Below are 114,754 nucleotides of genomic sequence, written 5' to 3'. Positions count from 1 at the left end.
ACCACTCAATGTGCAATATCACTGATCACACTGCACCTCTCAATGCACCTGCTAGTTAGATGGCATGTATGTGTATGTACGGATGCATATATGTATATATACATATATATGTATGTGTGTATGTGCGTGTATGTTTGCAGGTGTATGTATAACTTGTACATATCTTTCTTGTGTAAATGTAAATTTGTCTGTTATTGTGTAAATACTTACGCTATTGTGTACTTCACACACATGGAGAAATGCCAAACTGCCTTTCATTGTTCTTTTAACAGTGACAATAAAAAGCTATTCTGTTCTATTCTATTGTTGTTTGGAGGGACCAAACAGTTTGTGACCGGTGTGCTGTTGTGATTTATGTTGGATAATGTTGGATATTAAGATGAACTGTGGAACAGCAAATGCAAACAATGGTGAGCAATGCATGCTTAAGCTGACAGGATAAGCAACACTGGAGTTATTGGATTTTATCAGTACCTCAGGTTTTCATTCATAACAGTGGCATCGCGTCAAACTGGCCCACTAAACACCTCAGTGGTACAAGTGTAGGCTTAGCCTCTACATTAAACAATGGTCAGACCAATGCTGGAGGCCCCCTGCAGATGTTTTGTTAGGGCGCCAACAAGCTTGTAAATTGGTTGAAGTCCAAGTGTTTTTGTTGCTTTCATCATAATAGTTGAGTGTCATGAATATTAAGCCAAGCTGCCATTGACTAAATCCAGCTGACAGTAATTTTACACGTTTTCATTTTTCCTCTTCGCTGAACAGGACTGTTGACCAGTAATAGCTTGACCTTTATTATGCAGTACTTTGGTGCTCGGTTTTAGTGTGTGTTGTGCGCATGTGCCAAATCCCCCTTCTATGGTCCCTGTTGCCCTGGTAAGCCTCATTCAAGGTCTTTACTCACCTCAGAGGAAGTGCTTTAGTTTGTGGTATTTGTATGGCATTTCTGATAAAGCGTATTTTGGCATTAACTTGAAACTATGTATTTTTCCCCTTTTTTCCTCAGCCTGTAAAATCCCTAATGGTCAGACTGTCTAAGTGGTAAATTCCCCCATTAGTACCCCGTCATATTAAAATGGTTTTTCTGTCACATTAATTGTCACATTTCTTTCACCTAGCATGCAGAATAGTTTGCTTTAAAAATGCTTTTTTCACAGACAGAGCTCTTTAATGCATTTTTGAATTGTATTTGATTAAGAAGAAACTCTGGCACTCAGTTGACTCAGTCTTCCAGCACATGTAACCCAAATAACAAAACCCCAACATGCTTAATATTAGTATGCGTTACTAATATTAAGTGTGTGTGTTTGCGGTGTGTACACAAATGCAGACATGTGAGAGAAGAACTGAGGTTTAAACAAAAATCGAGCCTGAGACCTCTGAGACCTGACCTGACACAACAGACGGACCAAGTCTGAACAGAGGAAGACAGGGGACTAAAATACACATAAGAATAATGATAATGACATGATATCATGAGAAGGATAATGAGGGAAGTTGAAACACCTGTGGAAACACAGCTGACACAAATGAACATGACACCACAGGGGAAGCAAAACTAAACACACTAACCATGGGAACACAAGACTTTCAAAATATAACAGGAAACATAATAGAACGTAGACATGACACACAAGCTTGACAACATGGACACAAGGACTGTATCCCAATTCAGGGTCTGCAGCCTTAAAGGCCGCATTTTAAGGCCGATTACGTCACCGCGACGCGACGAAGGCTGTCCCAATTCGAAGGCTGCTCGAAATGCGGCCCTCAAATGCGTCCTTAATTTCCCTGAATTTTAAAGACGTGGCGGTGTAGACTTCGTGGCCCAACATATCCCAGAATGCATAGCGCGGCGGTGGGTGTGGATAATTTTGCCGAAAAAAACGGCGGATGAGGGGCGCCCGAAGAGTAAACTTTAAGTAAGTACTGAATATGACGTCACTTATTTATGTGCAAATGTTTGATAACGAAGAACATTAAAACATTACTGTTGGCCACATGTCGGCAAAGTTATGTGACACTAGTGACGTAGAAACAAACAAACAAATGAACAAAAGATTTTCTCCTTCATTTCTGTCACACAAAGCTGTATGAAACGTTTCCAGCTGTTAGTATCATGGTTGCTAGGCAACCTGGGCAGCGCAACGGAGGCTAGACCGTCCCATTTCACAAGCCTCGCACTTCCGGCCTTAGCGGTCTTTGAGTACGCGGCCCTTGAGGATCGTTGAGGCTGCGTACTTTAAGGCTGCAGACCCTGAATTGGGATACAGCCACACACATGAAACACATGACAGACTGAACAGGAAACATGACAAATAAACCAGGGAGCATGGATGGTAATATTGACTAAACTAAAACTCAACTAGTCCCTAACTAATAATAACACCAGAACTTTACATTCTTTCTATATAACATAAGAAATCAAAAATACAACCTAACTGTAAATGCTGAGTCACGGACCCAGCCCCCTGACAGTATGATCTAAAAGTTGGTAACATATCCTAAAATGCACATTAGAAGACATACAGAGTATACAGTGGTTAGGCTGGATAGATGAGATAACATCCTTGGATTTTAACCTTTGTTTTCCTGGTAGGGTGCACTGTCCTGTGACTGGGGAATGCCCCATAAAGGTGTGCTGTTTGGCTGCATTGCTGAGGTAGGCAGTGCCTGTTAAACTAACATCCACATGAATGTTAGGGGTTTCCCTGCAGAACTATGTCCTTCAAAATATGATCAGAAGTATTCACTTCATCTGCCGGTGCTTTTATTATTGTGGTTGATTGTTGGCTAAGAGCTATTTGCTAAATACACAGTGTTCACAGAGAAACACGACAAAGAGATGAAAGCATTGACTTCAATCTGACAAAGGTGCAAATAAAAAGGACGGGTATTGGCAGAAGAAAATCAAATGCTTAACCCATAAGAGAATAAAAAACATCACTAGTCGCAGACTTTGCCGTACTACATCGAACCGTATCAACAATATTAGTTTATCAAAGAAAGCCACAGAGGCACTGACATTTTTTCAGTCTACCTCAGCTGCAAACTCAACAGGGGAAGTTTAGCTTCTGTCAAGTTTTCCACTGATGCATCTATTAAACATTTCTCCAGCAGGTGAACTGTGGTTTGAACTTTTCCCCACAGCTGGAGCGTCTGCTGTGGTGCAGCCGATGCTCTCACAAACACCATGCATGTGTTTAACTGTATTTACATGTGAAATTATTTTATTTCCCAGCTGACAATGCTATAAAAATGAACTTGGCAGGAGACGCGAGCTCTGAGAAATAACTGAGTGACAAGTGCAATAACTGAAGAGCCTTTGTTAATCTTTAATGTTCATTGTTTATTCTTGTTTGGCATCTTTGTATAGTCTGTTGTTGTTTGTCCTAGTTTCCCTCTGTGCCCCGCTGTGTCAGGTTAGTATGTTTTAATTTGTCATCTCCATTTAGTTACTTCCTGTTTTACATTGGTAGTTTTTTCTCACCTGTGCCTTATATTCCCTTGTCTTGTTATCCCTGATCTGTTTCCCCTAGCCTTATTGTCATTTATATTTACTGCCTTCATGTCCCCTTGTCCTTTGAGTCATCGTTTTGCTGTGTGTTGCGAGTGTGTCTACTCCTGGTGGAATTATTCCTTGTGGCTCCACTCTTGACCACTCTTTACATAGCTGACAGAAGGCTTTATTTTTTCTACCTTATTAGGGACATCATGATCATTTGTTGCCTTAATGGACTACATAATCTTGAAGAATTATTTGGGTATAACTGGGATGTCTTGGTTATCTGAGTCATGGTGTGAACATATATGCTCCAGAATGTTTTCAGTTTTAATGCTGCCTTCAGAGATGAGCAGTATGCTCTGGTTTGTCTGCTCTGACATTTCTTTTCATGACAAACTTCAGAGGCCTAAATTACATTGTTTTTCCTATTTTTCTATCCATACTGGAATGAGATGGCGGGTGCCATCATATTGTCCATGGCTTCTCAGAAGCTGGTATGTCTTCCTCTGAGCTTCCACCACCTTCCTCCACATCATCTGCTGACAGCTCTGTCTGTCTCCACTTCCACAATTTTCAATTTTGGGAAAATCCTGTCTGCCTCACCCTTCCCTCTGCTTCCTGAAGTGTGGACATATGTTGAAAATGTGAAGCCGTAAGTCCTGCTGTCGAAAAAACCAGTCAGTCACAAACACCAACTATAGAAGCTTTGCATGATTCATAGTTCCAAATAACTCTTTTACCTTAGGGTGGGCTTTGAAAAGTGTATCCTCTCCTTTTCGTTAAAACCACCCTTCCTTTAAGCCAGAACTGTGTGCCTGAGATGACCACACTGTGGCATAATAGGAATTTTTTCTTGGTCCTCTTCGACATCTGTAGTGGATGTGTTTGCAAAATGTAAAGCCTGAGTGTTGCTCTGTGTTTGCCACATGGTGGCAGCAGACGTCAGGAAAAAAAAAAGCATGGAGGTCGAGATGTTTTTCAAATCAGTAAAGACCATTATAGACACAAACTCAGAGAAACACAAAGTGACACTGCAGATCATGAACCAAATCATTTTTATTGTGCTTATTTGGGTTTAATTTGATTTTAGGTAATAAGAATATGAGAAAATAGTCAATTTACTGGCAAGAGAGGCCTCCCAATTTACCAATTTCCACTTCAAGCCAAATAATTTATCTAAAATATATTGTGTTATTTCACTGCATATATGGAAGAATGAGAGGAGAGTAGGATTAGGTAGGAGGAGAAAATTTGTCAATGACAATTGACATGTCAGCGTCTTTCTTAGATGCAGATAGGTTAAATTCTGAATAGTTTTCAGCTGTATGATGTCACAGATATGCATACAATTCACCCTGATTGAGCTTTTTCATTTCCATACTTGTAGCACAAAATCTGTGCCTTAGCACTGGGGCACTCACTGTTCTGCTGCTATTATATCTCTTGTGATGCTATCTGGCCACCTTTTTATTCGCTTGGATTGGCTGGTGAGAGCAAAGATGCCAAGCTCAAGTGGCATGAAATCGCTGCACTGATGGATGCAGTGATTTGTCTCTGTCCTTTTAAAGGGCACCACCCTGTTGTCTGATAGAAATGACAATAAAATGTCAAATAACTACAAGACGGAGCCAAAGAATCAGAGAATAAAGAGGACTGATGCTACCAAATCAGCTCATGCTGCTGCTAGGAGCTCTGAAATGCACTCATTTGAAAAGCTGGGGAAAAGAAAAGAACTTTGCAATAAAAGACATCAGAATACTTCAAATGGGAACCACATCTGTACTGTTTTTTTGTGCTGGTTGTCCCAGGTATATCTCAGCTGTTTTAGGGTGAGAGGCAGGGTACACCCTGGACAGTTCGCCAGTCTGTCACAGGGCTAACGCATAGACACAGACAACCATTCACACCCACGGGTTTCCAATCAACCTATTCCTACTAACTCCATGTCTTTCAAACACTGGAGGAAGCCAGAGTACCCAGAGAGAACATGCAAACTCTACACAGAAAGGCCTCGGCCTGGCGGTGGAAGTGAACTCAGGACCTTCTTGCTGTGAGGCCACAGTGCTAACGACTGTGCTGCCAATTTTAACGATTTTTTAAAGCAGTAAAAAATAACTAAATAAAAATCCTTGAATAGCTTTTTTAAAATAGCTTTTTTTCTTCTTCTTCTTCTTCTTCTTCTTCTTCTTCTTCTTCTTCTTCTTCTTCTTCTTCTTCTTCTTTTTTTTTTTTTTTTAGCTTGAAGTGACTAAAAATACACCAAAATGGATACATTTAAAAATGTATAATCTTGTACAGGTGATTTCTACTTTTACAACATCAGGCTTTTTTTTTTTTTACATTAACCTGGATAGATGGCTTATTTATCCATTCAGGTGTTTTTTGAGCCACTAGTGTGGGTCAAATCAATAGAAACTATTGATTTAATAGGAATCTGAAACTAAAACTGTCCAAAAGTGGTGACAGAGTTCAAGGGAATTCTTAATTTTGTGATCTCAACACATTTACCCAGGCTCCTGCAGAGACAGGGGTCTTCTGCTCTTAGAAGGGCCAAATCTCCAAACACTGGAAGAGTGAAACCAAGAGATCATATATGGTGCGCATAAGGAACAGAGGTCATACAGAAGTCATAGGGTGCCCTGAGAGATGGTACCTTTATGCAAAAATGAGTGCACAGTAATGCATGGTTATTACAATTGTCTCATAGTAAGAAGACTCCTGGTTCAAATCTCAGCTGAGGCCTTTCTGTTTGGATTTTGCACATTCTCCTCGGCCTACGTTTGTTTCCTCTGGGTACTCTGGCTTCCTAACTGTCTAGAGATGTCCATTTTAGGTTAATTGGTGATTGTAAATAGGCCACGGATGTGAGGTAGATAAAGCGGTTGCAGCACTGTGTGAATGTATAGTTAAAGTGTGATTTGTAACTAAAAGCACTTGGTATGCTACAAAGAGAAGGGCAGACAGTACAGATAGCCTAACAGAGAGAAAGTGCTAAAGTAGAGTAGATATGGAAATGCAGCTAGGGCCAAAGCAAGCAGATTCTGCCACTGCCAACACACTGTTGGTTTTCCTGTCTCTGTCTCTCACTCTGATATTCACAGTCGGTCTCAGTGGTTGGCCTGCCATGGATGCTCAGATCCCCATGTGGTGTTAGCCGGGGATTTCATCCTGCGTCTAGACTGAAAAGAAAATGTGGTTTTAAAAGACTGAAAAAAGAATCGGCATTCCTACCATGAGGGGGCCGATAAATGGGCTCCATGCAACCTTGCGGATGCTTATGTGTATGATTTTTTAATTTATTTATTTTTATAATGCCGAAAGAATAATTTGGTAGCTGTTTCCAAGGTGACCTGCAGCTGTACATGGATCTGTTGTTTTGCACCTTATTATGCAGGATCAAGAAAAACAAAGGGGGTACAGGTGTAATAAGGCATTGTGTTTGCGTGGGTGGAGTGTGCGTGCCTGCATGTGTATGTACTTGTTTGTGTGTGCGACACACTGTTGACTGGATTTAATGGCCTGGGCTGTGAAATATCCCATCTAGTTTCATGACAGAGCTCATAAAGCTCTGTTTTCAAAGATGGAAAGGACTTGTACATGGCTCAATGTGGAGCTGCCATTCAGCATTAATGGGCCTGTTAACTCTGCATGATGCCCATGACTGTGTGTGTGTGTCTGTGTGCATTTGTGCTTGGTGACAGTCGCATCTTTTAGGTGTTGAGGTACTTCAGAATCTGGAGGGTGACTGAGTGAGCGCACCTAGAAGAGGAAGAGATAAATGTATTTGACAGAGAGACGGAGATGTATGATAAATATTCTGTGAGCACACATCACATTTCATTCAGTTTACCTCGCTTAACTCTACTCGGCTTCTCCCCCATGTGTGTCCAAGTGCGAGGAGGGGAGAGAGTGAGGAGGAAAGGAAAGATTTTGAGTGCTTTGATGAGCAGTTTTCTTGAAAATCTAAAAAAAAAAAAACTGAAAACAAAAAGAGTCCCAGCAGGATTTAAAAACAGCGCGGCCATCAGTGAGTCTCAGCACAACAAAATTCCTTCTTACATTCAGATTGTTGACAGTTCCTGTTCCCTTAAGTGAAACTTAAACACAACAGAAACACAACAGAAATAATCGTGGTATTATCTCTAATGCATGCTTAAAATCAAAAAATGGCACATCGGAGCCTGTTGTTACAATTTAAACGTCATAAATCTTCATAAAAGAATTGACTCCTCTGAAATGATTAAAGTTTAATGTGATGTATGATGATTTGGATGATGAGTGGGCTCTTATAAAAAGAGGCTGATAAAATATTGGACCCTTTATTTGCCTCATGGTGGTAAATCACTTAACTTTGCAGTCCATTGCTCTGTTTTAGTATGTGATGGTTATCTTTTGTCATGCTTTATATCAGCAAGAAGTTCTGGATCAGAAATAAAAAACTAATCCCAACTAAGGTCTGGAAGTTTCTGGAATCTGTCTATGAGGATGGCGTAATAGTGTATTTTTTTAATGCGTCTTCCTTCACACCCATATGGAATTGAGTAACATCCCAGTCTTAATCAATAGGGTTTAATATGATGTTGGCCCCGCCTTTGCAGCTTTAACAGCTTCAACTCTTCTGCAAAGTCTTTCCTCAAGGTTTAGGAGTGTTTATGGGAATTTCTGACAATTCTTCCAGAAGCGCATTTATGAGGTCAGGCAATGATGCTGGACGAGAAGCCCTGGCTCGCTTCTGCTCTAATTCATCCCAAATGTGCTCTATCGGGTTAAGGTCAGGACTCTGTGCAGGCTAATCAAGTTCTTCCACACCAAATCCATCCACTCATCCATGTCTTTATGGATCTTACTTGTACACTGCTGTGCAGTCATACTAGAACAGGAAAGGGCCATCTCCAAACTGGTCCCACAAAGTTGGGAACATGAAACTTTTTCAAATGTCCTGTTCCTTGAACTGAAACTAAGGAATCAACCCCAGCTCCCGATATACAACCCCGCACCATAATCCCCCCAACACCAAACTTTACACTTGGCAGAGTGCAGTCAGACAAGTATTGTTCTAGCAACCGCCAAAACCAGAGTTGTAAGATGGAGAAGTGGACTTTTATTTAAAAGAACACATGTTCACTGCTCCTGAGTATAGGGCAGCACGCTTTACACCACTGCATCCGGCCCTTTTCATTGAACTTTGATATAGTGATGTAGGGCTGCTCAGCTTGAATGCAGCTGCTCAGCCATGGAAAGCAATACCATTCACCTCCCTACACACTGTTCTTTAGCTAATCTAAAGGCAACATGAAGTTTGGAGGTCTGCAGCGATTGACTCTGCAGAAAGCTGGTGATCTCTGCCCACTATGTGCCTCAGCATTCACTAACTCCCCTCTGTAATTTTATGTCATCTACCACTTTGTGGATGCGTTGCTGTTGTTCCCAATCACTTCCAGTTTGTTGTAATACCACTAACAGCTGACTGTGGAATATCTATTTCAGGACTGGACTTTCTGCACAGGTGGCATCCTATCACGGTACCACGCTGGAACATAAATAAACATAAAGGAAGAGTAGAAGCTCTGCTAAACATCATCAACAACACATTACACTGTCTGAGAAGTATGGCATCCAGATACACCTAAATCCCCCCTTAGTGTTGTTCTCCATATCAGTTTTTTTTACATCACCATGTTGCCTAGCAGTGGGCAAAAAATTGCCATTTTTAGCAGATAAACATGTTTTATTTGACTTTTCTCAATATGATTGAGGACAACATACCAAAAGCATGGACAGATCAAGCAGCACCGTAGCATATACACATATTAGTTGACTTCAGAAGGAGGAAGTCTGAGCTGCAGCCTGTCGGCATCAATGGTGAGTGTGTGGAAAGGGTTTCCAGTTTCAAGTTTCTGGGTATGCACATAGACACAGACCTCCAATGGAGCTCTAACATCTCTGCGGTTTTAAAGAAGGCCCAACAGCGTCTCCACTTTCTGAGAATCCTCAGAAAAATGGACCTGAAGAAGGAGCTGCTGACCGTCTTCTACTGCTGCTCCATTGAAAGTGTGCTGACATATTGTATCGGTGTGTGGTTCTCCAGCTGCACCACAGTACACAGAAAGGCACTCCAGAGGGTCATCAATATGGCCCAAAAAATCATTGGACATCCTCTTCCCTCCCTGAAGGACCTGTACAGCACTCGCTGTCTCAAGAGGGCACGCAGCATCCTACAGGACGGCACACACCCAGGACACCGGGTGTTTAAGCTGCTGTCGTCTGGCAGGAGGTTCAGGCTGCTGAGGTCCCGAACAAATAGACTCAAGGACAGCTTTTACAACAGGGCAATAGGCCTAATCAATGCAAACAGCTGACCTGACTGGCTTCCTACCTGGACTTTTTTTGGGGGGGGGAAGGTAACAACGGTAAAAACAGTAACACTAATAATATTTATATTTATAACAAGGTGCAATGACAATTAATGTGCAATAATAACAGTGTGCAACACAAATACACTTATTCTTCTTTTTTATTACTAAGTTATTATACTGTGTTGTGTTGTGTTGTGTTGTGTTGTGTTGTGTTGTGTTGTGTTGTGTTGTGTTGTGTTGTGTTGTGATGTGATGTGATGTGATGTGTCATATCGGGTCGTGTTGTGTTATATGTAGTGCCGACGTAGGACAGCTTTCCAATTTCATTGTACTATTGTACTATGTATGACTGTGCAATGACAATAAAGACTTATCTCTTATAAAGACTTATCTCTTTCTATTCCTCTAACCTATTATGAGAGAGGAAAACACTAATTATTTGTTATTAATTCTGAACTGTGTATAATCTTTACTAAGCTAATCTTGTTTATGAGAAAGACTATATTGAAACTCGAATGATATAAGTAAATGATTTTCCATTTCATTGCTGCCCTGTAGGTTAATAGGTGTCACTGTTGTGGCTGCGGAGCACATTATTGAAAAGTTTTTTCAAACTGCGTGAAGTGATTAGGGATGGGGAGAGGCTGAATGGTTTTATTTTGCAGTTAGAATGAATGAGGAGAGAAAATGTGCCTCAAGGCAGGTGAGTAAACAGAAAGTCCCTGATGGATAAACTCATCAGCAACACTGTGTTGCCTAGCAAAGCGTCATTGTATATAAGAAACTGCAGGCTGTCTTTGGTTGCATGTCTCGATGATGCTTTCCTTTGATATTTTTTGCTGTAAGCATGACAGTGGTGGCATTGCTTATTGAAATCATTGCTGCTTCACTTTTTATTTGTTTATTAGTGTTGCTCAAATGACTGAAATGCCTGCAGTGCAGGTTCTCCAAAAGGATAAGAAACAGGAGGGGCTTGAAGAAATGAAGCTTATTGCCCAGACATTTTTTAAGAAGCCATCTCCACTCAGTTTAATTTTGAACAGGGATCTCTATTGCAGGATCTTCTAAACCATCACAAGTAAAGACTTATGAGGTTGACCAACATTATTACAATGATGCGAGAACAGCACCACCGCGATATCAGATCGGGCTCATCTTGGGGGGTAGACATTGTACCACAGCTATGTGTTAGCTCTCTCTTTTCCTTCCATCAATGTTTCAGGACGTCCTCCAAGACAGTGGGAGGCACTCAGTGTTTGCTGACCCTGACCTTCCTGCAAAATATCTCTATATTTTTGCCTCATAAAGAGTCCTGTAGCATCCGCTGCTCTTCAGTGTTCTGGTATTATTCTGGACATAATGATGGATGAGAACCTGTCTGTCTCTGTCAACATCACCTTCCTCCACATACATCAAAAACTCAAAAACTTTAACACTTTGGGTTTAAACAGCTTTGAAATATATGGTTGCTGTGGTGCAAGACCACCAACAGTCCATGAGACAGATGTGCAGAAACTTGAAGAGCGTCTTTAGTAGCTTTTAACAGTAATGCTACCTGACTTCTCCTGAACCAAAGTCAAATATACTCTCTTCTTAATAAGTCAAATCTTGAGTGATTTTGTTCTAAAGTTCAAATCCTTCATATAGGTTTTATTAATGTTTGCAGTTTTTTTTTTAAATATTCTTGTCACCATGGCAACAGTTCCCACATGGGTCTGGCTATTGCAAACAGTGCGGAAATGGCCCTAATTTTAATATGATGCATATTCATCTCATCTCTGTGACACGCAGACAGAGGCTGATTCAGAGTGAGTGGAGGGGGATGATGGAGTGCCGGGGAGCGCAGCAGACACAGACGTAGGCTTGTATAAGTAAAGCACCTAAGCGCACACAGCAGGGGAAATAGAGGTGCTACTGACAGCTGTGATTTGTAGAATGAGGACTGTCAGGGCCAGTACTGAAATACTAAACTGCTCAGCATGTCATATACCATCTGAGGGGATTGGGTTCATCACCGTGATTTGAGACCAGATGTGATCCCAAAAGTCACAGGAAAGAAAGACAATCAGAATTGGCTTAAGGCTTGATAGTTAATCAGTATTATTTATATTTAGAAATTTGAAGGTTTTCGTATTAAAAATGAAATCAAAATTATCAAAATAGAACTGATGTTACTGATCTCACTGTGCCTGTGTGGCCTTTTTCCAATGCCAAAAACATGTGTGATAAAGCTCGGGGTTGTAGATGTTTACTGCGTCTCCGTGTTGGTCCTATATGTGTGATCCACTCACTGGTTGAGCCCCACCACATCCTGGCTGGATAAGCTAATTGATTGATGGGTCATTTAGAAATACTCCACTCCACTACATGATTCAAATATTGCATGCATTCAATTAAAATAAAGTGCAGTGCCCGTGCTGATGTAAATTAAGTAAAACACTGTGGGCTACGTGTTTTTAACAGGGCTAGTTGAGACTTCAACAGAGGAATAAGTGGGTTTAAGGACACAGCCAGTGCATGTATGCTCAGGGAGGTGGCTTGCTACTGGAGATCTTCTAAAATGTCTTTTCTTATCGTGCCAGCTCTTATGAAGAGTAAGAATGAGTAACAGCCATGGACATCAGCAGATCTAACTTCTGCCAATAAGAACAATATCTAATTATGTCTTAAGTTTTCCACTTTGCATCAGTACAGAACAGCAGCCACGACTGTTTGTTAGGTAAGATGTTTTGCCCCACACAAGCACGTCTGACTCAATGTGATGTGTTTGGGTGATTTGAATACTTGTTAGAGCAGCTGATGGTTTGTACAGATGCAGATAAGGAGTGGGAATAACAAGGAGCAGAAAGAGATCAAGAGCAGAGAAAGCGAGAAAGTGGAGACAGAAAATTGAAGTGACAAGAGGAAGATGAAGTAAAGAGATGAAGTGAGGGAGGCTAATGAGTTTCTTGCTCTTAGCAGAGAAACACAATTATGTAATCTCATTTTATTTTATTTTTTTCAGAAGTGGGTGTAAACATCACTGTGCCATCTACTAACCGAGCAGTCCATTAATAACCTATCGGGCATTTATTAAGGGTCAGTTTGCACAATCACTCAAAATTGACTCTTAAGGCAAAATCCAGATGAAGCAGAAACAAAAACTGCTCTTTTGCTGTCAAACACAGTTAAGGACGTATTTCTGTAGGGGCAGGGATGAGGAAATTGGTTTTGAGAGTGCAATCAAAGAAAGCATGAAACAAACAGAAAACAAAATGAGAACAAAACACTGGTGCAAAGTGACTACGGGACCAACAGAGCAGCTTGAGGTTGACGCAGATCAGAACAGATACAACTGTGCAGAAAAAAGCCTTAAAGGCAAGAAGCCAGTGATAAAGGTTCCTAAAACAGTGTTCACAAATCAAATTACTGTGCAGACCAAGCAGCGACAGATAATGAAGCAGCAGAAAGACACAATACACAAAAAAACGCAGTGGAGTTTAAAAACAAGGCATTCAAATACAGTTGTGAATCGTGTTTCATAAAGCATTAAACACTTTTAAAACACATTTTTTTGGCAAAAACCCATTTTTGCCTCACTCTACACTGTGCCAATGTAGAGCAAGGCAGGGTTTTTTAGAAGTTCAATAAAAAGTGCATTTAAATAATTAATTTAATTAGAGATGAAAATGGGAATGACATTTCGGCATCTCATAAACCTTTTTAAGGAAGACAAAAAGGGTAATTGGATAATTTATGCATATGTACCACTGTCTGCTTGTATAATCTAGTAAATTAAAGTCATTCAGATATACCCACACAGTGACAGAGAGAACGTTCTCTCCTCTTTCCCTCCCATTAATCTGTAGACGCTGGCCAAAAGCCTGCACATCTTCAGACCTTTGTTTATAGAGATTGAACTCAGCTGGGGCGGGGGGGGGGGGTTGCCAGGCTTTGTAGTATCATACTTATCTACCACCAAGAAGTGCAGCTTAATGATGAGCTGTGTTGTCATACATGTTTAATGTCGCTCAGGCCAATCTAAGATAATCTTTTACACTTTTATAGAAGTAAATGACCTGGGATGTGTTTGGCCCTAAGGCTGCAGTGCCACCTGATTAATGTATAATATGGGCTTTTGTGTTAAGAATGACCATAGCTCTAGCCATTTCTGATGTAAATTTCAAAGGAATAAAGAGTCAGCTACAGCTAAATCAAATTGGTTTATTTAACAGTGATAAAAAACAAACAAAACAATGTGTACATAGATGTGCAAAAGTAAATTAAGCCTGATTGACTCTCCAATAAGCGAAAAAAAAGTGTCTTCTTTCAGTACAATTTAATGCACATTACAACGGAACTGTTAAAAAAATAATGAAGCAGTACATTAGCAAAATGTAATGGAAGCTGGCCTATAGGTGATGTCTGTGCTGCACATCAACGTTGGTCAGCAGCATTGACAAAAGTCAAGCACAACCCTGCATTATTATTTTTTTTCAGTGCAATTACAGCTTTGCTTTGCTCAGCTGTAATTGTTTTCACTTACCAGTGTGCTGACATAAGGGCGGAGGTTTATTAATGTGAACCGACCGTCTCTGAACGATTAGTGGAACTGAACTTCCTGTCATCAGTATTTTTATACTGTTTCACATCATATAGAAACCAGTGATTATAGTCTGGTGACAAGTTGGGTTTTTGTTCATTTTATTTCTCGGTTTGTTTGTTTATTTGACCAGCAAATGGAAAAGAAGGCACGGAACAGGCTATCATCCCTGCAGGATGTGATCAGATGACATCTAATAGCTCCCCTGACATGGTTATTACAGCCTGACAGGTGCTGTTACATGTTAGCACATAATATTGGTCAGACACTTATTCAATTCAATTCAGTCACAAATCACAACAACAGCTGTGTTGAGGCATCTTATATTGTAAGGAGAAAACCTGAGCAATCAAACAACTTCCTGCAAGCAAGCAGCTGGTGACAGTGGGAAGGACAAACTCCTTTCTAACAAAACGTCTATCATAAACAGGCTCAGGGAGGGAAGGAAGACAGGACAACAGACACTGTGGAAAAGAGCCATAGAAATATAATAAATAATAATTAAATGCATAGTGGTGTATAAACACATAGTGAGTGAGAAGAGAATAGTGAAGAAGAAATACTCAGTGAATCATGGGAAGCCCCCCAACAGCCTACTTCTGTGCTCTGTGTAAAAGACTGTGGTGAGATTTTGCAGAACTAAATACTACATACACTTTATTGGATCATTATCATTATTATTATTATTATTAGCAGTACTGGTAGCAGTAGTGGTTGTAAGTTTCCTGCAGGCTGTACTATATGTGGCTTCTTTTCTTTTGAGGAGGAAGAGGTTTTTGAACACCTGTTGGAAGAAATATTGAAAAATGAGCCCCCTTTTTAGCCCTGGAGAACCCATGGGGTCAGAGTCGACCCCATGGGTTCTCCAGGGATCGACAGCCTCACAGTCACTAAATGTGTGAGTAGGTTTACCCCTGGCTTAATTTGCAGCATGCAAGTGTTGCAAGTAAAGCACATTTTTTAGCCAAAATTGTTTTTAACAATGGGGCTGCAGAGGAAAAGAGCTCCAATTTTCTACAATTTGTGACACACTTTTCCCTCTTTGCCCAAATGAAAGACTTCTGTAAATAGCAGCAAGAGAGCACATCATGCAGGGGGAAAAGTTCTCTGATGATAGTTGAAACCATTTCCCTCCCTTCCACCCACATCACACTGAGAGAACAAATGAATGTCAAAGAGGTGCCCACAGACTTCCCTTCTGGCATAATATTACCCAATTTTGAGGGAATGAAATCCTTCAAATTGTCAAAACTTCTTTTGTCTCCGAGTTGTCTCACTTGAATGGCACAAGTTCAGCTGATCCCTGTAGCTTTGGATGTCTTTGGATGTAGAGGTGATGGCAGGAGATATATACATTTAAGCAAACTAACTTAAAACTATTATTTAAATATATAAAATAACATTTTATTTATTTAATATAGGCAGCGGTGAAGATAATATCGGGGAATACTCTCAGACATTGTGTATAAGTGATGAATTCTGAGGGGGCGGCACAGCTTTGCGACGTTACTGGCACTGATCAGCAGGGGTCAGTGGAGCGCTGGAGCTCAAAAGTCAGAGATGTGTGAAACAGGCTTTCAATCAGCACTCTGGTAGAAGGGAAAACACAAACACAGAGGCCAGCCTGTCCATCATGCTCGACAGGGTAATGATGTCACACCGCTGGGAACGCTGCTGCGCACCTAACAGCCACCAGCCTTGAAGGAGTGCCCCTGATTCAAACACACACATGTACACATCGAGGTCCTTGATCAATTCACACTCTATCGCTCTTCTTTCTGACTCTCGGACAAACACACATATACACACACTTTTCACTATCACAGTTTGGTCACTTGAGAGGCAGCTACTAATGGATGCTTTGAGTGAACCACCACTGAAGAAGTCAAGAGGTGTTGCTGTGCTAAACTACCCAGTCCATTAGAGACTCTTTGGTTGTCAGTGGTGAAGTTTGGTGAAATATTTTTGACAAATTTGTTTGTTAGAAAGAATTGTAGAACGACACACATGATGAAAATCAAAAATAAGTCATTGTTAATATGATTTTTACCACTCTAAAAACCGCTGATCGCTGTGTTTGTTCTGTGTGTTGAGCTATCCATGCTTAATATGTCCGTCTGTACAGTCCAGGTCATGCTGTTGCCCTTGTTTGCCAGGGGCACCAGATGGCACGTCCACATGAGTTGGCCTGCCTAGAGGGCCTCCATCCCCCCATCGCACAGCACCGATGCCCACCCCAAGAAGCACCCTGCTCCACAATGCCACCGCACTTAAAACTCACTGTAAAAGCACATTGCTGAATGTAAACATAGTCACATGGGTGTTTTAGACCAAGTCCTGTAAATGCACAATGTAATGTTTGGAATACGTTGTGTTAAAAAAAAGAAGAAATGTGAAAAGTCACAGACAAAAATACCTCCACAATATGCTTCACTTCAAAATGTGCATTTATTATTATCACTACATATATTTCAGACAAGTGAGATCAACTATTGATTTTTTAAGTCATTGTATTTTTAAGAGAGGAGCTGAACATTTAAATAGTCTTGGATTTTTTGACTTTGACCAATCTGAAATGTAAATGAATGATAATAATAATGGATTGGATTTATATAGCGCTTTTCAAGGCACCCAAAGCGTTTTACAATTCCTCTATTCATTCACTCTCACATTCACACACTGGTGAGCTACAGTTGTCCCTGCACAGCTGCCCTGGGGCAGACTGACAGAGGCGAGGCTGCCATATCGCGCCATCGGCCCCTCTGGCCAACACCAGTAGGCAGTAGGGTAAAGTGTCTTGCTCAAGGACACAACGACCAGGACAGAGAGCCCGGGGATCAAACCGGCGACCTTCCGGTTGAGATGCGCTTCCCAACCCCCAGCGCCACAGTTGCCCACATGATATGTGTATGTTATGTGTAAATGTATTTTTACTGTATTTTTTTACTCTTGCTTTTTGATTTTTGAAATAATTAGACAACATTGTTTCTGGTTTTAGGAATTATTTACTCCCAAAGCGTGTTATCAAATTTCCTCTTTTAAAAAAAATCGTGTTTATTTATTTTTTGTCCTCAATTATATTTTGCTAGTTCTAGAAAATGCAATTTTGTTCTTGCACAAGGACTTTTATTATGTGTAGATCTGGCCCACTTATTTTATTGAATACACAAAACACATTAGTATCTTAGAAGTTCTGTATTTAAACCCTGGAAATGTTCGCCCCTCCTCATGACTGAGATGAAGCTGACCTATTAAACAGTGATTTAAACAAACTTGTCTGTGAAGACTGGTTGGCGACTGCCTGGCTGCCACCAGTTGCTATGGAAAAATCAGGATTCCCGAACCAGTTGGAGGTTGTTTGCAGAATGCTGATGGAAGGTTTGCAGTGCTGAGGTAAAACCCAACTTTTGATTGCTTTGGTTGCCAGCTTATTGCAGCAGTCACTGTAGTTTGTATGGAAGATGCTGACTTGTCTGCAAACACTCAGCAGGTACTCAGTAAGCAGTAAGAGCTAAAGCTGCCTTTTGCAACATGTTGGTTTCAGCAATAAGGCTTCATTTTTAAATCAACTCAATTCAGGTTTATTTATAGAGCGCCAAATCACAAAAACAGTCACCTTAAGGTGATTTACACTGTGAGGTAAACCATACTGTATTTGGAAGAAAACCCCAACAAGCAAGCACTTTGTGATCGTGGAAAGGGAAAAAACTCCCTTTTAACAAGAAGTGAAAACATTTTCATCTGGTTATTTTTCTTTGATGAATGTATCAGTACATTTCACCATAGTTCTTGTCCTCATGCATTAGTTTTTTTAGTTATCATCATAGTTTTCACAAAAACAATTAGTCAACAACATTAGCATTACACAGGAGAGAGGCCTGACAGCTGAAGCGTCTGCCTCCATTTCTGCTGAGCGTGCCTGAGTGTGATGTTCTGTATTAGAATAATATGGTGGTACGACATCTTGAAGATATGATAGAGCCTGATTATTTAAGACTTTACTTCTAAAGCTGGCTTGGCCCTGACTTATCGAAGAATTAAGAAAGTGGAACCGGCTGTTCAAACCCCAACAAGGCTGCCCGCTGGGATTGGAACGATGGGAGAGGCGTGAGTTTCTCAAAATGGGCTCATTGAGTCAGCACGGATAAGATCTTGGAGAGGCTACGGCTGCTGAGAATACTCAGAATAAGATCTCTGACTGCAGACTGGATACATCTCGGAAGGGCTAGCCCGGAATAACATCTCTGGGCGCAAAATTGGATGACATCTCGGGGAGGCTCACTGCCGTGAGTTCTCAGAAATCGGCTCCTTGAGCACAAGAAATGACAACATCACAGAACGCAAGTATGGAGAAGCTCGCGGCTCTCCAACGGGAGATTGAGAGACCAGTGTTGGACTGTAGAACTGCTTTGAAATTCATATGAGGTGTTCGCACTAAAGTAAAAAAAATAACATCACTTCATGCGGATACCCTCTCGGCGCCAGCTGCAAGGCCGGAGCTGAACAAAACACCCTGATAACGACTGTGTTTAGTCTGTTCCTTCCCATTACATGCAAGGCCACCTGGGTTGGCTGGAAGACTGTTTACTTAGCCTGGCAGGGCGAAGGACACTGTCTCAGCTGAACTATAGACACGCACACAAATACATATACTGATACTGATAAACACTCACTGACACATCACCCTCCCTACCCCGGATCCAACGCCACCTCCAACGCTTACCTCCCCTCTGATGTGGACATCTGGTCAGTTGGAGGCGCAGTCGAAAGATTGCAGCGGTCCCAGATCAGATGTACACACTGGAACTCTTTCCCATGTTGCTTGTCTGTGTTTATTGTGCTATGGTGTGTTGATATCTGTGCATCCCTGTATTATCCTTCTGTGTTACACATTTTGATGTTTTTTTTCCTCGCTACCTAGCCTGACCTGTCTCCCCAATGTGATGTTTGTGTATTGTATGTCAAGGTCTGTCATCTCGGTTGTGGGCAAAAGACCTGCAACTGACAAATAAAGGCTATCTCTCTCTCTCTCTCTCTCTCTCTCTCTCTCTCTCTAAAGTTTTGGTTTCTTTTTCAAGTTTCACTACCACTCGGTGGTTAATTAGCAAGTGTTTTCAGACAAGTCTTTCATGCAAACTACAAAAAGGTTTTTAGTGCAGTAACCATTTTCACCTAGAGATATCAAGCAACTTCCTGCGACCACTTACCAACTGGTTGGGGAACACACATTTTTCCCTAGCAACCAGATGTTGCCAGGAGGATGCTGATGGATCTTTAGGCCTTTAGGCCTTAACAATCTTAACAGCTCCAGAGTAAGGCAAAATGATTTATGCTGACTTTATTAGTGAGTATCTGAGTTGCTGAAACAGAGTAGAGGTTTTGATGGCTTTAACCTTTTTGGACTTTCTTTGTCAGCCTCACACAGACTTGACATGCCCATTAATATTTGGATGTCTTTCAGACATGAACTCCACAACATTTTGGGAGTTCATGGGAGTACATTTTTCACAACATTCAAACTGGGATATTGTACAACACAGAAGTGTTCTACTGGGAATACTTTTGGCGATACAGGTGCCTGGTTAGAGTGTGAAGAGAAAATTAACTGCCCCGTTCTCACAGGGGTCCACTAGGACAACACTATGGGGAGCTGGCAGCTCCATCAAGGACCATTTAATGTCCAGTGCTCCAGGGATCTAGATGTCTGGAAGAATTCAGAGCTCCAATCTGTGTTTATAAAAGCCTTTGTCATCAAAGTCTAACCCCATGGGACTGTCCTCTTTGCATAGTGGCAACATCCAAAATGGAGCTTTCTAACATGTGTTTAATGTTGGTTATTTGTGTCATCACCATACCTACACTTTCTCACTCCTAAAAAGTGAATCACGTTAATATCTCCCTATGCCATCATTCAGCTGGAAGACTTGTTGGTCCCATAATGATCGCTCAGCTGCGTCAAATCATCAGCTCCGTTTACACCCGCCGAAGCAGCTCTGAACACGCCAGCAAATGTCAGCATCACTTGTCTCGACCCCGTCCTGTCTATTTTAACGCTCATCCTTAACCTCCCTTTAGATAGCTAGATTGCAGGAGATGACAAGAAATTACAGAGCAGATGAGTGCAGACTGTTAAATGTCAAGAGAGACAGAATCGCAGGGGTGGGAGAGGGAGAGCTTAAAAAAGAGGAGGAGTGTGGGGAGGGGAGAGAATATGAAAAAAGAATAGACAGGCAGGACGGAGGTAGAAGAGGGTGGGAGGAAAAGTTTCTGTTTGCGTGTGTGTGCATGTGTGATTTAGACTGGTTGACATTTGAGCTGAGACCAGACAGATTGGCGCTTGGAGCTTAGTCCCTCTCCTTCGAGCTCTCGCTGTCAGCTCATTTACAGCACTGAGAGTCCAGGGAAGGAGAAGGCAAAGAAGCTGAACGAAGTAAAAGGTTAGAGTAGATAAATAGAGTTAATTTCTGTGGATAGGGGAAAGCAGACAGTTATTTAAACAACAACAACAACCACTGGAGAGAAGCTGCAGAAAGAAAAGAAAAAGAAGAAAGAATAAAAAGAAAAAGGGTCAATAAAAAAGGGGGAGTGGGAATTACACAGTATTTTTCACTCAAGGGAAAAAAATCTGGGTTTTGGATGAGGCTTCACCGTCCAGCTAAATGCTGGCTTTGGGTATGTAAACAGCGAGCAAAGCCACATGGACAAAACCAATGTATTTGGTCCAAAATGGCAATAAGAAGTAAATGCCCGACCAGAATCCTCTAATGTGCAATCAAGAAAGTGCCTGCAGCATGCACATGCTTAGTCCAGCTGTTTGCTGCTCATTTATGCTAAAAATGAACTGAAGGGCTGGAGAGAGCGTTTACTCAGTGCCGTCTGAATTCTGAGAGCAGCAAAACTATCTGAAGACAAACTAGTTTATCTATAAAGAACGATTTTTTTCTGTTTTAAAAACAGTTAAAGACAGACATTGTTAATATTTTTTAAGTACAGAAGTTGCTGTCTGACCTGTAATGACTTTATAAATTGTTAAACCCCGACGATATCGTACTCTTCCTTATAAATTCATATGATTTGCTACAAAAGTAAAGCTGCTGCCACGCATGGTGTGTACTGAATGCTGCCAGAGCTTCGGCATATAGGCCGCCAGTCCCAGTTCAGGATTTACAGCAGAGCAGAAAGACAGGACGATAGATATGCACAGGGAACATGGAGTTGTGTGGCCGCCAAGATGTCTCAGCAAATCAGGCCAAAACCCTGTGCACTTGTTATAATTGGCCATTAAAGTATCATCACAAGCACAAAAGAGCATCAGTCTCCTCACTTGCCAGTGGAAAGACAGACACTCTCCTATACAGGATGAGGTTTTTTTAGGGAAGCTCAGAGGCCTGCAGCTCCCCTGGAGCTCCTGCGTGATGAGGCAGCTCTCTCTGCCATTGCAGCCCAGTCAGAGGCCACTAATCTGGGCTACACAGCCGAGTAGCAGACCTTGGAGCACGTCCATTTTCTCCAAATTGGACAAAGAAGCATTGTGCATACTGATGTACCTATTAACATATGTGTGTTTTCCCTTTATGATACCTGTATATGTGACATGATGAATAAAATATGTGTCAGCATACAGGTGTTTACTGTAAAGTGTGTGTTGCCAGATGTTCAGAGACAAATGCAAGACTTATCTGTCTCCCTCTCTCACAGACACAGACACAGACACACACACACACACACCTAAGGACAGAAGTGTCGAGCTTTGGCTGGCAGTGGGGAAAAAATGCAGTACTGCTGAGTACAGAGCAACCTCAACACTTGGCCTGCCAGCATTACTGCAAAGCACCATTTAACCGTGTGTGTGTGTGTGTGTGTGTGTGTGTGTGTGTGTATGTGTGTGTGTGTGTGTGTGTGTGTGTGTGTGTGTGTGTGCGTGTGTGTGTGTGTGTTGATGCACACATTCCGTGTGCACTGCTTCAGGTAGGCCAAGTCTGTAGGTGTCGATGAGTCTGCAGTTGGCTGGGCTTTAAGCTTCTGTACACGTGGTGTATGTGTGTGGGCAAAATTTAAAACAAGTGTCCATTCAAGCATCATAGTGTTCTGAGGGTGTCTTGTTGATCTATCGGTGTGAACATAGAAGCTGATAACAAGAATTATAAGATGTCACAAGGACAGCAGCATGCTAATCCATCTCACTCATATAAAACAACAACAAAAACAACAAAAACAATGTATGATTTAAGTAGTGTTCTTGATGGTGGAGAAATGATTATCTGCCGTAAAATATTATCAGGGCAGCGAACAGCAGTAGCTGTGCTTCATATTAGCAAATCATTCTCTTATCCAAGCTGCTGCCCACTGTGGACTGCAGTTTCCCCATCTCGCACAAATCACTGACACAGATCTTTGGGAACACATATTCAAATGCAAATATCTCGTATCTGAAGGCTAAAAACTCATACAGCTGATTTTAAACATCAATTTTCCAACCACAAAGCAACCGGACAGCACTGCAAAAATCTGTCGAGGTCGAACATGATGGAAGAGTTGTGATCAAACCCGTGGCTTAATTCAAGGGAGGGGGGACAAACTTTTTAAGGTCAAGTATAGAGGAATACAGCTAGAGGTAACATTTATAATGCTAATGCACATACTCATGTAACTTTCATTTTGCTGATGTTCTCAGTTTTTGTCCAAATTTGAACAGAAACGTGTCTTCTAGGTGTTTTAACATGACTACAGCCAGAGGAACAACAACCTACCACATCTACGTTGTAGATCTAAATTTGGAAAATCAGCATTTTCCATGAAGCCTTGACATCAATTAAAATTCCAATGATTACATTGATTATGTAAGAGACCTTTACAGTAAAGGTCAAAGGTTGGTTAAAGGTAAATCAGAGCTGCAGTCATTCTAATTATTAATCATTATAAATTCTCTGTCTGTCAGTCTCATGCTGTATTTTACGCTGTGTATTTCTTGTAGTTTTGTATTCATAGTTTATGATGGTTTTATGTGATTGAAAGTTGTAAATGTTATTTGTGCATTGTGACTGTAAAAGCGCAACAAAGGACAAGGTTCGGGAATTAACAATAGCTATAAGCTTGCTGTGCAGCACACTAGTTAAAGGCTCAATAATGAAACTGCTGAACTGTACTGAAATGCAACCCTTCTTTGTTCATGTGGAGATCGGCTTTTGAGGCAAAAACTGTACATATACCGCTCACAATCATTAAACTGCACAGAAAAACTAAGTATCTTGTCATTTTGTCTTGTCTCTTTCACTCTCATGAGAAGCCGTTTTAAGCCATAGGTGTGTTGTTGCTTGTACAGCTCGGAGTCGTCCCCTCCCGTGCTGCAAGAAAGAACAACCAGGCTGGGAAGGAACTACAGAGAGACAGATGGACAAAGACCAGACGCAGACACAAACGTACCATCAGGGCCTGGAGAGCACCAAGGGGAGGAATGAGGCTCACATTTAATTATCTACCCAATGATCTCAGTGTAGTGTCATTAGAACAGAAGGGACAGAGCAACAGAAACTGACAGTCTTGAGAAGAGCAACAAGTTTCAGGTGTCTTTGTGGTGGAGATGTAATGAATTCAGCTGAACAAAGGTGCGCTAAAGCCAAAGTTTAATCTATATTGTTAGCTGGAGCCGATGCTTGTGTTTGGATGAATTTGTCCCCATGGAAGGAATATATTAATGTTGATTTTAATAGTAGGGATTGCACATACAGTTCTTTAAAGCTGAATGTTGAGTTAATTACTTTGTTGAGTTACTGTCGCCTTCCTATCAGCTCGAAGCAGTCCAGCCATTCTCCTCTGACCTGTGGCATTAACAAGGCATTTTCACTAGAGAACTGCTGCTCACTCGATATTTCCTCTTTTTCAGACCCTTCTCTGTAAACTCTTGAGATGGTTGAAGGAAAGCAGTTCCTGAATTACTCAGACCAGTCCGCCTGGTATCTTTTTCCTCCCATTGATCACTTTGAACTTCAGCAGGTTGTCTTGACCAGGTTTGCAATGGGTTGTGGTCAGGTGTTTGGCTGATTAGACATATATGTTTGCAAGCACTTAAAAACGTTAATAGTAGAAAGTGCTGATGAATGTTTGATCCTGTTTTTAGTTTTATCGACAACTTAAAGCACAAGCGAAACCACTGTTTTCAAAAGTTTGCAAGAAGCATTGCATCCATTGCCACAACAACGCACCTCCAACACACCAGGTAATTCAGACTGCTGTAGAACTCAGTGTTGGCAGTATCAACCGGGGTAACAAATTCAAGGTGAAAAAAAAAAATTAAAAAAAAAAAATTTAAATTACTAGAAATTCAACACAGATTTCTAGGCAGGAATCTGTAGTAGATGCAAAAAAGCTACTACTGTGTTTTCAGGAGACCCAACTATTCTTCATTCTTCAAAGAAAAAAGTTATGTCAGCTTGTTCCCACTGACGTTTGAGCTCAAATCACAGAGCACACAGTGCAAGTGGACACAACCAAGAGCAAGCAACAAAAACAAAAAGAAGCTGCACTGAAGATGTGTTACAACATAATCTCGTGTTTCTGGAACGGTGCATAGCTACGCTGTGTTTTGAGGGAAGATTTTGAGTGAAAACTGACCTTAAAAACAAGTAATGTTTTTAACTGTCCTTGTGACGGTCATTGATTTTTCAGTCAGAACTGCTTTGATGAAAGTCTATTTTTTGACTGATCTTCATTTATACTGTGTCTAAAAAAACTTTCTCTGTGGTCTTGAATGCATAAGTAGCTCTGGAACAATATGTTCATTTTACAAAAGGTCAAAGTACAAGCAAGTAACTTTTTGATACAGGATTTGACGGCTTACACGAGCCCACCTGAATAAATGTCCTAAAACCCCCTTATGTGCAGTCTTTGAACCGTGACTGTATGCCACCTTATTCTTTCTTTTTCTTTCTTTTTTGCTTTCTTTCTTCTGTTGCTGTATGAATAGATCTCTTTCTTGAGGACACATGAGCAGCAAGGTCACTGCAACTGAGGCGGAACCACGAGTGGGTTGGGACAGGAACAGGCTCATTCAATTCAAAAAGATCCTCCTGCTGAGGCTGCTCAATGGTCCATCACGCTGTCTACATCCTGCATCTGCCAACATCATTTTCACCCTTCAAAAGCCCCAACCTCACATTTATATATAAATATAGATGTACAATTAACTGTCTTCTTCACACATATTAGTACATTATTTCTTTATTTGACATTATTAAGCACCAGTGTTGGTCAAGTTACTTGAAAAAAGTAATCAGTAACTAATTACTGATTACTTCCCCAAAAAAGTAATCCTGTTACTTTACTGATTACTTATTTTCAAAAGTAATTAATTACTTAGTTACTTAGTTACTTTTTAACAACATGATTTACAACCTGAATAAAGCGATTGATCTTTCAGCCCAATTCTACTTTTTCTGCATAATCCATCATACAAAATGTAATCAAATGGAAAAGTCTCTTTTTAAAACTTGTTTTATTAGTTTTAATCTTTTAACTTTATGCATCAAGCAAAATTTTAATTATATGCACCATTCTCTGACTGGAAGAAATTTGTTTAATATTTAAACCTATTTTCTGCACATTCCAGCACATAAAATAAAATATTTTTTTGTGTTTACACTCAGTCTTTCCAATAGATGCAAGTAAAACACAGCAGAAAATAAATAAAGTCAAAGACTAGCGGTCCTTTGGCTCTATTTTCACCTGTAAAGCAGGAGTAGGGTAGGCGGAGGTTTACCCTGCTGCAGGTGTGCCACAGCGGTCAGTGGAAGAATCCGCGAGTTTCTCTGTGAGTTTCCCATTACATGGTAGCGCACTCGGTGCTTGCTTGGAAGTTTAGGGGTTTTTTCGGTGTAAAAATAAGTTTTCTTCCCACGCACAACGGACACTAATGTTTTTGTCACTTTTATGGAATCAAACTCAAAGTAAGGTCAGTACTTCCACACTTTAAACGCTGCACGCTCATACTCTCTCCCGCACTCGATATATTATCCATTGTTGATCTGCACACAGCTGTTGTCACGAACGTCACACTTGCTTACGTCACTGTCATGAGACATTCTCGCAAAAAAATCACGGTTTTAGTAACGCAGTAACGCAGTAACGCAGTAACGCAGCGTTCCTACGGGAAAGTAACGGTAATCTAATTACCGTTTTTGCAATAGTAATCCCTTACTTTACTCGTCACTTGAAAAAAGTAATCGGATTACGCGTTACTGCCCATCTCTGTTAAGCACAAATTCAGGTCTTATTCAAAATGACCATATTCTGTAGTTATAGTAGCAGCAGTAGTCGTACATGTTTCATTCTTTCACACCATAAATGACGATGTTGGTTTTATAACTCACTTGTTTATTTACAAATCTGCTTCCTCCGAGGTTGCAGAAAACTTTTCAGATTTTAACTTGATATGAATTTTCTCCCATCTTCCACCATGATGTCAGAAACATTTACTGTGGGTGTTATTGCTCTCGCTGAACATCTCTGGAGTAGATCTTCTCTCGCTGGCCTTGGGCACTGGTAACAGTTGTAGCTTTGTGATTTGTTACATAGGAACAGACTTGACAATGTCTTACTAATGGTGGTCCTGCTAACTCGTAAGGCCACACTGACCACAGTGTAATAAGACCAAAGTTAATGTACAACAGCTTCCTTGATGAAAATCTTTTAGTTAATGGCTTAAATGTGGTAGAAGACAGTCATGTAGAAAAGAGACAGAAACTAAATCTGTAACCACTGAGCTTTAGTAGCTACAGTAGTGAGTAGAAGAACTATTGAACAGATACTTTGCCTCAATATACGTGAGTCAAGCTGATGCACTCTTAAAACACTCGTCTGTTTGAGATTTCACGATGAAAGGGTGGGGTCACAAGGTGAACGGGTGACCTAGTAGAAAGCAAAGACACAGCTAGTCTCCGATAAGGACATTTCCTTTTATGGATTTTCATTATGTGAGAAAAGCACTTATCATACAGGAACTGTATATGTGTGCAAAACAAAGTGGAGTTAGACCATGAACTCAATTGATAGTGTTATTCTAGAATATGTATTGTCATAGGGTCTTTACCTCACAATATAAAGCATTGTGATTTGTTGCTATCTAAATAAAATTGAATTGAACTGAATATTTATTATGATGCCATTTTCTGCTTTGATCAAACAGGAGGCTTCACATCAAGCTTGCTCTGGAAGCTGCTGTTGGAGCTGTCGATGCAAACTGGTGAAATGTTATTTCATTTTTAACTAAATTCAGCGCCAAATGGCTACTTTGACACTGTGTCAATGAGTCCAACACTGAATCAAAATCTACATTTCCACACTCCCGTTTCAGTTCAAATCATTTTTTCATTTTATACGGCACCAGTTCAGAACATCAGTTCAGTCCTTTATTGTGAGATAGGGCCTAAAATATTCAGGGTAGAACTCCAACGATCAGACGATTTAACAGGAAGACCTCCGGCAGAACCGAGCTTAGGGTGGGGCAGCCATCTGATGCTACCAGTTGGAGGGTGAGGGAAAACAGAAGGGATGAAGAAGGGCGTGTAAGATCACAAGCAACACACAGGACCACAAACGCAAACACGCACCATAACTAAGGAAGGTTGTCGGCATAGTGCTCTTCTTCTTATAAAAATAACACCGACCAATCATAGTTTGGCAAGATGAGAGCACATCAAACATACAGATGACCATTCAGCCTGAAAACTATAACCGTGTTTTGTGACATCCGTTTTTTTTTTCTGGTTGTTGTCAGTAAAATTTAATTAGTCTTGCCAACAGCTGCTTTTAGATTATTCTTCTGTTCCTCCTGTTGTAAGTCTGCTGTAGACAAGCATGTGCAGAATGCCTAAAAGAAAAATCTATTTGAGCGAATCTTCGTGCTGCTTACCATATATCAGTGTCACCTCATTCTGGTCACCTCACATTTATGCTTGCAGACCTGACTGTAAAAAGAGACAAGTGGACATTAAGCTGAGAGCGTGAACGTGACTGAGATGCACAACGACTGCTTTGCCTCCAGAGGTAGAATTATGGTCCATTGTCTTGGAGCCCACTTGACCTTCCTTGTTGTGTTTGCAGTAGCGAGGGACAAGGTGAAATCCAATATGAGCTTGATAAACCACGCTGCCACCTGTGCTGTGCTTCACTGTGGGTTTCTGCGAGCAGCTGCGTGTGAGATAAAGAAAGACGTGTGCTGGTAAAGAGAGCTCAATCCCTGCTGCGGGGAAAAATAAAATCTCCTAGATTTTGGTATCCATACACACATCAATTTTCTTAACTGCCTAATCTGATATGCATGTCTTGAGCATTGGGAAGACCCTGGAGCATCTACAGGCTCACTGCAGACATTTAAAGCCCACACAGAGCCGTAACCAAGAGGTTCAGACCCCAAACGTTTTGCTGTAAGCAGAACTTTCTGAGATTAAAATATATTATATAAGAATCAGGTTCTGTATCTTTTTAAATATATCTCATCTTTTCCATAACCAACTGGAAAACAGTCAACCAGCCATTGGGAAACAGCCAAAGGAAAGATGTAAAGTGCCAGAGACATTTTCATCTAGAATTATTTGCTTAGTTACTGCTTCTATAGACTGTATATGAAAGTGCATTAATTGTGCATTATTCACAGTTGCCAGCAGGGGGCAACTTCTTTGGTTGTAAGAAAATCATCAAATTGTATCACAGGTCATAAAGAGACGATCCTTCTGCTCACATGATCTATGCTTTCCTGATGGGTAACACACGACCGGCAAATAAGGCACAAGTATCCTGTATTTACATGCATTTTCCAGGCAAAAAGTCAGGTTTTTGCATGAAACAGTAAAACAGTTACACCCTAGCACCCTCGACTAAGGCACAAGTAGCCTGTAATTACCTGTAATTTTGTTTACCAAGTCAGGTTTTTGCAGGAAACAATAAAATAATTACATTAAATTAAATTACATAATTTCAAATACTGGGTTATTTCATGATAAATATCTGGAAAAACAAACAAAATTTCACCATCTTACATCTTTTGTACCCTATACTTTCCTGCAAATTGCACATAAGTAGAGGGTACTTGCCCCTTAGTCACTCCATAACATGACCCATGCCCCAGAAAGTACAGGGTACTTACAGTGTACTTGTTTCATTGTTTCCTGCAAAAACCTGACTTGTTGCCTGCAAATTGCATGTAAGTACAGGGTACTTGTGCCTTCTTCGCGGTTATAAAGTGTTACTGTAAAAATATTTTGTTTTGGTAAGTGGTTGAAAATAGGAACCTTGTTATCATTTAATTGTTTAACTATTACTTAATTACTTTTTTTTAGGACAAAAGGCTGGGAGCCTTCGAAAAAATATAATACCCAACATTTGGTTGTCCCAGCATCTCTGCATCGATGTGTAGCATGCATTTTTCCTGTTCTTTGATGCCTTTAGTTAGCCCAGAACTTTGACAGATCAAGAAAAGGGTAACAAAAAGTGATGCACTTATATACAAAGCAAAATTGCAGGTGCTACTTCAGGCTTTTCTCCCCATTTCTAGTCTTTGGGCTAAACTAAGCTAGCAGCTTCATATTTGCTGTGCACAATCACCAAAATGTATTTCTTGTGGACTTCAGGTGCACATTTATCTCAATACTGCAAAACAAAAAGAGTAATGTTAAAATCTGATTAAATCACCAAGACCTACACATTTATTAGCAAGTCTTCTGTACAGTGCTGTCGCTCTATGAGCCTCTGCAACAAAAGACAGATCTCTGGCACGATCCCCAGACGTGCCATCGGCTTTACTGGCAGCAGAGTGTAATGTGTTTTGACTCCCTGCGTTTGTTCATAACTCAGTGTCATTCGTTACTGAACAGCTTAAAATGCAAGTAGGCAGGAGACAAGATGAGGCATCTCTTGAAATACTGAGAAGTTGGCAGTTTTAGTCTGAAAACAGAGAAAGTTAATTTCGAAAGACAAAAACCTCAGCACCTTGTGAATTAAATGTCCGGGTTATTTATCAGCAAATCGGGCACATCCTCAGCCAAGCCTTTGTCCTATAGGGGACATTAAACAGGTTTTCTGTTCCAGAGTGCAAAGTGGTACATTGTCAAGCGTTAGACAGGATCATAATATCTACAACAGCCCTGTATTAGTATATGATACATTTCTGCCAAATAAAGGAGTGTTGCTGCAGTCACTTTGCGAGGTAGCTTTACCATTCAGCGGTTGGTTGGCAACTGAATTTTCAACTAGAAAGAAAATCATTTTCTTTAGCTTATTAGCTTAATTACAATTTTTACCGCCACTGCCACAAGAGAAGAACAGAGCAAAAACACCTCAGATCACACAGACAAGCACAAAGGACATTAACAAATTTCATTAAGGAAATAACTGCCTGCAGTGTGACAATATTGGTTCGTGCACCATTCCCACTACCTCGAAACAACCTGTAGTGATGCTAGCTCGTATTTAACTCACATGATCACGAGGCAGAGTCAACAAGGAAAAGTCTCACAAACAGTCAGAAACCATAAGGAAACATCAGAAAAAGATAACAGCAGGAGCATCGTTTCTGCTGTTATCCTTTTATGCAGCGTCACTGAAACATTTCTGGGCCTCAAGTCTGAACCACTGATGTCAATAGTGGAGGAGCTACTGTAAGACAATCACTGATGATTCATGATGCAGCCTACAGATTGTTTGTGCCATCAGTATTTGCTTGTTATGATTACCCAAACTTTTGATTTGAAAGAAGTCCAGTTCTTATTCTGTCCAAATGTAGCCTCGATCACCACACCAGTACCACCAGCAGCAGAATCAGTGGAAAATTCAGTTCATTTCAATTCACTTCACTTCACTTCAGTTCATTCATTTTATTCAATTCATTGTATCAGGTGCAACATCACAACAACAGTCACATCAAGATTCTATACTGCAAAGCAAATGTCCTCAAATGATAAAAAGAAAAGAGCGAGGCAACAGTGGGATGGAAAAACTCACTTTTAGCAGGAAGAAAGCTCCAGCAGAGCCAGGCTCAGGGGGGAACATCTATCTGCTGACCGGTTGGGGGTGAGAGGAGGAAGACAGGACAAAAGACACACTATGGAAGAGAGTCAGAGATTATTAATAACTAATGATGGGAGGGTTCTGGGTCACCTGATCTGGCCCTAACTATAAACTTAACCAAAAAGTAAATTTTCAAGCCTAATCTTAAAAGCAGAGCAGGTTTCTGTGCCTCCCATAAATACTTTAGGATTCACAAGTAAGACCATTGTCTGAGAATGAAGAGCTCTGTTGGGGTGATATGATACTATGAGGTCATTAAGATGGGGCCTGATTATTCACAACCTTGTATGTGAGGATCAGGATTTTAAATTTGGATATGGGTTTAGCAACAAAGAGAAGACAGTGCGGGAGAAATATGCTCTCTCTTTCTAATCCCAGTCGGTACTCTCACTGCAACTTTTAAAAACAACCTGCAAGAAATGAATTACAAACAAAGTGTAAGAGTTCGATCTTGCCATTGCTTTTGCTCATACTTAGCATTAAAATAAAGGAGATGTGCATTTATTATGTAAAAGGCATCTTTTGACATCGAAAGCATCTCAGGACAATCATAAATCTTCACATCACACACTGCTCACAAATCAATTTTCAATGCGACATTTTTGATAGCATAAAGAAATCCCTGAGCTTTTTACTCTCAATTGTCTACATCTGTCTGCTGATGGTCAGTATCTATCTGACTTGGACAGCAATGGAGCAGTTTGAAAGGATTTCTACAGAAATCATCTCAGATGTGAAAAATCAAGTGACCTGCTCATGAGAAATGACACAAAGAGTGACAGATGGTTTGATCTTTTCTCTCCTAACTGTGACCTTTACCACCAGCTTCCAGTTTTGGAGTGTGTTTTATTGCTTCGACAGGCAAGATGGTCTTCTTACACATATTTTACACATATTTTAGAGAATCAAAGGGGAGTGAATCAGTAAAGCCAGAGTGCTGGTGCCAAAAAAGTAATTACTGGAATTAGACCTGTTATAAATTAGCTGTTGACCTATAATCTGTCAAAAATGGGTCAAATAAACCTCTCATGTAGGATATCAGGTTATTTTGAGCCAGAAAGAGCATCCCCGTGTTGTTATTGGTTTTTGGCAAAGTGACAGTTATATTTAGTTTATTTAGCCATTCAAAAAGTATCACTTACGTTAAAAATGTGTTTTTCAAGAGAGACTGAGGCAAGATGACAGCAGAGATTGAAAAAAAAAAATACATCACAGTTCAATAAAGACATTTTAAGTACCAAAAAAAACTGATTGGTTATAATGCAGCAACACGGAGTCACAAAGATATGTGCAGAATATGCCATTTCTTTATTTTATACATAACCCATTCATAAATTAGTAAATTCTTTTTACTAGTATAAGCAAAAATAATAGACGTTCAAAAATATATATAAAAACATCGGGAATCACTTTTTGGTACAACATCGTTTTAACCCGTCGCTGTCTTTGGTGCTGATCTTTCAATCTGCGACTCTGCGCTCACTTCCACCCTTCTTTGTCACTCACCTTCTCGCTGTTGCGCGCAAAAACACGCAGCTTTATTCCCACATCTCTCTCTCTCTCGCTCTCTCTCTCTCGCTGTGTCTCGCTGTCTCTGCCACGCACGCGCACACACGCCCCCCTTTAAAATATTCATTTGCGACACCTCAAAGGCCCCCAGTTTTTTTTTCCTTCTTTGTGGTTTCCACCTGTATCTTTCAGCGAAAACACTGGCGCGGACAAACACAAGCAAAACCACATTACAACTATATATATATATATATATATATATATATTTTCCAACTTTAAGTATTAAAGCAAGAGACTCTGAGATGGAACATCTGTTCGTTAACATGTGGAGAAAAAACAAGGCTCTGCTTTCCTCCCGATCACACATGAATCACAGGAAAGCGGTGCCCGGCTTTAGAAGCTGTCAGTCTCTGTGAAGGGTTTTCATTTCTTTTGCTTGAGATAAATTAAACCACGAGCCCGTCGATGTTGTATGTGTGTACGCTCAGACATGGCCTGAGCAAACTATGAAACCCCCACGGCTTTAAAAATCTGCCCGGGGGACCCACCGAACAGTCGCAACAGGCAGGTTCGAGTCTCTGCTGCGCTCTCTTGTGCGACAAGGTTAAACTGGCTCCCAGTTTTCTGTTTTGGTTTTTTGTAGTTTTTTTCTGCGCCTCAGTTGAGGAATTCCCCGAGTTTGGAGAGACGAGTCCCGCAGGGAGACGGCAGATTAAACCCAAGAGTCGTCGGGGGGGGGGGGGGGGGGGGGTTCGCTGCTTTGCCTGGAATTCATCAGAGGACATCATTGTGAAGAGGCTCGTGGCGGGGTCGTGCGGGAATTGGAAGTGGAAATGGTGTGAGCACACACGGGGGGTTTATCAGGAGCTGCTCCGTCATGTCTTGTAGTCCGTCTTTACTCCTGTTAAAGGTTTCGGATATTTCCCGGTGCAGCGGCACTGATCACAGCCTTTAACCTCTCCAGTTTTCAGGGCGCAGCGGGTTAGTCTGCACTGATGGAAGCGTTACTGCTCTCCTGCTCAACTTGGACACGATCTGGGGGCCCTTCATCAGTGTTGATCTCTCCGTTTCGGTGATCACAGGAGCGGGGAAAAATAAGACTGGGCAAGAGGGAAGAGATGAAAGACGAGTGGGTTTCCTGAGGCGCACCGTCGAATCCGGTTTTGATGCGCGCAGGTGTCCATTTCATCAGTAAATTTCCTCTCCCTCTTGCAGTGATTAAACTATCGCATACATTTCTTCTTGTTTTTCGGTGACAACCAGAAAACACAAACCGGAGAAGAATACATTCAGCTGGAGTGCTTTGAACACAGGAATGCTCCTGGACGGATATTTGATTTGGGTTTGAGGGCAATCGCTCGGAGTTACAGGGAGCAAAGAGGAGGGGGAAAGAATTTGGAAAGTAGAGCTTTGATTTACGGATTACTGGGCTTTTTCTTCTCCTGAACAACTGTAGACACGCTCTTTGATGTCTGAAAAGGTAAGAAAAAGCCACATGTGTTCTCCCTCTTAACTGTTGCTTTTATTCTGTGTTATCAGAAGAATTATCACGACAAAAAAAATGACCGGAATGCGATCAGATGTGGCAGATAAAAGAAAACTGATCTCAACGTGAAGCCGAAAGGATTGCGTCTTTGCACAGATACCTTAATCTATCACTGATTTCATGCAATGTGACGCTTTTAGCTTCAGATTTGTTTGTTGAGAAATGAAAAAAGGGGGAGAAAGAACTTTAAAGTAAACATGATAATCATCGAAAAATCCTAACAGCTTGTGTCCTAACACACAGAAACAGCACAGATTATTACGATTACGTTCACTGTGATAGCAGTTAATGATTTAACGAGGTTATTAACTATGCGGTGCGCACGGTGTTTAAAATATATGGTCCATGTCATGTGGCTGCTTATCGGAATAAATTAAAGACGCACCACCATGACGATGGTCGGTCTAAAGCGCAGTGGATAATAGATAATGAATTTCTATTTTCTGCACATGGCTCCGGGTCAACAGGTCCGGGTGAGCCCCACCGCCCCCTGTCTCTCTCTCTCTGTCTCTCTCTCTGTCGCTCTGAGCACGTGAACGTCTGTAAAGTCAAATTAAAAGAAAGAAAACCAAAGAGAGTGCTTCATCTGCATCAGCGTTAAAGTGTCAAAAGTGTTTGCAAGCACAATGCTCCTTTTCCTTAATTGACTTTTATGGAGAAGGATTGTCAACCAGGCAACAGGGGGCACTCTTTCAACTGCTTTCAAGCATCCTGTTGCCTTTTTAACTAGATGAGGTTTGCTGCTGCATGTCAGACATGATATCATGAAGAAGATTCACTGCAGTCTTCTTTTTTTTCTTAAAAAAATAGAAGAAAAAGAAAAAAGAAAGAAAAAGTAAATATGCTGGAGGAGGGTGAGAATTTAAACCAAAGGATGGTATTTCATTTCATCACCAAGAATGAGAAGAAGGGAAATGGATGCAACTGACGTGACTTCCTGTCTCCCATGGGGGGACTTTTCATTTATACTTTTTATTTTTTCATTTTTTAAAATTATTTATTTATTTATTTGCCTAAACTCGCATCTTCCTTCCCTTTGACATGGTTGGCCGTGGTTTTACGGCCTGTAAGGCAGAGGATTAGGCTTGTGACAACAAAGCTTTTTAGTGCAATCCTCCAGAGAAATGTGTGACTAGTGGGAGAAGCATTAATGCTTTCATCTTACCACTTCTGTGATGGCCTCCGAGCACAAGCGTTCAGATTTCCAACTGTCTCAGCTGAGCTGCTTGGCAGTAACTGCACTGTATCCTGTGTATCGACCAGTTGTGAATTTGTTGAATCATGTTTGAGCTAAAGGACCGCTGACGCAGATTAAAACACCTACTGGTTTGGACAAGAACTCAAAAATATGATATTTCATTTATTCATATATGGGCACTTTCTTGGTGCAGTATATCAGTCTGTTCATTGGGCATTTTGAGGATAGGCTGTATCAGTCATCAGCTCTAATTAAATGATAGTCACGATTCAGTGGGCATTACCTATTTATCTTAACCTTCTTGGCTAGTGGACAGAATAAAAGCAGTGTCCTCACATTTGCTTTGTTGGCACAGACACTGTTAGGCTCCTTTATTTCTAAAAGATGTTGAATGTTTTGTTTGGAGTTTGGAATGTGGACCCAAATGCAGATAATGAAGCATACAGAAGTGCAGTCCTAATGGTGAAGTAACACAAAACTCTGAGAAATAAACAAAAAAACACAAGAAGCCTGGGAATGAACAATGGACAAAAGGAAAATAGAAGTTACACACAGGTGAAGAGAATCAGAGTAAAGGAAGGAAGTAAAACGAATGCAAGACCTGAAAAAATGATAAAGTTCAGATGCCATCCGTCCATCCATACCACTCGTCCAATTCACAGAAATCCCAGCGGCCATAGAACAAAAGGCAACCCCAGACAGGCAGCCAGTCTAGCGCAGGGTTATCAAATAGACACAGACCACTATTCACATCTACTGCCAATTTACAATCACCAATTAAATGCACATGCTTGTCTTTGGGCTGTGGAAGGAAGTTGGAGTACCCAAAGACAAAACATTCAGGACCAGAGACAACATGCAAACTTCACACAGAAAAGTTGCAGCAAGATGACAGGGCCCAACCAAAAATGACAAAAGCTACACGCAGGACAAGGTTTATTTGATGCAAACGTGAGGGTAGAAGCAGATATTACAAGGTACAAGGTAGAGCTAACGCAGGCTGGAAAACACTGGGGTCATTATGACTTGAGGCGACTTTTGTTGTGATTTGGCGCTATATAAATAAAATTAAATTGAATTATAATATTAAAAACAAAGCAGAAAACAAAAGCTAAATATCACCAGAAACAAACAACAAGAAAGAATAAAAACAAGAACAAAACAAACAGAAATCCCAAACTCAGCAGAACAAGGACGACCTGCACCAGGATGGTTGTATGCCGATGATCAGATACTTTTTCCACGCATATCTTACCCTTACTTATTGTACTACTACACTGGTTTTGCGTTTAGGTAAATCCCACACCCCTCATGTCAGCAAATAGTGTTACTTCTTTGGCTTTTTTAACATCATAAAACATACAAGTTGGTCCGAGTACTGTTTCATGTTTGTCCAATGTTCCTCTGCCAATATAATTCACCTCTCCTTGAGTACACAAAGCAGCGGCTGGTTTTCAACCTGAGCAAAACACAGATCATATATTCCCCTTTCTTCTTCTGCGAATGAGAAAAACCAGGCCAGTGATTGCAGAGAGCGGTGTGGCCCAATCAGTGTCTACATGTTTTTGTGGAAATTGTTCAGCCGTCTACAGCATACTCAATTTAAAATACTGTTTGTTCTGAGGGGATGATGACTAACAGCAGCGGGTACCAATGCCAACGTGCGGCAAGTGAAGTTTCAGCCTCTAATGTGAGGTCAAAATGTAATAGAGAGGAAATGGAATGAGGCCAAAAGTTGACACTGAAACCAAACCCGTGTTACAGTTTAAAGGCTGAATGCCTTAAAGGACTCTGCACTGGGGACACTGGGGTTAACAAGAATGTGTTAATCCAAATGCATTTTTCTTTTTCTATTTCATAGTGTGTGTGCTTTTGTGCATACAAACCTGCCAAAGTGCGTTGTAGAAGGACCAATTTTAAATTTCACTCGCAGTGAACTGTGATTTTCAGGCTTTTCTTTTCCATTTTTGCACGTGTGAACAATGGAAACTAGATCGCATCTGAATTTCAATAACTTTGACTCTTGTGTGTCATGTCTGTGCTTGTTTTCCAAGTATTTGTTACGGTGTAATAAAAATGAATTACCATACCATTTCAGACACATGTTCTCGAAATCACAAGCGTCTGTATTTAAGAATAAAGAGGCCTGGTTTATAAACAGGAACAAACCCTCATTTCAGTGCTCCACATGGGACATGTGTGGTTTTAATGTCTGAATGGCATGGCTGCTGAGGGATACACAAAGCCGTCAGAACAGTTTAACACATTTTTGGGGGCAATACTACTCACTGATATTTCCAATAACTTAGACTAAGTATTGTGCCACTGACTAAAAATGGCTTTTTTGTTGCCATGAGACAAGTGAGTCACTGGTTGTTATATATTGTTGACGTTTTGCATATTGCTTAGCTACATATTACAAAAAGGTGCTTTTTTAAGCTTTTAGTTTGTTTTTTTCTCAAACACTGTTTAACTATAAGGGAAACTGATTAAACATTTTAGAGGGGTAAAACAAATATGATGGCCATTCAGACTCAGCAACTGGGCTGCAGCAGGAACAACACGAGCTCTCACATACTGTTAGTCATGGAGGACTAACAGTATGTTTAATGCACAGAGAGACTCGCGGGTTACAATCTCACTTTTTAAATATAGAGTGGAAACACATGAGGGAACCATATCAAACAGATTCAGACGTTCACATCCTCAATACGATCAGTGAATCCAGTGAATCAGTTTGGTCACACACTCACTGGCAATGATGGTGATGTTGAGAATGTCAGAACCATTAGCTAGGCCTAGTTAATAGCTCCAGTTGTGTATTTGACCCACAGTGCAGAGCTTGGTATTGCCTCTGAGTAAAGGAGACGGGGGCTGCTTTGGACTCGTGTTGAAGGGCTGTGTTATAGCAGTGGTTAGCTCTGTGTCTCGGTTTACTTTGTTTTGGGGCTTTTTGGCATTTGTAGAACAACCGTGTTCATGAACGTCGTCTTCTTGAGCTGGTCCATTTTTATGTAAAAAGAAGCACAAGAAGATTCAATTTAATTTAATTCAATTTGTATATGTTTTCCATATCACAACAGCAGTTGGCTTCAGGTGATTTATACTGTAAAGACCCTTCAGTAATTGAAGGAAATCCCCAGGAATCAAACGACCTATTTTGAGCCTTTGGTGAGAGTGGGAAAGAAAAACTTCCTTTTAAAAGGAAGAAACCTGCAGCAGCCGTGACCGGTTGGGGGTGAGTGGAGGGAGATAGGATGGAAGACACATTGTGGAAGAAGAAGAACAGATTTACTGTTAATGTCATTAGTCACAAAGCAACTGGCTGTAAAAGGCAGGGGGAAGAAAATAACACGGGCAAAATACTCTCTTTATTAATGTTTTATAATACAAATGTGTAGGCTCAGGATAACTCTATAGCCTCGTGATGAGGGTACATACCACGAGGGCACAAATGCCATCAAGAGCGTCCCCAGTTCAATTTTGGTCTGGCTAGCACTTTATTGCATGTCACTCCCCTCATCTCTCGGTCATATCACCTGTCTGTCCTTGTAGCTTCTGTCTTAAAAAAGGGCAATGCAAAAGTAACCGTTTGAGAAAATATTAAAAACCCAACATACCTACAATAACCTAGACTGAATGCAAATGCACTTTTAATTAAAAAAAAAACATTAATTTACGGTGCTCAGAATTAACTGTTCTTCCTTAATGATTGGTTTTAAATCATACAGACTTAAATGTTTAAATATAATACAAAATGCTGTATTCAAAGTGAAAAGGCAGCACAATATTTCATCTTCTTTAACATCCATGCAGGATGTATATACATAGAATTCAGATATCAATGTCCAGCAGTTGTTCTTACCAAAGTAATACACTACATTGGATAATCATGCCATTATCCTGCTGTGGTGTACGGGATGGAAATGCATTAAATAAATTCTTGAGAGAAGAGAGAAGCCCCCCTCTCTTCATAACACTGTCAGTCCTCTGTGAAATGCTGTCATACCTTTCCTGAACTGTGTCCGAACATATCAGATTCCTTTTTTTTTTTTTACAGGAGAATGCTCCTAGCACATTGGGGGACTGAAGGAGATGGATATCTCCTTGGCTCTCCAGGCTCAAGAAGTCCACATTACCATTTAATGATGTTTACATCTGGTCACTTGGAAGGTCAAGTGAGGTGCTGATCCTCATTGTGGTGGTCACAACAGCTGTTTTGAATTCGAGCTGCAGTGTGTGTGCAGGGCGTTATCTTAGACTGTGAAAGTCTGTCTTCAATTATACATTAGCTTGCAGAACTCTTCTGGGCTAAAGAGTTGCACCATTAAGGTACAACACATACTGTAGTAAAACACACAGTAACAGTTAACTGTCAGGTGCACACACCCTTTTCTGTGAAACGTCAGTCTCTCCTTGCCAGCAAGCCCCACCCCTTTGCCAAATACTGTTTACTTCTTTGCCGCGCTAAATAATTTAGCAGTTTTTGTGACAGACACATTTTCAAACTGAGCACCAACTGTTTGGCTTGTTTGGATCCTGTTTGCCTCGAGGTGTATCAAACACTGATTGTCAGACCTTATTAAAGGCTGTCACATGCTACCTGTTGCTTTAACTGTCAAGCTCCTGAGCTGGAAGCACACAAACACACCTGGCTTCCCCAAAAAATGTGTCTACATTATAGTTCATATCTCTAAAAAAAATATGTTTAAATTACTTTGCAGCACTTGTTTTTGATAGTTCATGTTTTTGGTCTGTAGAAAATAAAACCCACTTTCTTTTTCTGCCTTCTTGGCTCGCAGCAAAATTTAGAATTCGTTTCAAAATGTTATTACATGCAAGTACTTACATAGCCCCTGCTTGTGCATCAGTATTTCTTAAGACTGTCTTCTAGCGTCCATCTTCTTCCATAATATATATATAAACAAGGCATGCTAACTATTATGATTACTAATAATTATTTATATATCTTTTTTTAAAAAGACAGCAATAATGAGAAAATGTATTTCTAAACTCTGGAGGATTAAAAGCAAGTACAAGTAAGACTGTGCTCAGCAGTTCTCACACCACTGATGTTTCCTGCTTTCTTCTTTGACTGCACTCCTCCTTTGTTCTTGTCATAAACTGCTAAAAGATTACTTTTGTATTGGCAGGAGCTCCACCTGCATACACTGGTATTAATAAATTGTCCAGACAGTATAGATATATTGTGTGGAAGTCACTGTAAAGGGTCCTAACAATATGTTTTACCATTTGCAGAAAATGAACAACTTATTATTTGAAAAAGTCTAAAATGAATGTGCAGAATGTAAACTGTAAATATTTTTGGCAATTTTAATCACTGAACACAGTGTCCTTTGATTTTATACCACTGATCATGCAAAAAAAAGCTATTTGAAGCTATCACTTTGATCCGTTGCAATGACTCATTTAATATGTTGGATTTTAAAGTAAAACAATTAAATATTAATTGCTGTCACCCAAAGGTTTACACTGAAGCCAAACAGAAGCCTAGAGAATCATTTAATATTCAACACAGTCTTTTTCAGCTTTGAGCTTGGACCCTCCAAACATGGGGAATAGGAGTGATGTTGCATTTGATACCTGAGCATATAGCTAATGCTCTCAGGATCATCAGTATTTTAGATAAAGGGCAAAGTGAGTTGTAAACATTGTATTTGATGCTAAAGTTGCACATGTGTTATTAAAATTGACTAAAGAATAACTGAATCAAAACATTATACATGAAGCTAATGAGCATCCAGGTACCTTGTCAGTTGCTCCACACCAAGCATATGAATCACTTATTAAGTACTGTTTTGGATGGGGCAGAAAACCTAACGCTAAGTAGCTCTAGTTCTTAAACCCAACCAATCCAAGAACGACAATGAAACTATGAGTGAAGTGAGTGTAAGCCAATAAAGTAATCCCAAATAGCTGTTGGTGGGTAAATGAACTGATTCTTATATAGCGCTTTTCTACTCTAGCAGACAAAAGCTTGAAGCATGCCACATTCATCCATTCAAACAAGCATTTCTTTTATGCTTCAAGTATCTTGCCCAAGGCCCCTTGGCATGCAGACTGGGGTAGCCAGAGATCAAACCATCAACTTTCAGATTAGTAGGTGACCTGCGCTACCTCCTTAGCTATCCCTAGGGTGGGGGTAGGGGTTTGATTGGTGGATTAATAATATTATAACACTTTTACGTAGTTACCAAGAGCTCAATTTATTGTATCACCTCAGGGTGCTACAATAATACAGAGAAAACCCAACAGTCAGACGACCAAGCAAGCACTTGGCGACAGTGGGAAGGAAAAACTACCTGTTAACGGGAGGAAATCTCTGGCAGAACAAGGCTCAGGGAGGGGCAGCTATCTGCCGCAACCAACTGTGGAACAGTCCAGTCCAAAGCAACATTTGCTAACTACTGCTAATTTTGGGGGAATGCTGTTAAACGCAAAATGTATTTAATTAAGTGCTTTGTAAACCTTACGGCTCAGCCAGGTTGTTCATGGCTACAGTGGCTGCAGTTAGGGGGGTAGTGTGCTACAACATCATGTTTGGAAGACAGATTGCGAGACTATTTCCTCCTTGTCCACGATGCAGCACTCCAAGCTCAGTGATAGGAAGTTACTGTCCACACAAACAACCCTCAATCACTGCAAGGCTTGCTGGATCAATACGTCCTCATAAGTCAGAGCCCCTGACCCTGACTGCAGCTCATTATTGCCCTCTGGAGATGAGGCTAACACACACACACACACACACACACACACACACACATTCTTACACAATGACACACACTCACTCATGCACAGGTGTTGTCTCTGCTACCAAGCCAACCATCCCCAAAAGGCTTTAAATATCCTTACGTAGAAGGCTGGGACTGCCTGCATACTCACACACACACATGCACACACCCACAGGCTGCAGCCCAGTGGTGCAGGGAGAATTGAGTGCCAGGGGGGCTAACAAGTGGAGGAGATGCACTCAGGGAATAGAGCTGATGAACCGAGCAAATGACAAGCAGACAAGGGACGTTTGTACTGTTAATAGCATTTCTTAGTATACTCTATTTTATTGCTTTTCATCACCATTAGGGAACATATGACGACTAAAAGATCAATTCGCCAGTCTTGGCACATAAGTCAAGTCTTAGAGACTTAAAATAGTGATTCCCGACACATTCAGTTACTTTACTGTTCTGCAAATAAAACCGCTCCTACATCACCCTGAGGATTTTTATCAGAGAACGTGTGGTTAAAAAATGATATTTTAATGTTCTGTAAGTTTACAAAGTGGTTTGGATATTTAGAGCAGCTAATGGTTTCAGCACTTGTTATAAATGTAGAAGACGTGATTAAAAGATCAGCTTTCTTTGCATCAGTTTCAGCTCTGCTGTACATTTGTTAACACTGTCGCAGTTTGAGTAAGTGCGTGTGCTCTGGTTCATGAAGTGTTAATGGTGTTGTACCTCTTATCCAAACTTTATAGTGTTTGTCTTAAAGGTTTGCGCCTCCCCTTCCATAACATCTATTTTTCAGCCTCTTGTCTCCCTCATTCATGGAGGCCGTTCTCCTGGTAGACACAAATTGTTATGAGGAGCTGACACCAAGGAAGCACTCCCTCGATTGCCAAACTGCTCAGGAGGTGATTGATCATTTTCAGTCAAAATACGAAGCAAACAAAGCAGGGGGTTATTAGGTAGGTGCCCTCAGCATTATTTTCTCACTAGTTTCATCGTTTCAATCAGCTTAAACCAGGTTAAGACAGAGGCTGTTAAGAGCTCGTGTTTGTGTGTTTCTTTTCTGTGCTGACTTTCTCTACTTTATTATAATAAATGACTTTGGGGGATTTTATGTAACTTACTCACTCTGGTCTTTAAACTTTCAAAGCTTCTTTGCCTTAGTCCACAGCTGAGTCAGCGTCCCATACTTCCTCAGTGATAAATCTAACCAAACACCAGACAATTGTACTTGGATGATGGATAAAATTAGAGCGCAAAACAAGATGGCATACATAGTTTGTGTTTGATTTGAGTGCGTATTTTCTTTGTGTTGCTATACAGATACAAATATTGTCGATGTCTTACAGTGAACTTAATGATGTAAGTAAGGTAAGAATATTATAATCTAAATATCAGAGGGCTGCTACATCATTATTCATTATATAATCTGCCTCTGCTCCTCTGTGCGTTTGTAGAATTTTCTTCTACCAAATAAGACGTTTAAATAGTAGGAATTGCAATCGCAACCACAAAGTGTCTGACATGCATCATAAACTTCATTTGTTTGTTGTATCCATGTTCTAAACTACTATGGAGTTAAATCATTTACGACTATGGGAGTCCACGCAATAGAAAAATACAGGTAGAGATTCAGTTTATTGCAGTTTAATTAGGATAAAATATTTGGTAATTTAAAAAATCTGCAAGTATAAACAAGACTGGTCAAGAAGAAGAAAGACAAAGAAAGACAGTCGCTTACAAAATGGTACTGAGACAAACTATAGTATGTTGTGCTGCTTTTGGCTATGTGGCTATTGTTGTTGGGAGTGAACTGGACGGAAAGGAAGAACTATATCAGAGGGACAGGTTTAGCTTTTTGGAGGCAAAGTTAGAGGAAAGTTTGAGATAGTTTGTGCAGATAGTGGATATTACGGTGGCCCTGAGAGATCAAGCGGATCGCAACTTCAGAAAACACCGCCTAATAGAAAAAATGCTCTAAAAAAGTAAAACAAAACCAACCAACAACAGCAACAACAATAAGACAAAATGAAAGTGGGGAAATGATAAGCTCACAGACCAGCTTTGAAAAAGAAGCAGAGCATTTATTAGTATTGTAAAGGAAGAAAAGGATTAGGTAATATGTCTTATAATCACATGATTCATATTAGCTGCATGCTATTAGCTGTTAGCATGTTACTTGTCACATTACTGCTTTCCCCATTTTGCAATTGTGTTTTCTTTTTGTTTCTGATTTGTGTTTTTGCAGCCATTATCTGTTTGCTGGTGTTTTCTTAAGTTGCAGTGCATTTGATCTCTCGGGGCCACCGTAGGATATACTGGCAGAAGGATGTGATTGAGCTGCTAGGCAAGAGGAAGAAAAAAACAGAGAGGAGGTTCATAGATGTAGTGAGAGAGGACAGAGGGTGATGCAAGGGGGTGAGATGGAGGCAGAAGGTCCACTGTGGCAACGTCTAAAGGGACCAGCAGGAAGGAAAGCCGAGCAAGTAACATTCATTTTGGATATGCTGGAATATACGTTTTATGTTAAGGTGATTGTCCTCTTTAAAAAAAAACAAAAAAACTCCATAGCACTTTGGTTTTGGTGTCAAATGGTAGTGCGTTACGTTCAAGCTAAAAAGAACATCTGGTAGCAATTTGTGCTTTGTATTCTCAATGCAGGGAGGTGATGTGCAAAGGCCTGTACAGGCTAGCTGTGAAATGACCATAAATGCTCTGTTTTTTTCACACAGCACCTGTATTTACTTTTGTTGCTCCCACCCCACACACATCTGGTCAATGAGTGGACTGAACAGATGGTCTCACATTGTTTGTCGTGACACATTTTGATTCACTTGGATTTTTCTCTGTGTGAAAACAAACCAAACCACGGGGAAAGGTTTACAAACTCATCAACTGATTCGGACCAACACCTTAAAACAGCAGCCCCCAACCTTTTTTGCGCAGCCGGTTTAATATCAGACAGTATTTTTACAGACCGGCCTTTAAGGTATGAAATGATACGACCAAGACAAAAACTGTGGTTTTTTGTAAATCTAATAATAAACGTAAATTCACTGTATAATTGTTTAACTTTATTAGCAGCATCCTCCTGAAATGCACCAACAACATTGAGAGTAACATTCTCCTTTCTGCCTCTTAATGCTCTCTGGTCACTATGGTAACACGTAAATATTTCTTTTAAAAAAATGACACACAACTACAACACGGGAAAAGACCCAGGGAAACCAAGTTAACGAAAACGACCATAAATTTCACACCTGATCCAAATGACTCACGGATCGGTACCAGTCCGTGGCCCGGGGGTTGGGGACCTGTGCCCCGAAGAAGCCTGTGTCTGTGGTAGTAGTTTCTTTTTTGGTCACTTCCAATGACTGAAGCTTTAAAAAAAAAAGGTGAATTTGCTATATTCAAATGTTCTTTGAGGTCTGAGTCAAGGGACAACTTGCGAGATGGTAATTGGGCCTTCAGACTTTGGATGGTAATAGAGCAGGAACTGAGTACCTCTGCAGGTTGGATCTCACATGGACACAGACTGATATGCAGCTGTGTGTGTGTGTGAGTGAGAAAAGAAAGAGATAAGAAGACTGATGCAAATGTGATTAAAGAAAGAAAAAGTCCGACATTTATAGTTCCATGGCAGAGTAGTAATTACGCGCAGACACGCACACAGAATCGACTAGTTAGTCTGACCGGCACCTTAATCAGCCAAACTGAACAGAAGCGTGTGCCTGTGTGTGCCTCACAAGGGTTTCTGCAGACCAACTCATCACTACCAGAGATTATAGAATGCATGAGTAATTTTCCACCGACATCCATGTTTTCCGTGTCACATCTACCTTCTCCCTCTCCTACATTATACATTTTACCATCTGCCATTTTGACAACCTGCTTGGAAAGAAGATACTTTTATACAGTGTTGCTTCTCTGGGGTTTTTTCTGTTCCTTTGTCTTCTCCACTGAATGCTGTTTTTTTGTGGAAGTGGAGCAGAGGGGAGAAGCATCTGTTCCTGCTTCATCACTATGCATAAAGGTTAGGTATTTGTGCCATCTGTAAACAAAACCTGCTCTGAGACAACCTACAGTACACCCACAGGCGCTAGTCAGATATAAGTATGGAAGATTATAGTTCAAATTCTGCATGTTCCACAGTGTAGTCGGGTCTTCATAAGTGAGTAAACTGTGGCTTTAAGCTAGCTACGTGGGATTTGTGTTTGACTTCAAAGGAATACAATAAATAACATAATGCAAATATAATATTGAAGGCAGCGTTATTCTTTAAGATATACATTCTGCAGGGAACACGTCCCTCCTTCCAGAGGTGGGTATACCTGCATATACACACCAACGCTCCTCCAATTTGTCCGAATGGCAGTTAAAAGATAGCAAATCTTTTCTACCGCTCTCTTTTTTTCTTTGTTTTGAAATGGAAACATAATAGCACTTCAAACTGTCAATCATTTAATCATTTTTGTATGCGCCATTACTCCAGAGAACCATTATGAACTTTGCTGCTCATTATTTCAATGTAACACGTGGAAAAAAATATATAATAAAACTTGCGACAGATTATATTTGAACTTGGGCACTTCCGTCTGATGCAACACAATGAGAACAAAATGCAACGCCGACGAGGTGCAACACAAATGCAACAAAACTGCAGTGTGGAGTACAGACATGAGGTGGCATTAGGGTGGAATGTGGACCTGTTCTAATTATACCAACCACTGAGTGCATGTAGAAATATCACGCATATGCTAATCAGCTACAGCAGAGTTGTATACCATTGATCATCCTGGCAAACCTTGGGCGTTGGCATTCACATGGCTTTTATTCGTACCATCTAAACTAAGCACACCCTCTATAGCAGCGACATCTGCTAGCAGAGCGGCTATTAGACAAAAAGCAGCTCAGGAAAAGTTTAGGTAACAAGGCAAAGGGTCCAGGACGTCCTCCAAAAATCCTCTATGGAAATCTAATCAAGCGGTCTCTGGCTGGGAAAAGCCTTAACCACCCTTCAGCCGTGGCCATGCCCAGGCATGAGCAGAAAATTATTGGCAGCTTCCTGTATAGACTAATAAATGAGTCTTATCCTCAGGTATAGTTCAGGTGTAATGCACATACTTTCCTATTACACACACACATGCAGTTATGCCTTTCAACAAGAGTTTTTGTGTGAAGCCGAAGCTGTGCTTGGTGTTAAATGCCTTTGAGAACAGCTCAGGCTGACACAACTTATTTTTGTCACTGATGTAAGTTTGTTTGTGAGGTTTTCCTGAAGGCGTTCCTGAGGACTTTTTCCTAAAGTATATCATTGCCCTGTTTTTCCATTCATCCTACACCAACGTTCATTTCTTCATGAATAAGTTTGAAAGCATAATGTGGATCTCCAAAAATTGCAAAGTGCATATTACACACAAATTCAAAATCTAAATAGTACAACTGTGAATGTCAAATACTTGCTGGCGTGATTTGAGGCTTAAACTTGTTTTCCTGTAATATGATTTGCAAATACATCCTTCACCTGTGAATATGACATATATATAAGATTGTTTATTTTATTTATTCATTTATTATATGTGGTATGCACATCATCCCTGCCATGTGTTTATTTGTGTGTTATTTCATATTTCACTGTATTTCACTGAGTTGTGTGTGGATGGCTGTAGAAGAACAAACAAACAGGAAACTGTTCACTGGAAACTATTTCTCCCTCTGTTTATTCTCACTAAATTGCATAATGCTCCTTTTACCCACTGAAATCTGTCATCATTTACTTTTAACTTTTTCGAGAGCTCCTCTACACATCTAACCATCTACCTGTTCAGCCACAATCCTTCTTCTTTACCCATCTCCTCTGATCTATCTTCACACGGCTCCATTTTTTCCCACAGCCACCTTCTCCCGTCCTCATGTTTTCTCCTTGTCCACTCATTCTTCCTCTTCTCAAGCTTTTCCGTCGCACCTGTAATAAATACTCGCTCACCCCCGCTCTCATTTCCCACCTGCCTGCTATATGGCCGTCATTGTTTGCTGCTCCCAGCACACTGAATCATTCTGAAGGACCACGGTGCGCGTATGTGTGTGAGAGTGACGCTGATTAGCATATCTGCTGATAGTAAGACTCTCTGCTGGTATCTCCCATTGTTTATGTTTACAGAGACAGTGTGTGTGCGTGTGAGTGTGTGTGTGTGTGTGTGTGAAATGTGTTCATCTCCCTGTTACTCCACACCTGATTGTCAGGAGTGGTTACTCGGTGCTGGCAGCAACCAGCTGATAATTAAAGCAGACCTGAGGAGAGAAAGACAGAAGAGAGGAATGAGCAACTAGATGAAGCAACGAGCCGTGAGGCCAAAGAGACGCCGAGCCTTCGGAGACTTTATATGTTTAAGTTTAAATGCAAGCAGTTTAGATTTCATGTTGTGTGTATTTTTTGTATTTTTTTGGAACATGAGCAACAAATGCATTTTTCTTTCTGTTATTTCTCTCTCTTTCTCATTCTGGCTGCCTGTGCAACTAAACCGAATCCACCCACCTCCACTGGCACACATTGTCGTGTTATTTTTGCTTCTGAACCATCTGTAAAGCTGCTGTATCACTTCACCTGCACACCATCCACAACCTCGGTATCTTGTTTTCTAATTTGGGAAAATTCCATCTAACAGGAGGGAAACGTCTCTTCTTGTTGCAGTTCAGGATCTTTTTTTTTTTCTACATACAGATATGGCCTCTGTCCTCTGTAACATAGTATTTACAAAGAAAGCTTCCGAGAACCACAGGCACCGAGACCTTTGAGGATTTCTTTGTTGTTTTTTTCCATGTAAAACAGTAAAATAATGAATATAAAATACTTAATATCAAAACTGATTTCTTTGTGGTTATTTTTAAATTGTATTAACTTTCAGTCATCTTCAGATTTTGTCTGATGACAAGCTATATTACTAAAGTCATATTTCTTTTTTTAAGAGACAAACTAACAAGCTAATTTTTTAATCTTTGAAGATGGAACAAAACAAAAATGACTATTTTTGTTTGAAAATGTTTGACAGTAGAAACTGACTCTTATTTTGGTTGATCAGAAATCTGACTTGTGACTGACTCAGAGCCAAACATCTACTGCGTAGGCTGATGCTTAGTTGTCATTCTAGCCTAGTGGAGTCTTTTGTTTTCTTTTTCTTTGTACTTCTGTGAGTAGAACACCTTAAACATAAGATTGTTTTTATAGTCACATTTCACACTACATCCCACAGACTCGTGGTATCCTGGTGTCCATCAAATTTTTACACATTTCAGAAGGGAATCACTGCCTTGCCAGCTAAGATTTCAATGTGGTGATTAAGCTTAGGAACAGCAACATGCTGACTAACACCACTGTGCTTTGGGTCATCTTTTTTTCCAGGATATGTGAGGACACGTGTCTCTGCTGATCACTTTGTGGTGCTGAGCATCACTGTCTGACCCATACTTATTCATTTTATTGAGAATAAGTGAAATTTAAATGCTGCCAAATGCATTTCTTGTGCTACTACTGCATTAATGCTTGCCAGGGGTATTATTAGTGTTATCTGTCTTCACTTAAATAATCCACATCAACCGTACCACTATTCTCTTTGATAAATATCTCAGTCAGACCAAAAAAAAGCTTTATAGAGTTCACCGTTTTGACGCCTCCCAGTATCCCTGAGTCAACACCACCAACTTTATTGTAGATTACACAGTTAGTCTATCTCTTTCTCTCTTCTCTGTATTGGCCATTTAGCCTGTTTCTCTGTGCATCTGCAATAATGGATGCCAGTCAACGTCTACCTTACATCCTGTCATTGGTTAAATGGATCAGTGTAGTGCAAGAACATGGAGCTGTTTCACAGCTACAAACAGAATCACATGGAACAGAGAAAGGAGTTCTATTTAAAGAATTAAAACTACAGCTGCTTTTTTGGAACTTGGGCTCTTTGCTTAAACTGTGCCCCTTTATAGAAGAAAATATATATTGGTATGTATTCACCTTGCATGTTTTTACATATGAAATTTGAAAAGGCAACCCTGCTTTTTTGCTGTGTCTCCAGTCGCTCTGGGCTCTGGGTAACAAATGAGCTACAGTTGCTTTTTGAATAATTTTGACTAAAGCCCCACACAGTGTTTCTATTGGAGGTGAAAACACAAAATTAGCTATAGTACAGTACTATTTATATCTTGTGTTCAAGGAATTTGTAATTAAACTGGTCTTGAGCTTTCTGAAGGTTGGACATTGATTTACTTAGGGATGGCTGTAGCTCAGGAGGTAGAGCAGGTCATCTACTGATTGGTGGTTCAATTCCTGGCTTCCCCTAGTCTACATGCCAAACACTAACCCCATTTGCTCTCCGATGCATCCATCGGAGTGTGAATGTTACTTAGAAAGCACTTAGAACAATGTGCTTGTGCAAATGGGTGAATGCACAAGTTGTGTAAAGTGCTTTGAGTGCTCAGAAGAGATGAAAAGCGCTATATAAGAACCAGTCCATTTACTTTTTTTAATTTCAGTCAAGTCCTTGTAGTTGGCCATTTTCAGATTAATCTTCTTTTGTTTGTGTGTGTGTTAAACTACTTAACACTGAGTTATTATCAAGAAAAATGCCATTTTAAAGAGAGCAATGTTGTCTGTCAAACCCCTTTTGACAGACATAAAACTGCATTTTTGCATCAACAATCTCATTCTGAAAGTTCTGCTAGGAGAAAATGTGGCATTTCTCTGCATGATGTGCAGTGTGTCTTTAGAAATTTAGAGGAAACTGAAGGACAAAAGAACATGAAGTCTTAAAAAACATCTATAGCAGAATAGTAGCTGAAAGTCATGTTGTTAAGAAATAGGAAAAAAATCCACCGAAGAACAGACACAGAACTTAAGAAATACTTTTTTTTTTCTTTACATGTGATATTTCATGTTTGCAAATGTGCTTGTAGGAAAATATAAAGAAATGAGGAGGTGACTTTTTTTTTCCACAGTACTGTATCAAACAAGTTATTGGAGCCGGTGTTGTTGCAGTTTACTAGTATTGGAAGTTCAATTTTAAGAGTCCAATTTACAGAAATAACACCATCTAAATAGTTTAGATTCTAGATCCAAACTAGATTTTATTTTCCCAAGAAGTGTTTTGTTAGATCAGCTTAAGTTGTTGCCATACAACCAAACATCATCCTGTACTTTCCATTCATAGAATAATTATTATAGATAAACAACCTAATGCAAAGGTTTACATCTGATCACTTTTTATGACATGACATAACACTATAGGTCAGTGTTTCCCAACCACTGTGCCGCACAGTGGTGTGCCGTGAGAAGTGATCAGGTGTGTCGTGGAAGATTATCTTGTTCCATCTGATTAAGTGACCTGCGTGAGTAACGGGCAGAGCAATTACATTCTCTTCCAGTAGAGGGCAGTACAACTACCTGTCTAATAAACGGGTTGCCAACTGCCAGTAAAACAGAAGAAGACGAAGAAGAAATTACATAATAGTCATGTTGCGAGTGAGATGACGCAGCGCATTATAGCAATCGATAAATATTTGAAATGAAAAAGTAGTCAGTCTGACCTGAGTCTTGGAGAAAATTCCGACCCAAATGAAGGCCCTAGCATGAGTAGTGGTCAGACACCAAAAACGGTGTACTGGCTGATTCTAATATACCTGCTGTGCGGGGGGAAATGATCAGTATGCTTTTTGTGACATTTTTGTTTGGTGGTGTGATTTTTCTAATGTGAAATATGTGCCGTGGCTCCAAAAGGTTAGTAAACGCTGCTATAGGTGACAGTAAAAGGCTGTTTTATTTTAGGATAGATCCAGGATTTTTTTTTTTTTTTTTTGACATCTTTGGCGATAGGAGGCATATTTCTAGGATAATGAATAAATTATGTGACATATTGATCCTATTCTTTCCTGTCTTTTGGTTTCTTGTTATTGTTAGCTCTTTATTGATTACAGATGCATCACACATAGAAGTAGCCTATTCCCACATTACCCAAATGGTTGTCTCAAAAATAGACCAGAAGTGGAAAACCATAAGAGCTCAGGGAACACTGTGTTTGTTGTTACTGGTACTCATTGACGGCATTTGCCCTTGCCAAAGCCTCCAACGCAAAGACATCCACTAATGTCATTTACAGCAACTCTCCATAGTGTTTTGGGACAAAAGCACAATTTTTGTAGTTTTCCCTCTTTACACTATCATAGTGGATTCAAAATCAAACAATCAGTGTGTGACTGAACTACAGACTTTAAATATTGGGGGGTTTTACAAAAACCATTTAAAAATAAGAGCCACCTTCAGAGGTTCAGAATTGATGGGACAGCAGACTGACAAGCAGTTTTATGGCCAGATGAGGCCTCCTCGCTAGTTATTTTATGACACATGAAACAAGAATAACATCAGACATTGTGGCGTTGGGTGTGCATCTTGTAATCGGAAGGTTGCTGGTTCGAGCCCCGGCTCCGACAGTCTCGGTCGTTGTGTCCTTGGGCAAGACACTTCACCTACCGCCTACTGGTGGTGGTCAGAGGGCCCGGTGGTGCCAGTGTCCGGCAGCCTCCCCTCTGTCAGTGCGCCCCAGGGCGGCTGTGGCTACACTGTAGCTTGCCATCACCAGTGTGTCAATGGGTGGATGATTCACACACTGGTGTGAATCATCCACCCATTGACACTATGACTGTGTATAGTGTAAAGCGCTTTGGGGTTTTTAGGACCAAGTGAAGCGCTATACAAATGCAGGCCATTTACCATTGATTAAAAAGCATTGGATTTGTATTGTGTCACTGTAGTTTTAATGTAATTTTGAGAAGGCAGGTGTTTCATTGTCAATGTCAACAATAAAGAGATGAATGTAAATACATGAAGAAATAGCAAGATTTTCAGCAAGGTGTGAACCACTGATTACACTCAGGACCAAGAAGGTCAGATTGGACTTTGCAGGAAAATATTTGAACGAGCCAGCACATTTGTGTAAAAGAAAAAAATATCTTTGGACAGATGAAACCAATGTTACCTTGTTCTCAAGCTAAAGAAATATCACCTGAACCCCAACAGAGCAGGCTTTTCTTGTATTGTTCTGATGTCCATGACTGCTCGCTCAGTTCTTTCATTCAATCATTAAACGAGTCTTTATCTTAATGAATTTATGTTACTTTTTCCATTAATTTTGATCCTCTGAAAGCAGGACTGTGCATGAAAATGACTGTATTTCCTAAACCACTCTTCCCAAATGTTTGTAAAACCCTTGAAATAAAGCTGAAACTATGCACTTCAATCATACAGTGGTTGTTTAATTGACTGGATTGTCAATTAAACAACCACTGTCTCCCATCCAATCCACTATCGTAATGTAAAGAGAGAAAACTACAAAAATGCTCTTTGCCCCAAACATAATGGAGGCCTCTGTTCGCCAATAATTGGTGGTGTAAAAGAGGATGTCATGTGCTAAGCTTGCAGACTGTGTAGTTTTTCCTCTTTTTGGTGGCATCCACTACTTTAAAACTGAAATCTATATCTCCAATGATTTGTTGAACAATCACAGATAATAGAAATAGTTTTTTACCCGTTAAACCAATTTGAATCTGGGATATTTCTTCTTTTTTTCAGGTAACAGATGTTAGGAGGGCCATTTTAAAGTATTGTCTGACATCTTTCTGTAAAGCATTCAATTATTTAAGTAAAGACATTTTTAGCAGCTCTAGAAGATGGCTGCTTAAAAATGTCACTTTTCCTTCTCTGCATAATTACAAAAGTCCTTCATAACAGCTTTATGCCTGTGACAAATTTGCTTTACTTGCTTTGACTGATCTCATGCGATTAACCTATTCCAACTGAAAGCTAGTCAAACAAAAGCGCACACAAGCAAAGTAATATTTTACTGGGATAAAGTTGGGCATAAAATATGATCACAACAGTGAACTGTGGGTCAGACTACAAAGTCACTGAGTCCTTCACTTTCTGCTTGTAGATTTGGCACAAACATTTATGTGCACACTCTCTTTTTTCACTCGAGTTAAAAATGTTAAATGTATGGATTTCATTTTGAAGTCCTATAAATCTTCAGAAAAGAAAGAAGGAAATCTAGGAGTGGCCTCTCAACAGTTTGTGCTTTCAAAGGAGGAGATGTGATTCATGTGTTGCCTGAGCTCCTCACTGGCCTCTGTCTTGCCAAGTTGGAGTAAAATAGCAGCTCTGCATAGTAAAGCAAATATAAAACTTCCTGGGAGGAAAGTCTCTTCAAAAAATTGCCAACAGTCACTGTAGTCCCAAGGTGCACTCGCCTGGCAGCCAGTCGGAGACCAAAGACATAAGAGAGTTGGCTCAGTGCTGAGATTGAGTGAGCGAGACTATGATCAGGATGAATGCTGAGCAAAACGAAGAGGAGGAAGGCTGGGATAAGTGATGATGTCACCCTCCAGATGGAGGAGGTCGACCCTTTTTTAACCTTTTTGACTTGGATTTCTCACCCGTGCACACAGCAAGGGAATGTTAGGAATCTGCTGTATGGTTGGAATCTCACAGTCTTGTGTGTACACACACACACACACACAAACCACTTGAACAAGTGCAGATTGGAATTCAGCTCCTTGCTTCATGCCTCTGTTCTCTAACTTAACCTCACTAGGGACTGGAGACAATCAAGAAGCCCAGTCGCTTCCACAACAATCTCTGCTTTTTTACCCCTCGCAACTGTGCCAGTTTTGTCCAACACTTTTTTTTGTTGCCATTCACCCTCAGACCCTCAGCAGCACTTATAATAGCTGGAAAGCAGCCTAATAAGGAATTGTTGGAAGGAGAAATTACAAGGAAATTGGCCATAGGGAGTAAAGCAGCCAGGCCAGGGGGACACACACACAGTGGTGTAAGAGTTTGGCTTGCCATGGCTCTCTGGATCCAGCAATCCTAATGGTTTTGGCCTGAAGGAGGATGAGGGCTGATGCTTTCTCCTTTTTTCCTTTCTCCTTCTTTAGCTTATTGAAGCCTGGACAGTGTGGAGAAGAACAATTAGGGATGCTGCCCTGCTGCTCTGACACTGCTGTAATTGCTGTTGTTTGCCGCTGTACTTTTATCGCAGTCATTTTGTTTTTCTCGCATTGTTGTTGTGGTTGCTATTCTTGTTCACTGGATCAGTGTTGCCTCAGTCTGTAGAGGGAGCCAGAGGCATTATTGGTAGAGCGCAGTAAACCTGTCACTGTTGAAAATAGCACTTCTTCATTATACCATGAAGAAGTGCTATTGCACTGCACTTTTGAACACATTCAGAGAAGCAACCATTTGATCCTCTTTCAAACACAGTGGCTGTACACTGAATATATTTTTTACAAATAAAATATATCCTCGGGCAGCAGCAGATGTGTTTGGTGCACACAAGCTTTTTTTTATCTTAAGGAGAAACCTCATGCCAGCTGTGATGTGTGAAGCTCTGTGTTTGAAATGTTATGGTCTGGGGTTGTTTCACCACCTTTGTGACTCGGCACCTTGCAGTCATTGATTCAACTCTGAAGTCTGCATCACATCAAAGGGTGCTTGTCTGCCTGAAAGTACAGGTTGAAGTCCAGAAATGGACCTTTCAAAAACACAATGATCCTAAGCACACTCAAAAATACACCAAGGAGCGGCTAAAAAAAAGAAAAAAGAAGAAGGACTGTGGATATCCTAGTCAAGAGAGAAAGCCTACTTACTGTAAACGCTTTGGGGATCGTTTGAAGCAAATATATGAAAGGAAATTATGCAATTTCCAATTAATTATTTCTACTAGGAGAAAAAGTATATTCTTCTTAATCCAAGCCAACGTGTCATGTAAAGGGTGTTGGATGACCCAATATAATACCACCTTCAGCACTCATGTGAAAGACCTGATAAATGATTTTATGCTGTAAAATGTGCATGTTTTCTTATATATTCCTCAAAAATAAACTAAATAGTGAGTGGCTCACAGGAAAGGCACTTAACACTTAATGTTAATGATAAAACTGTGACCATCAGCACTATAATTTACTATCAAAGTCGACTTCAAACACAACCTTGTGTCTGCAAGCGCTCACTGTTTAGCATAATGTCCAGCAGCACTGCTGCTCACTGATGATTTGATGATAAAGAAACCATATTTCATAACAGCTGCTTCAATGGCTACTATCAAAGTACTGGTCAAAGGGCCCGGTGGTGCCAGTGTCCGGCAGCCTCGCCTCTGTCAGTGCGCCCCAGGGTGGCTGTGGCTAAATGTGGCTTGCCATCACCAGTGTGTGAATGTGTGGATGACTGGATATGTAAAGCGCTTTGGGGTCCTTAGGGACTAGTAAAGCGCTATATAAATACAGGCCATTTACCATTTACCATTTACTATGATAAGATCACTCACGACAACCAATGACATGGTTGCTATCATGAACCTACTCCTTTGTTATCTTGGTTGTGTCCTGTTAAAAAAGGTCCAGGGCGCTCTGGAGCAGGTTATCATCAAGGATGACTCTGTTCATTGCTGCATTCCTCGACTCTGACTAGTCTCCCAGTTCCAGCTGCTGAACCCTCGCTCACAACAGCATGATGCTGCCACCATGCTACTTCACTGTAGGACTGGCATTGCCCAGGTGATGAACAGGGGCTGCTTTCCTCCAGACATTTTGGCATTCATAACAAACAGTTCAATCTTTGTTTCACTGGACCAAAAACTTTGTTTTTTATAGCCAGAGAATCCTTCAGGCACCTTTTGGCAAACTCTAGGCAGGCTGTCATGAGCCTTTGCTAAGGAGTTGCTTCAATCTACCATATAGGTCTGGTTGTTGGAACTCTGCAGAAAGGATTTTCCTTCTGGAAGGTTCTCCTTTCTCCACATAGTAATGCTGGAGCTCTGTCAGAGTGACCATTGGGTTCTTGGTCACCTCTCAGGCTGAAAGGTGACCAGCTCCAGGAAAAGTCCTGGTTGTTCCAAATGTCTTCCACTTACAGACAATGGAGGTCACTGATGCTACAGAAATTTTTGTGAACCTTTCCCCACATTGATACAATCCTGTCTCTGAGGTCCACAGACAATTCCTTGGACTTCATGGCTTGGTTTGTGCTCTGATGTACACTGTCAACTATGGAACCTGATATACATAATAGTGTCCCTGAATTTATCACAGGTGGACTCCAAACAAATTGTAGAAACATTTAACAGATGAAACTGTCAGTGTGGAAACAGGATGTACCTGAACTTTTAGTGCAGAGTCTGTGATTACTTTCCATGTTGTATTTTTCTTTTTGCTTTGAATAAATTTAAATTAAATAAAGTTTTTCAAGCAAACTTCTTTCACTTTATCAGTATGGGGTATTGTGTGTAGAATTGTAAGGTGAAAATGAATTGAAAATTTTGGAATAGAGCTGTAACGTGACAAAATGTGAAAATAAATACTAAATAAAAACTTTGATGTAACAAAAAGAAGCTGTTTTTGCTGAGAATGAGCTGTCATCGAGGAATTCTCCAGCCTTGGTTGTGGTAATTAAAGCTTGAGCAACTCTCGAATGTGGATGACAAAAAAACATCTTCAAGTCAGGGGACAAATATAATCACACAGGAATGCATAATTCAAGTTCACTTCCAAATGGGAACTGGTCCTCAGTCCACAAATTTTCGAAACAGGAATCAAAGTAGTCATAACAAAATATGCCATTTCTTATTATAAGAAATGGCATACATATGTTCTGGACACTCGGGTAAAGAGAGGAGCTGAGCTGTCAACTGATCACCACCTGGTGGTGAGTTGGATCAGGTGGCGGGGGAGGACGCTGGACAGACCTGGTGCACCTAAACGCGTAGTGAGGGTGTGCTGGGAACGACTAGCAGAGGCCCCAGTCCGCGAGATCTTCAACTCACACCTCCGGCAGAGCTTCAACAGCATTCCGAGGGAGGCGGGGGACATCGAGTCCGAATGGACCATGTTCAGCGCCTCCATTGCCGAAGCTGCTGCATTGAGCTGCGGCCGCAAGGTGGTTGGTGCCTGCCGTGGTGGTAATCCCCGAACCAAATGGTGGACACCAGAGGTGAAGGGAGCCACCAGGCTGAAGAAGGAGTCCTATCGGGCTTGGTTAGCCTGTGGGACTCCGGAGGCAGCCGACAGGTATCGACAGGCCAAGCGGAATGCGGCTCGGGCAGTGGCTGAAGCAAAAACTCGGGTGTGGGAGGAGTTCGGAGAGGCCATGGAAAAAGACTTTCGGACTGCCTCGAAGAGGTTCTGGTAAACCGTCAGGCGTCTCAGGAGGGGAAAGCGGTGCTCTACCTGCACTGTGTATAGTGCTGGCGGAGCGCTGCTGACGTCGACTGAGAAAATTGTCAGGCGGTGGAAGGAATACTTCGAGGACCTCCTTAATCCCACTGACGCGTCTTCCGAGGAGGAAGCAGAGTCTGGGGATGAGGGGAATGACCCGCCAATTTCTGGGGGCGAGGTCACTGAGGTAGTTAAACAACTCCTTGGTGGCAGAGCCCCTGGTGTTGATGAGGTCCGCCCCGAGTTCCTGAAGGCTCTGGACGTTGTAGGGCTGTCCTGGCTGACACGCCTCTGCAATGTTGCGTGGAGATCAGGGGCAGTACCCGTGGATTGGCAGACCGGGGTGGTGGTCCCCATCTTTAAGAAGGGGGACCGGAGGGTGTGTTCCAACTACAGGGGGATCACACTCCTCAGCCTCCCCGGGAAAGTCTATGCCAGGGTGCTGGAAAGGAGAGTTCGTCCGCTAGTCGAACCTCTGATGCAGGAGGAACAATGCGGTTTTCGTCCTGGTCGCGGAACACTGGACCAGCTCTTCATCCTCTCGAGGATACTTGAGGGTGCATGGGAGTTTGCCCAACCAGTCTACATGTGTTTTGTGGACTTGGAGAAGGCATTCGACCGTGTCCCTCGGGGTGTCCTGTGGGAGGTGTTGCGGGAGTATGGGGTGTCTGGCCCATTGCTACGGGCCATTCGATCCCTATACAACCGTTGCAAGAGCTTGGTTCGCATTGCCGGCAATAAGTCGAACTCGTTCCCGGTGGGTGATGGGCTCCGCCAGGGCTGCCCTTTGTCACCGGTTCTGTTCATAATTTTTATGGACAGGATTTCTAGGCGCAGCCAAGTGGCGGAGGGCTTTCGCTTTGGTGGCCTCTCATCTCTCTCACCTTGGTGGGATCTCATCTCTGATCTTTGCGGATGATGTGGTTCTGTTGGCTTCATCGGGTGAGGGCCTCCAGCTCGCACTGGAGCGGTTCGCAGCCGAGTGTGAAGCAGCGGGAATGAGGATCAGCACCTCCAAATCTGAGGCCATGGTTCTCAGCCGGAAAAGGGTGGAGTGCCCATTCCGGGTCGGGGATGAGGTCCTGCCCCAAGTGGAGGAGTTCAAGTATCTCGGGGTCTTGTTCGCGAGTGATGGGAGAAGGGAGCCGGAGATCGACAGACGGATTGGGGCTGCGGCTGCAGTAATGCAGACGCTGCACCGGTCCGTCGTGGTGAAGAGGGAGCTGAGTGTAAAAGCGAAGCTCTCAATTTACCGGTCGATCTACGTCCCTACCCTCACCTATGGCCACGAGCTGTGGGTAGTGACCGAAAGGACGAGATCGCGGATACAAGCGGCGGAAATGAGCTTCCTCCGAAGGGTGGCTGGCCTCTCCCTTAGAGATAGGGTGAGAAGTTCGGCTATCCGGGAGGGGCTCAGAGTAGAGCCGCTGCTCCTCCACATCGAAAGGAGCCAGCTGAGGTGGTTTGGGCATCTGACAAGGATGCCCCCTGGGCGCCTCCTGGGTGAGGTGTTCCAGGCATGTCCCACCGGGAGGAGGCCCCGGGGCAGACCCAGGACACGCTGGAGAGATTATATCTCTCGGCTGGCCTGGGAACGCCTTGGTGTTCCCCCGGATGAGCTGGAGGAGGTGGCTGGGGAGAGTGAGGTCTGGGCCTCTTTGCTTAGGCTGCTGCCCCCGCGACCCGGCCCCGGATAAAGCGGATGAAGATGGATGGATGGATGGCATACATCTACATGATCAGTGTGATTTCTTAACCCTAACCATAACCATCTAACCTTTATATATTTCTGTTTAAGATAAACAGTGTACAATAAAATGCACAGAGATTAGACCAGAAAAAAAAGATTCATAAAATTAATCTCCAACTATTTAAAACTCATCTTTGTAAACTGATAAGCAGATTCAATAAATTCAATAAACCCAGCCTTCACTGTTGAAGTATGTTTTATTCTCAAACAGAGTCTGACTTTCATCCTTTCATATTTAGGCTTTACAGTAGCGAAAGTCCATTTTTCTCTCAATCTTGCACTGTGACCACTTACACTCACGCTGGTAAATTACACTCACTAGTCCATTAGACACCTTGACAATAATGGGTTGGACCCTTGAAAACTGTCTTCTCAAATCAGCTGGGTTGTTTAAAACCAAAGTGTACCAAGAAAACAGCCCCCACAACTTTATATTGCCACCAGCAGCCAGAAACAGTGATAGAAAGCAGGACTGAGCCATCTTTTCATGGTGTTTATGCCAAATTCTGCCATTCGAATGTGTCACTCGGTCTAGTCTTCTGCTCCTGTGGCCCAACTGCTTCAACATTTAATGTGCTGTTGAGCCTAACAAGTATTTTTCAGAGTTACTGTTGCCCTCAGCTCAAAGCTATCTGGTCATTCCTCTTTGACCTCTTTGGCATCAACAAGATATATTTTCACCTGGAGAACTGCCACTAGATATTTTCTCTTTTTCGGTCCATTCTCTGTCAACTAGAAAAGGTTGTGTGAAAATATCCCAGCAGATCAGCACTTTCTGAAATACTCAGGCCCAACAACATCCCACAATCGAAGTCACTTACATCACCTTTCATCCCCATTGTGATTCTCGCTTTGAACTTCAGCAGGTTGTGTTGACCATGTCTATGTAGCTAAATGCACTTTCTGCACCTTTGATTGGCTGATTAGATATTTATGATAATCTCCTGAAAAGGTGTGGCTAATAAAGTGTTTGGTGAATGCATCAAATGTGTAGATATTGGCTGTGTTAACAAAGCTTCTGTTGAGTGTGTATTGTCACATCCCCATCCAAAAAGTGGCCAAAATAATGAAACCATTATAGTTTATAAATTATGCTAAATACAAAATATGAAAAAAGAGAAAAGGAAGAGAGAGCTGTCCAGTCTCAGCCTGCTCATGAGTGTTGCATCTCTGACATGATTTTAGCTCCAGCCAGCTAGAAGGAAAGATAGATTCAGCCACGAAAACATCACAATCCCAAAGAGTTATTTCCAGAATATTTTTATTGCACTAACGCAAGTTAAAGTGGTTTATTATAAGTTTATATCAGTAATGGGCAGCTCAAATATATCAGTGTAGCAGTAAAGGATTATTATGTGTTTTTTATGAAGCAAAATATGGTTGTTAGCACACCCACAGGGTAATCAATGGCTCCTGCGTAGTTCCACTCCCACACAGACTGTTGCATCAAGCTCCAGCAGAGGCGTTTGAATGTCAGATATGATCCAATTTCATCTAGTTCGGGGACTCGCCTGCTGATGGCTCATCGGATCAGTCAAAGGGTTAAATGTTCGTCATCATTTTTGCAATGATATATCTGAAAATTGATTGAAATTAATTAAGTGTGAAAGGTAACCCTGCTAAATTCTCAGTGTGATTGTTTTTTGAACTGTTCTTGTGGTGTTGCAGTTATACTGTATTTAGAGCAGTGATGCATTGGTTTGTCATCAGCTTATTAGTAAAAGTATAAAATGCAATAAAAGCAAAGTAAGTAAGTATAAAGTATACTTTACAGCTATGGGTTGCTACTTCCAGAATTTATTCAAGCAATAAATGGTAAATGGCCTGTATTTGTATAGCTTTACTAGTCCCTAAGAACCCCAAAGCGCTTTACACACCCAGTCATCCACCCACTCTCACACACTGGTGATGGCAAGCTACATTGTAGCCACAGCTGCCCTGGGGTGCACTGACAGAGGCGAGGCTACCGGACACTGGCGCCACCGGGCCCTCTGACCACCACCAGTAGGCAACGGGTGAAATGTCTTGCCCATGGACACAACGACCGAGACTGTCCGAGCCGGGGCTCGAACCAGCAACCTTCCGATTACGAGACGAACTGCCAACTCTTGAGCCACGATCGCCCTAATAAATGATTGCGAAGGTTTAAGCAAACTGTATGAGAGTTTTATGACTCTTTTAAAATCTATACTGTGTCAGTTATGTGACACAGTATTTGCTGCTCACGATATGCATGCAGATATATAGTTCAAAAATTCTCACAGACCATATCAATATTGACTGACTGCATCTCTGATGCTCATCTTATATTTTAGAAATCATTTTAGTTCAGTTTTTTAACATCCTTAGAGAAAGGATTTGAAACGTGGAAGACAAGTTTATAGGCACCAACTTCAGGGTTTGAGCCTGTAACACAACATTTAATGTAATTATTCTGACACTGAAACTGTAAAAATGCTTTGAACAAATATAACAGCACCCAGAATCTTTGAGTAACCCTCTCCTTGAAGGAGTTACTGTAGTTTATAAAACTTTATTGCTATGTAAAGACGTGGTAAAGACATCCTTAGCACAGACTCCCTTGTTTTGTGTTTCAATCTATTTCTCTGTTCGGTGTTTGGCTAGTCAGTTCCGCCGCACATGCATTTTAGTGCATGTGAGTCACTCCCTTCTAAACTACTGGCCTTCCCTTTGTTTGTTAAGAGACTGGAGAGTGACCTCCCACACGGCATTGTAAAAGCCAGGTGGCAGAGTGCAGTCCGTGCACTCAGCTGGAGGCGACCTTTCAGATTTTCCTCCGCCATAGAAGCCGCAGCCTTCAGCTACACGGTACAGTCAGAGTCAACACTGATCTAGCTTTTCTGAGCTGGAGCGAATTATTCACTGCTAGAGGGCCTAAAGTTGACTCTGCTCTCAGTTGCAGTTCTGCTGGATGCTGAATTTGAATGGCACTGAATGCTCTATCGCATCTTTAATGTTGTTTATTATTGGACGTAGATTTTATGAGAACATAGATATATATTTTCTGGAAAAACCAACATAAGGATTTCTTCAAAAGCCCCATTCTTCTTGTTACAATTGCAATTTGATTAACCCGGTGAAATCACTAATACTCATCGAGCACAATAACACAAAAACAACTAAACCCCATTTCAGTCAATGAAGAATGATTGGTCCTGAAACATTTTTTGTTCCACAATAAAAACAAGATTGAGGCTTAGGCAAATGTTTTGGAGTGTCGTGTAATCACTCGTGTCAGGTATTTGTTTTTCCTTTCTTTCGTTAATCAAATTCACAGCTTTTATTCTTTTCTTTTTTTTATATTGCTGCTAAGACTGTGTAATCTCCATCTGTTTGTATCCTTTCCAGCATCTACCTCCTCTCTCTGTCATTCTGTGGCAGATCTGAAAATGTTTTAATGGCCGTATAGTCACTAAACATTGCCAGATTACAATATGATATGTCTATAAAAATCATCTTCAGGAAAGGATTTAGCTCGTAACTTTCTAGCAAACAACAAGCACCCAGTGACTGAATATAAAAACCTCACAGTCAAAACAAGAAAAGGCAGTTGGTCCAAAAGTATATGGATATTTTGTATTTTTGTGTCTATACACCACTACAGTAGATTGTAAATGAAAAAAGTAAGGCGTGATTGAAGTGCAGACCTTCGTCTTAAATTAAAACGGGTTTAAGTAAAACAATTCCATTAAGTTGTTAGGAATTACAGGCTGTTTATACACAGTCCAGACATAATGATTCAGTTGACTAACAAACTGCTTCATGGTCAGTTAAGGCCTGTTCTTTGATGTTCTTTCAAAATCTGGAGCGTGTGCTTGTGTTGTGAAAGTGTTTTTAATGAAAACCTCCATACGAAGTGCAAAGACCAAGGTAAGTGAAAAAAGCATTTAAAAGAAGCTATCAGAGAGACTAAATAAACATCAGTGTCATCAAATCAAAAGTATGACACATTCTCAAAAATTATGATTTGACCTGATAGATTGGTCTTTGGATCTTTGAACAGAAGGGCTGCATTCTCAGGCCCCTGCTGTGCTGCACACCAACCCACCAAACCAACGTCACAACCGTGGCTGGGCTCATCTCTGATGGAGATGGGACAGTGTACAGGGTAGAGGTGGAAAACTTGTTCCACTGGTGTTCAGAAAATAACGTGAAGCTGAACGTCCCTGTCTGATAATAAAAGGAGAATGGGTGGAATCTGTCTCCACCTTCAAGTTTCTGGGCTCCCACATCTCCCCTGATCTCACCAGGACCCACAACACAAACGCTCTGGTACAGAAGGCCCAGCAGTGGCTGCACCGTGTCTTGAAGAAGAATAAGCTGGACCAGAAGCTCCTAGTGGCCTTCTACCGCTTCTCAGCGGAGACCATGTTCTCCTACTGCCTGGGGGTTTGGTACGCAGGGGCCGCAACTGGGAACAGGAAGACTGCGCAGAGGGTAAATAACACGGCCCAAAAAACATTGGCTGTCCTCTGCCATCCCAAAAGGCCATTGCAGATCTTTCTGCCTCAGAAAAACTAGAGCCATCACAGGGGACCCCTTGCACTTCACCCAGCACCGGTTTGACCCACTGCCCTCTGGTCAGCACCTCAGGTCATCAACTCTCACACCTCCAGACTAACTAACAGCTTCTTCCCCTGGGCCATTCAGACTTGTAACAAACACTACCCCCCACAACCCACCCCTGCCCATTCACCTTCCTAATCTGAGCCTTGGTCTGAGTAACCCTCATCACTTAGACCAACCCAACCTTTTTTGCGCCACGGACCGGTTTATGCCCGACAATATTTTCACGGACCGGCCTTTAAGGTGTCGCGGATAAATACAACAAAATAAAACTAGTACCGGTACTGAAAAAAGAAGATTTATTTATAACACACGTGAAAAGACCCAGGAAAACCGAGTTAACGATAAAAACCGATAAAAACCCTGAAAATCATACATTTCACACCTGAGCCTCAACCGGTACCAAACGACGCACGGACCGGTACTGGTCCGAGGCCCGGGGGTTGGGGACCGCTGACTTAGACCACTCTCACTCTTTCTGAGGACTCTATACTCAGACCATGTCCTTTGCACATCTTTCAAGCACTTTGTTCTCCAGTGTGTGCCTTTCTATTGTTTTGTACCTATTCCTCTTGTCTGTATATATTTCTCCTGTTTCTTATGTATTCCTGCTGTCTTGCTATTTATATTTTATTGCTGCACAGTTGGTGTGGAGCACCGATAATTTTGTTGTATATGTAGAGTGCTATTCTAGTTTATATTAATGTCAAAGTCTACAGTGAAGAGACACCGTCATGATAGGAAATAGAGAAAATAAATTTTAGACGTTCGCTAGAAAACATATAAGAGAGCCTGGACATGTAATTGGACAAAGCATGTAATTAAAAGCTTTTTTGTTTTAGCTTAGTTTTGTTCTGGCCATTGTATTCATATAAAAGAATAAAGCCAAAGTCCAGTGAAAACAAAGAAAAGTGTAGTACCATTCCTAAAGAGCCTCATGCTTCATGTCCAATATAAAAAGAAAATATGAAATAATGTTAGATTTTACATACTATGTACATAGTATACCCAAACAGGGGTAGATAGAAGTTGAACATTTATGGACACCTACTTCTTTTTCACAAAAAAGAGACACCTTAATGAATACTCATTCAGCTTTGAAACCTTTTTTTTCTTTGTCACATGGTTTATTTGGCTACCACGGACAATAAGAGTGATCCTCAAAAGTCGGAATACCAAAGGAATCCAGAAAACCTGAATAATTTCAAGTTTTATTACAGTGAGGAAAGACTTAAAGCATATTTGAAGGAAACTGGTGCATATGTGCTGCTGCAGGCAGGGGAAAAGAGATATTGGAGCCATTACTCTTCAAGTGGATGGTTGTTAAGGGAGAAGGGCCTCTGAAGTGCCACAGAAAATCAAGTTCCCATCAAGTTCCCCATGAGACAAAGAGGGATAACTGATGTGTACTGTGAGGGTATATACATGTGTGTCTTGGTTGGTGGAAACAGAAGACTAAGTGACAATAATTGCTCACTACTCAGAACTAATACTGATCTTTAGGCCACTTATAGTCGTTTTAAATTATAATAATCATACTTCATGCGACAGAGTAAAAAAAAATATATATATAACAATGTAAAGGGATTAACCGATAAATAATTACCAAAAGCATCTCAGTATTGCTCCCCCACGTGCTGCCAAAACAGGTCTGACCTAACAGGACTTGGAGTTCTGGGATTTTTCCTTGTTTTCCGACATCATGGACATTGGTAGCTGATCTCTTTGGTCCAGTGGATTTCAGGGTGGTGCCTCTCTTATGCTTGTTCTGACGAATGTTGCACATGCTCAACTGGGACTCAATGGATTCTTTGTCACATTTCTGGAGCCATTGTCTTTTCTTTTTTTCTTCTTCTTTTTTTTTTGCAGTATGGTGGTAAACTCATCAATATACCTCCATAGGAATGGCACTGGTGCTTCATCTACAACCACGATTAGATGGGTGGTACATGTCAAAGTAACGTGCACGTGACTTTCAGGATCCAAGTTTCACAGCTGAGCTGTTCATGTTGTGTAGTGGTGACATTTGCACATCTTTTTATTGTGACAGACCTACACTTATGCAAACTGATCACTAAATTACCCTTCCTCCCTCAGATTTAGTGAGTTCGTCTGATTGCCCTTGAGGCATTCGACTTGAAAGCTGCTTGCCTTTCTGTGTCCAGAGATGTTAAGACATGGCATTAGTGGATCGGTGATAAACTAACTGGGGCTCAATGCCTTTAATTACAGATTGGGAGTTGATGAGACTGCAGGCGTCACAAGAATAGCCCAGGCAGTAAACGAGTGAGCGGGGAACCCTGCTTGGGTCATCAGATGGTGAGGATGAGGGTCTGTGCAGTCACCGACATGCCTGCCAATGCTTTGTGACAGTATGAACTCATTTGTGGTGACTTCACATTACAATGCATCAGCTACACCCATGTGGTGACCTTCAAGTGGACCTCAAAGAAGTAAAACAGAAGAGGCTACTTTGCCATAGCCTCTCTAGCTGTTTGTATCTGTGTCTGCAGGCTTAAACTTCCTCCACTATGCTGATGTGGGACTGGTATTTGAGATAGACCAGAGGGAGTGGGTAACAATTGGTAAGAGAGTAAATGAAGAAGAAAACTCAGGTGGGCTGTTGCTTTAGTTATAATTGAACAAGTGTACACATAACTTTTTTGGTGGGTTTATGTTTGCTGTTTATGCTAATAGGAAATTAATTAGTTGGGGAATAATTTTGAATAAATGCTATGAATTGCATCAATAAAAAATGAATTTTTGTCATCAGTAGCATGGTTGCATCTAATTTGTGTGGATATATAATGCAGTTAAATATATTGTTCTGAGCTGTGGGAAAAACATTCATTTCAATTCAATTCAGCCTTATTTATACAGTAAAAAAGCAAACAAAAATAGTCTCCTTGGCACAACTTTAGGTAGATCTTTATCCTACAGTATTCTGGAGAGAAATCTACGGAAGCGTAGAGCTGCCACCCAGGCAAAAGAAAAAAACAAGTGTATCACGTTATAACGTGAAAAGTTTATTGTTCTAACAAGATACTTTTCCTGTTTGTACAATATACTATCATGTTTGTATCACGTTATAACGTGATACACTTGTATTTTTCTTTTGCCTGGGTGGCAGCTCTACGCTTCCGTAGAAATCTAACAATTATACAATCCCCTATAAGCAAGTACTTTGCGACAGTGGGAATGAAAAACTCCCTTTTAAGAGGAAGAAACTTCCAGTACAATCAGACTCAGGAATTACATTCTGCCATGACCAGTTGGGGATGAGGGTAAGAAAAAAAAAGTGAGGTAAAGACCAAACAATAATAATAATAAGAGAAGCAAAAGAGAGCACGGGGAGACAGGACAAAACACAGACTGAGGGAATGAGAAGACAGTAGTTTAAACACACGAGGAGTGTAAAGAGACGAGTGAAGAAGAAATGCTCAGTGCCTCACATTAAGTCCTGTAGAAGTCTGAGACAGTAGCAGCATATCCAAGGGATTGTTTAGGGTCACTTGATCCATAAGGTTTATCGAAAAGAAACGTTTTGGAGTCTAATCTTAAAAATAGAGGGGGTGTCTGTCACAGAAGTCTCTGCCTTCCATTCTAGTTTTAGAAACTCGAGGAGCCACAAGTAATTCTGTAGTCAGAGAGCGATAATATGATACTATACTATTTAAAATATGACTGATTATTCAAGATTTTGTATGTAAGAAGGATATTAAATCAATTGTGGATTTTACAGGGAGTCAATGACAGAAATGATCTTTCTTTCATACCTGTACTCTTGCTGTAGCTCTTTAGATTAGCTTTAGGGTTTTACAGAAACGTTTAGATCAACCCGATGATAACGAATTACAATAGTGCAGCATGAACTAGTTTTTTAGCATCATTCTGAGACAGGGTGTATTCAATTTCAGAAATACTTAACTGATGAAAGACTGCAGTCTTACTTATTCATTTATAAATGTGAAATTGGACAATAAATGTCCAATAACTAGACCGAGGTCTTTGAGAGATTTCTCACAGTGCTGCTGGGAGCAATGTGATGTTATCAAGAGTAAGTATCGGGCTGGACATCATGTTTCTAAGATTTTTAGGGCAAAATATAATAATCTCAGTTTCATCTGAAGTTAAAAGAAGAAAACTGCATAAATGCCTTTATGTGATTAAGACATGCCTGTGGTTATTTTGATTTGTGCCATCTGGCTCTGTAGATACAGCTGGCCATTATCTCCATATCACTGAAAATGTATACAGTATTTTCTAATAATGTTGCCTCATTGAATTACTGAATAACTGCAAAAATCAATCTTTATCAGATGGATAAGATTCAAAACTTACAAAAACTACAGCATATTTCTGTTTTCTGGTCTCTCAATGAAAACATGATCAGTAGTATTGAAAGCAGCACTGAGATCGAACACAAGCTTAGAGATCCGTCCACTATTAGCAGCCATAACAAGGTCATTTGTAACCTTCACTAATGTTGTTTCATTGCTATGATGAACTCTGATAGACCATACCTCTGCAAATGATCAGTTAAGTGTTCAAAAGTGATTCTTTAAAGAATTTTTGAAATAAAACCATAGATACGAGATTCAACTTCAGAAAATAGTAAAGCACACTGCAACAGCTGGATGTATGAATAACTCATACTGTTTCTTCTGTTCAGTTGTATAAGGCCAGAGATCTCAGATATTGCAGGTTCGATGATAACATAACACATTTCTACAACAGCTGTGATAAGGCCTCTGTAACAGTAAACACCCAGATCTAAACAGAATATCTCACACTTTAAAAACAGCTTATCTGGGCTTGACTACTTGACTTCTTTCAAATACTTCTTCCAAATAATCCTTCCATGTGTAATTAGGGAAAAATATTTAAATGGAATAAATGTTTTTACTTATTATATATTTAAAAAATGGGAAGGATTGTTAAGTATACGCCTTGAATCATTTATACATCACTGTGAAAGTGAAGGTCAAGACTTGACAGTGACGATTTTTACTAAAGATAAATTATTTATTTGTTATTGTGAGCTGTCACATACAAAGGTGAAAGCTGGAATTATTGTTCATTCCCATCACTAACTTTTAATTAATATTTTTAGTCATTGTAACTAGGAACCTGGTTTAGTTATAATTAACTATAGTTATCTATATAAGCTATTAAGCAACCCCCACCAGGCATTGGCCTTGAGGATGAGTGTAACAAGGGAGGGGGAAAAAACAAAGTTACAAAATATTTTGTAGAGAGAACATGCTTCTTTCTTTTGTTTTTTAAATCCTCTAATCATTTTGTAACACCTGTTGCAACCACGCACAGAACGGGGTCTTCACCCTAGGTTTTGAAATGCTACAACAAAGTGCTAGAAATCAGAATGTTGAAGGGGAGTTCATCACGGCCTGGTGTGCTAAAAAATGGACAATGTTCAGAAGGGAGAGACATGCAAATGTGAAATCCAGAGGAAAGGTTTCATTGAAAGCAAATTAAAATAGGCAAAAGCTGTTAGGAGATAAATACACTGAATAAAAAAAAAAGGGGGGGGGAGTAAAAACGGGAAAGACCGTGATGGAAATGAAAGGCAGGAAAACCAAATTGAAAGCAGATTGAGGAGCCATTGTACTCCAGCTTCAGAGAACAACAAAGGTGAAGGAAAAAAAGGAAATGGAAAGCAGACGGAGAAATGCTGGAATAAGGGGAGCGGAGTGCTTGAATGGGAGCAGGTGAATGTGTCGCATTCTTTAATGACGAGGTGGCCAGAAACACACAAACACACATCACAGATTCCTCCCTGTTTTTTGTGTTCGGTTGCATGTGCCTGTGTCGCTCTGTGGCAATGCCATCAGTGCTGGTCATATGCCAATATATGATATCTCACCAACACACTTAATGGACGCTGTGCTTGGATTTCAAGCACAGCGATTGCAATTTTTTGCATTGTGCAACAGATTGCAAGTAGTTGTCGTGACAATACCTTGAAGCCCTGGGCAACGGCTTTCAATTGCAAGATGCTGAGATTGCCTGTTGGGAAGCAACCTGTCAGACAGTTTGGCAAAGGTTTTAAAATAATTGTCATCTAATTTATATATGCAGACTTGTTGCTTTTGCTTGTGTGCACTCAGTCTGAGCCAGTGTTATACAAAGGCTAACAAGCCATGATTTCATGTAATAATGTTACAGCTTTTCCCGTTTTTAAACTCAATAACAATCAAATGATCTGTATGTGCTTTTCCACCGAGCTCGTCAGAGATGTTGAACTTTCTCCAAATCAGTAGGAAGATTCCTGAAGTTGCATTATTATAGAGTCAAAACTGGCAAAAGTTTTGTAAGCCGTAGCTGATGCATTGTCAGCAATTATTTTTGTGTTCTTCATGCTGGTGTATTACATTCCAGACTCTTACTTTTCTAGTAAAATATGTGTCTAGAAGAGGTGTGAGCTAGCGTAACGTAACAAACGTAGGGACACTGAGCATACCTTGTATTTATTTACACGCCGTGTTGCATTAGACGTCTTTTCCAGGCGCATTGTTTCACAGCTTGAGCAGCAGCATCCAGGCTAAATGAGAATCTGTGGTGATAGATGGTGGAACATCACATATTTCACTTAGAGCAGATGGAGGGAAATGCAACACCCTGCTTGGTGGCAAAGGGGTGATGCAATTGCCTCGCATTTTCTGCTCCATCAAACTGAAGGAGAGCATTTGAATATGCCTGTTGGTGTTAGACAGATCACTCAAGAGCTTAGCACATTTATTTAGTTTTCCTGTGCTGCAGTGGGAGAAGGGGATTACTCTCAGGACTACCAGATGAACATATTTCATTGCACACCTAAATGTAGTTTAAGGTCTGCCAACAACAAACAAAAAATCAACACTTTTCACTTGACAGGAGAGACAGAAAGTCCAAATAAACTGAACCCTTTTATTGCGAGGTAATAACTTTCAATAACAAGCAGCAAGATTTGTTTTTTTTTCACTTATTATTTATATTTTTCTTACTACTCAGATTATCTCAACATTTTTCAGCGAAAAGTACAAATTTAAGAGCACAGAAATTTGAAATCGTGTGAGAACGCAATCATAAACTATAATATAATGTTTCCTTTTTAAACACAACTGAATGTCAGCAAGTTATTGTGCACACATTGCTGTATAGTAAGTAAGACTGAAACAAAGTGCACATTTTTATCTACCTTTATTATTTACCTTGATGTATTTATTTACTTGAGCTCGCCACACTTCCTTGTTTTGTTTGCGCCTCTCCGTGTCATCGTCTCCCTCCGGCTTACTTTCACTCCGCCTCTGTCTTTCTCTGCCGCTCTCTTCTTCCTCTCCACCTCAGCGCTCTGCGAACTGTCAGCTCCCAAGGAGTGGGTGCGCTACACACTTACATAAAACCAGCATGTTACACAATTCGAATGCTCTTGGTATCAGTGCATGTGTTCATGCATGTTGCCTATATGTGGGCTGTGGGGCTAAAAGTCTTGACTGAGCCTAATATAAAAGAATAGAGCCGATAATAGCACCGCGTGTGTCTGTGTGGGTTTGCATTGACATACATTTCTGTGTATGTTGGCTTTGTGTGCGTGTGTGGTTTTACTATACATTTCATCTATGCATATCTAATATACATTTGAGGCAATGAAACACAAATCCTCTGTTCCCACTGAATGTGCATTGATCTGCACTGATCTCTTTACTTTGTGCCTAAGCTCTGTGCAGCCTATTTAATTGTGTACAGAGCACAAATTCTAATCCTCATATCAAACAGGCTGTTTTCTTTTCTTTTTTTCACATATTAAACATTGTTATTACAGAGCTGTACACATTCCCTCTAAGCTGACTGACACAAATGCATGGGCGAGCAAGAGCCTGCACAACAGCCACTCAAACTCTGCCCATTCAGGTTTGGAAGTGAGAGAGAGGATGGGAATGTTAAAGATGCTGCTGATTCACTCTGCCGTTTTCTTTTCTGTAATGAAAGCTCCAAGTTTCCTGCTTGGCCAGCTGACTTCATCCCCGCACCGCCTAGCTTCATTCTGTCTGACCTGTGTGGTTTCTTTCTTGCCCCGTTCCTTTCCTCGCTCACCTGTCTGACTTCTGTCTGGCAGCTGGCCTCCTTTCTGTACTACTTCCCAGTTCTCTTGCTTCCAAAGGAGTAACTGCCTAACTGCCCTGGCAGACTTTTATTTTTACTCCTGCCATTTCTCCTCTCTAATGAGCCTTTCATCAATATGTGAGAACAAAGGTGATGAACAATGTAAAGATGCAATCACATTTGGGCGACAATAATGGCAATTCTGAATTTTCTGAGGGTAAAATTTACCCGCTGGCGCTGTGCTGACATGGAACAAAAGAATTGGTGCAGGTTTGAACTGTTGGGGTCTTTTTTTGTCTCTACCAGCAGGAAATACTGGAGCTGGTGTTGTTCGGGATCTCTTCTTTGTGTGACTGTGACTTTGTGATGGCTCTAGGATCTCTGGAAGAAAAAAAGAGAAAAAAAAACATAATACTTGAGAAAGTATCTTTCTCACCATCACTGTCTTCCTCCGAGACAACTTTTTCTATTTGAGCGTACCTAGTTTTGTCATGGTGAGATATGATGACCCTAAGCATGCTAAGGGATTAATCTCTGATGAAAAGGTGCAGAGAATCTCACCTGTTATATCAATACTTCATTATCTGTCTCTCAGCACGAGTTAGCAGTGTGTGTGTGTGTGGGTGGGTGTGGGTGTTTTCATAATCTGTCACCTTACCACACCTCTTTATCTCCTTGCAGTTGTTTTATCCTCTCCCTTGTCCTCTTTTTCTTCTTCACATCTCTTTTGTCGCAGCCCTTTGATCCCCATCCCCACCCCCCACCCCCCATCAGTCTATTTGCCATCTTTTCTTTTCCCACTGATGCCTCATACATCCTTCCTTGCACTGACATATATCTTCCATATGGATCCCTGTATACACAGAAAAACCTACAGTACACGCACACAGAGCGCTACTGTGTATTTATGCTGCTGTGTAACACATACTCACTCAAACACAATCACATAGGCAGGGCCCCCCTCCTGTGTAATTCTAGCAATGAGCTATTTTGCCCCTGGCCCGCCGTTACTCACGAGCTATCTGTCAAATCATCCCCGCGCAGCCTCCTTTCTCTTCCAATCCATCATCTCACACCCCGGCCTCTCTTTGCCCTTCCTTTTCTTTCCGCCTCTTTCTCTCTTTCGCACAGATCTCACATCCAATTGTCTTTTTACTTCATCCGTCTCATTCTAAAGCTTCTCCCGCTCTCTTTGTCGTTACCTCGCCGCCACGTCTCGCGATCGCGCAATCCCCGATCGTCCACGCCTCCTGTCTGCCCTCTGATCTCTCTTCATCAAGCGTGTTTTTTTTTCTTTCTATTGTGTGCGCTGTATGTCATTGTGTCAGCGATCAAGATGTTGTTGATTAGTCCTGAGACAGCATCCCCCCTTTTTTGCTCACTTTGACAGATTTGAAATCAAAAACTGTTGATGTCACTATTGTGGGACTGAATCCAAACCATTAGGAGCTCTGGTGGGGATGGTGACTCACTGATGTAATGAGCTGCCATTTGTTATAGCAGATGATAGCGCGCTTGATGAGCGAGACAACTGAAAAACAGATAATTTATTCAAATTAGGAAACCAGTAATTAGTTTGTTTCTGTCACTGGCGAGAATTTTCAGATTAGTTTTTTTTTTAAGTTATTGGCTCTGGGGATGCGAATAGTTGCCTGTTAGTGGGTTGGTGTGCCACTTTGGTCAAGTCTCAAATGTCCAAATAATTACTAAATTGTTTGTCATTAAACATTATAAAAACATTCACACGCAGATGCTCTGACATTTGTCAGTCCCCGAAGGATTTGTCCACTGTTTTCCTTTAATGACTTTTCCCCTAGAAAACAACTGAGTCATTAGGTCCGTGTTTTTGATTTTCACTGCAGTGTGTCAGCGGTAATTAGATCCACTGCCAAGGTTTCAAGGTCTGAAAATGAGAAAAATATTGATACACCTACAAAGTTTCACTTTATTGGCACGCAGTTTTGGTCAATGCTGTGCTCTGCCTGAGCTTCACAGATGTGCAAAATACTTCTGAGGTAATTGACTGGAATCATTATGGAGAAAACAAACTCGTCTTTGTACAGTATAACATCTGTATGTAACAGTAAATGGCAAAGCACGACTGTTTTTACATACCAGACTGAACGTGATCCAATTGCTCCCAAAACTTCCTCAGTATAGAACCGTGCGGTCCGTGCAGGATAGGAAATGCCTGCCGGACAACTATATTAAATGCGTGAAAGCTGAGAAGATGCAGCTAAATGAAGATTAACTTGATGTATTTGTACGCTGACTGAATCCGTCTGTCAGTCCTGTTAACATAGGTATTAGTGGCATAGTCCATGTTGTTGGTTAGAGACACAGAAAGAAACAGTTTATGTCAGGGGTGTCAAACTCAAATACACAGTGGGCCAAAATTCTAAACTGGAACAAAGTCGCGGGCTAACATTAATATTTATTGAAAAAAAAATCTTCCTCCAGATATAAGAATGAATCTTTTCTTATGGACTCAAATAAGTTTTGCTGAAAAACTGAATATGGAACAAGCAAAGCTTAATACTAAACAATATATATATATTAGCTGTATAATACCAGTAGGCCAGCTCTAATAGTAATTTGGTATGGCTTCGCGGGCCAAATGTAATTAGGCTGCGGGCCAAATTTGGCCCGCGGGCCAGAGTTTGACACCTATGGTTTATGTTGTTCCAGGTCAGTGGTCATGGTGTGATGCCATGTGATAGGTGTGAATGCATGGGAAAGAAAGACTTTTGATTTCACATCAGGCACAAACCTCAGTGCCTCATGTGGGATTCATGTCCCTTTGTAAGTGTGACTGGTCATTTGGACCGACATTAACACCAACTGGAACAACACCAAGATGGTGAATTTTTCACATGTGCAGAAAGAACAAAAAGGACAAAATCAAGTAATTTGTGGCAACAACAAGCAGTATTTTTTTTTCAAGCTCTTTTGATCAATCAATCTCTTTACCAGTTTTAGAAGTGTTTACATGTTTTTTTAATACACTCACACAGAGTTCTGGTAATGGTGGAGTCACCTTTTCAAAATAAAGTGCTAGAAGCAGCAATTGGACTGATAACACACTGCTCACTCCCAGTTCTCCCAGTATAAGACAATGACATATTGCTGACAAGAACTAGTTTGTATAAATTTAACTCCACATAAAAGCTTTGGTGTATCCATCGATTCTTTAACCCAGGAAGTTAAAGGATGATTTATGGATGCTGTGCTTCCTGTGTCCCTCATACTGCAGACAGATAGTGTGACTACAGACAGATTGTGTTAGTACCAGCCTACAAATTGCTACAGCTGCTTCACAGTCTATTTTTACCACCCATAGATCCTAGCGATCTGGTACTGTCACACCCTCATATCTAGACTAATGGGGGGACTCGCTGAGAACTGGACTGATAATACTTTATACACCCAGTGTAAAGCCTCATTTTAGCTATTTACAGGTGTAATCGCACACATTCTAACACATACAGACACATATATAGATTCAACACACTTCTGGATATCGCAGACAAAACAAACGGTAATGCATTCAGGAGTTCAAGCTTGTATGTTTGGATTTATACAGACAGGATGCTTAATGTCACAGTTAGTAAGTGTGTCATCATCTTTTCACCAATAATACCAAGAAAACACTTGCAACACATAATCTATCCAAAATGTCACATGTCATCACTGGGTATTGAATGATCCAGGATGTTTCCCTCGTTTCTGAAAAATATGTCAAGTAGTGATGTATGTTACTCAGTGCAATATTTTCACATTCAAACTTCAACCCTCATACACTGACAAATGTAAAACAGCAATGTGCCTTTTTCAGAAACAGCGGTGCTGTTGCTCTGGATACTCTGCAAACCTTTCCTGTAGAACTAGTTTATACTGAAAATAACATGTAATGGCTGATTTTGTGGAGTAAATGTTTATGGCAATAGCTGCCTTTTGGATTTTTGGATTGGATTTCTCATGGCAGCTGTGTAATTTCTGCTGTTAGTATCGCAAATTACACATCATTCACCTCCACTGTATTTCGACACCATATCCCAAAAGCCGCATAAATCAGAGAACAAAATAAAAAAATATGAAACCAAGACAAACCAAGATGATTAGAGAAAAGTTGCACAGACATGGGACACATGAGTTCTGATCACAGAGGCCTAGTTGGCAACCATCTGGTTGCTAGGGAAAAATTAGCATTCCCATACTGGTTGCAAGTGGTTGCTGTCAGTCACTGTGAAATTGATTGCTAAACCCCATTGCTAAAGTGGCCCTCAGGTAACCACTGGTTGTTAGACAAATGTGTATTCCCTAACCATTTGGCAAGTAGTTGTGAGCTAGCATGGTTTTGCTAGTATACGGAGCTCCGCTTAGCATCTCCTTGAAACTGCCCAAAGTAAACATGGAAGATGCTGACATGTCTGCCAACTCTTTGCTACACAGTTGTGAAACTGTGAAAAGTGCGATGTAAACCGGCAATGGAGGCAGTTCACTAGGGATAAAGGTCTGTAGCAACCACTCAGCATCTAGTCGGGGAACACAAATTGTACCAGCAGCCTTTGTGACTGAGGTATTAGAGGTATTAGGTATTTGTTGTAAGTTTCAGCCCCCTTAGCCATACAAAGCCCACACACTCTGTGTGGGCTTTGCCTTTCTGAGCCTGTATTGGTTTCTTACAGTTCTGAAAATATTGCAGGAGTGTTGACCAAAACTGAAAAGAATGAGCAGTTTTATCATTGTTATAGCCCATCTTATTCAGACTTCATGGTTTGCTTTTATTGAGGTGTCATACAACTGTTTTTATTTTTGGATAAGGACAAGAGAAGGGAGCCGGAGATCGACAGACGGATTGGGGCTGCAGCTGCAGTAATGCAGACGCTGCACCGGTCCGTCGTGGTGAAGAGGGAGCTGAGTGTAAAAGCGAAGCTCTCAATTTACCGGTCGATCTACGTCCCTACCCTCACCTATGGCCACGAGCTGTGGGTAGTGACCGAAAGGACGAGATCGCAGATACAAGCGGCGGAAATGAGCTTCCTCCGAAGGGTGGCTGGCATCTCCCTTAGAGATAGGGTGAGAAGTTCGGCCATCCGGGAGGGGCTCAGAGTAGAGCCGCTGCTGCTCCACATCGAAAGGAGCCAGCTGAGGTGGTTTGGGCATCTGGTAAGGATGCCCCCTGGGCGCCTCCTGGGTGAGGTGTTCCAGGCACGTCCCACCGGGAGGAGGCCCCGGGGCAGACCCAGGACACGCTGGAGAGATTATATCTCTCGGCTGGCCTGGGAACGCCTTGGTGTTCCCCCGGATGAGCTGGAGGAGGTGGCTGGGGAGAGGGAGGTCTGGGCCTCTTTGCTTAGGCTGCTGCCCCCGCGACCCGGCCCCGGATAAAGCGGATGAAGATGGATGGATGGATGGACAAAGCAAAGTCCAGTGATACACAGCATGTAGCCATATTAAATGATTAATGCATTTCTCTTTTGTGATGATGAAACTTATTTACTTTGTGCAAATACAGCTGGACATCAGCATTATTTCTGATTGCAACAGGGGGAACAAATAAGCTAAAAACGAGGGTCCTGGTTCATCTATGATTAAATACAAATAATATTTCCATATTTTAAGTTGGCTAGCAAGCTTCTCAACAACCTAAGAATTGTTTTTATGGAAGAAATGAAAAGTATGGATGCATACCTCATCCACTGTTGGAAGGCAATGAAGGCACATGACATGTTCATGTCTAGAGGAGGAAGCTCACAGATTATAATGACTTTTCTGCACTGCTCTTAGCTAAACCCCCAAATTCCCATTTGATTTGATCTCTTGATCCTTAAATGGTGAATACAGGGTTTAAAAAAAGAAAGTAGAAGAAGATCAACAAAAAACTATTGATTTTGATTACTTTTGATGACCTTACCTGATGAGTATTACACTCATAATGTTTTCTGAGAAACCGATGTGCTTCCCTGGGAGTTTTCTTGTTATTGAAATGCATCATATATGCCTCAGGTAGTTTTCTGCAGGGATGCACCAGACTGATGGTGGCTCGGTATGGGCACTGACACTGGTTTTATAGCAGACTGAGCATCGGTCTTTTCCAGATGTTGAAAAGTATTCAGAGATTAGGGCTTCATGGATATCACCAGTACAATAACAGAACACTGGACTTTAAAGACATTTTTTTAATTTATCTAGATATACTTCATTTTTTTATCTTTCAGTCCGCAAATCATAAATTCCTTTACGCCACTTACTGCCTAGAATAAACGTAACCAAAACACTGGGATTGTTATGGTTTAATTTGCTTTCAGAAACGTTTTAGAACGAGGATAACTCAAGTAATAGGTCACGTACAGAGCCGATATATAACTAAAAATCTCTCCCTAATTTATGTCTGTGAAGGTTCTCAGTCATCCAGGTCATCGTAGTCAAAGGAGCTTGCAAAGAAAAGCGTCTGGACTTCTTTAAGTTGCTTGAAGACGTTTCACCTTCTACGTTCACGTTCTAAGGTCAAATGGTGGAGAGTCCCAGATATAAACCTAGTGGGAATATCCCCCCACAGAGGGACAAAAGGACCCCCTGATGATCCTCTAATCGCCTGAGCCTCCCTAATTTAATTTAATTCAATTCAATTTTACTATATGTGTTTTATATTGTAAGTTAAAGACCCTGCAATAATACAAGAAATCCCTAAGAATTAGATGACCCACTGGACAATAGTGGGAAGGAAAAACTCCCTGCAAATAAATAAGAATATTTGACACAAGCTCTACATGTGTGGTTTATCTGATGACACTTGCTGAGCAGCCTTTACCCAAGAGAATAATGCCAACTTTTCCTCTGTCGTTCTTTCTTTCTTAAATTGTTCTCCATCTTTGAGAGTAAAATTTCACAAGATTCAAATGTTTTTCTTCCCTCAAAAATACAGCGGCTGTACCCTTAGCTAGCAGAAAAATGATGGGCCAAATGGCGTGTTTGAAATGACCTTCACTTAAAAAGGCTTTTCTGACTATGTTGACTGCACTTTTGTGGTGGGGAAATACTGCCAATGAAACATCTGAACCATGAATGCATCATAAGGTCAAGACTGAAAAATATGGATGCAGGTGGGATCATGTGGTTACTAAACTGTCTCTGTGGCATCAGCTAAAAGGGCCTCGAGTGCAGCTCATAAAAGCTAAATGGTTTGACAGCATTGCATTAAACTGCCAATCAAATATAATACTCGTTAATTGAAGGTGCAGGAATGGCCTACTTAGCAACATACAGAAAATTTATTTGAATTTCACTCACCAAAACTGCATCGCAGACATCATTGACAGTCAATGTGCGTAACCATTGGGCAGCCCATATTATTGGTCCGGTTGTTGCTTACAAAAATGCTTCAAAAGGCATCAACATTACAAATACAAATACAGGGTCACTGGTTCGTATTATATAGTAAGGTGAAAACTAGGGATGGGTATCGTTTAGGTTTTATCCGATACTGGTGCCAAACCAGTACTTTTGAAACGGTGCCGGTGCTTAAACGGTGCTCGAACCGGTGCTTAAAGAATGGAGAACACAAAATTGGTCCAAAAACCTCTCATGTTCAGCTGTTTTTTTGTAAAAAGATAACAATGTTAGCCTTTTCTGCAGCTATAGGGCATATATGGTATCACTCTTGGCTGGAAGCAGTACTTAAACAATGGAAAAATCCAAAAACCTCTCATGTTTAACTGTTTTCCACTTTTTCTTTGGTCATTTTAGCCTTTTTGGCCAGGGTGAAGGGAGTATCTGCCATCAAACAAGAAGACAGCCGCATGTAACTACGACGGTGTTTGCTAGTTCACCTTACATGCATTAATGTAATAACGTGGTTAGCCTACTCAACGTAAATTACACACGAACAACATTAAGCTACTGACCCAGAGAAGAACGGCTGCTGCTGCCATCATCATCCGTCATCATTTCTGCTACACTGGCAGGGCTAGGGGCCAGGACTCTACTCTTTTTGGGGGATGTTGCAAACTCCGGGTCCGATAACAGGCACCACACCTGCAGTAGATGTGCACGGTGTAAGGTCTCGCAGCAAGCTATCAAATACGGCGCATTTCTCGGCTTTTAAAAAAAACGCTATGCGTCGCCAAGTGTTTCATCAGATTTGAGGTGTTACCTCCTTTGACAGTATCACAGTATCACCTTAAAGCACTTGTTGCAGGCTGCTGAGTTTGCATATTTTTCTGTGAAGTTCAGCCAGACTTTTGACCGCTTCGCCTTGGGCATTTTTAATCTGTAGCTCTGCTCTAAAAGAACATACGTACCTGGGCCCACCTACTATCCTCGGAAACGTAAAATGATTGGCTAGAATCTAAAGTGTATGACAGCTCAGGAAAAATGCCATCATGGCACCGGATACCGGTACCCATCCCTAGTGAAAACCCAGCAGATAGCTACAGCAACAGTGTTGGCACCCACTTCTCAAACTTTAAACCTTATTACAATTTAAATGAGAAAGTTATATAAAGAAGGAAAAATATGCGTCTGTTTCTTCTGGAATTTTAGGATGGAAGAATTTTTTGGAATGATTCACTTTTGGAGTCATCCTCGAGTGGCGATTTGAGGAGCTCCGGTTTTTGGCACTTCCACAATCGCTCCATTTTTCAGGGTTACCACTTGGCCTAACGCTTTAAAAGCAGAACTAAGGAATAAAACATTGCATCTGCCCAAAATGTCTTAGACTTTCTCTTCATGCCGATGCCTCTGACATTTTTTCTCTCTGATTGAATTCAGTCTTTCACAGTCTCTTGCCCTGTTCCACATCAATTGCTCCTTTTTTCCTTCAGTTTTAATACACTCACTAAGTCCAGGTGACCATTTTTTCTTTTCGACCTGTCAGTGCTCTGTTATTACAACAATACTCAATTAGAAAAAGGTTAGCTGAGGATAAAGCTGTTTTTTGCCCTTTGTTCCAGTAGAGCTGCTCTGGTCACCCATTCACACAAACACAGAGATCTACAGCATACACAAGTCCAAGCTCCTGTCCCAGCCAAAATGGGACACGTATAGGCTAAAATAGTACTGCTGAAAAGTTGAACAAGGCGCTAAATAATTCAGGAGGCTCTCAAGCGGTCACCCTGTTCTCAGCATGTCTCTTTTATTGTACCAGTCCCACTGTTTGCCCACACACGCACACGCACACACACACTAGACTCCCCTGAGTAGATGTCCTGCAGTGTTTTGCATGTCTCTCTGATTTGACAAGACACCTTGTCCTTGTCCTAGTACTGTCCCACCACTCTATCTCCTTCTGATCACTTCTGTCTTCTTATTACTATCTCAGTCTTATCTGTCCCCCTCCTGGCTGCTCTTTATCTAAATATTTAGGTTTTACTCTCAAACTTTATTCTGAGATTTATTCCTTGTTGTAGCTTTTGTAACTCTTTAGCAATGCTGTTTTTCCCTCTACAGGCAGTTAGAGCAGCGGTCCCCAACCCCCGGGCCTCGGACCGGTACCGGTCCGTGAGTCGTGTGGTACCGGGCAGCGAGAGTTGAGGCTCAGGTGTGAAATGTATGGTTTTCAGGGTTTTTATCGTTTTTCAGCGTTATTTTGTTATCGTTTTTATCGTTAACTCGGTTTTCTGGGTCTTTTCACGTGTGTTATGAATAAATCTTCTTTTTTTCGGTACCGGTACTAGTTTTATTTTGTTGTATTTACCCGCGACACCTTAAAGGCTGGTCCGTGAAAATATTGTCGGGCATAAACCGGTCCGTGGCGCAAAAAAGGTTGGGGACCGCTGAGTTAGAGTGCACCACTGTGTTGTAAAGTGTCTGGGTAACTGAGTAAGGGGTTCCTGCTGGAGCTGAATGAGTTTCTTAATTAAGCTACAAAGACAGCAAGACTGTTGGTGGAGTCTACAGAAGAAGAAGAAGAAGAAGAAAAGATTTGATGCAATAATGTGTAATTAAATGTTTCATTCATTTTTATTAAGGAGCGATGTGTTTTATGGCTCCAGAGGGAAAAGCACAGTTTTTTGTTATTAGCACAGTTTGTCATAATGTTGTTAATAAGAGTAGTGACGGTTCACATGGTTTGGAGGAACAAAGACTTGTATAAAAATTTAAAAAAAAGGGTTATGGCCACACTACAGTATGCTATTTTTGGATACAGAGGGTAACTTGGCTGATCTTTTGCTTGGGATTAGACCTTTAACAGATAACACTTGGCTCATGACAGCATCTGATGCAATAGTTTGACATCTAAAACATAAAGGTCACCCTTTCAAAGATGCCAATGTTCACATGTTTGAAAGAGGAGTGAGGGAGACCATCTATGTGCACTGTGAATGGCCATCACTGTTTGAGAACGGTGACTCACAACTAGAGCAGGGCGATATGACCAAAAATATTTATCACGATATATATTTGAAAATTTGCGATAACAATATAACTGACGATATAATTGACACTTTATTAGTGCAAAAAAAAATCAATGTATTTTAACTTAAACAAGCAGCTGTTTTTTATCTGCATTAAAGTTACATAAAAATGTAACAGTGCAAATGCAGATTCCTCACTGACAGTTTAACCAAAAGGCATTTCCAGTGGAAACTGGCCGACATATCCTCAGCATAACCATGTATAATATCCACAAAACTTAAAAAGAGGTTATACACACACAATATGGTAATATTATGTTGAAGCACAGTACGTATCACTCCGCGAGGCTCCTGACTACAATAGCTGTAATGCTACGACAATCCATCAAGCGGTGCGGGTTCGTAGCTTGTCAAAGTCGTACTGAAACATTTGACAGATTTTCGAGCGCCGTGTACGACATAAAATCGTTTCAAGGTCAGTAAACACAACCAGAATTCATACATAAGACACACGGGATTATAAGGGGCACTGTCAATTTTCAGAAAATCAAAGGATTGATTTTCCAAAAAACACGGTAATAACGACGGCCCGCTAGCATGCTCTACCAAAAATAGTGCTTTGTTGTGTATCTGACAGACGAAAGCCAAACCAGTTCCACACTGAAGTTGCAGCACTTTTACAAACCAATTCTGGTTCATCTGTTTCATTCAACGATCCGCTTTTGCCCTCCTCATTCTCAACCGCGCCGCCATGCTTTTTCCGCCATGTGCGTATAAAAACAAAGGCACTGGGCATGCGCGTTTTGCCCATATTCTATCGCGATATTTCATTTTCTTATCGTTGCCCAACATTATACTGGTATTACCGTGAACGGTATGATATAGCCCAGCCCTACTCACAACATCAGCTATCAGTCACCTAGAATTCAGTTTTGAGAACTCTTCCCTTCAACCGTCACTCACACAGTGCTTCATGTGACCTCTGCAGGTCACATGAAAAGGTGAGGCAAGGTTCTTGTCCTTAACCCCCAGCGATGGTAATAACTCACACCTTTTTTTTCCCCACACTGTGGCTCATGTGATAAATGGCAGGTCAGGGGAAAACCTCCACTAGGGCTCAAATATCGTGGCTCTCCACCTTTTGATTTTAGAACCGAAGAAACCTCTTGGATGAGAGGTGAAATGTCTTCTCAGACTTAAAGAAGTCCAGTCGTCTTCTTTTTCAAGTTACTTTTCAAGACTACCATGACCTGAATGACTGAGAACCTACACAGATGTTTGTTTAGTCTGATATAAGGTTGTACGAGATACTATGCTGAATGTGTTTCTTTGGATATTTGATGTCTGAACGTTTAGACTTAATCAAATCTATACTAAATATGGGTTGTTAGGGTCACCAGTAACTCATTTGTTTCATGATGGCGCTTACAGACTGTGAAACCACAGCGAGCTTAGTTAATTACACACCACAATATACAGCATGGATCTAATAAACTTGGCTGATGCGTTCACACTTTATGATAATAATGTATACTGAGAGACTGGCTGAGAGACACTACTGTTTTCCTCTCGTTGCTTCAGTCATACGTGGTTACAACAGCTGAAGGATAGATCATACAAACTAAAGCTTCTGCTACTTAACTCAAATATTTCTTGCTGTGGGCATAACGGTTGATTAGTAGCCGCAGGTCATAGGGGCAGTCACACTGTGAGAGGGTCATACTAAAGTTTTGACACTATCAGAATATTGTTCCAGGCTATCTTTGGTCACAAAACTGTTGTGACAACAAACCCTGAATCTTTGTCACTTTGCGGAGCAGGGCTGTCATTTTGGAAATATGACCAAAGACATCACTACAGTTCTCTCACAGTGCCAGCAGGCCTGGAATGCAGAGTGTATACCTGGCTTTAGGTCAGCATCAGTACGGGCATCAGATGGGTGTGAAGGATCCCAGCCACACATGCTTTTCTGTGTTTGCGGCATTACAATTGAGAACTTGTGAGATTGTGTGTGTGTGTGTGTGTGTGTGTGTGTGCACGTGTGTGTCAACACAAGACAGGGGGTAAAGGGCGACTAGCAGAGTAACAGCAAGACAGACTTTGTTTCTCAGCAGTGTACTGTGGCAAATTGGATTGCTGTGTGTCCGTGTGAGTGTGTGCGTGTGTGAGAGATTGTGTAATTCCATCTGCACCCTCAAGCCTGCTGTCAAGATGTAAAGGTGTATCTCTCCTGAACACAGCTTTGTGCATGTGAAAGAGAGAAAGACGCAGAGAGTAAAGAGGAAAGTACGACTTGCAGAAAGAAAGTCTGCAAAAAGAGAAAGACCGAGGAAAACAAAAGAAGCGAGTGAGGATGTCTCGCTGCATGATTCACAAAGAAGGAGTAACACTTTTGAAAGACACAACATTGATTTCTTCTCTTGTTTCTGTCTCACCAAGAAACCCCGCCAAACCACTTCGCGTCAGCTGTGAGGAACAGCAGAACTCAAGCGCCATTACCACAGTAACCACACTTGAATATTCTCACTTAGCTTTGCAATGAGTGCAACAGTCTGCAAATGTAAAGCTGCTGAAGCAGAAATGTTTCCAGTGCGGTAACTCAAATGACAAAGAATACAAATCTGTTTACAAATGTTTATTACTGACATTTAACATTGGCAATAAACAGCTTCCAACTAACATTTTGTGCGCATAAAAACGGCGGTTTTGTAGTTTGTCTAATTACAAAGCAATTGCACTTATGTTTGAATGCTTGCTCCAAACTGGTGCAATCCTTTTCAGCTATTTCACTGGGGAAAAAAAATCAATTTATTGATAACCTAATGATTTATTGGATTCTGAGAACTGTTACATAATGTCAGTCAGCTAATTATGCTATACATCTGTTTTCCCCTGCATAATTACCTATGGCAAAGAAATACATGTGCTATAACGTCTTAGCAGCCTGAGTCATGCTCGATTCAGTATTCCTATTGTAATACTGTTTTCGTGAGACTCTGCTAAACTTTGAGCCCCCACATAAAGAATCTGTCTTTGCTCCGTCCCTCGAGGCTTATCTCAACCACAGATTTTGTTTACGCTTCCTTATCGGCTCTGCAGAGAAATGTAAATTTGAAATTATGAATATTCTTTCTCACTACCTTCCTGGTCCTCTCGCGCTCCCCTCCTCTGTCTACGGTGGCAGTAAATAACATCTGCTCTACAAATTAATTCCCCCCTCAACCCTCATTGGCCTTCTTCATCATCTCTACCAGGTTTATAGGAGAACTCTCATATCAATTAAAGCCTAATTCTGTTAGCTGTCCTGCATGGTGCATCGGGGTGTTTCTTCAGCTTATGAAAATGCCAGCTCCCTTTAAGAAAGTGCCATCTCTGATAATGTCTGTAAATTGTGCCCCCCTAAACTAAAAGATAGCATGTGGGAAATAGCCAATATTAAAAAGATTAAGCAGGTGGAAACAATTGGGAGCTAATATAAAAGCCAAGTAAATTGAACCAGTAAATCTTTGTACTATGTCAGTGTTAATATGCTGCTGTAAAGTGCCGCCTGCATGCATGGGGTTTTTAACTATTGGTGAGTAAAACTCAAGGCAAATGCTTCACAGTAACATTATTTAACAGTAATAGGTTTGCATTCAGGATCTATGACACTATATATGCTGAATAATATTCCTCGTTACTGGGGTGCCTGTAGCTCAAGAAGGTTATCTGCTAAACAGAACGCTGCTGGTGGTCAACTTTGCATGCCAAGAAACCCCTAAAGCAATGTCCTATAGAAAGCTCTTGGATATAGGATATAGGCAAGATGTGCTTTTATGAGTGGAGCACGTTGTATTAAGTGCTCAAGTAGAGTTAAAAAACTGCTATATGAGAAGCCACAGTTGCATGCTCACTTCTGGCCATAGCCCAAAACCTGAAAAGGCCTAAAAGTCCCACAAACAATATATTTGATGTCTTTTTTTCTGTTTATCCATCCATTTGATCTTTTATCCAGTCACAGGGCGGCTGGAGTCTATCCCACCTGTCACAGGCTAAAGGCAGGCTACGCCCTCAACAGGCTGTCATTCTGTCTCAGAGCCAACACCCAGAGACAGGCAATCATTCACCCTCGCATTCACACCCAAGGCCATATTTAGAAACACCAATTAGCCTAACGCCATGCGTGTTTTTGCACTGTGGAGGGAAGCTTGAGCGCCCGATGACAACTTTTCGCACTAATTTTTATTTTAATGTAATAAAAAACACCATAATGTCATAATAGTGTAAACACTGTGGGGCCCCTGTTGTCTAGAACAGGACTACTGGTCGCTTTCTGGTCTCAGCTTACAATATAAAGTAAAGACTGTGAAGCCACTTTTGTACAGGATGGGGTCTGGGAGGCCAGTGAGTACATTCTAGAGGTTTAAATGTAATAGTCTAATGTGAGCAGGTGATGATGATGCTGTTATCCCCTGTTGTGGAAGTTTTCCACTTAAATAAAGCCTGCAGACGAGCAGTGAGCGGTAGCTAACATTCTTTAATCCAAACACACAAAGAACATACGACCAAGCTTGGTGGAGAGCCTACATGACCACGGGGCAGGGTCAGAGTCTCACTGAGCCTAGCATGGCTCTCAGTTAAATACCTTCTTCAGGAACAAAAGGCAGGACACAGCTGTTTCACACCTTAAGATTCACACTCACCTCCCAGAGTCCTGGAAGAGACAAAAGACTCTTTCCTGTGGAGTTGTCTGCTTCCTTAATAGACCCCCCACCATTTGTCTTACAGTATGAGTGTCAGACATGTTAATACAATAAAATAATGTGATTAATAGCTAAATGAAAGAAATTCCTATACACCCCTGTGATATGATTCTAAAGCCTAGAGCAGGGATGAACTAATGTGGGATACACGGGTCAGCTTTCTTATTGTGGTTTAAAACATTGGTTTCATGCAGCTATGTCATGACTCTTTTTTTAATGATAAATTAAAGCAGCTTAGCATTTATGTGGTTCCGCTGCCATTATTTACATCCACTTTTTAAAGAGCAGAACTTATTGATTGAACTAGTATCCTGTAACCCCTGTAATGTTAAGCAGCTCGCCTGGAATTATTTTGTTGTTTTAGCTGTAAAAGTGTCATAAAATCAGCTGTGTGTGCTTTTGTCCCCCTTTTCCAGACTACTACTTCTTTCAACATCTGGTCCATGTTTTGCTCTATAAGACTGTAATCAGGGATTAATGGCAGAAAAATACAAAAAAAATTTACTTTAAAATTTTGCTGAATGAGGCACTCAGAATATACATGAATAAACGATTTAGAATAGCCAATTTGAACTTTGAACTGTAAAACACTGAACAACAATAAGTACGTGACCCTTTGGCTCTGTAGTTTGTTTTGGGGCATCTCTTTTTCAGGTGTTTTGGGCCCCTGGTAGAGCTCCAAGAAGCACGTCCTCTCAAACTGTAGCCAAAGGCCCACACTGTACTGCTGACACTTGTTCTCACTTTTATACAAGTTTTTCCTGAGTGGATAATAAACCCACACTGCCTGTATGTTCTACTAGGCTGAAATCCCTGCTTTTTCAGGTGCTGGAATACAGCTGGGCAGTGTATGTTTGTGAATTTAAAAAGAACTTTATCTTAGCATAAAAACCTAAAAACACAGCAAAAATGAAATAACAGACAGAACTGTCATAATGTTAGTTTCCTGTATAACTCCATTGCATTCACTCATGCACTGTTTCTCAACCTTCCTCGGGCTGCTGCCACGTGCTTGGGATTACCAATGAATGTAATATCACTGAAAAGCCCAGAGTCGCTACTTTCAGCAAGTGTTGGATTTTTTAGGATTGCACAAACTGTTCAAGAGTTATGACAGTTTAAAGAAATGTTGGAAAAACCTGTTGCTGGCTACGGATTACGGTCGTTTAAAAAAAGACTTTGCAGCATTAGGTATTAGGACTGTCACTTTCCAGCAGGGCTAAATTCAGCGGTGCTTAACTCTACAGGTTGCATATATGTGTTCCCTGGGTCTATATCTCACTTCCAGGTTCTTGTAAAGAAAAAGTCCAGAACAGTTGATGTGCTAAGCAAAAGTTACCATGGGGATCTAGCCATGTAAAAAGAGAGCCACTTTTGTGCCATAGAAAACTCTAACTTTAGGTTCAAGTTACCTCGCTAACCAATTAGCTCTTCATAGTCCGCCATCTGGTGCAATCAGGATGCAGATGTTTTGATGATATGAGAAAATAAAGCTAATGGTATGGCCCTCATAACACTCAGACAGACAAGTTAGAGTTAAAATGCACAGAAATTTCTCACACACTTAATTCACATGTATCACCATAAAATCCTGCCAGCTGCTCATCACCAGTTACAGAGCTGGCATACCTACACACATGCAGATAGAAAAAAAGACTATATGCATGAAGCACCCACATCGTCAGCAAGAAAAAGTCATTAATGCCTAACTGGTAGTATCGGCTCTCTAAATAGCACAAGCCCAGAGGCCATGACACACATCTTTCATCTGAGGAGGAAATGTTGAGCTGGAGATTGCACACAAGCGCTTATGTAGAAATGATTTGTTCTCTGCACTGTTTCTAAAGCCAAACAGCTGCTCAGTCCTTAGCAGTGTCTGTTCTGTCTGAATCTGGTAAAAGACTGAGAGAGGAGTTAATTGCAGTTTATGGCTAAAAGCCAGCTGGCTCGTGGAGATACCTACAATAGAGACGTACTGTCTCTATTGTACTCTGCCACACATGGAACAAGCATGAGCAGCTGTGAATGAAAGATGTATAAGAAGTCATGTGCTCATCAAGCAAACACTTGTTAACAAGCAATTCAGCCTTCTGTGTTTTAAAAAGGTACTTGTGTAACATTTTAGATTCCCCAGAGTGAATTAATCTCTCTTACAGTGGCAGTTTTCAAAGGTGTTGTTTTTCTTTCCTTTAAAAAAAATCATAATTGCTTCAGGAGACATTTTGGGAAAATGCCACGGCCAAGACTCATGGCTTCCTTTTAGTTGAAATAAAATCAGGATTCAATCATCTGAAAGCAATACTTTTGTTGCTTGCGTGTTTTAGTCATGAGGGGCTAGCTGAAATTGCAGTACTGTGATGTTTGAGCAGTGGCTATGATTACACTCGAAGCTAGCCTGTGAGAGGCAGCCTTTTAGCCACAGAAATGGAGCACACTACAGCTCGAAAGTGGAACCAAAGATACACTGACTGTATAGCATAAAATATTAAGTGCTCAGCTATACTTCATTACGCTAATGGATGATTCCTTTCCATGATTTCAAATAAACACCTTTCTAAATTGAAAGAACTCTGACTTTAAATGAGATGCTACAGTTTGGTGTTGTGTTGTTCAGCAATCAGATATGGTATAATTAGATAGACACAGAGTTTACCTGGCACGCTCTCGAGTAGCGGCATTAATCGCTGGATGGATGGATAGTTGTTCCACTGTCTTTTCTTTGTTCTGTGCGTTCTAATTAAGATCAAAATAATCACCCTTCGCCAAAAGTTTTGCATTCACACGGGCCCTTAGTGTCTAAAGACATCTTCAGCAATCACTCTCTTTGGACTCATTTAAGCGTTAAAATCGACAGTAATTAGGTTGAAATTTGCATGCAAAAAAAGTATTTATGCACAGTGGCGTGTAGCTTTTTAGATTTCAAATGGGACTTGAGTGTACATTTTGTAAACAAGCCATGATTTCCTTAGGGCGCTGCGAATGTGTTTGACTATTGCCAGCGACACTATTTGTATAGTACTACAACCTTCCTGTGGTTTAGATAATTAAAGGTTTCGCACACAAGTCTCAGCAAGAATGATAAATCAGCTGTCAGAAAAATAAGAAATCACTGCTTATTCACATTGCTCTGAGAGCAAATCAAGCTAGGCAAACAAATCGACTTCAAATAATCGAGTGGCTTTTATTTTTTAATACTCATTGCCAGTTGATGGCTGGTAAACAGAGACGATATTAAAATGTTAAACTGAAAACACCAGGTTGCGTGCATCCTGTTTCGAATTAGGCTCATCAAAAGGTGATTGCTGTGCTCCTCCAGTCAAACCCCCGACATCCGATGCTCCGCCTTTGCTCACCGCTGTCTTAAGTGGTTTGAAAATCAATTCCTGATCCGTGCAAGTAGGCTTGCTTGGGGATAAGCTGCGGCTTGTCAGTGGTTGTTTTGCTACGGGAAAGTCGATGAGCAAACGGCTCATCTTTGTTAGCTGCAGGAAATGTCAATGGGGATATTGGGAAGCAGCAGTGGGCTCTAGTGGTCCTACTAAAGCCTTTCATCTGAGGTAGCCAACATCATTACGAGCCTGCCATGTTTGCTTCTTCGGTGCCTGCAGTTGCATGCGTGTGCCTGTGTGAGTCTGTGTGGGTGTGCGGTACGGTCCTAGTGAATGTGTTCATCCGTCTACCCATGTACACTTTGGTTTTGATTATCTTGTGTATAATATTATCTGTGTGTATGTGCTTGTGTCTAAGTGAGCCTATGGGCCATTAAGCTTTCAGCATGGTCTGGAGCTCATTAATGAGGATCTGTGTCACATCAAAGCAGCTAGCTGTTAGCTTCCCATACTGCTGCTGTGTAGGTGTATCAGTATGAAATCATGTGGGTAGTCTGTGGTCATTACTTTGAGGTTATTATATAGTATGTATGCATTTATGTATGCTTTCATGAATTTTAGGTTTTTCCCATCAGCTCTTTGCTGTTTCATCACGTCCACTGAGTGTGTGAGGTTCATTTTCTCATTTGTCTAATCTTTCCTTTTTGATCATCTTCTAATGGACCAATACTGGAATTCAGTGACATGCGGTGCCTGTTACAGAAAAGCTAGCAAGGTTTTGGGTTGTTGTTTTTTTTGCATTTTTCTGTTGAATTTACTAGTGTTTCCAAGCCTGGCTGTGACAGGTGATGAGATGACTAATAAAGAGCAAGCCCGCCATTATTTAAGTTATTCACTGGGTTGTACACCATTAATGTGTTATTGCTGTCTTCAGTTGTAATGTACTGAGAGAGAACATTAAGTGGACACCACCTAAACTGTGGTGTATGCCATCATGTGGTGACACACACCAAGAGTTAGGGGACAGAATTGTGGGATTTCCAGGTACTGATCTATGTATAGCATCGTACGGAGAATGAGCCAGAGTTACATGAAGGTAATCGCGCAGGCAATTGGCCAAATTTAAATGGGGCAAGGGTTTTGATTTTCACGGCATGGTTCCCTGACCTGGACAGCACAGTGGAACTGTATATACAGAGTAGTTGCTGTTGCCTCACAGCAAGAAGGTACTTGGTGCAAATCCACCATCTGGCTGGAGCCTCTCTGTATACAGTTTGCCTGTTCTATGTATGGGTTCTCTCTGGGTACTACACTCCAAAGACATGAGGCTAGTGGGGGTCAGGTTAACTGGTGAATATAAGCGAGCCATGATGTGAATGTCTTTCTGTGTTGACTAACAACATGTCCAAGACGCACCCCACCTCTTACCCTATGGAAGCCTGGTGGGCTTTAGACCTCCTGCAACCCTAAAGAGACTGGATAGATGGTTCCTGACTTGTTATACATACTGCATATCATATGTTTATGAACAAAAGCAACACAAAGATCCACCTATTTAATAGAACAGTAATAGAATTGTACTTTTCTTTTTAAAAAGGGATAGAGATTATATCAGACTTGAACAACATGCTGTTGCATAAGCTAACAACGTCAGATAATACTTAAAACAAAATTAGGCCTCAATAGTGTATTTCCTTTTTTTATTTCTTTTTCTGCTGAAGAAAGGTTTTTGACGTAAAAAAGCGGTTGAGTTTACCAGGGGTTAACGGTAAACTCATACATGTATGGCAGAATTGTCTTGCCTGAAAGAAGTGGAAACGCACCACATTACCTTAGTGTAACACATTATATTGTAAAGACATTTGTTATTCTACTTGTTCCATTACTTTTGCATTGCACTGCAACATGGCCAGAGATACACTGACACGAAATTACAATCTAACAATAAAAACCATAGCGTACACAAAGACACAAATCCCTAAACTAATGAAGACAGCAGCAAGTTCTTCCTTTTATTGTTTTACTGTGAACACTAAGCTGACAGCAAAGTTGAAACCCAGCCCACAGAGCACTTCACAGAAAAATGTTGTGACCACAGAAAATCTGCTGCAAAACAGGTAGAGATGGAGGCTACAAGCCTGACTGCTCATCACTGCTTCTGTTACCTGATGGAAATCAAACTGCTCCTGCTTAACTTTACATTTCCTTAAGGAATTTTGTTCAGTTGTGCAAAATTACACCGGTTTGTTTGGGATGATGTAATATGATGATAATTAATCAGCAGCCATTTAATCAGCCAAACTCATACACTCATTCATGGAACTGTAGATTGCTTTGGCCCTCACATAATGTAAAGTGTTGATATGTTTGTGAATTATGAAGACACTAAACAAATTAAATAAGTCCTTGCATTGGCAACAAGCTGTGAGTTTGTGAGTACATTTGTGTGTGTGCTTGTGTACGGAGGAAGCACTACACATCATACCCCTTGTGCATTAGCCTGATTGGTGCTCAAAGTTCAATATATCAAAAGTATGTGAAGGAAATGCAGTTTCTTTATCTGTCATTCTTTGTGTGTGTGCAGTACTGTACACACACGTCATTTCCTTATATTTTGCCAGCAAAATGGAAAATAGGTGCCGTGATTTATTAAAGCATGTGCAAACATTAATGGGAATACAGCACAGAAGGCAAGAATAGTTTGCGCAATTCACATGAGCTTCAAAGTCAACATTTGGTATAACCAATTTTATTCTTCATCACAGCCTGCACTCGAGGCCAGTCTGGGGAGCCCAGTCCATGACTGATAGTGTTACAGTGTGTAATTTTCCATCCGGGTATGCGTTTACTGCAATGCCACTGTCATGCTGAGAAATGAAACTGTTAATCAGATGCAAAATCTGACCCTATTTTTCTACATTAATCATTCCATTTATTTTGAGAAGATCCTGAACATTGTTGACTGAAATGTAGCCCTAGTAGTCTCTACTGCAATTTACAGGTGTCTCGACACATGATGAGCCTCTCACCTGACCTCATCTGTACATATTGACCACATATGGATCCAAAACATTTCAAATTTAGGTTCATCACTCCATAAGACCTGTTGTCACAGATTTTCAACCCTGTTCTTGTATAATTTGACGTGCCTCAGTCGTTTCTACCTGTTTCCCTTTCTTTAAAATGGCTTCTTGACAGCCACCCTTCCACTGAGACTACTTCTGATGAGGCTTTGGTGATCAAGAGATGGATCAACTGAAGGGCCAGATGCATCTTCAAAATTATACTGCAACATCCTGTGTCCGGTTTTTGCAGTAAAATATTTTGCATTTTCTAAAGGACATGCTGTTCAGGTACTGTTCATCAGCTACAGATGTCAAATTTCATATATTCAACTAAAGAAACAGGAACAATGCCACTCCTACTTGGACGCATGGATGGCATGAATTTCATAATCCTAGTCACCTCATCTTGAGGTATCACATTCACAAACTTGGAGGTCCATCCCACCGACCCCACAATACCCTCATCAGCAACTGAAGGTTAAAAAAGCAGCCAATGTCCAAAGAAAAACTAGGAAAACTATTGTTTAAGACCACCTTAAAATCTTACAATAATTTCTTCTTACAAGAAAAAGGCGTAAGGTGTGGCTCAAGATGTTTCTGAATTCTATGTGCATGTGCATTTGCAGCTGCCACCTCCAACTATTAGGGAAGGTCATGACCTAAAGTGTTCACCAGAGGTGGGAAGTAACAAAGTTCAAATACTTTGTACTAATTAAGCAGAATGTTTCGGATATCTGTTACAGGCTCCTTTACTTGAGTATTTATTTATCTGACAACTTTTTACTTTTACTCCCTACATTTTAAAACAAATATCTGTACTTTGTGGCCTTTACATTTTCAAAACAGGCTCGTTACGTTTTGTTTCAGCGGGATCATTTATAGCGCTTTTATCGGTGGTTAAGGTGGACCGGAAGGAGTGCAGGTGTCTGTAGTTTGTGTTCGCGTGCTCCAGCATCTAGCTAGCGCTACAGAAGAGGAGGCAGCGTGAAGAGTGTGGCAGGTCATTTCAAATTCAGCGTTTCTATCAGCTCAACAAACATCAGCAAACACACAAACTATTTGTGTGCAGTTTGTCGCACAGTGTGTTGCTAGCTAAAGGTCCAGCTGCTGTAAAGAAGGAGAGCTAACTTCACTCAGAGAAACATTTAGAAAGACAGGAGAGGAAGAGGAGAGGCTAGGTTTAAAGGTAAGGACTGCTCAGTGACCTTTGGTAATCTGCAGATTGAAATTTTACTTGTAATGTCATAATTTACTCACATATTGGATTTCTGTATGGTGTGTTTTGATAAAATTATGTGTTTTAGTTTTGTGAAATGTCCTGCAAATCAAACTAAGCTATAATAACTTTGTGCTATTGAAATGTGTCATGAAAAGTCTGGCAGTTTTGTGCAGGTTAGCGTGCAGTACTGTGGTGGGTTCGCAGTAAATCACTGTACTGGACTACTGCACAGTGGCTGTGGTGCTTATGGTCAGATTTAGGTTACATCAAGTGTAGCAGAGATCAATTTGCATTTAAGCCGATGATGCTTAGATTCATTAACTGAATTGCAACTTTATATCAGCTGTATACTGAGTAACATAAAGTATAAACAGTGTAGTGTCAGTGTAGTGGATGGACATCAGCTAAGGTAGCTTGTCAAAATGCTGACACCTTGTTGAATTTAGTTGTGTAAATCCACAAAGAGCAGCAGGTTAGCTGACCACATGTACACTAAGAAAGCCTACTGGAGCTCACATTAGAAATTACTGTGAGTTGTGATTGTTTTCCCTATGCTGAGCGACTACAGATCTTAATTCAATTCAATTCAATTTTATTTATATAGCGCCAAATCACAACAAATGTCGCCTCAAGGCGCTTCATAGATACAGAGAAAAGCCCAACAATCATATGACCCCCTATGAGCAAGCACTTTGGCGACAGTGGGAAGGAAAAACTCCCTTTTAACAGGAAGAAACCTCCGGCAGAACCAGGCTCAGGGAGGGGCGGCCATCTGCTGCGACCGGTTGGGGTGAGAGAAGGAAGACAGGATAAAAGACATGCTGTGGAAGAGAGACAGAGGTTAATAACAGATATGATTCAATACAGAGAGGTCTGTTAATACATAGTGAGCGAGAAAGGTGACTGGAAAGGAAAAACTCAATGCATCATGGGAATCCCCCGGCAGCCTACATCTATTGCAGCATAACTAAGGGAGGATTCAGGGTCACCTGGTCCAGCCCTAACTATATGCTTTAGCAAAAAGGAAAGTTTTAAGCCTAATCTTAAAAGTAGAGATAGTGTCTGTCTCCCGAATCCAAACTGGAAGCTGGTTCCACAGAAGAGGGGCCTGAAAACTGAAGGCTCTGCCTCCCATTCTACTTTTAAATACTCTAGGAACAACAAGTAGGCCTGCAGAGTGGGAGCGAAGTGCTCTAATAGGGTGATATGGTACTACAAGGTCATTAAGATAAGATGGGGCCTGATTATTTAAGACCTTGTATGTGAGGAGCAGGATTTTGAATTCAATTCTGGATTTAACAGGAAGCCAATGAAGGGAAGCCAAAACAGGAGAAATATGCTCTCTCTTTCTAGTCCCTGTCAGTACTCTTGCTGCAGCATTTTGGATTAACTGAAGGCTTTTCAGTGAGTTTTTTGGACATCCTGATAATAATGAATTGCAGTAGTCCAGCCTGGAAGTAATAAATGCATGAACTAGTTTTTCAGCATCACTCTGAGACAGGATATTTCTAATTTTAGAGATGTTGCGCAAATGGAAGAACGCAGTCTTACATATTTGTTTAATATGTGCGTTGAAGGACATATCCTGGTCAAAAATGACTCCAAGGTTCCTCACAGTGTTACTGGAGGCCAAGGTAATGCCATCCAGAGTAAGAATCTGGTTAGATACCATATATCTTAGAGTTAGCCCACCTGACCCTTAGCTTGACATCAGTCTATGATATATGACCTTCCTGCTAACATTTGATCTGCGTTCAGTATGTCCAACCCGGTGTTAATCACACATAGATGCCACTTACACCACTAAGACCATACAGAAAATGGCTGTGGATGATTGCTGATTTTCAGCTGAGAAACAAACTAACACATATAAAGCATGTAATTAGCTCAGTGCTGCATAATCTAACAGTTTTCCAGGGGGAGAAACTGACTGACATGCAAGAGTCATGGTTTGGGACAAAAGAAAACATGCAATTGCTGTGTCATTAATGTGATAAAGCTTCAAGGTAGACCTACTTGTATCCTTTTCTTTGCTTAGTTATTACATTTTTTTAATGGCTTTCCACTCGCTGAACGGTGCATAATAAGGTCTAATTTGTTGCCTGCTCATTCAAAACAAAAAGGTAAACAATGTTGAACAGTCACAGCCTGTTGTCTCAGGGAAATGTGGGCTATTACTCAGCATCGTGATTCAGTAACACAAATCATTAGTTTGGTGTCAGCTATGCTCGGGGACCTTGATCTTCTTCAGAATGAGTTTTCAGATCACCGTTATAGGGTCTTCTCTTCTTCCATTTCATTTAAATAAATAGTTTTATGCACAGAGTTTGACTTTTGGAAATCTCTTGATATTTGCGTTGAATAAACCAAAAGTATTCAAGGAAGGTGAAAAATCATATTTTAAGATAATTAGAGGTACAACCTTCCTCCTCTTAACCCTCTCAGGCTCAAATTAAACTTTTTGTTGCTAATGCACAACCAAGTCCTGCAGTGGTACTTCTGAGTAAAAAAAACTCATAAAACATGTATGTGGGGAAATCAGGTTGTTAGTTTTTAACTGTTGCAAATCGGCAACGCCTGCCTTGAGAGGGTTAACTTCCTTCTTAAGTGGATTCAGTGACATTTTGACTTTGTTGGTATATATTCAGGCTGAAATCATTATTTTAAAGCCTCTAGTTATATTATCTCTGACACATTAATGAGAGCCGTGCCCTGTCATACTTTGTCTTCAGTAAACTTCACCTCAGGGTTATTAATTGTGCGGATTTTATCTGCAATATCTGACTGACCATTAAGAGTGTGGTGAGCTCTGGGTTCACGACTGCTTAGAAGTATTACTTTTTGCTCCCAAAGATAGCAATCTAGTTAACTCAAGCACGTAGATATGTGACATCACTTGATGAAACATGAACCCTCCTTCACACCAAGTTTCTTCATACTGGAGCATTTCCAGAATGCATGAGCTGCTCTTTTTCAGAATGTAAATCATTCTAATGAAACGCTATCGAGCCTGAAAGATGCTTGAAATGATTTTGAAATCGCAGTGTATTACTGTCTTAATGGATATGACCAATAATGTTGCTGAAACGGGGAGACTTCACAGGACGGTCATTAAAGTGAAGGTGGCCACTTAAAAGTATCTTGATTGTGACTCACTCGATCTTGGTCGTGTGTGATATGTAATTACAGGTGCAGTCTAGATGATATCACTTTCATGTGCAAAAAAAAAGTCATTTATTTTAGGGGAGCAGGTTTAAAAATGCAAGAAAATGATAAGACGGCAAATGAGAAAATCGTGGAGTGCATTAGCACTGCGGAGGATACAAATGCTGAGAGCAGGCTGACGTGTCAACAAAAAAAAGCAGAAACTTGGGGAAACAATCACAGAATAAACAACCTAACTGCTGTAAAGGACATGTCACACCAGCTGCAAACACAGCAGTAAAGTCAAATCAGCGTGTTGCTGCAGACAGTAAACAGCAGCCAGCCAATCCCAGCGGTCATAACGATCCTTAATGTGTCACTGACTCATGCACGTTGCATTTTAAAAATACTGTTATTTGGATGGGACTGCACAGATGTGCTTTCTTAGCGCACAAGGTTTTTATGGCTACAACCCCCCGTTTTTTCCTGCATTTTGTCAGTGTTCCTGACAAAGGACAAGAGTCTAAACAGCTAAGAGTAATAGATATTACATCTGGGGCCCTGCTGTCAAAACCAAACAAAAAGATTCAAAAGACATTGCCATATACGTTCCCCATCATCAGCAATAATGGGTAAGCGTCATCGTGTTTAATGGGTCTTCTAGTAAAACAACCTTCCTGATATTGATGCGCATGAATTTCACTGTTTGAACAATTACTGTCACATTATTGCAGAGCAGTGGAGAAGGTTCAGAAGGTGACAGGAAATGTATAAGGTCATGCAAGCGAACCTTTAGTGGAAATTACAGCAGATGAAGATGAGTATCTGGGCTCGTGGAATCCACACAGCATTTCATTCACTTTACACAGCATAGTAAACTATAGTGAACCACAGCTCAGTGTTGTCAAGAACTTGCAGAACTTCAGAAATGGGTGATCCGCTCAGAAGCCATTCATCCTGCCCCTTTCCTAGTTGTTTCCATGCCGACATCAAATACACAACATTCAACTTTTAAGACCATTAGGCTTCTCTATTGCAGTTCTGCTGTCCGACTCTTTCTTTAACATAGTATGCAAAATCACAACGATAATGTGCAAAGGTTTCATAAGATTGTATCGTAATTATCAGCGATACTCTTACATGAACCTCCAACTGTTTGCATTTTATTCTTATCTACATATTTATTTTTCTTTGCACTCTGTGTTAAGTTTTTTTCTCCTTCTTGTTGCTTTCATCTTTTCCCTTCCCTGCATTGAACCTTTGACACTGTTGCAACATCCTAATTGCCACCGAGGTTCAAAACAGTTTTATTTCTTGCCACTGACACAATGATTACTCTTCCAGAGACTGAGATTTAAGACGCTGCCAACTGCTTTGCCGGTCTTTGCTCTGATACGGCAACAGTCCTTTGCTTTACTTTCTTCTCTCTGTTGTGAAGATGTAAAGCTTTGCCAGAGTTGACACTGCCCTTCCTTGGCAACTGACAGCCCGATTGCATATAGCACTCACTGTAATAAGGAAACGCAGGTTAGCCGTCTTCTGTGTGAGCTTTCTTCCCTTCTCTTTTTGCTTTTCTCTTCTGTTTGTAGTCATAAAAACAGCCTGAAAATCAGCCTTTAACTGAGATCAACACAGTGCAAAACCTCAGAAACTCTGCTATATGGAGATAAACTGATGGCATGAGTAGATTTTGCTGAAATCTGTGTGCTCCGCTCGCTCATTGGAAATCTATGGGCAGGTGCCACTTAGTCATATCAGAACTCCTGTTCTCTGTGTTTTCACTCCAGCTGCACAATATTGATTCCTCTCAACACTAAGCCTCTGACTAAACCACTGAAATCTTGCTCCTTTGTTCCTCCCTCCTCCCCTCTGCTGACTCACTCAAAATGCACCTTCTCTGTTCGTCTCTTGTTTCTACCTGTGATCACAGTGTGATCTGAAAAGAAAAAGAAATCATGGCATCTGCGTGTCATGGTCAAGTGTCTTTAAGTTTTAAGAAAACTTGCTGATGTAACAATATCGTCACACCGGTGTTGCGTTTAAATACTCGTCAGAAAAATCCTCACAAAGTATTAGTGCAGCCAGCTTCCTATTTCCACCGTTCTGCCGTTACATCTCGGGAATGACTGACTGCTTGTTAATATTGTTGGGGGATATTCATGAGATACACAAAACACTGTTTCGTATAAAGAAAAGGGAAAGTCATCAATGTGCAATAGTGGTGAAAAAATAAAACAAAATTGACAAAACTCAATAAAAAGAAAAACATCCAGCAGAGATGTTTGAAGCAGTGTCAACATAGCCTGGCTCCTTTTCGTTAGCTGGCTCAAAAAACCTGAAAGCTAAAGCCTCAGTCAGCGATAATGCATACTACAGCACTTATCAGCTTTCCTTTTTAAGCAGCCTTTTCTTCTTTTCCTCTTCGGAGTCAAAAGTGAGCTTTTGAAGCTCTGTTTAACTGTTCTTCTGCTCACAATGGGCTGATCAAGTGCACCCGGCTCCAGTTAAGAGGAACACATTAACACACTAACAGCGTCAGCTGGTTGACATTCTTATGGATGTTGCTGTAAATAATGGTACAAGGCTTAGAAAACATGGATGAGTCTCTCTCTCTCTCACACACACACACACACACACACACACACACCTTTAATCCGGTGGAAGAGAAAATCTATATGTGCACCACAGTTTCAAGGTCTGTACCCAAGATTAGTGTCACTTATCTGAAATATGGTCACAATCTCCACCATCTACTCCTGAGTAATGGAGTTCAATAATGGGCTACAAAGGCATTTTCGCAGCACATTATCATGCCACTGTGAAATTGACCCGCACACGGATATGTAAATGGGATCAACGATATTCGGAATTTGGCTGCATTACAGCACAATAACAGTAATGTACAGACCTCGCTCCCGGTGGGGTTATATCTACCACAACACAGTTGACTCTGTGGAAGAACATGTATTTTAAGGCAGTTTAAGGTGACTTTTTTTTTAAAATGTTTCTTATTTTTTTGAAAACAGCTGTCTTACTCCGTAGCGCATTTCAGACGAGGTGCTAAGATTTTACTTATTTATTTTATTTTACTTTGATGCCAAACTACAAATGAAAAGAGGGATTTTTTAAAAATGACACCACATATTTATTCTTAAAAATCAAAGTCAAAATCAAAGTCAAACATATGATGAGGGGGCCTGAACCAGCCCATCAAAGGGTTCGGTGTGGCCCACTTGTAGGCTTTGGGAAATGTTGAATAATCACAGAAGGAGGAGATAAATCTTAGACTCTTAACTACAGTATTATAACTTCAGTCTTCTTGCTGACAAAGACAGACCTCGATAAGATAAACCGCAGCCTGCCAAATATTACAGAAAACACCCGTGTTTTTTTTTTCATCATATCAACTTGGAAATATGATTTGTTTAAATGTATTTATTTAATTTAATCATTTTGCAATAGTTGGTCCAACTCATGTAAGATCGAACTGGCCCACTATCTAAAATAAGTGAAGTATAGTCAAGTCTGTCATTGAAGTAATGACAACAACAGAAAACACAAGAGCATTTCAGAAGAAAAAAAATTACACATTTTTTGTTTCAGGTCACCAAAGGTCACTAAACCCCAGATAGACCCGTCTCTATCTAAGAAAACTAACTGAGACTTTTCAGATTTGACCTCGCAGGCTACCGTCCTTGACAACCTGTGCTTAATTCCTACCAACACGCTTTAGTTTTTCCAATCTCTTACTATAATTTTACAACCTTCAACCATGGAAAACTATTCATTTTCTCTGTTGGCTGCTTGTTTCTAACCCCCTGAGTGATTTATGAAATTAAATTTCTCCTGTTCTCTCTCTCTCATTTAAGACTGTAAGGTGGCCATGACGAGCGAGGAGGAGGAGGGCCCCGGCGTTGCAAAATCGACAACAGCAACATCATCTGCACCGACCAGCTCCAGAGTGACGACCGCCATAGCCCGGGCTGACAGCGATGATGCTGTCGCCACCTCGTCTCCCCGCAGGCCCTCCCCACACCGCCGCCCATATCCCAAGAAAAAGGAGGAGAAGGAGGAAACCATAGAAGAGGCAGGGATTATTCAAGAGGAGAGGATCGAGAAGGAAGAAGAGGAGGAAGTGGTTGAGCGTAACGGGGATAAAGAAGATGAGGATGACGACGATGACGACGATGATGATGGCAGCAGTGACACCAGTGTGTTAGTGGTGCCCTACCCTGAGCTGGTACCTGTGGTCTTCTTCTGCCTTAAGCAGACAACCTTTCCCCGCAGCTGGTGCATCCGCATGGTCTCCAGCCCATATCCTTTTACTTACCTGCTGTGAATCACGATACTGTGGATTATTCCCACTGTGTGTTGCCTTTTCACAACTTAATCCATCATCCGTTATACTTCCATCTCTCAGAGTTTAAACGCAGGCTTTTGGCTATTTCAACCCATCTGATTAGTTCAAAACATCCCCTGTTCCGAGCTGAATTTCTGCCTCCCGTGTGAGGCGAGAGCTGAGAGCAAAGTTCGATGCTTTTTGATGCATTTGTAGAAGGATTCAGATGGAAAATAGCCCAGTAACATTTTCTGTTTTCTCTATTTCGCCATGGTTCATTGCCAGAAGAAAATGCCCTGAAAATACAGGAAATATCAACTCAAAAAAGTCACGAGGAATAAAGACAATAAATATGTTTTTACCTTTATTCAGCAGCAACCAGCCACCTGCTCCATGCTTGCATTGGTCTAATTTATGACATACTTTAAATCTTTGATCCAGGTCAGGCATCTTTGTATTTTGTATATTGTTGAAGTATCTCATCACTCTAAAATAATAGCTCTTCTGCTGTATACCAAATGTCAGCTGTGCTACATTACAGCAGAACCAGTGCAATATGCTAGCAGCCCCCGGGTTCATGAGAGGCTGCTTATCGAGTTTATTAAGAGCAACACTAGCGGCCTGATGATGTGTGACGTTCAAACAAACTTCCCAGAGTTTAGATATCTTTAGAAACACCTCTGAGTCTAAGATGTGATAATGCAGGGAAACTAGGATATGACTGACTGGGTGGAAGTTAGTGAAGTGAAGACAGGAGGGGAAAACATGAGGAAATGGCAGAGATGGAATAACAAATGAAATGCGGGAGGCAGTGAGAAAGAGACAAAATGAAAGGAAATGCAGACTGATGGAAAAAACAAAGGCTGATGGTAAAAAGAAGTATGATGAAGAAGCAGAGAATATGGTAGCTGGAGTTTGGGTGTGTGTCTGTGCACTATTATTTATAGCTTCATTTCTACATTGTTTTATCAGCGGAAAGAAGAAGGTGGGGTGGGGGGCATCCTCCAGATCAATGGCAAAGAGTAAAACTGAAAGAGATGTCCTCACTTCCCATTAAGAAGACACCACATTAGTTTCTTGCTGGTTCTGGGATTAAAACTAAACATAGCAGAGTAGTTGCTTAATAGGAACCATTCACTCAGGTCTAAGGCTACGTTCACACTGCAGGTCTTGATGCTCAATTCCGATTTTTTGATCAAATCCGATTTTTTTTGTCTGCTTGTTCACACTACAAATAAAATGCGACAGCAAACGCGCTCTAGTGTGAACGCTCAAAGCGGCCCGCATGCACAAAAGAAGACGTCATACACAACGCGCTCTGTTTAGACCCAGAGCAAACTATATTGTTTGACTGATGGCCATTAATATAAAGACTTCGGACTTCACGTTTCCCAATTTTTGCTTTAAGTTATTTTGTTATTTACATGATAATGTAAATAACCTAATAATGATCCTTATTGCTGTTTTAGAGGAGCGGTGCTTCAAAGGATAGTTGCAGATTTCTGTCAGAATCTGCAGATTATACAGTACAAATAAAATGTTCACGTTTCTCCAACGTTGTCTTCCCAGCAGTTTCACCGGATGGCCAGGAAGCGTTCGCGATGTCTTCTCCGGCGCTGATAATTGGCATCTGTCTTGTGTCAGTGACGTAAAAGACGGATTTAATGCGACTTGACCGTTCACACAGCAGTCGCTTTCTGAAACATCGGATATGTATCGGATTCAGTACCACATACAAAAGTGACCCAGATCGGATTTGAAAATATCGGATTTGTGCCGTTCACACTGTCATACCATGATCGGATATGGGTCGCATAGGGTCAAAAAAATCGGATTTGATGCGCTTTCGCCTGCAGTGTGAACGTAGCCTAAAAGAAACATCGTCCAAACAAAATGTCTTGAACGAGAAGTCAGAGAGGAAAAAAAAGACTTCTTGCACATCTTTGGTCTTTTCTTGCTCCGGCTTTCAGTGTCTCCATCTTACAGCTTTTCCAGTCTTATCTCCTGTGTTACTTTGTAAATTTCACAAGTGAACTGATGATAATTTTCTCCACTAGACTAAGCTGTCACTTCATACAGAGACAGACGGCCAGTACTAGAAGAAAAAGGTGATTACGCATAAAATATATGTGAGAAACTGTAGAATCAGATCTCAGCACAAGGCTGTTTTCTAGACTCCTCTGACAAACACAATAGCAACAAACCAACGAACGGCCCTGTGAAAAACACGTTTTTTAATATTTCTTAACTTTTGACTGTCGTCCATGACTTTACTAAGGTTTACACATTCAGACAGAAGTTCTGACAACTTCAGTTTTCACGCTGCATTAATGACTATATTCCAATGAGGATAACAGTAAAACTCAAAGATCAGTGACATCTTCAGGAAACACAGTGTTTAATAAACAATTTTAAAAAACTGTACTGTGAGACCTTTTACACAGGAATGCACAGCTTCTAATTCTTTTGCTAAAGCTGTAGTTAAGGAATGCTGATTAAACGTGTGTTTTGAATGAAGTCTTAAACATCATTGAGCTTCAGCTACTTCAGAAAATTAATGAGGATAAAATGAACTGTCAGATCTTTAGCATTTAAATTATATGCTGCAAAATAAAAGAGATAATATTATTTAACAAAACAGGACAAAACCATTCACTAGTTCTTTGATTTGATTTTTAACTTGATGTTTGGTGTGCACATGTTGTGTTGCTCCCCTGAAATGAACATGGTGCATGAAAATCATAAAATCATAAAAAAAATCACCTCTTGTCCCAGTGGGCAGTCTTTTTCCTTCAAGCTCGGGTCCTCTACCAGAGGCCTGGGAGCTTGAGGGTCCTGTGCAGTAGCTTAACTAGGACTTTTCCCAGGACTGCACTCTTCTGGACAGAGATCTCAGATGTTGTTCCTGGGATCTGCTGTAGCCACTCACCTGGCTTGGGAGTTACTGCACCGTGCTCGATTACCACTAGGACCACCGTTACCTTCACCCTCAACATCTTCTCGAGCTCTTCTCTGAGCCCTTGGTACTTCTCCAGCTTCTCGCGTTCCTTTTTTCTGCTGTTGTTGTCATTCGGTATCGCTACATCGATCACTACGGCCGTCTTCTTCTGTTTGTCCACTACCGCTGTGTCCGGTCTCTATCTGGAAGTCCCACAAGATCTTAACTCAGTCATTCGTCTCCCATTTTGACCTCAGGACTTCCAGGCCATATTCTGCACAGATGTTTCTGTACACTATGCCGGCCACCTGGTTCCATGTATGCCCTGCCTGCTAGCACCTTACACCCTGCTGTTATGTGCTGGATTGTCCCAGGGGCATGGATCTGTGGATCTTGTACTTTGAGCTTGTTCCTGTTCTGCCATCAGAGTCAGTTCCTCTCGCAGTCAGTGATCCTTCCATCGCACTTGGGACTTGGTACCCAATCTCAGGTGGGGGTGATGATAACTCCCCCCTGACCTGTCATCCTGGCTCCCCCTTGCCGTAGCACTTATGTTGTACCTCGTCAATCTCTAGCCATGAGAGCAGTTCCTTCTTCTGAACGTTGGGACACTAAGCTGGTAGTTGTTTTGCCACCAATCAGGATGCTGGGTATCGAAGATCCCATAGGTCCCTCATCCTATTCATGTAGCCCCTTCTGCTGGGGTTACTTGTGTAGTAGCATTCGGACAGCGCCCTGTTTTCGTCTCTTGCTGACCGATGCTGTCTTGTTCCAGTAGCTCACTTCTCATCAGGGTGTCCTGGTTCCTCAACACCTGATGCGGATCTTGTTAATCCGGGCAATGAATTAACATTCTTGTTAATCGTTTTCAAAATTCCAGTTATTGCTTTTTTGTTTTGTTTATTAAATAGTTTAGTTTTCAATAACTGCAGTGGCATGATGTTAATTTAAATTTATTTAAAACACAAATTAACATTTAAGCACAAAAAGCTGTTTTCAATATTACATATTATGACTTACTAGATGTCTTACATTTAGATGTGCAGCCTGCTTTTGTTTTATTTTTGAGCTCCTTTCTCTGTTGACTTTCTGAGCACTATCAGTTGAGAAGGGGAGGATGAGTCCGTGTAACTCTGCTGAAATGGGTGAGACCTGAAAAGTTAATTCTGCAGTCGAGCAAACTGCAGTGACCTGTGAGGATAATCTAAGACCTCTGCAACATAATCGAGAAGAGCTACTTGAAAGAAGAGTTCAAGCTGAATAGCTAGGAGCAGGAAAGAATGGAAGTGTGGTTTGAAAAGAGGTCTGAAGAGAAAGAAATCGGCCCAGAGTCAGGAGGAAAGAAGGAATTTGTGTTATGGGGGCTTAAGGAGTTCTGTGCCGACTGCTGGCTCAGCTCCCCTTCGTTCTAATTCCCTCTCTGTCTCAATCACTCTTCTTCACCCTTTCCCTTCTAGACATTTAGTCATTTGTAGTTTTCATTGTCAAATCATATTGCTGAGGTAGAGGGGGCCTGTCAGTGCAGCATAGTGGGATAGTTAGAAGTCAACATTAAAGAGGAATGCCTCGGGCAATAAGCTGTAATAGACAGATCAAAATTTTGTCGCTCTACACTTATTCCAAATTGCTGTTGGACATGCTTTTTTCCCGCTTACCTCTTGTCTTTCATTTGCACATCACTTTTTTTGTTTTTTTACTGTAGCTAGCAGGCTTTTGTGTTACTTTTGTGTGTCATTTTAGTATGACTGCCGGGGTCTTTTTCTCTGTCTGTGGTAATGCAAACCCAAAATATCCATTTGCCCTTGTGAGGAAAGAAAGATAAGAGGGTAAAAGAGCCTGACAGCATTTTTCTTAAAGAGCAGTTGTACAGAAAGTGAATATTGCTGAATAAAAATGAAATTAGTGTTATTAGTATTTCAATGAGGACAGACAAAAACAACACAAAACCCCACATCATTAGCTAAATTAGCACTGGTCCAACAAGAAGTGAAATAACAGACAAAACAGCTTTTATGCAAACAGGATTTATTGATTATTGTGCTAAACAATGCATCCATTTTGCATTCTTGTAACCAATAAACTGCCAATTTGGTTAAAAAATTTGATGCAGTTTTTCTTATTCATGAAGAAAACTGCATTATACATTCATACTTTAAAGAATATAAATATCCAACAACATTTCTGTAGTGTTTTGTATGCCCATGACATTTTAAGTTCACACACGTTTAAACCAGTGATGTAACTGTGCTCTACTCTGGCATAAGATACTTGTCTGTGTCATAATACGCTATGTGGCAGGCAGGTTAGGACCCAATATGCAGGACTCCGGAGACAATAGGTCAACTCAAAAACAGCTTTAGTGCTGGAACTCATGGAGCAAAAACAGAATAAAAAACTCCAAACCCAATAACTAAAACTAAGAACTCAGAGAGTTCGAAAACTAGATTATATTAGATTAGATGAAACTTTATTAATCCCTCGGGTGGGTTCCTCCGGGAAATTTAGTTTCCAGTAGCAAAGCACCGAAAGAAGTTGCATGTTACAGATACATTAAGGGGAATGAGAGTAAGGATATAAGCATAAATACACCATATATACACATATACACATATATAGATACAGAATATACAATATGGATAAATAGGATTGCTCATTTGAGTGAGTATATTGCACAGTGATTATTGCACAGTCGAATATAAGAAAAAAAAAGACAAAACAAAAAACAAATATTGCAAATATTGCACAGTGTAGAAAAGCACCTACAGCTCAGTTGTTCCCGCCCTCCCTTGTCCCCCTGTTTCTCCTCCCTCTCCCCTCCAGTGAGGAGTTAAACAGTTTGATGGCGTGTGGGACAAAAGAGTTTTTAAGTCTGTTGGTTTTCGACTTTGGGAGAAGCAGCCTGTCGCTGAATAGGCTCCTCTGATTGTTTACGACCGTGTGCAGCGGACACGACAAAAACAAAGAACAGCACGGAGACATAATGACCTAAGGAGAACTCTGGAAACTAAAGACTAGTGAAAACACTAACTCGGACTTTACCAAGAAACTAGAACTGATAACTCAGGTCTGAACCTATAAAAATAGAGGTAGAGAAACAGTCAAATCTTCAGATGCATTTACACAGAAGTAAACTTCTGATAGAGGCCCACTTTGCTAAGTCAGCTCATAAAATTAAGATGTTGCACAATGTAGCTACAGCAACCTTCCTTGATGATGGAATAATCAAAGAATATCACTGAAATCATGCTTTTCAGTGGCCTAAAAACCTTTTTGGTTGGATATTTTTGAACTGAAGGGACTCTTTTTAATGTGGAAACTGCTAGTTTTGCTGCTCTCGCTGCTCTCAGCTTGGCTTCAATTCTCCTGTTTTACATCAGCTAATAATGGGTATAAACAAACACTGGTTTGTTCTATGCTGAAAGTATGTCAGAACTAATAGACAGGTAATCCTGATTTCTTTAAAGACAATACATGTCAAGACCAAATTAAGTTAATATACATAAAGTCACACAAATTTCACTTAGATAAAGACAGTGTAGAATTTTCGACTTGGTTGTGGGTTATCTGCACTGTTACCAAACCTTTGAGCACTGAGGGGGATTATTTGATTCATTAATAAAACATTGGAATCTGCTCACTGGATGATCTGACTGAAGGAAGTAATAATGAAACTGTTGTAAGAGGAAAAAAGACCCAACTGACTCTTTCAGACACATTTTTATGCAGTTATCCACTTGGTTACAACAAAGTCATGCTTTGACTGATTTTTAAAGATATTACTACCCAAAGCTATTCAGCCCTGCTGTATTATGCTGGAAGTGGTGGTTGGAATGAAAACTCATTTTTACAGAACCAAAGAACGAGGACAAAATACTTCAGCTGGAACTAAGTTTTCTTGTTCCACACTGTATAACATATTCAAAGTGAGGTGCTGCCAGCAGTCTTACTATCCTGTGAAATTGCTATTTGTTGCTAAATTGTACATTTTTCCATGCCGAATAGACTGCAGAGTTTCATAAGAAATGAAACATGTCACGCTCCGTGGTTTCTCTTTCCTACTTTTTACAACAAAGCTGTATCCATCGGGGAGCACTGCCATTGTATCCGCATCTGTGTGATTCCACTGATGCTGGGCTCAAAGTGGAAATACAGCTGAGTGGAGAGCAGTGAATGTTTGTGTTAACCGGCTCTCAGGCAGAGAACTATCAGGTTTATTCACACAGAGAGGGAATAATCAGAGCAGCATCAGAAGAGCGAATGACTGAGATAATTTCAAAGAGTTGGACAATGTTACCTACATGTAAGTTCATGTTGCCGAACTGGAAAAGAGGAAGGACATGAGGGCATTTGAGAAAGGCAGAGAGAAGAGCAAAGCAGACTGCATGAAGAGAAACAGAGCGTGCGGACTCAATATATATTCTGCTCCAAACCAACTCTGAAAGGAGGGGACGGTCAGATTAATAGTTTCCAATTCGTTTTCAATCTCCTCTGGACCAACACATGTGGCCCTCTTTGCCACTGGCATCACTGCAGATGCGCACACGCTTTTACACAATTCATAGAAGTTACAGATTTATACACACACACACAGACACACACACAACAATACTGAGTATGCACGAGGAGGGGAAAATATGGCCTCTGTTTGACATCTTGCTTGCCTGTTTGACTGGTCTGACCTACATACATTGGCTCCTAGTGATTTTCAATGATCACGTGATAAGGCATATGTAGCTGCAGTAATAGGCACTAGAATTATAGAAGTTTTAAGTATGGCATGCATACATTAAGATAACTACATTTTAATTAATAAGCAGGGCTGTATCAGCTTGTGGAGTGGATATTCTCTCACGCCGGCTTTGTCCTGTGCCCTCTGTGTATACATGAGTTTCAGCTAAATCTAATGCAAATTGACAGTTCTGGGATAGCTGTGAATTATCCTTTAGGTGACTGAATAATTACTGGATTAATGCAGCTAAACTGGACTATTTTGTTCAAGATTGTCTGCTCAACTAAATCAGTGTACTGTAATTGCCAAGTTAATTCCCTGGCATGGCTGCAGGTGTGGCTTTTAATGATGATTTAATGGTATATTTTTGCTGAATAATGCTTGGTAGAGTATTTTGCCAACCTATGTGCTCCCTTCAGCAAAATCCACTGATAAAACATATATTTTGGTTTAAGTGATAAATGTATAAAATAGAGATGGACCGATCTGATATTACGTATCGGTATTGGTCCGATACTGACCTAAATTACTGGATCGGATATTGGAGAGAAATAAAAAATGTAATCAATCCGTTAAATATCAAAAAAGCACCTCACAAAACTTGCGACACGCCCTAACTCGCCTCACAACCGTAGCACGTAGGAGCAGTATGCGTCACGTGATAGAGCGGCTGTGGCGTGAGAGACCTGTCGATGGTGTGGTTCAGCATTTGGAGCCTCGCTACCAACTCGCCATTTCATCTCCGTCAAAGTTATCCCCGAGAGAAGTAAAGCAAGTGTGTAAGTCCATCTCTGAATGTTTGTAAAGCATTCCCGCGTTAAGCTTAACAACCGATATATGGAGCGACTGCCTCTTCTCTCTCTCTCTCTCCTGCTGCTACTTCAATCGTGAAACTGATCAATGATCAGCTGATCGGCTTTTCTGTCGCGAGTCCGTCTCTCTTGTTTGTTTTTGGCCCACTTCGCGCCAGAAAGAAGAAACCAGCGGCTGAACAACAGCAGCACGTTTAAGATTGATAATCTGTTGTTAGAATTTATTTAATATTACTTTCTACACCAGGAACTGTGCAGGGGTGGATCTAGCAAAGTTTACCCAGGGGGGCCGATAGGGCATAAACAGGGAAAAGGGGGCACAAAGACATACTTTTCTTTCTTATTCTCATTTAAAATGTGTAGCTTTTAACAAATAATTATCCGAATCTTACACCCAAAGTTTTAATCTGATGTAAAATGTATAGAAGTCCATTACTGTATATAGTAACTGTTAAGTCTAATATACCCTAGTAAGCTATACTACTTTTTCCATCTGTGCAGTCTGCAGTTCTGTTGAAGAAAGATGTTGAATTTATTTAATTATTCTTGTAAAATAATTTATTTCTGTGCATTTTGTTTTTCACACTGCATCAAATTAAAGTTGATTACGTCGATTAAGCATCATGAGGTGGAGGGTGGGGGGTGGTTCCCTATTTTTTTTTTTGCTGGGAGTTTGCAACCCTATTAGTTAGGTTGCTTAATATTTCTGCTAAGTACTCTTAAAATACCAGAATAGGGAGGATGGAGCAGGTTTAAGTTTATTAGATTGATCAGTGTTGCTGAACTATGAAATATTTTGGGCGCAGTGTATTTTTTGCATACAGGTATAACAGAATAGCTTTAGTGTTTGTTTTTTTGTAACTTGAGTATGAACTTATACAAAATGCAGCAAGATATTAAAAAAAAAATATTTTATTGATTAAAACACACTATATCGGATTCATATTGGTATCGGCAGATATCCAAATTTATGATATCGGTATCGACATAAAAAAGTGGTATCGAGCCATCACAGTTTATCATTCTTTATAAAGGAGTTAGCTATACACTGTTCCATTAAAGGACTGTAGTGTTTTACTGTATGTAACACTTTTTGTTTTATGTAGACCTCCAAAGCATTTTGAGAATTTATTAAATAATTCACACATTTCTTTAATTTAATGAGATTCTCTTAACAAACTGGACGAGGCCTGGCATGGCAACATGAGATGAGTTTTGCTTTGCACCTCTTGGTATAAAACTGCATATCATCCACATACTTTGCGTTTGACTTTGGGCGGTTTGCTGAGATAAGAGCCTACTTCATTATTTAGTTAGTTAATACACTGAGGTTTTAAGGAAGGCACATGCTTCTCTGGGCTTCTCCACTTAAGTCTTCACTGAGCTAATACAGGGTAGCAATGGCATTGCTTTATTTCTTTCTTTTGACATTTCCAGTGTTTGTGAAGCAGTTATATTAACCAGTCAGGTTGTGTGATGCTTGGAAGTCAGCCACCTTACTTGTAATGGTTGCTGTAAAGTCTTGATTAGGCTTCAGTTATAGTAAACAGCCACTAAGAGCCAACATAGTGTCAAGGTTGATGTTTGAGGTTTTGGAAATTGTATACTTTCACTCATGTCTATTTCATAACCTCAGCCGCACAATTAACCTGCTCTTGCATTTCATTTACATTAGGTCCAATCCCCAGCAAGTAACCTGGAGATGGGAGTAACATTAGTAGTGTTACGTTTTCTTGAAACACTCGGGAATTACATGCCTCACATGGAAATTAAACTTATGCCGAGGAAACGACAGTTTTGCCCAAAACTACATAGCATATTTATTATTGATTGACCTGCATGCACATGTTATTAGTCAGGGAAGATTTTAACTATCATTCAGCCATGAGCTCTTTTTTTCTAAACTGTGGGAGTTTCTTTTTTTCATATCTTGTATTAACACTGAAGCCTGGCTGAGTCATTGAGAATGCTGTTTACCAATGCTAACCTTTAAGAGAGAAGGAACAAGGCCATTCTGTACTCCTAACAGAGCAGCCTTGTAAGGATCACATCAATATTTGCAAGTATCTAACATTAAGGTTGTGGATAGACCTCTTCAAGGCAATTTTAATTATAGAGCCTGCAAATTCACCAAAATTCTCAAGCCTTTGAACCACTACACCAATGGGATGGCCATCAACATAAAGGATTTTGTTTTTTGCAGGAGACAGCAAAATATAATCCAATATAAAAGCCTGTATCAGAGAGCATTAGAGCTCCATTAAGAGGAATTATATAACCAGTCCTGTTGCCAAAACATTTCAGCTAACAGCACAACAGCATCACGTTTTCCTTTCTGCAGAGTTGATTAAGTCCAGTTGGTGGTAATGACAGTTTCATCAGAAAGAAGAGGGAATCATTTTTGTCTCAGAAGTTTACTTTCAAGATAGATCAGTGGGGACTCCTCGTTTGGGTTTGAGCTATTTAACAGCTTTTTTTTATATAGTGTGAAATTTTGAATTTTGTTCTTCTTTTGTTCAACTTTTCTAATGTATTTTTTGTTAGCGTTTACATTAGTTATATGGCCTTAAAATGTTTTTAAAGTCATCCATATTAAGCTGGATCAATTGTGCCTAAGTAAGACCAAATAATAATGGATTGCATTTATATAGCGCTTTTCTAGGCACCCAAAGCACTTTACAGTTCCACTATTCATTCACTCTCACATTCACACACTGGTGGAGGCAGCTACAGTTGTAGCCACAGCTGCCCTGGGGCAGACTGACAGAAGCGAGGCTACCATATCATGCCATCGGCCCCTCTGGCCAACACCAGTTGGCTGTAGGGTAAAGTGTCTTGCCCAAGGACACAACGGACAGAGACAGCAGGGGGATCGAACCGGCAACCTTCCG

General features: G+C 40.8%; 1 protein-coding gene across 2 annotated transcripts; it reads left to right on the top strand.

Annotated features, from left to right (window-relative positions):
* The first annotated feature begins 33,780 nt into the window (after positions 1–33,780).
* Positions 33,781–103,516, top strand: LOC148102431 (uncharacterized). 2 transcript variants are annotated; one of them, XM_087841531.1, is made up of 2 exons: positions 33,781–34,490; positions 102,915–103,516. In XM_087841531.1, the coding sequence occupies exon 2, from the start codon at positions 102,929–102,931 to the stop codon at positions 103,382–103,384; it is 456 nt and encodes a 151-aa protein (XP_087697657.1). In that variant the 5' UTR covers positions 33,781–34,490; positions 102,915–102,928; the 3' UTR covers positions 103,385–103,516. The 2 variants fall into 2 exon arrangements, with proteins under 2 accessions (XP_087697657.1, XP_087697658.1); XM_087841532.1 differs by lacking the exon at positions 33,781–34,490 and adding an exon at positions 67,317–67,404.
* The last annotated feature ends 11,238 nt before the right edge of the window (positions 103,517–114,754 follow it).

The sequence above is a fragment of the Neolamprologus brichardi genome, chromosome 6 (genome assembly GCF_056152115.1).
Source record: "Neolamprologus brichardi isolate AB-2024 chromosome 6, ASM5615211v1, whole genome shotgun sequence".
Lineage (NCBI taxonomy): Eukaryota > Metazoa > Chordata > Actinopteri > Cichliformes > Cichlidae > Neolamprologus > Neolamprologus brichardi.
Note: the sequence above shows the minus strand (reverse complement) of the source record. Positions and strands in the feature narration are given on the sequence as shown.

Coding starts and splice junctions, on each gene's coding strand:
- LOC148102431 (XM_087841531.1), top strand. CDS start 102,929: ATGACGAGCGAGGAGGAGGAGGGCCCCGGCGTTGCAAAATCGACAACA.